The sequence below is a fragment of the Hevea brasiliensis genome, chromosome 4 (genome assembly GCF_030052815.1).
Source record: "Hevea brasiliensis isolate MT/VB/25A 57/8 chromosome 4, ASM3005281v1, whole genome shotgun sequence".
Taxonomy (NCBI): domain Eukaryota; kingdom Viridiplantae; phylum Streptophyta; class Magnoliopsida; order Malpighiales; family Euphorbiaceae; genus Hevea; species Hevea brasiliensis.
Genome location: NC_079496.1, coordinates 2470999 through 2612178, shown reverse-complemented (window position 1 = coordinate 2612178; position 141180 = coordinate 2470999). Strand labels below are relative to the sequence as shown.

Below are 141180 nucleotides of genomic sequence, written 5' to 3'. Positions count from 1 at the left end.
GTGTTACAATATTATTTTATCTTATTATTTATATCATATTAATTATTTTCTCTAAGTTTTGATAATGTAAAAAGTTTATAATATTGTATAATATATAAAAAATTAATGAAAATTATATATATAAAAATTTTAAAATAAATATGTTTAACAAGTACAAATAAGGTATAATGTATAGCGCATGTTAAATAAAAAAGTTAGTAAAATTAAATGTAGTTATCTCTATCTTTATTGGAAAAATAATAAATTTCACAACATAATTTAACATTTTACTATTTTTTATATTTTTAAAGGTATAAAATATTAATAAGCTCACTCATGAATATTATATTTAATAAATTTTAATTTTGTGAAAAATATGATTTAAAAACTATTTTAATTATTTTAAAATTTTTACAATTAAAATATATTAAATATAATTTTAATATATTTAATAAATATAAATAATTCATAACATCCATTAAAGTCCAACACTATTTGTGTTAGTAGTTGTTTTATATAGCATACATAACTTCAATACTTGATTTTATTATATATATAAAATATATTTAATATTGCCGTTAAGTTATAAAAAAATATTTTCTGAGAATATTATAAATTAATTAAAAATTAAATTAATATTAAATAGTTTAAAAAATATATTTTTACAATAATTTTAATTAAAACCGCCGAAGCCCTTGATTAACCGATCTCCGTGTAGCAAAAAATCACAATTCCTTTGTAATAAAAAGCGAGAAAATCGAGTTCACTTCGGGCCCGACCAGACTCGACTCAAAAGCCACAAAGTCTAACTTTCTCTATAGTACCAAACATCCCCTCCGCTCTTTCATTTCATCTTTATTCGAAAGTCGCTTCCAAATTTCAAATTGAACTCGCTCTGCTTCTCTCTCTATAGGGAAAACGAAACCCTCGATCTAAGGGAAAGGCAAGCAACCATGGCGAGACTAGGGGTTAGACTAAAATATTTATATTTATATATAAAGTAATTATTTAAAAATTAGGGGTGTTAAAGATATGCTTATTTAGCATTTCACATTTAATATTTATTATTTTAATTAAAATTTAAGATATTGTAAAAAACATAATAATTTAAGATATTGAATAAATTTTATTTTTTCATTAAGTTAATAAAATTTTCTGTAACCGACTATCTTTTCGCAAAAAAAAAAATAACAAGAACCTAATGAGATAAATTATAAAATTTTGTTAAATTATATTGTATAAAAAATCCTAAAATAATATGAATTGAACAAGTATGATTGATGATGGTTTTACTAAAAAGTAAGGCAAATAATACATTATATAAATGCAATGAATCTAATAGAGGGTGAGATGTATTACCTAAGACTCTTATTGAGCTATATAAAATGCTCGAAATTATTTGACGACCTATTAATAATAGAAAGTGTCTAATGCTCAATATTAAAAAAAAAAAAGAAATATAATTTTTGCAAAAATAACGATATGATAACATGTTTAGAAATAAGTATTTTTGTCTAAGATATTACTATTACACAAAAAAATTGAAGATACACATTTTATTTCAGAAAAAAAGTAATTACAAGTTCTTTTATACTTTACAATGACAATAAATAAAGTTTAAAGACAAACAATACCAAATATCAATGTATGTATGTCATAGGATGTTTTTTTTCATTGATAATTGTATATAAGAATATCGATGTCAACTACAAAAGTCTTTATTAAACAAGATAATAAAAAAAAGAGCATATACAAAGAACGCCATTTACAAAAATTTATATTTAAATATATTCAAAATATTTGGCACTTATATTAAAATAATAATAATTAGTATAATAATTTTAATATTGTAATCAACCTGTATTCTTAAGTCAATTGATTTACTATAACAATATCGTAAAAAAAAATTAGAAAATATTATAAAGTTAAATGTGACATTATATTATTTTATCTTATTATTTATATTATATTAATTATCCTCTCTAATTTTTTATAATGTAAAAAGTTTATAAAATTGTATAATATATAAAAAAATTAATAAAAATGATATATATAAAAATTTTAAAATAAATATGTTTAACAAGTATAAATAAGGTATAATGTATAGCGCATGTTAAATAAAAAAGTTAGTAAAATTAAATGTCGTTATCTTTATCATTTTTGGAAAAATAATAAATTTCACAACATAATTTAACGTTTTACGATTTTTTATATTTTAAAGGTATAAAATATTAATAAGCTCACTCATGAATATTATATTTAATAAATTTTAATTTTGTGAAAAATATAATTTAAAAAATATTTAATTATTTTAAAATTTTTACAATTAAAATATATTAAATATAATTTTAATATTTTTAATAAATATAAATAATTCATAACATCCATTAAAGTCCAACACTATTTGTGTTAGTAGTTGTTTTATATAGCATAAATAACTTCAATACTTGATTTTATTATATATAAGAAATATATTTAATCTTGCCGGTAAGTTATAAAAAAATATTTTTTGAGAATATTATAAATTAATTAAAAATTAAATTAATATTAAATAGTTTAAAAAATATATATTTTTATAATATTTTTAATTAAAACCGCCGAAGCCCTTGACTAACCGATTTCCGTGTAGCAGAAAATCACAATTCCTTTGTAATAAAAAGCGGGAAAATGGAGTTCACTCTGGGCCCCACCAGACTGAACTCAAAAGCCACAAAGCCCAACTTTCTCTATAGTACTAAACATCCCCTCCGCTTTTTCATTTCATCTTTATTCGAAAGTCGTTTCCAAATTCCAATTTGAACTCGCTCTGCTTCTCTCTATAGGGAAAACGAAACACTAGATCTGAGGGAAAGGCAAGTAACCATGGCGAGACTTGGGGTTAAACTAAAATATTTATATTTATATATAAATAACTATTTAAAAATTAGGGGTGTTACAGATATGCTTATTCAGCATTTCACATTTAATATTTATTATTTTAATTAAAATTTAAGATATTGTAAAAAATATAATAATTTAAGATATTGAATAAATTTTATTTTTTTCATTAAGTTAATAAAATTTTCTATAACCGACTATCTTTCAAAAAAAAAAAAAATTTACAAGAACCTAATGAGATAAATTATAAAATTTTGTTAAATTATATTGTATAAAAAATCCTAAAATAATATGAATTGAACAAGTATGATTGCTGATGGTTTTACTAAAAGGTAAGGCAAATAATACATTTTATAAATGCAATGAATCTAATAGAGGGTGAGATGTATTACCTAAGACTATTATTGAGCTATATAAAATGCTTAAAATTATTTAATGACTTATTAATAATAGAAGGCGTCTAATCCTCAATATTAAAAAAAAAGAAATATAATTTTTACAAAAATAATGATATGATAACATGTTTAGAAATAAGTATTTTTATCTACGATATTACTATTACACACAAAAATTGAAGATACTCATTCTATTTCAGAAAAAAGTAATTACAAGTTCTTTTTATACTTTACAATGACAATAAATAAAGTTTAAAGATAAATAATATCAAAAATCAATATATGTATGTCATACGATATTTTTTTCCATTGATAGTTGTATGTTAGAGTATCGATGTCAGCTAGAAAAGTCTTTATTAAGTCAAATAAGATAATAAAAAAAAAGAGCATATACAAAGAATGCCATTTACAAAAATTTATATTCAAAATATTTAACACTTATATTAAAATAATAATAATTAGTATAATAATTTTAATATTGTAGTCAACCTATATTCTGAAGTCAATTGATTTATTATAACAATATCGTAAAAAAAATTAGAAAATATTATAAAGTTAAATGTGACATTATATTATTTATCTTATTATTTATATTATATTAATTATCCTCTCTAATTTTTGATAATGTAAAAAGTTTATAATATTATATAATATATAAAAAATTAATAAAAATTATATATATAAAAATTTTAAAATAAATATGTTTAACAAGTATAAATAATGTATAATGTATAGCGCATGTTAAATAAAAAAGTTAATAAAATTAAATGTCGTTATCTCTATCTTTATTGGAAAAATAATAAATTTCACAATATAATTTAATATTTTATTATTTTTATACTTTAAAGATATAAAATATTAATAAGCTCACTCATGAATATTATATTTAATAAATTTTAATTTTGTGAAAAATATAATTTAAAAACCATTTTAATTATTTTAAAATTTTTACAATTAAAATATATTAAATATAATTTTAATATTTTTAATAAATATAAATAATTCATAACATCAATTAAAATTCAATACTATTTGTGTTAGTAGTTATTTTATATAGCGTGCATAACTTCAATATTTAATTTTATTATATATATGAAATATATTTAATATTATCGTTAAGTTATAAATTTTTTTTTTATGAATTTTATAAATTAATTAAAAATTAAATCAATATTAAAATAATTTAAAAAAATATATTTTTTTGTAATAGTTTTAATTAAACCCGCCAAAGTCTTTAATTAATGGATTTCTGTGTAGCAAAAAATCACAATTTCTTTACAATAAAAAGCGAAAAAATGGAGTTCACTCCGGGCCGACCAGACTCCACTCAAAAACTACAAAGCCCAATTTGAACTAGCTCTGCCTCTCTCCTATCTATAGGGAAAACGAAACCCTCGATCTGAGGGAAAGGCAATCAACCATGGCCAGACTCTCGAATCAACAGGAATCCTCGGACGACGCTTTATCCAGTGGCTCCAATTCGTCCGACGAGGAGCAAATCAACGAGCAGATCAACGAGGCGGAGGACGAGGAGGAACTTGAAGCCGTGGCTCGCACTGCTGATTCCGATGATGATGAAGCCGCCGATGGTACTGGAGACGATGTCAACGGTGATACTGACGATGTGGAGGAGGTATTGTTTAGATTATGATGGCTATTAGTAGTTCTCTTTGTTTCCTGTGATATTGTTTTATGGAAATGTTCTGGTTTTGGTCTGTGAAGAAGGCTTGATGGTGTAGGGATGGGCTCTGTTTTTATTTGTTAATTCATTTTTAGAGGATGGGAGTTGCGCTTAAAGGAAGCAGAAATAGTTGAATCAGTCTTGAAAAATGTGGAGGTGTTTTGAGTGTTAGGCTTATTTTTCTCTTCTGCTGCCACCCCCACCAAAAGAAGAAGGAGGAAATTAAATATATGACGCAATGAAGATGCACAGACGTGTTTCATGCCACCCAAAAAATTGAGAAATAGTAGATTGCTGGAGAAATTAAACTAGAGGGAATAACATTGTAGAACTTTAATGTTTCAATGCTTCATGTTCTTCTTCACACATCTAAGTTCGTTTTATAATTTCAAGAGGCGTTGCTGTCTTTTTTCTGACGCAATGTTCCCTGCATTATTTGACCTGCAGGTAGGAAACAACAATGAAATGAGCAAGCGTGAAAAGGAAAGACTCAAAGAAATGCAGAAATTGAAGAAGCAGAAGATTCAGGAGATATTGGATGCACAAAATGCGGCTATAGATGCAGATATGGTGTGATTATTATATGATTACTCAATATATACTTGTTGCTCGAAGTACATTGAAAAATTGTTGCAAAAGTTTGCTAATTTTTAGTCTAACGCAGAACAATAAAGGAAAGGGGCGCCTGAAGTATTTGCTTCAGCAAACTGAATTGTTTGCTCATTTTGCCAAACCTGATCAATCTGCATCCCAGAAGAAAGCTAAGGGAAGGTATTAACCTTTTGCTTGACAGCTGTGCTCTATTCAGTCTTGCTCTGATGAAATTATTTTTTGTTTGTGTCTAATTCAACACTTTTGACTCCAATACTTGCGTCTATTAAGTTTTGCTGAACTGCCTATAGCTTATTAAAAGCATTTCCCTGTCTGAGTATGAGCCATCTATATGATCATGTAGTACTCTATTGGCTGTTTTGGATCATTTCATGATCGACTCCATAGAGTTATGGCTGCGAAAAATAATCCTTTGAAAATCTACAAGGAGGTAGATATTTGACCATAGCTTAAGTGGCTCTTTGATGGATTGGATGCCTAGGTTCAAATTCTTGTTCTTGTTAGAAAAAGGTTTGGATGTCAGGAAAAGGGTTGTTTTCTTTATTTATATTGGGTGGCATGCCTCATACTTTGGATTGTTTATGTGTCCTTGTTAGAGAGGGTGCACAAACGCTTACGCCTAAATGCATTTAAATGCCCACCTATTCTGATGACTGCTTAATTAACTTATTTTTAGGGGTCGGCATGCATCCAAAATAACTGAAGAGGAAGAAGATGAAGAGTGCCTGAAAGAGGAAGAAGATGGTTTATCTGGGGCTGGAAACACTCGGCTGGTGGCACAACCCTCTTGTAAGTGCTCTATCTATCCTTTTTTTCTATTTATGCATACGCATTTACACCTTGATGGGATTTATTATTATTTTATCATGCCTTTTTCACAATTCACAGACAGTTTATGCATGATTCCTAGGTTCAAATAGTTGAATATTCTTTTGTTAACTGGATAATATGTTCTTCACATTATCAAACACTAAACTAATGCTAGCTGAATTGGTGTCCATCTAGTGAAGCAATTTACATTTAAACTGATGTTTCTGTTTTAAGTATATTTCATTTGGAAGCTAAAATTTTCTTTTGTTTACTACTTTGTGTAGGCATTCAGGGAAAGATGAGGGATTACCAACTTGCTGGGTTAAACTGGCTTATAAGACTCTATGAGAATGGTATAAATGGAATTCTTGCAGATGAAATGGTATGTATCAATGCCATGTTTTTGATATATGATATTGATTCTATAATAACCTGTGAGTTCACCCTTTTATCTTGATCTTTTGTTATGTTATGTTGTATTCTTTTGAACTGTGTTTGGTTGTGTTATAACTTCTCAGTGAGTTTCTGTATTTTATTATGCGTCAGTGTTATAGTGATAAATTCATGTTTTTGCAATCTAGGGTCTTGGTAAAACTTTACAAACCATCTCCTTGTTGGGTTACCTGCACGAATTTAGAGGAATAACTGGTCCCCATATGGTAGTTGCTCCAAAGTCTACACTTGGTAACTGGATGAATGAAATTCGTCGTTTTTGTCCAGTTTTGCGAGCTGTAAAGTTTCTTGGTAATCCTGATGAGAGGGTATGTTACCAAAACTATTCTTCCATGTATAATTCTTTGTTGCATTTTTTTCCCTCAAATTATATTTTGTTGGGTAATTCTTTACTGCTGTGGTTTTGCAGTTATAAACTTCTGTTGGATTCTTTTTTTGCAGAAACACATACGGGAAAATTTACTGGTTGCAGGCAAATTTGATGTGTGTGTTACAAGTTTTGAAATGGCTATCAAAGAGAAGTCAACCTTGCGTCGCTTTAGCTGGCGCTACATAATCATTGATGAAGCCCATCGAATTAAAAATGAAAATTCTCTTCTTTCAAAAACAATGAGACTTTATAACACCAATTACAGGCTCCTCATTACTGGTACTCCTCTTCAGGTATGCATTCAACTCTTTAATGGTATGGAAATTTGTTAAGTAGGGGTTTGATAAAACTTGTCAAATGCTGATTTGTTGTATGTTATGCTGAAATTTATTTGTGTTGGTGCCTAACTTTATTTAGTTACGTAAAAATTTAGGCAGAGTGGCATAAATTGGGCTGTTATTCATTGATCCGTCTATTTTAACATGTTATCTTCTGGTTATTATTATCTAGATTTGTTTATATATATATATATATATATATATATATATATATATATATATATATATATGTTGTTATAAATGTAACATTCTCTTTATATTTTCTGATGTGCAGAACAATCTCCATGAACTCTGGTCTCTTCTGAACTTTTTACTGCCAGAAATTTTTAGCTCAGCTGAAACCTTTGATGAATGGTTTCAAATTTCCGGTGAAAATGATCAGCAGGAGGTTGTTCAACAACTGCACAAGGTAGGCATGTTACCTTTGTACCATTGAATGCTGAGATTTCTTTTTGCATGGGGTTGTTGATTTTATGGAATCTTCATTTTTAAGGTTCTTCGGCCATTTCTTCTGCGAAGACTGAAATCAGATGTTGAGAAAGGGTTGCCACCAAAGAAGGAGACCATACTGAAAGTAGGCATGTCCCAGATGCAGAAGCAGTATTACAGGGCATTGCTGCAGAAAGACCTTGAAGTTGTTAATGCTGGTGGAGAACGTAAACGTCTTTTGAATATAGCAATGCAGCTGCGTAAATGCTGTAATCATCCATATCTTTTCCAGGGAGCTGAGCCTGGCCCTCCATATACAACAGGAGAGCATCTTATTACCAATGCTGGTATGCTTCAGAACAGAAGTTGAGTCTATTGCTGTTTATGTTTTATGTAATAATGGAAATCATTCTTTACATTGTTAATCAATTTTCCAGGTAAGATGGTTCTCTTGGATAAGTTGCTTCCTAAGCTAAAAGAGCGCGATTCCAGGGTTTTGATATTTTCACAGGTCAGTTTGTTATATATATTGAATGACCAGGGTCTCACAAATTGTTTACAAAGTGTCTTCCATATTTAGCAGTGATATTTTTTAGTTCATGCGTGTGCAGTATTTTCTGTGTTTATAGGTCATTATGCTTGATGTTATGGTTGGATAACTCTCTTTTATTCTGTGTGGCTGGTTTGGTTTAAAATGCAGATGACTAGATTGCTTGACATTCTTGAAGACTACTTGATGTTTCGTGGCTATCAATATTGTCGGATTGATGGCAATACTGGTGGAGAAGATCGTGATGCTTCCATTGATACCTTTAACAAGCCAGGGAGTGAGAAATTTGTCTTCTTGTTGTCAACTAGAGCTGGAGGACTTGGTATTAATCTTGCTACTGCAGATGTTGTCATACTTTATGATAGTGACTGGTGAGTGTCTTTCTATTTTTTTTTTCTCTTACTTTATTCTTCTACTTCTCTCTCTCTCTCCTTTTAAAGTTTTTCTTGACAAGACTAAGGATTTGTTGTAGGAATCCACAAGTTGATTTGCAAGCACAGGATCGTGCTCATAGGATTGGTCAAAAGAAAGAAGTTCAAGTGTTCCGATTTTGCACAGAGGTTTGCATTTATATAATTTCATATGTTATTGTGGAAGCTGAGTGATGCCAATTTTATTTCTCATTTTGATTATGGAACAGTATACCATTGAGGAAAAAGTTATCGAGAGGGCATATAAAAAGCTTGCACTTGATGCTTTAGTGATTCAACAAGGGAGATTAGCAGAGCAGAAAAGTAAGCAGCAGATGCACATTGAGCTTTAGAAATGTTTTGATGTTTTTCATAGCTAATGCTTTGGTGCCTTTTTGTTTCATGCAGCTGTTAATAAAGATGAGCTGCTTCAAATGGTGAGGTTTGGTGCTGAAATGGTTTTCAGCTCAAAGGATAGCACAATTACAGATGAAGACATAGACAGAATTATTGCTAAAGGAGAAGAGGCAACAGCAGAGCTTGATGCTAAGATGAAGAAGTTTACCGAAGATGCAATAAAATTCAAAATGGATGACAGTATGTTCATTATTGAGTTCTTTTAATGGTTTATTTTTAATGACTTAGTTGTTAATCACTATGCAGTTTCTCTATTTTAAGTGCCCCCCTTTTTTTTTGGCAGCTGCTGAATTATATGATTTTGATGATGATAAGGTAGATACGTCTATCCCTCTCATTTCCCCTCCCTTAGTGCTGACCATGGGCTGGTTCCAATCTTAGAGAGCCGATTCTGATTCAAGGACAGTTCTGGTTCCATTTCATTCTGGGTTGAGTCATCCTTCTTTTGTTTTGGTTCCATATCATGACCCTGATCATTTTATTTTGGTTTCATGAAGGATGAGAGTAAGTTTGACTTCAAGAAGATTGTCAGTGAAAACTGGATTGAACCGCCGAAGAGAGAGCGAAAGCGCAAGTAATGCTCTTTTCCTTCTTTTGTTTTTCTTGTCTTGTTACTAATTGTGCATACATTATTTCAGCATTATACACAACAATGATTATGTTTTAAATCCTTGTTTAAGCAGTTACTCGGAATCTGAATACTTTAAGCAAACATTGCGTCAAGGTGGTCCAGCAAAACCAAAGGAACCTCGAATTCCTCGTATGCCTCAATTGTAAGTGCTTCTGAATCTTCTTGTTTGCTTGCTTGAATGGGTTTGAACTTTGAATTCACACGACTACATTTTCTTCTATTTTCAGACATGATTTTCAGTTTTTCAACACACAAAGATTGAGTGAATTGTATGAAAAAGAAGTGCGCTTCCTCATGGTGGGTACCATCTTTGTTCTCTAACTTATAATTCTGGTTTCTTGGTTATCTTGTGCTGTTGAAATTCATTGTCTATGCTAATTGTTCATTCATTTCTTGTACACAATTTCAGCAAACACATCAAAAGAATCAGTTGAAAGACACAATTGATGTGGATGAACCTGAAGGTATGTTTTATGAGATGCCTAATTATGCTGTTCCTCGAATCATTTTACATACCGCTAACGGATTGTTGATTGTTTAGAGGGTGGAGAACCTTTGACTGCTGAAGAATTGGAAGAAAAGGAGCGACTATTGGAAGAGGTGGGAAGTGTGTTTGCTGGAGGTTTGATTTATGTTATATTACAGGCCTATCTACTGACAATTAGTGGATAATTTCAGGGTTTTTCTTCATGGAGTAGAAGAGACTTCAATACCTTTATTAGGGCTTGTGAGAAGTATGGTCGGAAAGACATAAAAAGTATTGCCTCTGAAATGGAAGGAAAAACAGAGGAGGAAGTTGAAATATACGCTAAAGTTTTTAAAGAGCGATATAAAGAGTTAAATGGTAAGTGTTGTCACTTTTTTAATATACTTTCACTTAAGTTGAGCAAACTCTTTTTGGATGAAGTTAGGATGTTTCTTTCCAGCTGGCTCTATTACATCAACCTTAGGTCATGTGGTATTTATTGTTAGATGCAAGGATCCCCACACAAACATGCTACATGCTAAGCAAATTGTTCAGACATGGTTCATTAGGTTTTATTGTACCACTTTGATTGTTTAAATTGTTGGTCGATAAAAACTGCCTAGGTGTTAATTCTGGTCCACTGCCATATGGTTGGTGCTTTTCATTTTCCATTATTTGTCATAGGGTATCCTACTCACCCTCGTTTTTCTCCTTGTAGTGTTAGAAGAACCATACTTGATATGTGGCAGTTTGCTTTCTATTGATAACATGAATTTATTGTTCACTGGGTCTTGGCAATGATTTAATCACCTTTTTTTTCTCTGAATTGTGGTATGTCCACAGATTATGATAGGATCATTAAAAATATTGAGAGGGGAGAGGCTAGAATTTCCCGTAAAGATGAGATCATGAAAGCAATTGGGAAGAAATTGGATCGATACAAGAATCCGTGGCTTGAATTGAAGATCCAGTATGGTCAGAACAAGGGGAAGCTGTACAATGAAGAATGTGATCGATTCATGGTGCAATTTCATTTATACATTCCTCTGATATAAACTCCTGCCCCTCCTCTTCCCCCTAACCCATCCTCTCCCTCCCCCGCCACACCACACCCACCCACCCAAAAAAAAAAAAAGAAAAAATCTCATTTTCTCTCTTTTAACGTAGTGATATTAAAAGTTAAAACCTTCTATTGCAACTGGCAGATTTGCATGGTTCACAAGCTTGGATATGGAAACTGGGATGAGTTAAAGGCAGCATTTCGCACGTCACCTTTGTTTCGTTTTGATTGGTTTGTGAAGTCTCGTACAACTCAAGAACTCGCAAGGAGATGTGATACTCTAATTCGGTTGGTGGAGAAGGAAAACCAAGAATATGATGAGAGAGAGAGACAAGCACGGAAAGAGAAGAAGCTTGCCAAGGTGCTTTTTATAATAATCTTCAGCAACTGACCAACTCTGCATGCACCGTACATGATTTTTTTTTTAATTTTTATTTTTATTTTATTTTGTGTGTGTGTGTGTGTGTGTGTGTGTGTGTGTGTGTGTGTGTGTGTGTGTATTCCATGGAGATCTGCATTTGGTCTTGTAGTCTGGCCATCTTCATCCATTCATACTTGTTATCATTTTTTTTATTATGATACTTGTATGCCAGAACATAACACCGTCAAAGCGTGCTACGGGAAGGCAAACTGAGAGTCCCAGCTTGCTAAAGAAACGTAAGAATTGACAACGGATGATTATGTCGGCTCAGTAAGTTTCTGGATGCAGTTATTTTCACAAGACATGACTTATTTATCATTGAGAGTGTTGCTTCGTCGAGAAAATGATTTACTGAACCTGGTTATATTCTTTTTTGCAGGGAAAGAGGAAGAAGTAATAGGAGATTAAACCCATCTTCCTGTATTTTGATTTTTAGGTGTAGAAGGTGATTAAAAATTTCAAGTATTTCAATGTATGGATCCCCATATTTTTACTCACTCGGGATCAGAACCTATCTTGCCAACAGGTGAGAGAATGCGATAAAGCAAGAGAAGATGAAGTAGGTGCATGGAATTTTAACCGGCATGTGCTATGTATTTTTTTTGTTTTTTCGGTTTTATTCAACTTGACTGAGATTTGAAATCTCACAGTTCTGATGACAATGTTAGTAATCATTTAGTTGAAAACTCATTGGTAACATGAGCAATGTATTTACTGGGCTCATTGTTGCGTTAAGAGTAATCTCTGGTTTATGTTTAATTTTCATCGCTGATGTGTTGGTTTATTGTGGTGGAATTTCTTTCTTAGATTCTTTAAAGCCTTATGCAAGATAAAAGTAGTCGCTGAAGTCCAGTAACTTTCCTCTGTGTTTCCCACAGATAACTAAGTAGAACATGTTAATTGTCTAATTATTCATGGCAAAAAAAAAAAAAAAGGGTGCTTGAAAAGTCGCGTGCTCCCATGACTGCAGCGTTAATAAGCAATACAAGGAGGAAAAAGCTGCATTGATCCTCTACTGATATTTTGCCGATGGCAATTAGCTATTCAACCAAATAATAAATGAGGATATTATGTTTATAGTGTAATTCATCATGATTAATGTGTATTATGCATTTTGATATTGATAAGTCTTTTCCATCGGACTCTAGATCAAATGAGTGTACATAATTGGGTATTGATGAGTCTTTTCAATCAGGATATTGATAAATCTTTTCTATCGGATTAGACGATTTATAATGTAATCAAGAAAAGGATTCATGGGACAGAATGTACTTCGAAGAGTTCAACAAAATGACAATTGGAGCTCCTTGCAGAACTCCTCAGCCCCAAGTATTCATAGGCATCCACGTTTATGCATAATAGAGTCGTCCAAAAACTAAGCTCGTAGTAACTATCCATTACACTGGAGGATAAAAAGAAAAAGAAAAATAACTTGACACAATTCCACAAATAACAAACGTAAAAGACTAAAAAAAAGAAAAAACCACCAATTAGAACATCATTCCCTACTGCTGCCCCCAAGTGGAATAATCTTTTGCTCATTGGCTTACGTCTTCTTAAACATTGTCTGTTTTGATTATGTAATCATGTGACAACTTCCATTCATGGAGATTCTTGTTAAAAAAAGTCCATGATTCACCGAATTTAATATTTTACATTAACATGCGATAGTTTTTGAATTTAATATTGTTTTCTCAATTTAAAACAAGAAATTTTAGAGCCTCTTTTTGTATTGTAATCTGTTCCATGTGAAGTGATAACAATCAAACCTGACAGGAATAATAGGCTTGGAGCGTAAATTCAGAATCTTCAACCTGTGACTCAGAGGGATAATTCAATAGAAGGGGCATAGGTAGACGGAAGAGTAAATACAATGAAGAGATATGGAGAAGAATATCCTGAAAACTTCCTGTATAAGCCGAAACATCATCGTCTCTGGAAAATCCATACACAAGACCGTACTTACGAGTACAAGATGGACACCAACGACACACCCACACCAAATCCACCAAGTCTCCCCACATTTTAGGACAAATACACGGGGCAAAAATTAGCTATCTTCCATCTGTGACAACAACTTCAAAAAGAAAAGAGAAAAAAAAGAAAAAACCCTAAATACATAGATTAACATGTTGCATACATCAATTCTGCAGTGAGGTTTCCTTTAAATGCCTGAAACCAAATGTTTACCCTCTTGCCCTGAACACCCTTCTTTTGAACTCTCTTTTCTCCTTCCTTCAACCGTATAATTGAAGCACTCAATTTCATACTCAGACTGCAAGAATGAAACAGGACAAAACAACAGCAGTCTAAGTTGGATACAAGTAGTGTTATTCCCTGAGTGGAAATAGAAACCAAGACGGTTATGGATGCTGTATCTGCAGCTTTTCTTTCCTTGGAAGCATACAACATATATTGCCCAAACCAAAGAAAGTAACATGAATTGGCCTTCTACTACAATCTTACTCATTTGTACCATTAAAGCTACCCATTGCATTTGCCCGCTTTTTCTCCCTCCAATTTTGACCCCAAACTTTTGCATCTGCAACTGCACGCTCTCTATCTAAATCACGATTCCTTGAAGTTTCCCTTGCTCTACAGTTATTTACTGGATTATCTCTTTGAGAGTCCTGTTGCTCAGAGTCATCCAAACCCCATTTTCGACTAGACCCACCACTGGCATCACTCCTTCGTAACTCTGCGCCATTGCTTAATTCCCAGACAGTATCACGCCTTCTATAATCAGGTGAATTTTTGTGAGTAGAAGGAGAACCATGCTGTCCATCATGTCCATGTTCATCTGGGCTATGCAGCCCACCTGCCATCCCCCTTCGATCGTCCCTGTTCCTAGGAGTAGATGGCCCAATTCTGTTACTTTGATTGGCAGCATTAGGGTCATATGTTTGGGAAGCTAAGTAAGTGAGTGCAGTCACCACATCGCCTATTAGAGGTCTCGTGGCTGCTTGTTCTTGCAAGCACATGGCTGCAACTGCAAGAGCTTGATACAATCCTCGCATTGGATAACGCCCTTGAAGCAATGGATCAGCCATTTTGGGGAACTTCCTACGATCCTTGAAAAGCGGCCGCGCCTAAAAGATCCCATGTCCAACAGTAACGAGGGGAAAAAAAAAAGAAATCTTGTTTCATGTTAGTTCAACATTTAAAAAGAAAAGGAAAGGAGAAAAAAAGGGAAAATGCCATAATGCAGTAATAGTTTAATAGAATTATCAGAAGTGTTTCCTAATGAAGATGAAAGGGCAAATAAGACTCACCCATGCAACAAGATTATTCTCTCCAGGAGCCCGGGTATTATCGATGGCCTTGCGCCCAGTGATGAGTTCAAGAAAGACAACTCCAAAGCTATAGACATCGGATTTTAAAGTAAGTTGACCAGTCATAGCATATTCAGGGGCACAATAACCATATGTTCCCATCACACGTGTAGAGACATGAGTCTTATCACCGACAGGACCCAACTTTGCAAGTCCAAAATCTGACAACTTGGGATGATAGCCCTCATCAAGAAGGATATTGGACGACTTCAAATCTCGGTAAATGACAGGTGGACTTGCTTTGTCATGCAAGTACTCCAACCCCTTAGCTGCACCAGCTGCAATCTTCATCCTTGTGTTCCAGTCCAGAGGCTCCTTGTCTGGTGGAAGATCTGAAAACAAGTTTAAAATACAGTAACAGTAATGAGCAACCACAGTTATCCAATTTACACTTCATACTTGTGTACAGTTGCAAGTATACAAGAACAGATTTAATAATAATCATAATTGGTTTTAAGATATTTTGGCACTAATGATCTTTTCTCACATGCAGTACAGTTTAAACTTCGACAGATAACGATTTTCATGTCAATAACTCATCATATGATCCAGATTCCCAGCTATTCAAAGAAATACCAATCATGGGACTCAGCGTCCCTGTGAATGACACTAGTAATCTGAAAATCAAGAAACAGAAAAGAGAAGACAAATTTTCATAATGGAAACACATCATTGAGAGATAGGAGGAGGAGGAGGAGGAGGATGAGGAAAGGCTGCACATGGGGTGGAGGAGAGATTGAGAGTCTTCACAATAAGCTTGAGGTAAAGACAGCCCCAGTAACTGTTTGGACATAAAAAAGAACTCAGGGATGGATTCAAAACATTCAATTGTCCCAATTATAGATTCAACAAACAACAGAGTGAAATGACATTTTCATCAAAGAATTGGGTAGACGCACATGTAAACATGAAAAGATATGTTTAATTAATAAAAAGATGAAATACAATATTAGAATTATGCATTTGATGCAAACAATCTATGTGTATTTATTGGATTCTCCACTTCAGATCTCATATTTTCTCTTTGGACGGGATGATATTTACAAGGCCCATCATGTTCTGCACAGTTCTATTTACCATCAAATTGATCAAGCGGAGATCGCCAACAAGCAACCACTGAAAGGTGGGTTTTTTTCGTCCTAGCTTGCCTGACAGGCATAAACATGTTGTTGGCTTATTGTTACTTATTTTAGTAGGATGATCAACTAACAACCTAAAATTTAACAGATTTATGTCAAACCTACCAAGCCTCATCCAAGTTCTCGCATTAAGCAGCAAAGAGCCTTCTTTTGCAATTAAGCACCATCAAGGAGCTGTTTCCTTCGATCCATAAAAATATTAATTTTCTAATTATTCTTATGAAGTTTTTACAAGAGTTTTCCATAGTCTTACACATACACAGGTCTGATGTTTAGCCTGTGCTGGACAATGGTACAATACCATAGTCCATGTGGTTTAGCAATAAATTTGTACAGGTGTTGTGTGTAAATATCACTCTCCTGGTTGACCACCTTAACAATAGCAATCACTTTGATATGCTATCAACCATTTGATAATGTTCCATGTCTTCATTCCAGGGGCAAACTCTTGGAGAAACATGATCCAACAAAATGCAGTTATCATCTGTGCTTCACTTACACCAGTAAATGCACTCACACAAGCTGAGGCAAAGTGCCTAGCATCAATTGAAAAGTTGGTACATATAACTACCAGCAGCATGTCAGATTAAACTACAACCACTGATAGAACTGCAATGGTAGCATTATAAGCACAGTGCCAAGTCAATAATTCTATAAGACCAACTTCTATCATTGTTGAAGCTGTCACATCAAAGTTAGCAACATCTGCAGTTACTGCCACAGAATTAGGACACTCCCCCTTCCCATTCTCTTTTCAATTCTCGCTCTATTGCATGCTATTTGCACCACTCCACCTGATTCAAATCAGTCCAGTCCAACTTCTGCAAATGACAGACATCATTAATAGATTAGTCCAAGCTTATCCCAAATGCTTCTGTTCCTCACTAGATAATTCCAATGACAGATAGCTATATCCCCATACAGCCATACCAATTGAGCTTTTCACTTATCATGGAACCCATGCCAGTTGACATGCAGTTCCACAAAACACTATAGTTGATACTTGCTTCTTGAGATTTTCTCCTAAACATTCGCATATGTTTGGAGAAACAACTGAATTCAACTTCTGAATCTTTCCCTATGGTTTTATCCAAGTCTTAAAAGAATGCATCAAAAGGAAAAAGAAAACCACAGCTTGATACTTTGTGTGTATATTTTCCAACTGCAAATTGATCAATGGCTTTGTGCAATTAGATGGTATTCAACTGCAATATGCCATGTCAAATTACAAAGCAAAAGTCGGGAGTTATTGCTCACAGTTTTACTTATTATACTTGCATTATACTTGCATTGATTCTGTCAGTGTACCTAGGAATATCTTGAAGCAGTTTGTGTAATAAGGGCACAAGTGGTTACAGCAAAAGCCAAGTGTTATAACCTCCATAAGGTAAAATGTTTATTAATCATCTTGCTTACAAGAAGCCAGAGAACACAAGTGACACAATATCTAAGTTATGGACACTATCCAACACTATTATCACTTGTTAAAATTCTACTGCATGAATCATAAATGCCTATAACACAGTAGAGAACTTTAAAGATATTCATTTCTCCAGCCATTTATTCAACATTGCATAAGTAATACTGAAACAATTAAAAAGTTCAGCTGCATTTCATATAGTGTCACTTTCAGAGCCATAACATTCTTTATATCTCCAAGTAATTCTAGATATACCAGAATTAGAAGCAACCATACAGAGCACATAATAACTACATGCATAATCAAGTTTAAGAGAAGACATAACAGAGCAAAGATGACTTCTCTAAACAGTATGTAATCAATCTCAAATAAGTAAGTGATTGTTCTATGTTCTCAAGAATGAATGATACTGCTATAATATTAAAGTTTACAGACCCTAGCAAATTAGAAGATCTGTACAGGAAAAATTTGTAAGGTTTAACACAAGTAAAAAAAAAAAAAAAAAAACTAATTCAGACTTGAAATGTCAATATTGTGAGATATATTATAACTTATGAGAACATAATTGCACTAGGAGCGGCAAGGTTCCATCAATGTCATATATTAAAGGAAAGAACGTGGGTAATCTAACCATGTAAGTGATCCTCTAATGATCCCAGTGGCATAAACTCATAAACGAGGAGGCGCTGATCCCCATCAGCACAATAACCAATCAAATTAACGAGGTTGGTATGGTGCAAGAGGCTAAGCATGAGAACCTCAACAAGAAATTCCCTGTTTCCTTGAAGTCCATTCCGATCGAGCTGTTTTACAGCAACCACCTGCAAAAACAATTTCCATTCAGTCAATATCATCAAATAAGAGATGAAATTTAGCTTCTTCATAATTATTATTCCTAAAAGGTGCTTATACAGGCAAAATTTACACATGCAAAAGGTTGATACCAAAGAATTGAAACTCTAATAGAAAATAAAGGCAACTATTGTATAGAAAAAGTGTTATGGCACTATTCATTGCAAAATAATGACATTGACTTCAAGTATTCTCAAATTACCTGTCCAGTGCTCTCCAAATACCCTTTGTAAACACGCCCAAATCCCCCTTCACCCAACAGACACTCTGGTCTGAAGTTCTTCGTCACAGCAGCAAGCTCTTTGAATGTAAATGTTTGTGCTGCAATATTGGCAGTTGGTCCATCTTTAGGAATTGCTGGCTCCTTCTTAGGATCAGAACCATTTTGGGATTTTGATTTGTCTGCATGAATAATTGCATTAGGCAAATGCAGAAGTGCAAAAAGAAAAAGGTAGGTATGTATACAAGCAAATCATTATGAAACATAATTGAATAGCCTAAAGACTAAAAAAGGTATATAAGCAACAAAACAAGAGATCTTTATGTCTCTTTGACGTAAGTTTTGTATAAACAACAAAACAAGAGATCTTTATATCTCTTCCGTGTAAGTTTACTGATGACCACTTCAGAGTAAATGGCCTATTCCAGAGAATGCTTACACATGGCGAGATAATGTTCATCAGGATTTCTTATTATGATTGAACAATCTAAACAATCTAAAGCTTCCTTTTTTTGTCCAAATAAATTGGTTGTGATGGTATGGCTTTAAATAAAATGCAAATTTTTAAACCTAACAGATTCCAGTTTTACACTATGCAAACTAGCACGCACATCTAGACAATTTTGGCTTAACCTATCAATGTGTTATGCACTTGCAGGGGCATTAACAATTTTCCAAGTAGCATCCAGTTCTGTCATAACTCGACAATTATGATAGAAAAGAAAAATATAATTACAAGAAACTCAAGAAACAGAAGCTCCTAAAACTAAGAGCAGATCCCTAAAATAATACTTGGCACCACTCGCTTAGCATAAAAATCAAATAACACAAACAAGACGCAATTCCACAAGCAATAAATCCATCAAAAAACTGTAGGACTATAACTAAAAAATAAAGAATCAATTCAGCAAAATACTAACAGATCAAAGTAGCAAAAAAATTTACCAGAGACGCAATTACCAAAACACTCGAAACAAAACCCAAAAAAGCATAATTCAAACAATTACAGCAACCAAATTTAATCCTAAAAAGAACCCAGAAATTATTCATAAAAAATTATTCTAAAAAAGAGAGCTTTTACCTGAGCTAACTCTACTAACATGGTGAGACTGAGCAACTGAGCCTTCTTTGACCGAATCCTTCTTAGCCACTTCTTTGACGGCAGCACCACCACCACTGCCCTCCTTGTTTGATGATCCAAAACAAGGAAAACACCCACCCATATCAAATCCAAACAAATCAAACCCGACCCACAAACCTCAGACTAGATAAAAACACCCCCCCCCAAAAAAATTCCTCGCCAAAGTTAGGCCCTTTAGCAATTAATTCATCAAAAACTGATATAATTCACTACGAAGCCACTCACTTTACTTTGGCTAATTTGGTTTCTCTCTCCAGGATCTTCAGTGGCCATTGAAGGGAAAGATCCAGAGAGTAAAGGTTAGATCAACAAATCGAAGAAACTGATGTGTAGACCAGCAAGAAAGAAGAGAAGGTAAAGAAAAAGAAAAAAGCTTGAAAAAAAAAAGGAAAAATCAATGAAAAAACATGTAATTAAAAATAAAGATAGTTTATTTTTTCATTTAAAAAAAATTAAAAATCTAATTAACCCGTAATTATGGGGGATTTGCCATAACATACACGTAAACAAAATAAATAAAAATAGAAATCTACTGGAATAATACAAAGATGCCAAAGTGATTATAATTACAAACAAGTACACACCACTTTTGAAAATCTTTTTTTTTTTTCCTTTTGACCCCGTGAAAAGTGGCAAATTACAGTTTGTGGTAATAATCATCATCAAGGTGGAGTGGGTCCCATAACAAGGATGAGCTTCCACACTTATGATAGACATTCTTAACACTTTGTGGCTTGTGTTGTAGCAACAAGTCTCTTCTTTGGTTTGGAGGGAGGGAAGGTGCTGTTTCTCTGCTGTGGATACTATTTTATCTTCTGTGAGATTTGGGTTTCGTACTGTTGGATTGGAATGTGATTTCGTGGATGTTTGATGGCGTCACTCGCGAATGATCCAACGTCAGAGAGAATTGTTGTCGGAATTAAGAATTTTATTTAATATATGATTTTGTCAAAAATGTGTTATTTCAGACAGTAGTGGTAAGTAAAAAATTTAAATACTATAAATAAAAAAAAAATATGCAAAATTATTTTCTCTGCAGATTAATTTTCTTACTTGTGCTCTGTGCTGGTAGCATTAAGAGGAGGACACGTCCACTACGGCTCTATCTATTATTATGATTTTACATTGTCCTCTTCTCAGCTATACACGTGTCTGTCTCCACATACACGCGTCCACTCTCCATATAAACCAGTTTATTACTATTATTTACTCTATTTTTATTGGATCCCCTGCATTTAACACGTAGGCAAATGTTCAGTGGAAGACGACACACCTGTCAACCCCTGTACACGATTAATTAACGCCGTCTTGGTAACCACTTGCTTGATTAAATAATTATAGTTACTTGGTGATAATTAACTGTCCATTAATATTAATTGTAAAATAAAAGTTTAATGTTTAATAATATAATTATAATTTTAAATCATAAATTAATCTACGCTTAGATTGTGAAGAAAATCTCACCTGTGGTAATTAATTATTAATGAAGAAAATTAATTTATGAATTAATAAATTTAAAGAAAATTTAGTAACTTTTTGGCTTTTGGTTAGCGGTGTATGATGCAATGGCTTTCCTTAAGACAAACGAGAATTACGTGGTCATTCGGACCGTCATTGACCACCGTCTTTGGTGTCGTAAAGCAACACGTGTCATCTGACTTGGTCAATGGTACACTGAATTGACCACCGTCTAGGGTGTTCAAATGAACACGTGGCCTTAGGTACATGACAGTTGACAAACTGATTAACCGTTATTTTATCCAGAACTTTCCTCCAATAAAATCGAGCCGTGCTATGAAGATTATTGGCTCTAATATTTGGGTTGATTAGCATATTAATACACAGCACATCATGATCACAAATTCAAGAAAATCCTAAGAACCCATAATAAATTAAAATATTATATATATATATTCAACAAGCTGTACTTCAATACTTGATAAAATACAAAAGTTGCAAATGGCATATTGATAAATTGGGAAGGAAATGATAGTTTTCTTCATGCAGATATATATTTGAGTTTGACTCGCCAAATGCTGTCTTATGGATGTCGGGGGTAATTTTTGGTCCTTGGCGGCTGCACAACCTTATTAATTCATCTCTAAACCTTAGTGGCAAGTTACCATATACATGTCTCCTTTGTTAATAGTAGGAGAGAAGCTAATCAATTAGCGGATTACTTGGCAAAAGCAGGATGCTCCAGAATTTATGATTTTGTTGCATGTGTAATGTTATACCCTGTTGAGTGTTTGCTGATTAGAGGTTGGGTTTTTGCTTTCTTTTTCTATGGGGCTCTTTGGTTTTGTTTAGGTTGTTGGTTTTGTTTGGTTCTTGGCGTATTCTCCTTTCAAATCTTTTCATTTAACATGCCATGTTATAGGATTGGGTGTATGGGGCCGAGAGGCCTGCTAAATGAGGGGCAAGTAATGGGTTGATGTTAAATTTTTCCTGAAGTTTTATTAATAATATTTAAATCATTTTGCTGATAAAAAAAAAATCTGTTTTACAATATGTAATATAAAAAAAAATTAATTCAACTATTTATAGGCGAGTTAGCATTATTAAACTTAACTAGTGGCGGCATAGATACCATTCAATATTGATAGTAATAATTATTAAGCCAAATAGCTCCAGCTTCCCTGAGAAATTTCTTCAAGGAACCATTCAGGTGAAGGGTAATGACGGTGTTATCACAAATTTACCCCCGATGAACACAGCAGGGACTGAGGGGTTGCACCCTAACCTCATAAGAGCCCATTCCATTTCCTTTCCTTTTGGATCTTCATCAAGCTCATAAATTGCAGGGCTCATCCCTTGTTCATAGAACAACCCGTTGGTTGCATGACACATGCAGCAGGAACTCTTGCTGAATATCACCACTGCCTTCTGTGATGCCAACTTGGCTACTCGATCCATATCTACTATATGCATAATCTCCCTTTCAAAAATGTGCATTGTATACAACTTTAGCTTATAATAAAATGAGGGTGGATAATAAAGATTGTTAATTTGATGGGAGATCAAAAGTTAAGAAAATTGCCCGTCAAACTTAGGAAAAAAATAATATAAGTAATAATATATAAATATTTTAGTAAAAATTCATTTAATTAATAAAAATATAAATGATAAAATAAATAAAAAAATATAATCAAGTGCCACAATTCGATTATCTTCCGTATGTTATAGGATGCAAAAACATCGTCTCACTTACTATGTTAATGATGTTTCGTATGATATTACGGGTATGTTCAAATTATTTGTCTTCTTTTTTTTTTTAATTTTTTCTATGAATTGTTTCTTATATTAATTGTGTTACTTTTATTTATTTGTTAAAAAAATAACTAAATCTTAATATTTATCAAGATAATTAATGCAAATATTTATTTATTTAATTTATATTTTATTATCTAATTATCAATTTTTTTCTCTCATATAATTCGTTGATTAATAATTATTAAAAACTATTTATTATAAAATAATTATCAAATTTTATGTTATTAAATATTGAAACTATATTTAAAATATTTATACATTACTTTTATTATTTTATTTATTTTGATTTTTAATTTCATATTTCACAAATATTAATTTAATATTTATAAATTATTTTATTTATTTTTAATTAATTTATTTCAAAAATTATTTATTCATATTTTTTATTAATTCATATTAATAATAATTATCAAATTTTAATATTTTTTTAAATTAATAAATACTAAATAATACCAATTTTCAAATATTTATAAAATATTTAATATAATTCATTCACTATACTAATTTTATTAATTTGCTAAATAAATATTAATGCTCTTTTACATATAAATAATAATTTTATTTTTAAATTTTTATATTATATAGTTATTAATTTTATGTACAATTTTCAAATTTTTTATATTCAATAAATATTAATTTTTTTAATTTTACAAATTTATCCTTATATGTTTATTAATTACAAAAATATAAGAACTTATTTATAAATACTTATAATATTTAGGATTATTTTATAAAATATATGGATGATTTTGTAATTAAAAATTTTTTAGAAACTTTAAAATAATTAATACATATTTTTAAAGACCAAAAAATAGTTAGACGCTTTTTAGAGTAGCGTCAAATAGGCAGATGCAACTCTAAATATCGTCCAATTACTTTTTAGTGATTATTTTTTTTTTTTAATTTTTTTATTTGATGAACGCTATTCATACTCGCAACCAGTTCTTTTTATCATCCACGTCAACCAAAACATCCTTTTTTTAATCAATAATTTTAAAGTCACTGGCTTTTGATATATATATATATATGTTTTTTTTTTTTTCAGTTGCCACCCTTTTGAAAATTGCCCAACTTTGACAGAAATGCGAGAGAGCACAGTGAGAATAGAAGCAGGGGAAATGCTGGTATTGTAGGTGATCCATGATCAAAGCTTGTGAGTTGTGTGCTAGCTACTTTCTCATGGCTTGATATAAATGTGTGTGTGTGTACGTACACTGAGAGAGAGAGAGAGAGGGGGGGCAAGTGATCAGGTTGGTGCACTGAATATTTCTTTGTACTGTTTAACGCAAGGCAACTAATAAAGATGGAAAAAGTGAAGGTTCCTTGCCTTGGATTGATGCCCAATTTTATTTATTTATTAATTATGTCCTTTCATAGATCATCAACATAATCTTTGGTCGGGGAATGTCAACTTTTGAACATATAGGATATATAAGGATTTTTATTGCTAGATCTTATCTATACGAATCTAAAATATAAATATATATATAAATCTCACTTAGATTAATGATAAATAAGTCTAAATAAGAATTTCGTAATATATCAAATTACTAATAACGTGATGACCCATACATAATTATATCGATGTACATACGCATAATATATGGTTATATCATAGATGATGAGCAACGAATATGAGACTATAGGGGATATAATTAATTAATTTGTTATCATAAATTGTTTTTCAACACTAAAATTCCTAATTGTTAATAAAGAGAGGGTTAATTTGAAATTTAAATGTTTGTCTTAGAAGTATTAATGTTATATGGATAAGGATCTTAAAATAATTTTGTATCTCTAATATATTATTGTCTATTTGACATTGAGTTTGGAAAGTTAAAATCATTTTTCTGAATAAAAACATAATTTTAGATGCTGTTGAAAAAAAAAATTAAATTATTTTATTATTTTAGTATTATTATGACTAAAATTTATTAAATTTAATTTTAAATTATTTTTTAGTTAGATATTTAAAAAAGTGATTTTCTCAATAACAGTATCAACAGAATACTAAATAGGCCCGGCGCAAATATCTCAAGTTTTGTTTTATTCTAGCATCCTTTGTAATCAAGTGGGGAAAAAAAGAAAAAAAAAAAAGAAAAATTATGCGCAGAGAGTTCAAATTCCCATGTCCACCACATACAAGTTGGATAATGATATCCATTTACTCTCTAGCTACATGACGAAGATTTATCAACCCCAGCTACAGCAGAAGATGTTGGTACGTAGAAAATAACCTTACACAACCTCATTTGTCGATATAAAGGCAAAGCAAAGCCAACAAAAAAAAAAAAGGAATAAAATATTCCTAAAAATATATTCATGCACGTGTTAACACCGATACATCATTTTTAGTCACCTATTGGGGATGCCATCAGTAAGATTGATCCTGATAATTAACAATATGATTAAGATTAACTATAATTAACAGACACGTGAAATCATTGATTGGACATTTATATAATTGTGCTACTTTTCTGATAATGGACGGAGAGGTATTCTTTCTGTTTGGTATCTGGGAAAGGTAGACATATATGAGAAAGAAAAAAATGTTAATTCCTATTGGGGTTTCTCTTTGTATTTTTCTTGAGAAAGGAGGATATGAGAATATGTAAGCACAGGTGTCTATAATCAGCTGCTAGGCTATATATCAATATCATGAAGGCAATATATGTGATGCCAGGATACGTCCTCGCATTCTTCTTTATCATCATTTGCATAAAGTTGACATTCTTTTTTCCACTTCCCACCATCCTCCTTTCTGGGGATCTTATCGCCTCCTTCTCTCTCATTAGATGCTGCCTCCATTACTCTATACATATATATACATACATGCATATATATCATGCATGCATAGCATAATAATGTCTATTCTGACGTAGATATATGGTAATAACAAAATTAATTAGATGTCTCATGTCATATTTCTCCTATCGTTTGTAAGTTCAACATAAAATATACTGCACAAAAAATTTTCAGTTCATTTATTACCACATGCTGATAAAAAATGAACAAGTTTATTATTCAAATGATATAGTAAAATACCAACATCATTTTTATTTTTATCAATTTTTTAATTCTTTTTTCACAATATTTCTCGCATCTCTCGGTCTCAAATGATAATTTTTACTAATATTAGTATTGTTAAAAGTTCATGTCGATATATTTATAGTTACTTTCACTTATCTTATTGATATGATCATTTAGTAAATAAATTTATATTTAATAAATAGAAAAATAAAAATTGAGATATTTAATACGTCAAAATAAAAGTTTGAGATGCTATCAAACATTTTTATAAAAATATTGGAGATATTTAATGTATATGTTTGGTCATTTCTGACTATGTATGCAAATATACAATTAACAGATAAGCATGTATTGAGAAAGAAGATAAGAGAATACGGGCATATATATGTTCCAACTCCTATATGAATAATCAATGTAGTATATAATTTTTCTAAAAATGGAGCTAGTCACAAGAATTCTTGAAAATATATATTCTTAATTATTTATATGGTGAATGGGAAATAATGAGGCGTAGGTTCTGGATATGTGGCAATATCCACCAATTGAAAATAACATGTCCTTCATGAAGAATATGGAGTATGTGCATAAATATTTCTGAATGTACAACTTTATATACGGATGTTAAAATGACTAGGGATTCGAAATCACCATTAAAGGGGAAAAGAAATGAAGAAAGTAAGTACCTTTATTTTAATATATTAAAATAATGAAAAAAAAAATCAGGTAGAGATCAAAAGGATGACAATGGGGACCAACATGCAGGCATCTGCCTCTCTTCTTTCCATGTACGCGACGGTCACTTTGAATGGTGGAAAACTGTGTGCGATCCAAAGCGAGAAAATGAAGTTTCTGCTGCAAAAAAGCAAGAAAACGATTTCTTTATCCGAAAACAAAAAAGTCTCTGCTGCAAATTTTAATGATATATATTTCCTGTTCTTGATCATCTTTATCTATTGCGTGGGAATTCTAATGTATTACTCTTCTTCTATCTATTACAATTATGCAATATAACACCCAAAAAAGAAAGAAAGAAAAGATAATCAAACAAAAATCCACAAGGGAGATACGATCATTGGCATGGTTACTATATGATGAGAATGAATCATTCCAAAATAAGTTTTGCACAAAGATTTGATGACTACTACTTAACATTTAATTTATCTAATATTTTCACTTGATCTTTCTTTCATATAAATGTTAATTCAATTTTCTTTAATTGGGAGCGAATCTTGTTGCCATCAGAAAAGGTCCCAAATGGATATAAATCCTACTTTTTTTTTCTCTCCCACTTCATCATATATGCCTTAAAATGCTCTATGAAAGAGACTTTGGATAGAGATGAAGAAGAGGCATACAATGTACACATATGTGGGGAATTCTTCATGTTATAATAATGTGAAACCGTACTAAGGATATGTCTCTCAATAATTATTTTCCGTATAAAAAAGATTCTTCATTGTGCGATTGCCTTTTTCCTTCTTTCTCTAATGGAAAAAAGTAGTGATCATTTCCAAATTCCAATCCAACCCTAAATATCTAATAGAACATTCTCATTTTGCTTCACATTCAACCTTCCATTTGTACTCTTCAGGGAAGAAAAAAAATTAAAAAAAAAAAAGAAAAAAAAACCTATATAAATGCCTCCTTCATGGAGCCCAAGAGCAAGAAGCACCTCACACCATAAACCCTAGCTTCTAACTATCATATGTCTTGATATATAGTTTACCATTCACCAATCAGTTTTTTACCCACCAGTTGATTCACATTGTGCCTTCTTGCTTCTACTTGGCATTGGGCTTTAGACTTGTATTAATTTGGACTTTGAATAATCTGAAGGTAGAGAGCTTTATACATAGAGAGAGAATGGAGAGGGTGACACAATTGGCATCGGAGAGGCCAGTGGTGATCTTTAGCAGGAGCACTTGTGGCATATGCCATGCGATAAAGACCCTGTTGTGTGACTTTGGAGTGAACCCTGCAGTTCATGAGCTAGATGAGATACCTAGAGGAAGGGAAATAGAGCAAGCACTGTCGAGACTTGGGTCCCCAACCTTGCCTGCGGTTTTCATTGGAGGTGAACTTGTGGGTGGAGCCAATGAGGTCATGAGTCTTCACCTTAATCGCTCCTTAATCCCAATGCTTCGACGTGCAGGGGCATTATGGGTTTGAATTAATATATATCATCCAGTAATTAACTCTTGGGCATGCATCACCCACGCTACTCTAATATATAAATAGAATAAGCATGGATGCCTTTTGATTACGTGTGTGTTTATATATATATATAAAATAGTACAGTGCAAGATCCATTGATGGATTATGAGTATTAATGAGTTTATCTCGTAGTTTTAACGAGACTAGCTAGTTATACGGTAATCCCCTTTTGTAATGCTATATATACAAACCTAATGTTATGTCTTTCTTGCTAATTATAATATTAAGTTTGCCTATGGATTGCTTTTTTTTTTTTTTTACCTTCAAAGTCACATTTTTAATAATTATATATTTAAAATATGAGATTTTAAATTTAAATTTTAGTTAAAATTAAATAAATTAGAAAATATTACAGTCCAATAAAAGATTCCCATAAATAAAATTCTGTTTATTATTGAAATGTGAAATTAATTACAGTATTGAAGTTTCCTTGAGCTATGTGAGGGAATATAAATATTAGAAAGTATTGTTTATATCCGATTTAATATAGATTTAAGATATAAGTATGTGTATTTAGTAAGTTTTAATAGATAGAACTCTAAAATTTAATATGTGAGTCTCTCTATATATTTTGTATTTTGAGTTCATAATAAAAATTGAGTTTATATAAGAAAAATTCATATCTTATATTTTATATTCACAATAAAAGTCTCACAAATGACTTTCTCTTTAACTCGAAGAAAAGTAAATAAATGAAATTACATTGTTATTTTTATAATAATTTATTTTATTTACATATAATAAATATTTTATTATTTAATTTTTTTATTTTCCTTCAAAGTATAGTAATTTTCATTCACTTCCATTTTTTTCATTATTTTCTCTTTATTTTTTTTCTCTAAATAATTTCTCAAGATTGTGAGAAATCATTAAATACACTTAATATACATACTACATCTCATATATTTTGTCTATTATAAAAAGAGCTTATTAGGAAAAATATTATTACTATATATTTAATAATTCCGCAGCAGTTTCCAATTTATCACGTGGAGAAAACTGATTCGATAATCTGCAATGTTCAAGTCCGAATACAAAACCGGGAAAGTCACCTCCACGTTATGACTATGGGCGCACTGCCGCACGCAATTAATTTTTCTCTCTCTCCGTCCGAAACTAAAAACTCATCTTCCTAACGCCTCACCCAACGGTCATTTCTCATTCATATGATCCAAAAATTATTGGATACTCCGCAGCACACGTACATCTTCTCCTAACAAATATAATTTATTATTATTAATTCATTTTTCCAAATTAAAATTATTCATTTGAAAAATTGTTATGTATTCTTATTTTAATAAAATTAATTATTTTTTAAAGTAACAAAATTAATTATTTAACTTCTTTTATTTTAAAAATATATTATTTATTTTTTATATTTTTATTTTATTTATTTTTAATACATTCATTTAATTTAAATCAAAATTTTTATTAATTAATATTTTAAAAGAAATAAATTATTATTATAAAAATTAAATAATTCAAAAATTAAAAAGTAATGGAATTATATAATTTTAAAAATAATTAAAAAAAATAAAGAAAACTAAGCAAATATCTCTCCCTATTTATCCTAAAGTCTCAACCAGAATTCACCGAAGGACAATCTCTATCTCTCTCTCTCTTCAGTTACAGCTCACTAGAAGAAAGCACCAGCTCTTTCACTTGACCAGCTTTTTCTTGGACCAGGGATTCCATTGTAATGTGTTACTTTTCACTTGTAGTACTTGCTGCTACTTTCTTTTTCAACTTCTTCACTAGTTTTGTTTTCTCAGAAACCTACATTGTCCACTGTTGTTTTCTGTCAGATGTCTTTTTTCATAGGTAGGTTCCTGACCCATTGTGTGTGTGTGTGTGTGTGTGTATTAGCTTGTCTGTTCTTCTGTTTGTAACTGTTTATAGAACTTTTTTGACAATATGTTTTGGGTTCTTGATTATGCTTCTTTGGGCTTTTCTTGATAATTTTTTGGTTGCATTGCTGAAAATTTTAGGGTTTTGTTCAAAGCAACTTGATAACTGGTGGCTTTCTGGTAGAGAACGTGTTTTAAAGTGTTGAACTTCTAATTCAAGCAAAATGTTTGGTTTCTCTCGTAGACGCATGAAACTCGGCAGGTCAGTTTTTTCTAACTTTGAGTTTAGCTATGGTTGACGCCTGTTTATTTTTGGGTTTTTCCTCATTTTGTCCAAAAACTTGGTAAATGTGTTGATAGGTAGATGAAGTTTTAGTTAAGCTTGTAAATTGACTGCTGGATATTATGCTGGTAATTGAATTGAATTTTCTCCAAAAATTTAGATTCTGATGGTAATGTAATGTTTCCAAATTTGGATGCCAATGCTGTTTTCTGTCAGAGTGAAGAAGGTACAACTCTCGGATGCAACACTTGTAACTAGAAGTCCTATTAGACCGCAGAAACGAATTAACAATCCCAATGTAAGGCTTCTAACTTGTTTGATTGTCATGGCATTAATGGGTTCGTATGCATTGTGCTAAGCACTTCAAAATTTCAACCCCTTTAGAGTGAAGGTGTTGCCCCTACAATTAGTCATTCTGATGAGCTCGATTGTCAGTGTTCATCTGGTCCACCTGATATTAATAACTCTACATCAGGAAACTCTGAGAACTGGATGGTGTTGTCTATATCTGGGGACAAACCAGCGCCTCGATCCAATGTAAGAAGTGATTGATGTTTATGGTCTATTGATATCTTCTTATGCATATGCTATCCTGGTTGAAGTGAAAACTCTTTTCCCCTTCTTAAATAGCATGCTGCGACTGTGATTGGTGACAAGATGATTGTGGTTGGTGGTGAGTCTGGAAGTGGATTGTTAGATGATGTACAGGTAAAGAGCCTTTCTTCATATTCCATTTGTTTTTAGTGTTTTTTACCACATTATGAATAAAGAAAGGGAAATCTTACTTTACATTGCATTACTGGGCAATTTAGTTGTTTAAAAGTGATGAACACATTTGAGAGTGATCATTTGAATATTTCACTTGAGAGTTTCTCAAATTTCTCTCAAGTCTATAGCCGTACTGTTGGAGTTAATGCAGTCTTTTTCATTTCTCGTTTAGGTGCTTAATTTTGACCAATTTACCTGGACTGCAATTTCATCGAAGCTTTACTTGTCACCGAGCAGCCTGCCGCTAAAGATCCCTGCATGCAAGGGCCATTGTCTGGTACTGTCAATTAGGCGCCAGTTCTCTTCCACTGCATTATTGCGTATTATGTGCTTCAATGTTGGCCTATATGATTTGATGTAGGGTATTTCAAGTTCAAGATATTTGATGGTGCATTTTACGTGAATGAGAAGTTTGGTTGCTTAATTATTTTCACAACAATGTCAATTAAAAAAGTTAACTCAGTTGTTACATTTAGTTGCAAAGGGATATTTTGCACTACAGATTCAGGCAAGAAAATAAAAGTTATGTTTTACACCAAGTTTTGAAGGTGGTGTATTAAACTATAATAGAAAACCTGAAGGGAATTAGAAAAAGAAACAACCTGTATTTGATACTTGATAAAATGCAAAAGTTGCAAATGACATATTGATAGAGTGAAATTGGGAAGGAAAGGATATTGTTCCTGTTGCATGGATATGGTATGAGTTTCTTGTGCATCATGTGCTGTTTTTCCTTAATCAAGAATAATTTATAATTAGTTGAGGTGGTCTATACTTTTGTTATGCTGGTTGCTTAAAATGCTCTGCCATAACTGTTGGCTAGGTTTCATGGGGGAAGAAGGCACTTCTAATTGGAGGAAAAACAGATCCTGCAAGTGATAGAATTTCAGGTTGGATTTTTGCGTTTGTCACACTCATATTGCCATGTATTTGTGCTCCTGGATGATTTGAAATTACTCCAATTCTCTTTTTGGCTTTCAGTGTGGGCATTTGACACAGAAACAGAGTGTTGGTCACTTTTGGAAGCAAAGGGAGATGTGCCGGTACCATCACAGCAGCCTATCTGATACTGCAGCGAAAATTCCTATTCAAAGTGTTTTTATCAAAAAATTTAATAACAGTGGCTTTTTGCTATCATTGTTATATCACTCTATTGTTTGAATTGACAATCTGATCTGGTTGTTTCTGTTACAAAACTCTGAACTTAATGTGTGAATAAGTGGGCTTTAAAAATAGAAGCATGCTTCCTGATGAGACATTACATATGCATTACAGGTTGCTCGCAGTGGTCATACAGCTGTCAGGGCAAGCTATGCTTTAATTTTATTTGGGGGTGAAGATGCTAAAAGGAGAAAATTAAATGATCTACATATGTTTGATCTGAAGTCTTTAACATGGCTCCCTTTACATTGCACGTGAGTTGATTTTGCTGCATGTACTCTGCTCTACATGATGGAGATATGCATTTAGGTTTTCAATTAGCATTCCCTTGTGTGTGCAGAGGAACAGCACCATCTCCAAGATCCAACCATTTGGCTGCTCTTTGTGATGATAAAATGCTACTTATATTTGGAGGAGCATCAAAGTCACGGACTTTGAATGACTTGTATTCACTTGACTTTGAAACGGTGCTTAAATTCATTCTTAATATTGCCATGTTAACTATTTTATGGCCAGATAAAAGCAACTTCATATTAATTGTTGCATCTTATATTCTATTTCTTTTCCTCAGATGGGTTGGTCAAGAATAAAGATACGAGGTTTCCATCCATCTCCTAGGGCTGGTTGTTGTGGAGTTTTATGTGGAACTAAATGGTACATAGCAGGAGGTGGTAGCCGAAAAAAACGTATGCCGCATGAGCTAATAAGCACATGCTTCATCATTTCTGACCTGTTTTTAATATTTTGCAACTTTAGCTCAAAGAAAAAGGATATCCAATTTCTCTCATATTGCATTACATGAATGAGTTTTCTTGTTTCTCTATGTCAAGTCCATGTTGGTGCATAATTAATAGCTAGTTTGTGATCTTGTAGCCGTTAAGCTGAAGTCCTTGTTCAGTGTTTGAAACCTTCTACATGCCTTAAAGATATTTTGCTTTTTCATTATCAATTCATGGACACATTATTGGTCTATTCTTCAAACATTTTGTCACACAGCCATGCAGTTGCATGCTGTTGAAACCTTATCTCCTTGTACCTGCAGGACACTCGGAAACTTTGGTTTTTGATATTTTGAAAGTGGAGTGGTCTGTAGCCTTTGCAGCATCCCCATCTTCTATCACGACGAACAAGGTGATCCTTACCCTGCATATATGATAGTGTAAGCTAGGGGACTAATTTGCTGAGAAATGGTTGATGTAAACAATTTATTTGATTTTTTTTTTGTAGCTGAAACTTGTTTGAATACTATGGCTTCGTAGATTTAGACTTCAATTTATGCTGTCCTGTATTTTGTAGGCAGCATGGCCACATGTTTATTTCTTCTTGCTCTGTTTTTTTTTTTAACTGTATTTGTCTGCCTAAAACACTTGTTTCACTCTCAGGGATTTAGCATGGTGCTTGTGCAACACAAGGAAAAGGATTTTCTAGTTGCATTTGGAGGATCCAAAAAGGAGCCATCAAATCAGGTTGGAGGCTGAAATCACATTTTTCAAGAGCTATTTTTCTAAACTGTTAATTTTGTTTTACATTGCATTACAGGTTGAAGTTATGGGTATGGATAAGAATGAATCATCCATGAGTCGAAAATCTGTTGCTAGTAAAGGTCCTGACCCTATGTTGTTTGGAAAACGGTCATCATCCATGGGGCTGGGTGCACAACTCAGTACTGGTTCTTCCCAGCGTTCAGACGAATCCCTTGCAAGACAAATTTTGGCATCTGCAGTTGAGCAGCATGTTTCTGGTAGAAAATCTTTGTCAGAGACACTTTTTGATCCATATTCTGTTTCTGGCAGTGTCTCACTGCACAAGCAATTTCACGAGGAAGAACATAACACAGCTGTTAAGATGGCAAAGAATTCAGAAGATGGAACATTTTCATCTATGGTAAGTTGATGGTTCTCACCAATTTAACGGTCATCACTAATTCTTAGTGTTATATGAAATCTAGCATATTAATATAATAAGCTCAGTTTTTAATTGATGAAACTGAAATTCAGTATTCTGGTTATTTACAATGAAAAATTAAGAGATCATTACATAGCAGCTTGTGTCACTAGAGAAGAGTGTATTCATGGTCAAATTTCAACCCTTATTAGAGATGCAATGATTTCTAAGTTCTAGACCTAAATTCTGGATTCCTAAAATTCTTTTTGCAGTTCTACATCCCTTGCAGTGATTGGTCCAATTCTAATCTTACAATTCATCATTATTAACATGCTATTTTTTCTACAACAGCTATTTGGCAAGCTTACTGCTAATTTGTGGATAAACAAACGAAAAGACATAAATGTAAAATTGTAATTTTTCCATGTTGGAACATAAATTCACAGTGAGACGTTTATATTTTATGTTAATATAAACATGATATTTTTTTTTCAGGCAATGGGACACCAAACAAGTCAACCTGATATGTCAATTCAGACTAACGTGTCAATAGGTAAAATTATTGCGGAGGAGAATTCTCATGTGTTTGAGTATGAAAATTTGAATTCCCAGAATCAAGGAATTGGAAACCATCTACTTGATAATCCGGATGTATTAGTACCAGAAACTGACGGTATAACAGGAGGCCATTCAAGTGTATATCAATTATATGAAACAAAAATAACTGCACTAATACGAAAGAATGGGATACTGGAGGGACAACTGGCTGCTGCATTGTCAAGTCGAGATGCTGCAGAGAAAAATCTATCCTCTGTTATGAAGAGTAAACAAGATATGGAGAAAAAGTTGGCAGACACACGAAGGGAGATGGAGTTGCTAAAAGAGAAGCTAGCTGGTGTAGAGCTAGCACAAGAAGAGGCCAACAGCTTGTCAAATATTGTCCATTCTGACAATGTAAGGCTTGAGCATGAGTTGGCTTTCCTTAAGGCAGTTTTGGATGATACACAGAAGGTATTTTATGTTATGCAGTTTCCTATGGGCAATATTAAGATTGATTTGTTGATCATAGTCTGACCAATCATATATTTATGTAGGAACTACATTCTACTAGGGGAGTCCTCGCAGGGGAAAGGGCTAGAGCATTCCAACTACAGGTAATCACTATATGCCAAATACCAAAGGAAGTAAGAAAAATAGCCATTTTTAACAGAGTATTCTTAATCTTAAGAAGTAATATATCCTGCAGGTTGAAGTTTTCCATCTCAAACAAAGATTGCAATCCATGGAAAATCGAGTTCCCACCCCTAGGAAACAATTCAATGTCTAGCAAGTGAAAAAATATATGTTGGGCAACGAAATGCTGTACAAGAACAGATATGGTAGGAATGGTCTGAAAATTGCCATCCATCTGAATGGCCTTATTTTGATGCAAGTCACGCTGTTGTACAAGTTTTTCGTTGCAATATTAACATTCATCAGATGCCAGTCTATTTGACAAATTCTCACAAGTTTCCTTTATATATGTATATATATATGTATATATCTGGCTAGTTTTACACCATTATCCAAGAGCTCCAAGCGTCCCTGGATCCTTGAGAGTTGTGAAACCCAATCAGTCTGTCCTTCCCCTTTGCAGCAATATTTTTTATGATACAAGCAAAACATCTCATAGCTAGAACCTCATATCACAAGCACACATAAAATCCCATTTTATCCGAATCATTTTTTAGCATTTATCAGCTAACATACTTTTGGGAATCGTAATCAAGGCTCCACATTGCTGTCGCAATTTATGATTTTCTTCTACAGTTTGCGATTCAGAAATATGTAAGATATTACGATGCCAGGTTTCCCTTTACATCAGTATCTGGGGTTTTTTATCCTAAGATTCTGATGATAAGTTTTTGCCTTGGACCACCTTATTCTGGAGCAGAGCTGGTGCGATTTCTCGGTCACACTGCAAGAATCAGGATCTTTTGAACCTTTCTCAATTTCGACTTGGACAACAACTTCCCATCCTCTTTCTCTCTCTCCAACAACTTCTCCAAGTGGAGTTCTTCATCAATTTTATATCGAACAGCCCAGGTTATCCCCAGAGAACACAAAAGAGAACACAATGATGGGATCCGTGATCTCTTGCAGGAGGAAGCACTAGTTCCAGGTGGGTCTTTGGAGGAGGCATTGAAGAGAAGGAGCAAGGCACTGGAGTGGAAGAGGAAGAAAAAGATATATAGCTCTGTGATCTCTTTATGGACAGAATTCATTTGGGTCTCTTCGTTGAGCCATTGCTTCAAAAGGAGCTTGTGCGTTGGTGTTTCTGCTATCTGGTGAAGTGGAAGTGGTGGCTTTAGGCGCCATGATTGAAGGGTTTGTGCTCTGGTCTGCCATGATTGAGAGAGAGAGAGAGAGATTGAGATTGATTTCGATTGACCTCAGGAAGGGAGAGAAACAGTGAGTAGTAGGCCTCCGTTTCCTGAATCTTTGCACAATGTCTAATTTAACGGTCATGTCATTTTAAATTGTTTTATATTTTATTTTATTATCATCATCAAATTTTTTTCCCTTTTTATTGTAAACTCTCAGAAGAGGATGCTTAAAAAAAAAAAAAAAAAAATCTCAGGACAGCATATTTTATAAACATTTTTTATTGAAACATTCAATAAACCAAAAACTCATACGCATATTGTTATAACATTTTGTTAAAAAAGAAAACACATGCATAAAAAGATACTATATATTTTTCACAAGAAAATTTTATATATAATTTTACTCTCTTCTTTGCATTAAAATTATAAATGTGCTTTTCACATAATAAAATTAAAAAAAAAAAGAATTTAATGGACATTAATTTACTGATTTTTAAAGTTCCATTTGACAATTAACATTGATATCTAGAATAAAAAAAATACTTTTAAATAATATTATTTTATAAATAATTGAAAAAAGCAATTTAAAAAATTATTTTATCATATTAATATTCTTATTATTTTAATAATTTTAATTAATATATTTTTCTTGACAATACTGCCCTAACGGTGACAAGTAATTATATCATACCCCACACATTCTATCTATTCCATGTAAAATTAATACATTATATGATATGACAAACTAATCATAAAAAACCAGTTGAGGCAAGAAAAAGTAATTATAATTAAAAAAATATATAAATTTTTTTCTTTTGAAAAGATTAAAAATATATATTTTAAACACAAATAAAACTGAATTTTACAAGCCCATTATAATTTAATTGTTATTTTATAGTGAATTTGTCATTTCATGTATGCATTTGAGAAATGCTAGCCACCATCTCCAATAACAATCACTTTTAACGTTTGTTATATTATTAGCTCACAATCATCGATGATGTATACCAATAATATAGCAAGTGTAGTAACTGTTATTAGAGAGTGGGCAGCATTCCTCATATGCACATCTACCTAAAACATGATCCATATTTCTCGTATTCTCCTTCCTCTTGAAACTGCAGATGATCACAATAACTAACAAATAAGGGCTTCGACTGCGAAAAGGTAACCCAATCAATTTATCAAGCCTAATGCAAGGTGTTAGTGGAATCTTATCAAAGGGGAATGTGATTAAAAATGGAGCAACTTACAAACAACTCTATTACAGGAGCCATTTATCATTAGCATGTATCAATTTCTATTATCTTCTTTTACATCACATGGCAAGATACAGCCACACGCCAAAATGAAATCATACATGTGAGAGTGTAAGACAGATGTTAAGAAACCTGTTCAGTGTTAGCACATGAAACGCCATCATTCTTCTTCTGGTTCTTCCTCTTCTTGGAGAAGATTTTCTCTATTATCATGTGCCCAGAAACCTCGCACATCGATAAGCATGCTGGCAACAGTCCCACCCTGCTTACAAGATAGCAAATCAGACAGTGTAATCTTGAGTGGGTCAGTTGGCTTAACCATATCCCAGATTTCATCCCTAACATCTTCGATGCACAACTCGTAGTTTCCACCTTCAATCCATTTCTGGTGCACATCTCTGTTAAGAAGGGAAGGGTAATCATTAGGCTACTACTAATTTTAATCTCAAGTCTAATCTATCTCTGAAGATTTGAGACTTGCAGGACTTGCTCAAGTACTACAAGCAGGAAACTACAGAGTTTTCTCTAGGAAGATTGTATCAGGCAGCATCTCAGTTTTCAGATGCTCCCCTTCTCTACTTCCATAGCAGCTTTTAATTTTTCACAGTGGCTCAGAATGAGAAGGCGATTTTTTGTAAATTTGCTTGTAGCAACTAAAGCAACTAAACTCAACTAAGCCTTTATCCCAAAAATTTGGGATCAGCTATATGGATTCTCTTTCTCTACTCTAAACGATTTTGAGTTAAATCCTCGGAAATGTGTAATACTTCTATATCATATTGTACTACTCTCCTCCATGTCAGTTTAGGTCTACCCCTTCTTTTCTTTCTATCCTCTAACCTAATATACTCTATTTGTTTAACTGGAGCCTCTATATATCTACGCTTCACATGATCAAACTACCTCCGTATGCCTGCTACATGTCTACGCTTCACATGTAGCAGCTAAAGCAAATGAGAAAAAAAATTGAGACAAAGGTATCAAGACAAAAAAATGGTGCAAACCTGAAAAGAGAGTGGATATCAGCTGTTGTTAGGTATCCCCGTCCATGAAGATCAAGACAACGGAACAAATATGTTAAACCTTCTGGAGTATCCTTGTTTTCTAGGGCCAGCACAAAGTCGAGAAAACTTTCAAAGTCCATCTCCCGTGCATTTCCTCCTCCACTTTTGCCACGACGGACATGCTCATCAAACACTATAACAAACATAACAAACACAAAGTGACTTATGATGAAAATCTTAAGAAAAAAATCAATATACCAGTGAGAGGGAAGGCATCTACTCAATGCAAAGAATTGCAACAAACATGCAGAAAAAGCACTGGAATTGAAATTTAATGAAATGGCGTTAGTACACCCTGCAAATATGAGATGTTTCAGTATAGCAAATTCATAGGAAATGAATTATTGCACCACACCACTAGGTCGACCACAAAACTTAGAAGTAACATCTCATTTTCAAATGGACCTATTTTGTGAACAGAGAAACTCAATTAAGTATTTAAAAACATAAACTCGAATAAAAGAAAGCATGATGTGAATACGCTAACAAAACCTTACAACCAAGATAGTAAAGAGTAAATAATCATAATACCAAAGAAGAGAAACCAATATATGTTACTCCATTTTACGACAGCATTAATGATATGCAGTAGTTATATGGTTATTTGTCTCGATAGAAGATATTATCTTACTATGGATGCCTACATAATTGTTTTGGACGAAGTTACTCCATAATCCATAAACAGAAGCTCAAACTGCACAGTTCTATATGAGATGAACTCTTTGAAGCTTGAACATAAAGCAATTGTAGTGTCAGATTAGAATCACACCAAGACTAGTGCAACAAAATCTGCGCTAATACTTACAACAGATGTTATAGCAAATCAGATTTCAAGTAATCAGCAAAAAAAATTAAAAAAAAAAAAAGAGATGATTCTGTCATGGTAAACGAATTATAATATAATAGAGTATATACTAAAAACAATTTTAAAAATCCTACCTCTTTCAATAAAAATTTCAGTGAGTGTACCCTCTGCATATTCTCGAAGCTCTTGCTTGCTCAACGTTCCATTCATATCTTTATCAAGTGCAAGAAACATATCTACAGAAAATGAAGATTACTTAGAGAGAGAGAGAGAGAGAGAGAGAGAGAGAGAGAGAGAGACTAAAATACAAAAACCAGTGGCATAAGAACTAATTTTAGACTTCAACTTAAATGAAGAAGGTAAAAACAAAAGACAGTAAGTACATAAAGGAAAATATTTTGTAGTCCTCACCACATATGCGTTGTGCAGATGTCAAAGAAAACCAATTTTCAGCTTGTTCAGTGTCAGTGACTTCTTCCTCACTTTCCTAGTACAAGGACAGGTTACAATAAAATAATTAGCATCAATTTAGAATCTAATAGCACTATCACTATTGATCCACTTCAATGTTTTGAACTTAATAAGCTAAACAAAGTAGAAACGCAGACTACAAAGTGTTCTCAGCCAGCTTCTTATACATCAGCAAAGCCATAAAGTTGCAAAGAAGAAAAGAAAACACAGAAAAGAACCAGAAAAGGGGATTCTAGCAAAATATCTTTGTGTCACAGAAGGAAACACAAACAATAACGCCTGAAATTAATGGACGGTCTACTCATGAAATAATAATTTCACAAAATATAAGTGAAATTTACCTGGTGCAATTCCATTAGTTCCTGAAGACAATTACTAAGGAGCACCTTCTTTATGCAGGCCTTCCCTGTAAGCAAAACCAAACTTCAAGTTTCAATTATTTTTCATCACCACAATTAGGAATGAAAAATACTATGTAAAAGTAAAATTAGAAACCAAAAATAAAAAATAAAGGCAAAGTAAACAAATCAGAACATTAAATTATCTTCCTTTCTCCTCCATCATCAAGATAGAGGATCCTTATCCTCATACCTCAGACTAATGTCTTCCAAAGGCAGATTGTTAAGCGTGTCATTCCCTTTCAACCACAACTATCAACTTACTCTCACAAATCTATTAGTCTAATACCACTCTAAGCCATCACCAACCAGTGACATGTTCATCAAATGTGACCCAATACCTAAATACTTGAATTCTTCATCAAACACAAATTCCCCTTCTGCCCACAAAATAAGAATTCCAAAAAAATTTGAAATCCAACCTAGCATTCACAGTTCACATAGTAGAGAAACATCTAAAATAATCCACAGGTTCCAATACAACAACACCATGGAACACAAGTAACTACCCCTAAAATTTGAACATTGAAAGAGAAAGCACACATTCAATGACTGGCTCACTATTTGATTACTGAAATCATACTCTAAATCAGTACTGCATTATTCCTAATTGAAAAGTAGAGCAAACCTCGCCTATGAGGATCACAGAAGAAGAAGAATTTGTGTGCAGCTATGCGACAGTACATCTGAACAAATTGTGCAGGCATATCGCGTAGTTGTGCTAAATTAGGAATAAGACCTCGTATATAAGCCTCCATTTCCTGATAAAGAACAAAATAATTAGCTTATACATGAGATAACTAAGGTTGCACCAGATGAATGCACATCGCCAATGAAGATATCTAAACGGTAGGAAGATCATTTATCCAATTTGCAATGTACAAAGGCGCAAAGATGCATCAGCTCCATACATGAGGCTGGAGGAAACCATCTGAATCCTCATCAAGTTCACTCATATCTATTCTGGCCTGGGTAAGTGAAACCTAAACAACAATGAACAATAAGCGGAAATCATGACAATGAACTTAAAAAAAAAAAAAAAATAGATAAAACCATTTATACATGAATGATAATTTAGGCTAACCGAAAGAATTCTGTGGAGAAAAGGTAAACATCAAAAGGCTATACTCACTGTGCGCATCACATAAAGGTAAAAGGGCAAAATGGCAATTCTTCCAGATTCATCTTTCTCAAACTTCATGAAATTAGAAGGGCTAAAAAACCGTCGACATTTGGGGCCTATTTGTTCTGTACATACTGAGGCTATGTGGCAAAAATCTTCATAATTCATCTATAATATGAAAGAGTAGTATATCTGTTAGCATCTTTAGAAGGTTAAAATTAATGATGCATATTGACACTGCAATTCTCACAGACCTTTTCTGCACCAGTAGCATCATCAATAACACAGTTTTCTCTCAAGCAAACCCACATTGCATCCAGGTCATCAGCATTAAGCAAAAGATCTGATTGCTTCTGCAAAAATGAGCTTACAATGTCAAAAGAAAACAAAAAGCAAAGAGAAATAACAGAGGTGAGCAGGTAAGGAAGGAGAATAGATATTACATTTAAAAACCGATATTTTGCCAATCTTTGGACCCTGTGACTGATTGATCCTTCTTCAGGTTTCTAAACAAAGAAAGCACAAAAAATGTAAAAGGAAGAAAATGAGCACACACTACAAGATTGTAAAAGAAACACCCAAAAAATCCCTATTAGCCTTTGCATCTTTGCCTAACAAATCAAAGAATACAGCTTTTATATATGCCCCTGAAAATTTGCCAAAAAAAAAAAAGTTAACAAAACAACCAGAATTCTACTACATGCCTTCTTATAAAAACTTGGTATTGTGCCAGCTTCAGCACTTTTTTGTTGCTTCTCTTTGAAAATATCAAGCAATATCCTCTTTGTCTCGAGCTCTACAAGAGGGCCAAAAAAAACCAAAAACTTGGTTACATGCTGAGAATGAAATCTAAGTACTGCCATAAGAATTAAGTGTAAAGTCTCACTTCATATGCAGCCCATTAACAATGCAGCAATTGCACGTAAATGGCAGCCAATACAACATATTCAAAAGCTCCAAATTGGTTAAAATGCGTTTCTTATTGATTATATTATCACAATTAGAACAATAATTTTGCTTTTCATATATATTACGATGTGGATGACAAAGACACAAACAATAAATAGAAAATATTATAGGAGAACCAAATTCGCTTGGAAACGGAAAAGTAAATGAAATTGGTAAGTAATTGACACCAAAATGCGAGTGAGAGAAAACATACCCATTAGGGCTTCGGATCCCAGACCAGCACCGGATCCGATGTACCGGCGGAGATTGCGAACCCAAGGCATGGAAGAGGCCGGCGGGATCTTCCTCTGCGCGGCCTCGTGGCTCTCGCCATCGCTTGACCCACTGTACATAGCTAAGTCCACAAATCCGATTTAACAGAGTCGAATCAAGCGAGTTCAGACTTCAAAGTTCAATTACAGCTTCGAATCGGAGACTAAAAAACCTAGAACTAGAGCCATTACTGAGTGAAAAGCCAAAACCCTTTGATCTACGAGCTTCTGTGAAAAATGGGGAAATTTTTACAAAAAGCGTTTTTGCTGTGTCCTGTAACAACTTTTGCCTAAATTTCAGTTACCTTCCCAAGGTTTTCTAAATTCGAGTTAGACCAAGTAACTTTATAGAAATAATGGTTAGCTCCCCAACCTCTCATAAGACTTGCAATGGGAGGGGATATTACTACTGAAAATTGTTGCTGAGAAGATTATATTTTTAAATATATAAATTGAAAATATTAAAAATAATTTAAAATAATAAAAATATTAAAATAGTAAAATAAATTTAATATTTCAATCTCAATATTAAATAAGTATTTAGTCTTTAAAATTTAATATAATTAAAAAATTAATATCTAATTTTAAACATTAAACAACTTGGTTAATATATTTTAAATCTGTTAATTATTTAATTCGTTCATTTAAAAGGTATATTTTTTTCATTAAATATATATATAAATATTATCATTTTTAATTAAACTACTATTTAATTCTCAATATTTGGCAAAATAAATAAATAAATCCTTTCCTTTAAGAATTTTGTTAAAAGCATTTACAGGGAAAATTTTTATACAAAAATGTTTATTTAAAATAATATTTTATTTTTAAGACAAAATTTTTCAATAAATTTCTAAAAGAAAATATTTCAGTATTTAAAACTTTCATCACTAAGAACGCATTATTAAAAGACGATTAAAATTTCTTATTGTTTCTTATTTAAAATATACAAATTTTCGTGAAATTTTTATGGGAAAATAATTTTTTCTTAGGAAAAAACTATTTTTATTACTAAAAATATTTATGAAATTTCTGCTTTGACTAATGAAAAAAATTCAAAAAGTCAAAAAAGTGATTAAAGTGTTAACAAAATAAAATAATGACTAATTAATTAAATTGGAAAAATATAAAGATTGAGTCATTATTTTTATTAAAATTTAAGAATTAAATAGCAATTTATCCAAAAAATTAATGATGTTTGTTATAATATTTACTACCACCTTTACACTTTAATCCTTAATAACATGATTATAATTTCATTCAACAAGGAGAAAACTTTTGTAGACAAGCAAATAAAATTGCTCATTCCCTTATTCCCCGTTTAGAGCGTAGTGTAATTTATTAATGTATTATATTATATGATTCTTACTATTAACATATTTGGAAACAAAATATTTCAATAACTTTATACAAAGATTATTAAAATATTTTATTATTATTTTAAATATATAAATGATTTAAAATATTTATTTAAATAAAATATTAATTTATAAATAATATTATTATAATAATTAAAGAAACATTTTTTTAAATTAATTACTAAATATACAAATTATATCATTAAAATTTTATATATTATGTAGGAAAAAAGTGGGAAAAAAAAATTTTAAACCATGAAAAACTATGGTAAATTGATAGTTATCAAATCATAAAAATTAAATACATAAAAATAAATAATAATTCACCCTAAATTTTACTTTATTAAAAAAAAAAAAAAAAAACAAAAAAAAAAAAAAACAGAAAGCACAACCTTTCAAGTTGGCTAGAAAAACTTCTTTGTGGATTTAAGCCTCAAAATTGGTTACCAACAAATTGGTGCCTAAAACATTTCCTGACAAGCTTTTCAATGGAAATGTGCACTACACTTTATGGATTAATCAAGTGTGAAGTGTTCAATACATAGAGTTGATATCAACTGTAAAACGATAACAAAGGATACCCTGTGTCAATACAAAATAAATAAATAAATAAATAAACAAAAATCTCGTTATGAAGGATGGTAGGTGGAAAATGCTTGGGTGGGATAAGCTCCAAATTAAAGAACATCAACGAAGAAGGTAAGAAGCAACCTACTTTTCATTTTCTGTTATGTCGGTGGCTTTCTGAGCTCATATATTTTTTTACCACAGTTCTTCTTATCCCACAACAGACCTTTTTTTTAGCTTTGTTTCCTTTTTTACCCTTTTGTAGCAGGATTGGCCCCCCTTATTTGGTGGGTTCTTGGAATAATTTCTAGCATATCCAATCCAATTAGGACAAAGAAACCTCCCTTTCTATTCAGACAAAAAAATACACATGTATACATGCAGAATATGGGGTAATAAACATGATTGAGCAAGAATGCTTTGTGGCTAAAAATATATATATAATCTTGCAAATGATACTTTGGCATACTTTCTAGGTAACAACCTTATTATTTGTAAATGTAGGTCCCCAGACCTTTTTCTTTTCGTAGGGGATTGGAGAGGTGAAACTCGAAATTTGCTTTGTCATATGAGTAATATAAGAAGAGAAGGACAATCTTTTTGCAACCAGGGCTAAGCACAAAAACAACATGGCTTCACTTGCCTGATAACAGAGATCCAAATGACACCCAGCTTAAAATCATCTCCATCTCCAGTATGGGCCTCTTAAGCATACCTACACAACATGACAACTTCCTCTCAAGCAAATGCTCTTCTACTTTCCAGCCCAACCCAAAAGACAACAAATTCAGGAAAGAAAACAAAATAAATAAATGACAGAGAGAAACAGACTTGAGAAGCTAGCGATTTTCATATCTTGGTCACAACTCAACCGTATATGCCCAAAAAAAATAAGTAAATACAGAAGCAGGCAAATTGAAGGGAAACCCAACAATTTAATTGGCCAAAACAGCTATAATATATTCCTAGGCAATAAAACCAAGAACATGTAGCCATGGAAACCAAGTACCTGCTGAACTTGCTGTGGTAATGTCTTGTTGGCTCTGTTGTCATAGACCCCATCTGAGAATGAGGAGTCCCATCTTTCCATTACTAAAATAAGAATCCACTCTCTTCTTTCCAGATCAGATGACAAAAAGAGGCAAAAAGGAAGATAAGAGTGAATTCAGGGTAGAGGCTTGGGATTGATGGAGTGAAAACTACCTTTTTCTTTAGATCCCCTTCAATAATTATGTCTTCCAGTGCCTGCCCAATTAATGTCGCTTTCATACATGTCCATGTCTTCATGGTAAAAAAATTTCAAAGTTTTTTACAGTTGTTAACCAACCCACATGGGCCACTGATTTTTGTTTTGGAAGAGAGATTCCAAATAAAGGAGCTAGGGAGATTAATGATCCCTGTATATATTCAAAGATGTCTACATGAATGAGTGTATTATTTGTCATCATTTCATTTACTAGATAACTTCTTCACATGCATCAAAATCTTTTCCTCCTACCTGAGGTGCTTAATTCTTAAGTGACCGCTTCTCCAAGCAATGCTAAATATAAACCAGCATGAGGTCTATCAGCAGCAATAGATAGGGTAATAACTTCTGCTTGTGTTTTTCTAGTTTCCTCCAATATTACCCTCTTTCCGACGAAAACAAATAAAACATGGGTTTGCCTTGGCAAGGAGCCAGGTACAGGATATTCTTCGGTTCAGGGCTTCTCCACTGTAAATAGTTTTTGGAGGTGCTCAAAGTTGCGGTACTTTGAAAAGAAATGAGTTGTCTGCTGGTATATTATTCAGATTTTTAGCAGCATCAAACCTTGCCAAGTATCTGTTTGAGATCAGCCAGTTGTGTTTCTGCATACTTGTAGGGCCCCATAGTTCTTCAAAGTTGTATTGCCATTGTAAACAAGAGAGGAAATTCGATATAAACGACAACTTGATCATTGGTTTCCATAGCTGGCATTGAAAACCAGAGTTCCCAATTGCAAAATCTGGTCTCCATTGCAAAATATCTTTTCTTGCATTCTTCATTTCTTAATAGAGATCAATGAATAATTTTCAGTTGTTTAAATATTTTAATTATAAAATCTGGTTCTTCTATATTGCAGTTTCAATGTTTGAGTTTCTTGAAGGAGATTTGGCCTTACCTCATGTCAAAGTCCTATGCTGCAATAGTTGGAGGAGCTGCAGGGGTGGCACTTGTTGCACTTTCCCTTGTATTGTGGTTCTGCAAATCACATTGTAAGAAATTTTCAAACAAGAACTCAGAGACAGGTTCTTCAGATCCACATGCATCTGCACTAGGTAATGTTTCTCCAGGGACAGAACATGGAGAAACTTTGTGCTCTTGTGGTGACATTCACTAATTCTGTTTCTAACTTATGACAGAGGAGTGGAATAGGGGAGGTGGATCAAGTTCAGCCCCTAGCCACCCTTTATTTGGATCACAAGGAGCCAGGCAGTTCACAATGGATGAGTTGGAGCAAGCTACCAAGGAATTTAGTGAAAGTAATCTAATTGGATATGGTAGTTTTGGGTCAGTATATAAAGGTTTGCTTCATGATACTATTGTAGCCATCAAAAGGCGTCGGGGTGCTCCTCGAGAGGACTTTGTCGCAGAGGTAAAAATAACTTTCAAAGTCTAGATTATATTAAGTTGATATCTATCACCTATAAGATGTGTATAATTCCTCTTAGGCAACAAAGCACAAAGTGCATAAAATTCTTTATAGCGCATGAAGAGTGATTTGACAAGACATTAACTATATCAAGTGGCAAACAGGTACTCTATCTGTCAGAAATTCGACATCGTAATTTAGTTTCTCTTCTAGGTTACAGCCAAGAAAGAGGATCACAAATGTTGGTCTTTGAATATATACCCAATGGCAATATGTGCAATCACTTGTATGGTATGATTATTTTAGCGAAGTCTGTTTTGCATGATCCTCTAAGAGATACATGTCACAGAAGTTCATCCTTTTGACAGATACAGGATTGAAAACATCAACTAAACTAGAGTTCAAGCAGAGGTTGTCCATAGCTCAGGGAGCAGCTAAAGGTAAATCCAAAATAATCTAATAAGGAAATTCTAGGATTTAATGACAGTCACAAAATAGATTTAAAGTAAGTGTTTCTAACAAGTGCAGGTTTATGCCATTTGCATGGCCTAAACCCTCCCTTGCTACACAAGAACTTCAAAACAGCTAATGTCCTGGTTGATGAGAACTTCATTGTAAAGGTTGCAGAAGCAGGGATCTCAAAACTGCTTGAAACTATAGAAGAAGCAGGTCCATCTCACACATCTGGTGTAAATGTTTTCCAAGATCCAGAGTAAATTTCTTTTTATTGCATTTTGCTTTTGATGTGGAAATATGGCTTTCCCATTTTAAAATATCTCCACTGTTTAGGGTAGGAGTATCAGGGAACTTCACTGAAATGAGTGACGTTTACAGCTTTGGGGTGTTCCTTCTGGAGCTTATAACTGGACAGGAAGCAATGCATCTTGGCTTCCTAGGATCAGATGAAAGCTTAATTGAGTGGGTACGTAAATCAACTACATTACTTGTTTATTCATTTGTTTAATTTCCATTTGGAGTCATGTATATAGATTCAAGATGCAAATAGTAGGCACCAATTATGAGTTCAGCTTAATTTATAAGTTCAAATTCTAGGAGTTGCTTGCCATAGAAAGTTCAATACAAGTTCATGTTTCACTGAAATAGAAGAAAGTTTGAAAGTAGTACTAAAATTTGAGATTTAACTTTGTGAAGGTGGCTTCTCGATTGAACTCAAACAATTTTGTGGACCGTCGACTCGTGGGGAGTTTCACTACAGATGGAATCAGGGATTTGATCAGACTGATGCTACGTTGCATGAGTTTTCCAGGACTAGAGAGACCAAAGATGGAAATGGCTGTGGTTGAACTAGAACGGATTCAAGAGAAAGAGATGGCACTAACAACTGTCATGGGTGAGGGCATTGCTACATTTATTAAAGGCAGTGAGCTATTTACTTCAAAATGAAACCAATAGTTAAAGAATTGTTTTGTGTGTTATGTTTGGGCCAAGCTTAACCTAAAGAGCACCAGCAACAAACAACATTTAAGAGGCAGTGAGGGAAAGGTCTTGAGTAATTAGGAAGGGATATATGTGTAAGGCCTTCTAAAGATTAGCCTTAATGACTTTAGTGCTTGCAGCACTTATGTATCAATCATTTATCATCCAAATATGAGAGTATTTTCTGTCAGAAGATACAAAAAAAATCTGTCCCTAAGTATTGCAGAAGTTGATTCCAATCCAGTGAAGCACCTTCAGAGTTGATATCCATACATGACAAAAATACAAACAAAAAACAAGCAGATTGACCCAAAAAAAATCAGAGCGTGCAGGGCAAATTTGCATGATCCAGCATAATATCACACACAGAAGAGAGAAAAGCTTCTTAACTCAATATCAAATTTCATATAGAAATGTATTCAGGATAGAAAAAAATAGTTTACCATAAATATGTTTCAGACACCTTGAATATCCTAGATTGGCATTCCTTTGCCAAGTCTTAATTTCCCTCGTTAAATTCTTATGTTACACGGGATACTTGTTTCTGTTGTTTTGGCCATGGTGTACAACAACATCATCATCTAATCTATCTCTTACTGCAGCTTCCAGTGGAAATAGCAAAAGCAAAAGCAAATGACGATGATTGTTTTGTGAATGTGAACAGAAGGGAAGGGGGAAAAGGTTGTGGATAATGACAAGCTTCTCCTACCACCGAATGAATAAGCATTGAGACCAGATGCACAAAACCCTAAAAAATCTATTAGGGAAGATAGCATTATTGCATTTACAAGACATGAAATTTTGAAGATTAATTTCACAATAAATTTTCTATTCAATCAAATCATACTCATGTCACAAAATCATTAATAAAATATTTTCATAAAACATATATATAAAATAAATTCATTCAATAAAAATTTTGAAATTAAAGTAAGTTAAAATAAAACCACTTCAAGATTTTAGCTTACCCTACACAATTCGCTATCTTTAAGCCATGGATTCTTCAAAATCCACACCATAAAGAAAAATAAGAAAGATAGGAAGTAGCAGCTAAGCAACAAGAGGAGATAATATTAAAAAATAGACCATTTATGCAAATTAACATAGCAGAAGTTATTAATTTAACAACCAGATCATGAAAACTGGAACACATGAGAGATTCATAGCAAGTTTCAGTTTTTGTAATGGAAAGAAACGAAATTTATCAAAGCTAGAAGACCATTTAAAGATTAAAATCTTCAAGATTTGATCAAATTTAATTGATACCGAAGAAGAGCAAAGACAGATAACAGGATCATGAAAGGAGGGCATTGCAGAATATGACCGTGAGTAGTACACTAGCTTAGCTGTAATGAAAGGTCCCAAGTATTTTCCGTATTTTAAAATTTCCCCATTAGTTTACAGTATTTATACTTTGCTCTATCCCTTCCTGCTGGTGGCTCTGAAGCCGGGCTGGGCTCCGCCTTCGGCCTTATTTTTACTAAATTCAATCAGATATTTGAAACGGTGTCGTATAATATGAGATGATTGCGATATTTGAAACGGTATCGTGTAATATGGCATGGCTTAAAGGAATGGGAGGTACCACCCGCCGACAATTGCTAAACCAAACTTGCTATGAGTAAGCCGTGCGCAATGTTGGGAAGCGTGCGGGAGTGAGAGGAAATCTTGTAGTACGCGTACTAAAACGAAGTACAATGGTCGCTCTCACTTCTGGACCGTCCGATCTAAATCTAGCCGTCACAATTGAATCTTTGACCACAAAAGTAGATTCGCTTTTACTGTACTCTACATCTCCTCAAGAAAATCCTGTCCGTACATAAACCGTAATTCACGTCCAGATCTTCGACGCGTAATCTAATTGTTCCCACACTTGTTGTTACAATCACCCCACCATGACCTCGGACTGTTTTGACACGTTGTCGACGTGGGTCCATTGTTTGCCACTCTCGATGACATGGCAACAGTGCCTGAGCATAGTAGCCGATACTAGGTTTGGTCTTCTTCAGGTAGCGTGGCAATGTCCCATTGGATGTAGAAAGAGCAAATCCCTGTCTTTGTTGCCCGTAAGATTTTTACTGTTGGATTAATATCTGAAAGATCTTTCAATCAAATGGGAAAATTTTGGTTTTTTTACACGGTTGAATTAATGATTATGAGAATTATAATTGTTATATTTAGAGAGTTTTTATTTATTTATTTATTTAAAATTAAAAAAAAAAAGGGTTTTTATATTGAATTCAAAGTCCAAGTTGTTGGAAAGACAAGTTAATATTTATTTCCCCTGAATTCAGGGACACCTTTAACACAAAGATAAAAAAGGAATGGTGGTTTGGGGGAATGTGCAAAATTCTCATCTGACACAAACAAGTAGTACCAATCTAATCTTCCATTCCATGTTGTCAAGAGACTGCAGAAAGGGACCTTCCCACCCTTTAAAATAAGAAACTAAATTTGTTTTTTTAGAACCCTTAGAAATGCTCAAAACTTCCCTTTTCTATTTTTTAAGATTTTACCTTAGATTAGACTATTTTTTTCTTTTAAAGAGATAAATATAAATATATCGCTTTGTTAAAATTATAATAATTTTAATAAAATTTTTATTTTTATATAAATTATATATACACGTCATTTTTAATTAATGTAAGATCCTTAAGGGCTAGTCATTTCTTCGCATTCATTTGCTCAAATTCATAATCACATCTTCTTGCTTTTTTTTGTTTAATGGGTTTTAGAATTTTTTTTTAAATGACTCCTATATATTATATATGAATTGGGTTTATTTGTATTGATTCTTTTCAATGGGATATATTTTTCATTTTCTTATGTTTAGGTCCACATGCAAGCATTATGATACCTTCAAAAAGAATGGGCATTGCTCAACAAGATAGGTCAAATGGAGCTAATTTAATAATCCAACCAATTTATATATATATGTGTTTCTTCAAATCTTTAGTGGAGGAGTCAAGGTTCATTGACTAGATTCTATGACCATGTCTTTCTAAAAGAAAAAGAAAACTTAATTTTTCATAAATTACTACCACATGATTAATTGCTTAAGTTGTTCTTTTTTTTAAATAAAACATATTTCCACATAAATTAGTAATGAAATAGATTATATGACAATTTTAACAAAATTTTTATTCTACTATAATCTGTAATTAGACACACTTCACAATCAATTTTGTCACTAAGTTTTATTTTAATCATACGCTAGTTAGTTTACAACAAACAACAATAATGGCCAGTGATAGAAAAGCATAATATGTAGAATTTTGAGCCATTTGAATATGATTAGTTTATGTCATTCCCAATGCCATTTTAGGCTTGTGCAGCTTCATCAAAGAGAATTAAAAATATAATTTTTTTTTAGCTAATTAAATAGGTAATGGTAGTGACCCACTTAGAGCTTATGCTTGGGCAGTTTTAATCCACCTTTCTTTGAATGTGTTCTTCAAGCTTTTGATTGCCCTTTTGACTATACATAATATATCCCTTTTTGCTTTCTTTTGGAGATCAGAAACACAGACCCCTTCATGTCTCTCAATTTTTTCACTTCAAAACAACCAGTAAAAAGAATCAGTTTTCTGGAATTCTCTCCTCTTTTCAAATGTAAATTACCTGCCACCTTTTTTCAGCTTATTTATTCAATTTAATAATAATATTAAGTCCTCTCCAGACTGATAATAATTGAATAATATATATATATATATAACCAAATTGAAAATGATATAAAATGATTTTTTTATTAATTTAAATTATTATATTAATTTAAAATAATTAATAATATAATATAAATTATTATAATAAATTATATTATTAAAAATTAATAATATAAATTTATTAAAGATAAATTATTATATTAATTTAAAATAATTAATAACTATTTTAATAAAATTATTTAAATAATTCAATAATTTTAAATTTTTTATTTATTGTGTTATATAATTTAATATATTATTTATTTTTTTATTAATATGAACAAATTTTTTATTATAAAATTTTAAGTAAAATATTATTAGTTCAAAGTTTAATTAAAAATTTAAGTCTTTTAAAAAAATTTACATATTAAAATTTAATTAAATTTACTTTAATAATTATTTATAAAATATATAATAATATTAATTATAAGAAAATATTATTATTAATTTTAATATTTATTTAATAATACACTGACTAAATCTCAGCTGAACGTTAAATTTTTAATTCTCTATTTTCACTGGTTGAAAAATTAAATCGAATTTAAAAATTTTAATTAAATTGTAAAAAAATTTAAAAAAAAACCTCCAACAGAAGAAATAATCTATTCTTTTTATAAAATAATAAATTAATTATATCATGGTTTTAAACACTATATTAAATATATTCCAGAGATGTTGCTTTCGGCACATCATTTTTTTATTTTTATAATTATGAGTGTTAGCTTAAACACATTTAGACCAAGCAAATTCACACGTGCATGATTTGTTGATGACTGTCCCTTTTGGGATAGAAATGAGAAAAAGAGAAGGAGCCACCCAGCAAATTTTCTGGATATTTTGTTAAATAGTTGATAAATTAGTAGATTAATTTAAAAATTTTTAATCATAATAATTTTTATGAATTTAAATTAAAAATTAATAAATTTTATAAAAAAAATTAAAATTTAATAATATTTATAAAATTACTTATAAAATTAAATAATTGCGTGTAATTTTTACTCGTATAACCTTATTAAATTACGAGTGTTTTGTATGAATAAATGACATACACCCATAAATGTTCTATACTTTATAATAAGTAATAAATATTTTTATTTATTTAGTGTATTGCCTATTCACATTCTCATAGGGACAATGGTCAACTACTAATAGATTTGCTTAAGCTTGAGGGAAAAAATATATATATATATAATATGTGATTTATGTAAAACCTAATAATATCTATGAGGTGACTAACAAAGCAAAGCTAAAAACTTATGGGCCCCTTTAGAAGGGCAATGCTTCTATATCAAGTGGGGTTGTTTCTATATGACACTAACACATGAGAATCTAAATATAGAATTTCTTTGTTCTTGAGCTCCATTGAGACAATTCTTGGTTTAGTTAGACATAAAATCTTAACTACTCCCTTTGAAAATATTGAACAAGACAAGAAAGTTCCATGTAATTTCATTCATCTGTTTTGCATAAAATGCGGATTCACATGTGCATAATGGGGTTAACATAAAAATTTATTAATAATAATGAAATTATTTTTAATTATTATAAATAACAAATAATTAAAACAATTAATTTTTTATTTTTTTTTAGAATGGGAATTTAAATTTAAATTTGTCAGATAAATTATATGTCTTTGACCACTGAACTCAAGCAGTAGCTATTTTCTGTGTAGATTTTTTAGCTTCATTTAGCTTATTAAAAAAATAACATTTGATTTAATTCAATCATATTTATGCATGGACTTATATATGGTCAAAAGCTATTAAAATTTTGAGAAAAATTCTAAAAAAATTTTATTCAGTGCAGCCGTTGTACATACAACAGTTTAATCATAATCATTAATCATGATAGGACCTATAATAATTAACGGTTTCAATGAAATCGTTATACATACATCTATTTTATTATATAATTTTTCAAATAAAAATGAAGCATTTGTTTTTTTTTTTTTTTGTTAGAAACCTTAAAGATTAAGACTTGAGAGAGAACAAAAAGAAAGAGAGTAAGGTTTTAAAAGTAGGTATAGAAAAGCCAGCATGGTCTTCTAAAGAATGACATCTACATTGTCCTTTTTTTCCTTCACTTCATGATTAAATCAGTGTCTTTAAAAGACTTCCCTACAGCTTCACTCTCTATACCACACAAAATCTTTTAGACTTTGAGTTTCTTCCTACTCACTCACTGACTGCTCATCACTAGCTCCCTCTCTATAGCCACATTTATTTTTCTTTCTTCTCCTATCATATTCCTTATCTGGTTACCCTCATTTTCTTCACAATGTCCACCTCTCAAACCTTAGATAAACCCTTGTATGAACAAGTTAAGATTCATGGTGGGTATGCTTTTATTCAAAGAAACACATCCCCTCCTCAAACTGGGGAAAGAAGAGGCAGAAGAAAACAGACAGAACCAGGGAGGTTTCTTGGGGTGAGGAGGAGACCTTGGGGTAGATATGCTGCTGAAATTAGAGACCCAACAACTAAAGAAAGGCATTGGCTCGGTACATTTGATACTGCTCAAGAAGCAGCTCTTGCTTATGATAGGGCTGCACTTTCTATGAAAGGCACCCAAGCAAGAACCAACTTTATATACACTGATCATGGTACTTTTCATTCTCTTCTTACTCCATTTGATGATGTCCAACTTCAACCCTTCTTCCAACCTTCAGAGTTTTTCACAGGCATACCTCAGTGTAATAAACAACAACTACCCACCAACCAGAACAATACTCCACCCAAGCATGAGACTTGTCAGAATGAGTCTCCCAACCAATCAAGTGGTGAAACAACTGAATCAGTATATGATAATAGTTTCTTCTTTTCCCGGGATGATTCTAATAACTCAGGCTACTTGGGCTGCATTGTCCCTGATAATTGCCTAAGACCACCTTCCAATCCCACAAGTACAAACTCCAAAACCAGCAAGTCCAAAGCTCCAAGTGATCATCATCAAAACTTTTCTTCCACGATCACCACAACTTCCATTGAACACCAATCAGCACAATGTAATAGCAATGCATTTCCTCCAGATACTGCTACAAGAAGCTATCCATGGTTTGATGAACTCAACAGTGGATTCTGGGGAGATGATGAGAAGCCATGGGAGTTCAACTCTGATGAGCTCTCTGCTATGATCAATAATGACCCATTAACGGCGGGAGATGTGTGCATGGAAACTTTTTTTCCCAGCGCCAATAATATTCCTTGTTATGAGTCAGTGCCTCAAGCTACTTCTTCAGTATCTTCTTTCACTCCATCATATCCTCCATATGGTGATATAGTTGAGTTTGGCTATTCATCACTCTTCTAAGTAAGGGTTGTTAATTACTGGGTTAACGTTAATTATCTATCTGCAGGAATATCTCTATTAATAATATTTTGATTAATTACATGCACTTTGTTTTACTGTAATTATAAAGAAAGCTTTCCGTATGTGAGCAAGAAAGAGATGTAAGGAATGTGTATCCCATTCCTATGAGTTTCAAAGAACTTGATTGGTTAATTTGAAAAGCTCCTTAGCTTGTTTCAAGGCAGAAAGTGCTTATTATTAGATGCGCAAAGCAAAACATTGACTGCTGTGTATCTCTTTTCGGCTATTTGCCTTATCTTTTCTCGACAATGCTTATAATAAGTTGTTAACTCACATATACATAGAAGATGACGCATGCCATTATTTCCAAGCACTATACAAGTTGATGATTTATTAATCACTAAGCTATAGCATTAGCACCCCCATAAGCCTTTTGCCCATCTACAAGACTACTACAACTGCCTACCACTGTTCTATTACTTCATTCCATTCCATTTCCATATGTTGAGTTGCATTCAAATGGGATTTGGTAGATTTTCCTGATTGGAATAGGTCCATTAATATCCTTCTAACTTTTTCTGGCATTTGTTGTTGGTCCCAACCTTTCAATCCGAATACTGGGCAGAAGGACCATCCCTACAAAACTTGAGGGTCTACATGTAACAACTAGATCGATAGATTCCTCAATCTTCATCTACTTAATTTGACATAGCAATTACATATGTTCAAGCATTATGGTGAACAGTGCTGCAGTGATCATAGAAACAAAAAATAAAAATTTAGTAACTTGACATCATGATGAATGACACTGTACATTATAAGGAGTCACTATAGTCTATATCAGTCTTTACCTGTTGGAACCTTTATCTTTGCAAATTTAGTTGAACACCAGAAACAGTAGCTCCATAAATGTATACTTGAATTTCAGTTGATTTAGGAGCCGTTTTTTGTGCAGCTAATTACAGGTATAATTGAGCTAGGTCAAGGCTAGATTGGCTATTTAGCTGACTGCAGCAAAAGGATAGCTACAACACTATATAATCCCTCAGCATCAACAGAATGAGAAACTGGTGACAGAGAGAACTCAGCCTCATCATCAGAGAATTTGAACTGCTCTATATACATCTATAGCAGACCTACAATGACACTGAAACTTAAATGTATGGCTAGTGAGAATCAGAAGTTCAGTAACACAGGAGAGAATGCTACAATCCCAATAAATTCAATCATGATCAATGGTGATTAAGGAAGTGTTAACCACTAGAGTCTAGAGCCGAGGTTCGATTAGAAGTACATTGCTTGACTAAAACCAAGATGGTTAATAATTTTTCATTTTGTTTTACCAAGAGGGTGTTTTTCAACGAGTAGTGCATTGCACCCCTGAAGAAGCATTGCACCAAGATTTAACTGCAATGGCCATTACTAGAAAGTAATTTTTTGTTTCCTACCAAAAAAAAAATTACCTGATATTGAATATGTAATAAAGCTCATGCAAAGAATATCAAATGGTGAAAAATGCAAGAAAAGTATGATAATTACAGAATCAAGAGTGATTCTTCATATATACGTATTTCATAATAAATTTATCAATAACAGTGTCGAGCATTTCAATTGTCACAACATAATTATGTACCTAATCACATGTAAGGTAGCATTTGGATGCCTCCTTTTGAGTCTCTGTGATTACTTCTCTTTTTCATAATAAACCCCAGACAAAAAGTGGGGGAACCAGGAAACCTTCAAATTCCTATCTGGACAAATTGGAAAGCCTGTTCCCAAATATAAAGAAAACTGTAAAATGATTGACGTGAAGACACAGCTGATGTAAAAAGAAGAATGCTATAGGAACTGATCATTTTCATTTTTGAAAAGGATTGCAGCATAAATAAACACAACAAACTCCAAAAAATTGGAGACATGGATAGAGATTTGCCTAAGGGAAGTGCAGATCTTGTTGGTTATTCGAAAGAAAAGCAGAAGGCTATGTGGGGTTTTGCTGAACATTTTGAGGGTTGACCATAGCTTATTCAAGACAAAAGAGATGGCTGTAAGATTGTATGAACACAATTATCAGACCTCACGTGTTCTAGGCTTTAATTGTGGAACCATTGTGGCCAAGAAATGAAGCCTCCTATTTGAGGGATTGAAAAAGAAAAAAGAAGGGGGAAAAGATATGAATTTGATCAAAAAAGTTGTTTGATATTTTGCTTAGCTTGAGGTATGGGCCTCTTTGCTGCTGCTCCCTGTTGAATGGCCAGAGCTCTGGCTAGACTGTTGCACACTTGAATAAGGAACAGGCCCACTCTTTGAAAAGGTCGAACCCACCAATACACTAGATGTGCTTGATGATGAAGACATTCTGGTTGAGCTGGAGTCCTTGCTTGACCCTGAAAGAAGTTCAGGTCGCAATTCTGAAGATGACGATGATGGTGCTAGAGTACCGATTGAAGAGCCCACAGCGTAAGGTGCAACAGGCATATCAGCGAGAGAAGATGCAGATGGACTGTAACTCAATGTTCCCATTGGATGGTCAAATTTGCATGCAGGTCCAAACTTGCATTGTCCTCGTTGTGTATAGTGGGTACAAGTTGGTGCACCCTGATCAGCATAAAGGAAATATCAGATGCATCACTACTTAGAAGGAACTCAAATTACAACCAAGTATGTGCATGGATAAACTCGTATGAAATAGAGCACCTTGAAAGGGCAATTACATGTGTGTTTAACTAATGGCTTTAATTATAAGAAATTGAAAACCAACATTAACAGGAGGGAAATTCACAACAAACAAAAGAAGGATAAGCAGATGAATATCAATACAAATTGAGGGAGAAAGTCTGAAAATAATACAGAAAGGAGTAGTTTCACATGCAGTTAAAATGCTTTACAGAGTTAGTGGCAGTATTCTCCATGTAGCAAATAAATGAATTGATGAATTGATCAACTGTAGAGACAAATCCTAGATGCATGACATCATGCTAACGCATTTAATTTGGCAGAACATATAATATAAGTAATATGCACTATGGAATATCCTATCAAGCAAGCCATTCACATAAACATGTCTTGACTCATGACCTGATATTTGAAAATGGTCTCACATTAAAAAAAGCAGATCATATATTTGAAAATGGTGTTAAACATTTAGGAGGTGCCATAAGATCACTCATTCTAGTCTGCTTTGGCTCATTATACACACGATTGCTTATGAAGAAATCTACGAATGAGAAATTATAGAAGAATAACAAAAGTAACATAATGGACAAAGAAATAGACAACAACTATTCCAAGAATCCAAATTGCCAAGTCAAATACACCTATAGCATGCGCCTCACCCCTGTCAGCACCATACACATGATGATATTGCATAACTTTGAAACACTTGATGATACGACAACTCAACCCAGCACTCAAAACTCTCAACAATATGTGAACCCTAACTAGGCTAATTAAAAATAAGTAAAAATTATAGGGAGAAAGAGGCACTGTTCACTAAAAAAAAACTCAATTGAACATTGCTCAGAAGTAAGCTAGAGAATGCACACTAATCATGGATAGCACAGGAGAGGGGCAAAAAAGAAGAATTTCCTGATAACTCTTAACACTTGTTAAGAGATGCACCAGATATCAGTAAATTGTAAATGCAAGTAACTTGCAACAGCAATTCATCCACCACCTATTTTTCCAAGTAATCTGTCACTATTTTTTTCAAGTGCACAGCCCATGCATCCCTGCTTCTATGTTGTTCAACTTTCAATGACAATTTTTGGAAGCAGACTTAATTTGCTTCCCCAACTCGCATAACATTTATATGCTTATGATGAAATGGAAAAGCAGTATCATCTCCCTTAATCAAAATATATAGCCTCTTCAGGATTAAGCTGAGGTGGAATCTTACCCACCTTCAAACTCCTAGTGATACACCAAAATTTGCCATAAGGAGGAAGAAAAATGACTCATTAAAGTATCTCGCCTTATGAATTCTAGTAGCAAAAGTCCTTACAAATTTAGCAGACAGAACTCAGAATATGAAAGAACCCAATCAAAAAATCTTCCACATGGATCACTTACACCAATAAAACAACTCCCAAAATATTTACTTCAGCTGATGATATAATAAAGCATTATCCACATTGTGTAACCATACAGATTCTCCCAGACAACAGATACTGAACAACAATAAGCCACTCATTATTCAGTCAATGATAGAAAAATGTTGCAACCTTCCAATAAATCAATAAATGTGAAAGTTATCAGGGCATGGAAAGTAAGGACACTGCATAGTTTCTTCTAAATTAAGTCAACTTATGCAAGGGAAGAATGAAAGAAATGCAGTATAAGAAGAACAGGAAAAATACAAGGAACACATCAAAGTTCCATGACGCACTGATGACTGAACAAATCCTTTCAATAGAAAACATCAAAGAATCACACAGATCCTCGCATAGCAAAGAAAAAGATGAAGGAACAAAAAAGAAAATACAGAAGATAAATCCCTTGTTGCTCTCTGCGGAGGAGAAAAACATAGAAAACCTTCCACTCTTATGGAAAGATACCACTATAATTCTTAAGACTGAACATTATAATTTAGGGTTTGCTACAAATAAAGAGTTGGAAGCAAGTTTATCCCATTGAAAATCTGAGGTTAAAGAATAACAGGTCAAGGATAATAACAGCCTATTATCAACATGGTACCATCCCATAAGCTACAAGTTGGGAAAATAGAAGAGGAACTACCAAAGTTCTCATTAACCATAAAATGGTGCTTTTCAAAATAAAAAATAACATAGTCTTCAATAAGGAAGAGAAGTGAAAAATTTTCAAATTTTGAATTTTAAGAACAACGAGTTAAGACCAAAGTCAGCTGCTATAAAGATAGAAAATTGAAATGTGTAAAAATGCCAAGAGTTCACAAGGGAAAACAATGTGTGTATACACACACACACACACCTTATCTTCTCTGTTTATGAACCAAAAATAAGTAGCTCTCTCTTTCCAGCATTCTCCATACAAACAACGCATTGCAAAGTGATGAATGATCAACAAGATATTAGTGACCCATCCCATTCTTACAGCCAATCATACAGGAACAAAGAGCTGATCCCAGCTTGAATGCATGGGGATATCTGTGGGACCAGCTATTTGCAACACAAGCTCAGATAGGAATGCATATGTCCAAAATACAATTTAAAGGCCATCATTTATAGTCTCTTACCATGCATACTCTTAACCCTAAATATATTGTGTAAGAAAAGTAAACATGCCAAAATGAACATTAGCATCACGAAAACACTGACCAGATTGCAAAGATCAGAAGCTTGATGCTCAGAGTATCATGATGAGAAATGAATAAAGCTCCAAAACAAATTAATGTTGTGCAGTTACAGAACCAATAAAGCACAAAGGTGTTATAATGAAGCAATAGAGCATTTCTCTACTTAACATTAAAGATTGTTTTGAGTACAGAGTGTAATAGTTTCTTATTAAGTTAAAGATTGCTAAGTAAAGAATCAAGGAAGCAGTATTCTCTTCTTATTTTCAACAATAGACGCATAAATGAAAAACACCTTACGCTAAATCTTTGGAATATTCTATAAAGGCACGATGGATACAATTTGCAGAAAATGTTGACACTGGATTTAGTAATGAACTTTCAATGTCAAAATCCAATTCCAGCATTGAGCAGAGAATTGCAAGGCAAAAGAAGGAGAAGAAGAACCATTCAAGAAATACATTTTGAGTTAAAGATGCCAAAATAACAGTGCAAGATGACAAAACAACATTCCAGAAAAGCACTACATTAAAGGCAAGTAATACATGATCACTGCCTCTGCTAAGCTTTCGACCATCATATAACAAGTAAGAGTGTGAGTTGGGGTGCATGTCACTTTTGTATCAATAGGTTCAGGGTTGTGTGCATGTACATCAATATTCTAACAGGGAAATGGGGAAAACTACAAAAGGAGACTTTAGAACACATTCGGAAAAATTTATCAGGAGAAAACAAAGAAGATAGGGGGGCTAGAAGAGAGGATGGGAAGAAGAGAACAATTATGTAACTCCAAGACATGTTTCACATCCCTGGAAACAAAACCACAAGTAGATATGCACATACTTTGTACATATGCTTCAAATACCAAATTAACGCCTCTCATACTGCTATCTAATAAACAATATATACAAGAAGCCTGATTTATTTTGCAACTTCAGTATATAGAGCTAATAATTCATATCCTGAATAAAGATAAAACATGAAGGAATTCTTACCGGACGCAAAGGAAGACCAATGGGGCTAAGAAGAACAGTTGTTTTTGGTGCAATCAATTCTGGTGGATGATGATATCTACATGATGATCCAAATTTACAATCACCAGTTTTCATGTAATACTGGCATTCTGGTTGGCCAGGTCTTTCTGGAAACGAGCGTTCCTTCTGGCTGCTGCTTGACGGACCAATTGAAGTAGAGATGGGTTGATAAATTCCAGTATAAGCGGATGCTGAAGGAGACAGCTGTGTTATCCCATACACAGAACCTGATACAACTCCTGGCTGAGTACTATGAGATGCAACTGGACTTACAGGTGCCTACACCAGGGGGGATGACAGAATCAAAATAATAAATGAATTCAACCAAATTTTATGGAATAAATAAAGCTATCATTCACATACCGGGTAGGAACTCCAACTTGGATAGGAAACTACACCTGGGGAAAGCACCATTGGACCATAAGGACCTTGTACATATGAGCCAGGCAGAAGAGAAGGCCTCGCAACTACTATTCCATACTGTTGAGTGGAAGGAACAGATGGAGACTGCACTGTAGGATATAATGTAGAAGCTGCTACAGGAGAAGGCAAAGGTGCAACTTGAGGAGCCACTGACTGCGCTGGGATTTGTAGGTTAGCTGGCTGTGGGTGATGGAATTTACATGTTGCACCAAATTTACAATGCCCAGTTTTTACGTAGTATGTACACTCCCTTTCACCCTGTTGATAATTAAAACTCAGGTTTTAAGCAAACTTCAGACTCAGAAGACCAACATGATACAAGATACTAAACATTAAACATCAAAGTGGAAATATACAGACCTGACGTAATGGGTACCCATAATAATTTAGTGACACCGGGCTAACAGAACCACCTCCCTGTTTAGGATGGTGGTACTTGCAGGAAGCACCAAACTTGCACATCCCTGTCCGCATGTAATACTGCAAATCAAGTAAGAACAGCAAAATCAATGCAACTAGAACTCGCCATTCCCACAAAACATCAAACCTGAACAAAGATATTACAGAATAGTAACATTTTAACTTGCGCCACAGCATACATAAACTAATGGCATCCACATAATAAGAAAGAATGTAGTGACTGTACATTGTAAAAATTTGCATATATACCTAGCTCTATATTCGTAATAAAGACGACCACATTAAGTACCTGGCACACGGGCTGGCCCACTCGCTCAGGGAACTCCCCAGCGCCAGCTCTTGTAGCTCCTATTACCTAAGCAATATTACCAAAACAATTTATTATGACAGATCTTATTCCAGTAACACCGTAGACTAACAAAACTCTTTCAAATTTTTACTTATTTCATAACAAACCCCACATATCAAAACACACTCACTCAAATTACGCTAAACAATCTTCCAATTTCCAATTAGAAAACCACAAGATCAAACTCGATCGAACCAAATAAAACATTCAGTGATCACTTTGAAAGAACGAATCATAAAGCTCTAATCCAAACTCAATACAAGACAAAACCAAAAGGAATCATCATCAGCAAGAATTACCGCGCCACGGTCACGCGGGTGATTGAACCGACACCTAGCCCCGTACCCGCAAAATCCGGTCCTCAAGTAATAGATACAATCCGCCTCGTTAGGTCTCTCCGGGTACCCGGATTCCCTTTCCCCTAATCCCAGCTGCCAAACACCCTCTACATTCACACCAAAAACAAAAACACAACAAATTAAACAAACAGACAATCAAAATCCCAACAACAAAAAACAAGATGATCATACTTATATAAATACCCATACCCACTTGGCCACACATTCAATGAAACGTCGTGTAATTGGAATGTAGCTGAAAAGAACTCACCTTCAAACCCAGTTTCAGGTCCCGGAGCCGTCCATTCCGGTGACGGATCGGACTGCGAGCCTTCCTGGGTCCGACCGTACCGGTCCATCCCGAAAACCACGGAACCGGACGGGAACGGAGGAAATTGTACCGGCTTTCGGACAATTAACAGAATGAGACTCCGATCAAATGGGGTGCGCTTGTAGAAAGAGATAGAGATAGAGAACTAGTGTGATAAACTGTAGAAAGCGTTTCTGTTTTTTGGATTTTGGTTTGGGTTTTTTTTTTTTTTTTGTTCTTTTTCTTCTTTCACTCTCACACACAGAGACTCGCTCACACACAGTGTTTGGTTTTCTTGTTTTTGCGTTTCTCTCTCTACTTTCTCTCTCGCTCTCTCAGCTTTCAAAACGATGGCTTTTTGATCTTTCTTCCTCCTCGTGCGTTGGTGGTCTATATACGCGCGAAACAGAGAATAAATCACCTAAAATAATGCTCTCTTTTTTCAGGTAATAAATAAATAAATTAAATAAAAGTGTGTGTTGAGGAAGCAGAACTCGACTAAGGTAACCAATTAACCAACTGCTTAGTTTCTCTTTAAGGCTTGAGAAATGTCGATAATGCCCTTACCTTTCGACGGTGATAAGCAATACGTCGGCTTTTTGACGGTGATTAGCACAACGGCGGCGTTGGTTGGGCGTGGCAGAGTTGTCTTTTTAGGCCGTGGGATAATTACAACAGAGTTAACTGAAATGTTAAGTGATCGTACATGAGGGAGTTCACGGAGCGTGTGTAACGAAACGAAAAGAGGAGAAGAGGGTTACGTGGCATGAAAAGAGAATCTTCATTAAAATTTGAAACCTTTTTTTAATAAATTATAAAATACTTAATAAATATAAATTTTATTTTATAAATTTCTCATTATAATGCGTCGATTAACTTATCTAAATATTAAAGTTTATTGGATAATTGAAAAATTAATTAATAAGAATCTAAATATGTTATAAATATTATTTTTATTTATAAAATATTTAATATCATTTTTTATTATTAAAATTTATTTTTAAATATTTTATGTATCTCTTTATTAATTTATTTTTATTAATACATTAAATAAAAAAAATATTATAATTAATGTCTTTATATATACAATTAAGCTTATCTCGCATTAAAATATATGATTTAATGTACAATATTTTAAATTTGTATTTATATTATTTTAAAAAACAAAATGATATTTTATAATTAAAAATTATATAAATATATTGTTGAAATTTAATTTCTATATGGTATATTGATATTATAAATTTATTTTAACATTTAAAATTTATTATCATTTCAATTACAACCATTGTTTTAAAATTATAACTAGTCATAAATATACTACATGGTAGAATTACACAACAAGAAAACTTGCTTTATATTCCATGATGGTATGGTGGGGCTATACAATAAGATTTTTCCCCCTTTTATTGTAAGCATCAATGAAATTAAATTACAAATGATCAAACAATTTCAACAAATATAGTATGATTGATGTGGTGATACATATTCTTTGGCATTTTTGCATTAATTTATGATAATTTACTTTCTTTGGTATTATTCACTTGAACAAATATATGATCAAATTGTATTACCTCTTAATCACTCTTAATCAAATTGAATTTTACATGGTGCTTCAATTTCTATTTTGTTATTCACATCATCTAATATGGAATTATTTATTTACACATACATTTTAATTTTTATTCGGCTTATAATTACCCCATCATTATATGCATATATATATTTTTTTAATTATGGTATTTTTGGATTAATTTATATATTTAAGAGCGATATACTTAAGGGATATTTGATTCAATTGTCGGATACAGCTGACAACTGATAAGCATCTAAACAATTGAATCATTATATTTAATAACACTTCAAAAAATTGAGTAATAGCTGATGAGTAGCTGATAGAGTGCGTACCAGCAATGATTTTTAGCCATGTTTGACAATATTAGTTGTTAATTATTTTAGTAGCAGTCAGTTATTTTATAAGCTATTAGTTGTTAGATATTAGTTATTAGTAGTTAATTACTCACGTAGCTGTTAAAGTATAAATGTTCAATAAAATTAACCGTTGAATTAGCTGTTAAATATAAAAATAATAATAAAATATTATTTATAATAGTTAAAATGTTCTCTTTGCCTCTAAAAATTAGAAGAGTAGCTTTTTTATAAATTACTTTCTCAGTTTCTAAATATTTGTATAAATATTATATCACTTAATAATATAAATAAGAGAATTAATATTTTAATTTTAATCAAAATATTAAAAATTATCTTAAAAGTCGTTATCGAAAAGGGTATTTATCAGATTTAAAATAGAAATTGTTTAAGAATTATTGAAATTAAAAAAAAAAATATATATATGCATTATATACATATAAAATAAAATGAAGGAATAGATGCAAGGTTGACAATGAAATAGGGAAAGAAAAGTTAAAAATAAAAAAGGTTTTGAAAGAGGTCATATGGTGTTTCTTTAAATTTAATAAAGAGTTCTTCTTTAAGACAATAGGGCAAGCACTAGCACTACATGCCAACAAAATCTCTTATCATAATTAAACACATGTTTAATTAGTATTTAATACAATCATGTCACTTTCATAAACAATAATATGCTGAATTCTTATTTTTTTATATATTTTTAGTAAAATAGAATCTTAATTAATACAAAATTAATTTTTATTTAAATGCGCAACCCTTTTTTTTCCTAATAATTAATGATTAAATTTGTGATTAAAAATTATAAATATATACTTATATAAATTATTTTATATTTCTTATTGACAGTAAAATTATAATATTAAAACATTTTTATTTATTTAATTTTAATTAAAAGTTAATATTTTTGTCACTTTAAAAAGGTGTCGAATTTGTTAAATAAAAAAATCAAAGCACGCAAACATCATGAGGACAGGTCACAGGAGGTATGCTTCAGTTACATTCGGTTGTGGTGAAATCAATCGGACGGATAAGATCCATCCCAATCAAACGGACGGCTTAGATGCATTTGGTGCCAGCACCTGGAGTGGACTGGAAATGACCGGGGGAGTGTAGTAGGTAAGAAGTCTATAAATGCGTAGCGATCTGGGCAGTGGAGGATACCGGATGTAGCCGGTAAGAGAAAGGGAGTGATAGCGACGGAAGGAACCGAGGAAACCGGTGAACAGGTGGAAAGTGGTTTCGTTTGACTTGGACAAGGTTTTGGCCACATGTGAGAGTGGCACTTTTTAAAAGATTTGCTAGGTTTTGTACTGTAGCAACCGTATCTTATCAACCATGTGTCGGCGATCCTTTTATGAGCTGGGCCCTATTTAAATATCTTCTATTTTGTCGGTCTGGGCTTCAATGGGCTGGATAACGGAACCTTGATCACAAATCCAACTAAGGTCCATTTAATGTTATTGTCGGATTGTGCGGGTACCCGAATAATCTATTAAGATCCGACGCCGACGGCTCATGACAATTATGTCGTAGGAAATTTACAAACAGAAATGTCAACTGATAACAAATAGATCATAGCAAACCTAAAATAGGAAAGTCTATTGATTTCCTTTGTCTCGTTCATCCTGGCATAAGTAAATCGTAGAATGGCAGTAACATGTACCTGCTTAGGACAAGAACTTTTCACTGATTTTGGCAATCCTTTATGCTTCTTCTGTAACAGTGCTTTAGGCTGTACCTAGCAAATACGGCAAAAAAACTTCCTCGTATGTCTTCACCACAATTAACAAATGAGAGACATGAGTTGCTGCTGTTAACTTGAAGAAGTTCATTTCTTTTTCCTTTTAAATCTTACTCTCTCCAGAATAAATCCTTCTTTATTTCTGTGGTTGTTAGTTGAGTTTGTGTGGTAAGATGAAGATGCCTGTGCTTGTGATTCCAGGAACCATATGAAATATGTGATATTCTTAAGATTGCTCTTAATGTTTTTGTGATTCATTTTAACCAAAAATTTCAATTTTATCCCAATGCTGGTTGTCTTTTTCTCATTCACACTTCTCATGAGTTTGATGTCTTTCAATCTTTGTCTTGGTCTGGCTCTACTGTATATATGGAGGTTCATAAAATTGAGCAAGATTGTTTGTATAATGATTAATTTCTGTTCTATTAGGAAACCTAGATTTTATTTTGTGTGATTGTCTGCTAGAATCATCTGTGCATGTTGAGGAACAGAAGACTGAAATTGTTGCAAGTCCAAGTTGAAACGGAATCATTCAATTCCCGGAGTTAAAAGTTGCGTCCAAAACAACTAAACAAGGAAAAGTTTTCCCTCACAATGTTGATGCTATTCCTGAAGTGAAGGATGGAGCCCATCAGATTAATGTTGGTTTTCAGAAAATAAAAAAGAAGTCCTCGCCATCTAAGGTTAGGATCAATTGAACTATCATCTGGTGGCAGCCAGATTTTTTTTTTAAGTTTTCTTACATGTATATTCTTCATATTACATGAATTTATATCTATCTGCAAGATTTTATGAATTGCATTTTTTAGAAAATGAAGAGTATATTGATTCTCATCTGGGTGAATCCCAGAAGGTTGATGTGCCTAGTTCTCTTCACCTTCAAATTTTAACCTGTCTTTTCAATGCTTTTATGGAATTGGACTTTTGCATGAATTGCATAGTGTTAGTGAAACAATACCACATGACTCCATGTTTTTCCAATTTTTCATGTTTGGTATTGCAATTTTGAATCCTTTTTGTATTTTTATGGCTGTGTTACTTAGGAAAGTTAAGTGCATTCTACTGTTCTACCTATGAAAGTGCATAGGAACTCCAGTTTCCAGGTCCCTTTATGGATCTTATTCTTATGTCTCTGATCATGAGTGTAGGGCACTGATTGTTCAAGTGACTTGATAAATAAAGCCAAATGCTCTCATGATTCTGCATACCAAAAACAAGGGAAACTGATGAAACCTCCAGAATTTACTTCTACTGACCATGGAAGGGACTCAAATGATTCTGCTCCATCTTCCATAAAGGTTTTATCTTCAAACCAATTCAACTTACCCACCAAAGTGAGGAGTAGGCGTAAAATAAAACAACAAAGCCACTGATTGGTAAAGATACTCCATCTTCTGAGAATATTGCAAATGGCCAGTACAATGTTGCCATTCCTTCATTCAACGACAACGCACTCAAACTCAAGGTAGATGCATGCTGTTTATTTATATTTCCATATAGTTTTCTTGAACCTTAGATTATATTTGACTTATTTATATTTGGTAATTACAGAAAAAGCTTTCTAATTGCCTTTCCTGTTATCAAGTTCGGAGGTGGAGTGCTTTTGAATGGTTGTACAGTGCAATTGATTACCCATGGTTCGCTAAAGGGGAGTTTTGTGGAATACCTGGATCATGTTGGATTGGGCCATATTCCAAGATTAACTCATGTTGAATGGGGTGTCATAAGGAGGCATGTGGATATATTGTGTGTATCTTGCATTGTCTGCAGTTCAATAAAATCTCAGCTTAAAACATTTATTGCACGCTGCAGTTCCCTTGGTAAACCACGTAGATTTTCAGAGCAATTTTTGAAGGAAGAGAAAGAGAAGCTTAATCAATACTGGGAATCTGTCAGAAAACATTACACAGAACTTCGTGCTGGTACCAGGGATGGACTTCCTACTGATTTGGCTCGACCCTTATCAGTTGGACAACGTATTATAGCTCTTCATCCACGAACGAGGGAGATTCATGATGGAAGTGTACTTACTGTTGATCATAACAGGTGCCGAGTTCTGTTTGACCAAGCTGAACCGGGGGTTGAATTTGTCATGATAATTCAGTTTTCTTTATGACAATGTATATTTATTAATGGAATATTCAGAATTTTTGTGTTTTAATTTTTGTTGAAATCACACCTTGTCAACTCTAATATTGAGTCAATTAGTTTGTCTTGCATTTACCATGAAGGTGACATAAAAGATAGCTATAATTGTAGGAGTATTTGTTCATTTTGATTTTTCTGCCTTCATAAATTAAGAGGATTGCATATTGATTTTTGATTCAATAGTTGATTTTTTTATTTTATCTGAAAATGAACTGGCCAATTTTGATCTCACTCAATACTGATTTTGGTTAATTTGATTTTAATCAATTTCAATCTAAGTTTTATTTGAGTTAGAATCAAATTGATTTTGATACCGAACCAACCTTTTGCCAGATATATTCTTAGCAATGCATGTCAAATCAAGTTCATCTGCGATGAATATGTTAGCCTCTTAACTAAAATTTGCACAAAGTTCAAAAAGAAATGCCAACTTAAAAGGTTATAGAAAGGAGGAGGGTTTGAACACCTACTTGCATTTCCATCTTAAAGGAGATGAAAGGCATTTGCAGGAGTGAGAATTTGATTAACCAAACCTGGTTCGGTTATTAAAAAAACATTTATAGAAATCATTGAAGATTATACAATAAAAAAAAACACAAAAAACCACGCTCTATTTATTGCTGCATCATGAAATGAGACTTGGGAGTCTTGGACAACCTAGACTTGAAATTTGTATTGTGCATAATTGGAACGGATACATGTAATGGATGCTATTTTCCAATGCAGAAGAGATTGAACACAAATTCACATTGCATCATGATAATTTGCACATGTTTTCACAAGAAGCCTATGTAATAGATGCAATTTCAATACCTATAATAATTAACAAATTAGCTCACAAATGAATAAAAGAAAATTGCTATCCTTCAAGGGATCTATAAAAATATCCCATAACTACAGCTTCCAAGCTCGACCTTTGCAAGGCCCCAAAAATTTTAAATAAGAGTTTTCTAACAACAATTGGGAAAAAGTAGAGAAAAAGCTGATCCACAAATAATCTTTCGATATAAGGTGGTCGAACAGACTAATTCTTGCTTACCACCACCAAGAATTTGTTCCTTCACTTGATCAACTTATTTTTGGGTTTCTTCAACTTCACATGCTCACTATCATCCACCATCTGCAGCATGCAGCAGAAAGGCTTCTTATCAATCAAGTGTTGCAATACAATAGAAGTAACTAATAAACCCATCAATAACAAACCTTTCGCTTCTTATGTTTATTTTTATTTTTCTTTTTCTTTTTCTTCTTCGGTTTCTTCAACGAAGGATTTTCTGCTTTCCCTTCTTCAGCAGAGTCCTGCAAAATTTCTTCAGTAAGAAGTTGCCCAACAAAAAACATCTTTACAGCCCTTTAAAGACAAATAATGGAATGTTGAATCCAAGTACCTCAGAGTCACCAAACGAAGTAACATGATGAATAATTCTTCCAGATTTTGAAGTGCCACCTGACATATGAAACGAAGTAAAATAACTCTCTCTTCCATTGATGGTTTCTTTACTATGATCCAAAATCTCATGAACATATATAGACAAGCAAATCAAACCATTAATTGGATCTGAAAGACATGTAGAGAGAACTTTCCATCATGTAAAATAAGGATTTTCCCACAAAAAGGAAACGAAGCAAAATATTAGCAGCAGATATTCTCTGCACAACTAATAAACACAATCTCAAGAGTTTAAGCAACTACTACAATACTACTTAAACACTCAACAGGTACACATTAAAAGTGATAAATTGCTAGCTAAATATAGTTTAAAAACTTCAAAACAACATAGAGAAGCAATTAATCCAATAGTGCTTTCAAAATAACTCATCTAGGAGTCATGTTTCGAATATGAATATGTATTCTAAGACAGGGTCCTAACTTAATCGAAATTCGAGCAAACATCGAAACCCAGATTCGCAAGACTTAATTTTGATCATTAAAATCCGAGCAAACATCCAAACCCAAATTCGCAAGACTTGATTTTATTTTATTTTTTTTTTCTATTGAATCAAACCCTTTTAATCAGTAAGAGACAAAAAGAAAGAAGGAAGAATATGATTACTGGAAGAGACGGTGTCCTTGGCGCTTTTGACTGCTGATTCAATAAGGCTGGGATTGATGGAAGTTAACCCATTAGGGTCTTGAAGTTTCCTCTCCAGAAACTTGGCTAGTGCCGCTGCCTTGTTCGTCTTCAATGGTCCACCGGGGTGAGCCAACCTATAGATTTAAAAAAAAAAAAAAAAAACCCTAATTAGAAAAGAAGATAGATTCCAAGAGAAAGAGGAATAATATCTTAAAAAAAAAAACCTGGGTTGGTGGGAACGAGAAGAGGGAGGAGGGAGAGGAGCGAATTTGCTTCCCCTAAGAGCTTTCCTTTCTTCATCACTTAGGCCTTCCATCTGCAACATCATCAATCCGTCTCTGCTAATTTTCTTCGACTGTTTATGGGTCTTCTTTGCTGAAATTTCTTCCGTAAACGACGTCGTTTACATGGGGTGTTTGTTCTTTGTTAGGTCAGGTTTTACTTCTTTGGTTGAACCCAATCTAATAGTAACTGTCTTTAACTTTTTTTCATTTTAAAAAAAAATTTAACATTGGAAACTTTTTACATTCTATTTTTTTTACTTATATTTATTTAATTAATGAAAAAATACACTTCATAAAAATAAAAAAATAATTTGTATAATAAAATATTATTTTAAGTAAAATTATTTTATAGTTAATTATAAATATATAAATAATAATATTATTACTTATTATTAATTTAAATAATATTAATTTTACAGGAAATTATAATATATACATATATTTAAAATATTACCATTTGCACATTAATCGAAAATATTTTTTTAAATAATTATTTTAAATTAAAATATATAAATATTATGAAGTTTAAAGTGTTTATTATTAAATTCATTTATATAAATAATTAATTAAATATATAATATATTTTTATATTAACATTTATAAATTTTTACATATTACATTTTAGTTAAATAAAATTTAAATATTTTATAAAATTATTAAATTTTTGAATATAAATTATTAATAAAAAATATTTTTTTATGTAAATTACTAATTAAAAAATATACAATTAAATAAGTTTAAATTTAATTTTTTTTTATATAATAGTAATTAAATTTAAAACAGATTTAAATAATTAAAAATAAATTTTAATTATATTAAAATAGTTGAGATTAGATTAATTTTAATCGAATTTAAATCAAATATTGAGTATATTAATTAAGTTTAAATTCATGTAAAAATAGAATGATGATATTGTAAGCTTTATTTTACAGTAACATCTGATTTAAGGACTCATGTTATCTGTCAAATGAGGCAAGGGCTTGCCTACAGCTGGCTGATGAACAAGAACTGAACGTAAGCATTAGCTTTCTCCTGCTAGCATAAAGCTTCAATCAGTAAACATCAATAAGAAGGGGGAAAAAGCCAGTTACAACCCCTTCCAATTTTCTAAAGGCCAATCACATACTAATGAAGCATAGGAGAGAATATTCATTTAATGTTCCTCCTCCCTCCCTTCGCCACTTAGCAGCAGAAACATACAACTGTTACAACTTTCATGCTGCTCCCCACATGAAATTTAGTAATTTACACCAATGGCTCAAAGTTCTTTGTAATAATAAGTAAAGGAGGAGATAAACAAATTAGAGAATCAGGACATAATCAACTCTCAAATTGCATGCCCCTCTTTTAGCCTGATTCTAAAAATAGGCAACCAAACAAGAGGCCAATCCAATGGTTGATTTCAAGGAAATGAGATCAATGTGACCGTGGATACTACTGCAGTCTCCTCGGAACAAGGCAGGTGATGCTGCAATAAAATATACCAGGAGTGTCATAAAATCACTGTACCAATCCCTTTCAAGTTACAACTTCTGTGGTCGGTTAATTTGAACTTATCCAAGCAAGAATTTGAAAATGTCACTCAGTGTAACAATGCCTTCTACACGTTTACTGCCTGCTTCCACAATGATTAGCCGTCTAACACCTGAAATACCAGCATTGAGGGCCAATGGGTCACTAATTTGATTAAGGGATTTTCCGAGAGGCACCACTTGAATATTGAAAGAATCATAAATTACCTGGGTTTGCCAATCGCTCCATCACTTTATGCAATGTATCAGAACGCAAACACATCTGACATCTTTGATTTAGTCTCTCATACAGAGAATAGGAATCTTGTCCCAATTGCAAAGCCTAATCAATTGAAAATAAATAAATAAATAAATTTATAGAGAAGCATTCCCCAAGGCCAGCAAGATGCCAACGTCAATTCCCAATTTTAAAAAAGATGCCAATATTTATTCCCAATTTTAAACTGCATTTTTAAATATGATAGCAAAAAATTCAAATAAATTTGTGAAGCCAGGAATCCTGATGACTGTATAGCTAAAAACTCTCTATTTCTACCTCCTTCATGGGTGCCATTTCAGGCCTTCCTTGTTAGCACAACAAAAAATGCTTTTCAAAAAAAAAAAAATAAATAAATAAAATCTCCATGCCATGGCTATGAAGTGAGAAATTCAAAAGATCCAATCACATTTTTTATGAGTTCTCCCATGTTTAAGTTTGCAATGTGAAATTTGAGAATTCTTGAATAAAATTGCTTCTAAAATGCAAGGATCTTACTCCTTATGGTAGATCCCACAATTCTGCAGCAACTATAGGGTATTATCATTCACCTTATTAAACTAAATAAAATCTAGTTGAGCAACAAGCTGTTAACACAAAAATTATCGCTTTCCAATTAAAAAACATTAACTGGCACGATGAACATCTTCAATTGAATGAGAAGTGAGGAAAAAAGATCAGTACCTGATGAATAGTCATTTCATTAATATTGATATGTGTATAAACTCTATCTTTTGCCAAAGCAGTTATATCACTGTTCAAACAACAACATTTCTCTTCAAAATCTGAAAATTGTTCAAAAATGAGATCTGAAACAGTCGCATTATACCCAGAAGAACTACTTACCTCCGACAATATATATCTACTAACGAGTCGTTATCATCAACTATAGGTATTGAACTTACTTGAGCTGCAAAGATGAGGCAACACATTGGCATAAGGATTCACATAAAATGAAGAATGGCTTGGCACATTATTATTTAATTATTGATACCATAAAATGTCAACCATTGACAAAATAATGTGTTCCTGTCCACTACACTAAACATCCCAAGGAAACTAGCTGAGTTAGTAAAGTCTCTCAACACCAAACCAAAAGTCCATAATCAAATCTTCCTCTGACGAGGTGCAAAGGTACCTAAGCAGAGAGTGAGCCCTTTCATAGTTCCAGTCTTCCATATCTGTTTGAAGCATTTACACATTTGATGTAGATTCCAGATATGCCACACCTATTGATCGATTCATTCAATAAAATCCCAAATTGCCTTTTAAGAAACCTGATTTCTCTATTGAAGTCAAGGTTACAGCTAAGAAATTCCACCCTAATGCAGAGCAACCAAAAGTGAACTGATAGCACATCTAATGCTTACAATTTGCCAAGGAAAAGGAGCAGCTCACAAATTCACAAGGCTTATTGTGTGCGACCTTAGAAACCTGAGACTCACTTACCCCCATAGCCTCCAGTGCGTGGAGTTTGGAAGTTTTATCTTCATAATCAGTCAATTCTTGATATTGGCAAAACAATTTCAAAGTGCTTACTAAGAAAAGCTATGACTTGGTACCATTGAAATATCAACTTCATCTTTATCCTGAAATACTACTTACTGGATAATCATTTTTCCTTTTTATGCACTTGATAGAAACCAGAGGCATACCTTGAATCAACAAGTTTAAAGCTGAACTAAGTGAAGCACTTGGTCTCAACATTGCCAAAGGGCGTCTATTAGATTCTCCAATTTTTGGAACCCATGTACCCACTGGAATTGTACAAATTGGTAATTGGAGTATAGGCAAGGTGCCAGAACAATGTCTGAAATATCTGCAAATACCTGCAAATTAATGTCCATTGGTTAGTATAACACCCAAGCAACAGTTCAGCAAGCCAAGCAAGAGACTTACATTTAAGTATTCCAGAAAGTGAAGCAAGATGCAGTAGCTGAGGAAATGAACCATCTTCTGATGATGAATGGATAATGGGAATTGTAGCTACCTCGTTTTGCAATATTCTCAAAGCAACCACTTTCAAGTTATCATATGGCCCAGCCTAACACAAACAGCAAACTGCCCAGTCAATTTACACGAGCTGCTCATGCTGAACTTCTTTATTATTATTATTATTATTATTATTATTATTATTATTGTAAATCATACAGACATTAAAACTGATGCTAAGTTCCACAAGTTAAGAGCAATACAAACAAAGAAATGAAGCGCTAGGAATGATTACATCTATGAATATAAATATAAATATGAGCTGTTCATGTAACCATAAACCCACTCACATGGATAAGGCGTCTAGAAAATGCCCTCCCATGCCCATCAATTTGTCTATTCAGATAAGCTTTTCCCTCTTTCCAGGCAGATATAGTGTGCGTATCAAGCTCTTCCTCTGTCAAATTTGATCCATGATTTCCAATCTGCAAGTAGAAGGTGACTTAGCATTAAGATAAACACAAGACAACACAACCAAAGACCTTACCCATTGTAGCATTCACTAGTAAAACATCAAGGATGTTGCCCAGTATTCATGGTAATATCTCAAAAAACATCAAGTACATTTTGGCCCTATAAAACAAAACATTCTAAGCGAAAACAATTTCAAAGAACAACATAAGGTGTGAATAATGGGAAAGGGCATGGGCAGAGCTACATTGAGTTAAGTGGGGTCAATTGACAACCCTCATCTTTATAAAATTACATATATAATTTTATAAAGATGAGGGCTGTCAATTGACCCCACTTAACTCAATGTTATATTAAAGATGAGGGTTGTCAATTGACCCCACTTAACTCAATGTTATATTTTCATTGAAACTAATAAAAAAATATAAATTAGGGTCAGTCTTATATTTTTAAATTAATATATAAAAAAGTTTAAATTTACATATTTTGTAAATATATAATTCATTTACAATATTTTATTTGTAATCTTTTAAATGGTACATAAAAGCTTGAGATATACATAAAATATTTTATATTTAAATTCTTTTAGGTGGCATAGATAAGGAGAGTCCTACTCCTAATGTTCGATCATCATTTTAATATTTTGATGTACTAAAATAATTGTAAAGTGTCTTGATTATAAAATTTATTTTTTGTTATTACTTGTTAATTATAATTGATTAATTTATTTCAAATTTTGATTGTGATTAAAAATTTAATATTTGTTTCTTCTAATAATGTTTTTAAAATTGTTTTCATAGATATAATGCTACAAAATTTAATGTTTTGTCTTTCAATGTATTACATGCATTATATTTTTTTTTCCCTCTCAATAGATAGTTTATTATTATACATAATATTGAATTGAGTAAAATGAAATTTTTTAACCACACTGACCCAATTTCCTGTCTCCGCCCCTAGGAAAGGGAGATGGCTTTCAAATTTAGCTTTTGCTTTAAACCATTTCCATAACAGTTAGGTTCAAATTTCTTGAATTTCAAAACCTAGCATACCATATGATATCATGAGAAGAACAGTTCCTTGAAATATTTAATCTTTTTTTTTTTTTGTCCAGACTATATCCTGGTAATGCACTTGGAAACCAATGCATGTAATATATATATATATATATATATATATATATATATATATATATATATATATATATATAAGGCTCACCAAGAAAAGAGATTTTAATTTTACAAGCATGTACCTCTCTCAAAATTAAAATGAAATCCAGTGCACTGAGCATTCCGACAAACTGGCCCTTGCTGAAGTCCCAAAGAGGAGCCATAGGAATTCCCTGAAAACAGCTTACATCAGAAGATATGCATACCCAAATTCTCATCAGCAACAAGAAAAAATGCATGAATACCACCATTCAACAAGAAGCAAAAAATTATAACATGACAAACTCCCACAGACATCCTAGGGGAAAGCAGCTCTGAAAACCAATGAAAACAAGTTACCAATCAATTCTAAAACAATAAATAAATGGTCAGTACTAACTCAACTCAAATCAACTAAGTCTTTATCCAAAAAATTTAGGGTCGGCTATATGGATTCTCTTTCTCCACTCTAAACGATTTTGGGTTAAATCCTCAGAAATGTGTAATACTTTTAGGTCATATTGTACTACTCTCATCCAAGTTAATTTAGGTCTACCCCTGCTTTTCTTTATATCCTCTAACCTAATGTGCTCTACTTGTCTAACTGAAGCCTCCGTAAGTCTACGCTTCACATGACCAAATCACCTTAATCTCTCTTCTCTCAACTTATCCTCAATTGGCATCATTCTTACATTTTCTCTAATAATCTCATTACGGACTTTATCTAGTCTAGTATGGCCACTCATCCACCTTAACATTCTCATCTCTGCAACTCTTCTCTTAGACACATATGACTTCTTCAGTGCCTAACACTCACTACCACGTAACATGGCCGGTCGTATTGTCGTACAGTAAAATTTTCCTAAATGGTCAGTGCTAACATGAAAAATTATTAAAAGGGCAATAAAAAGAATGGTAGGGGGCCCAACAACTATAGACATACTACATAAGTGGTCTCCATCATTAAATCGTGTCTGTCAGTATTTCAGTAATATTTTTCACAACAATGTTTCACTTGCAGTACAAGAAGAGTACTTTGAGAATACAAATCATCAAGTGTTTAAATTCCCTTAGAATGAATGCTTACTTCTCCTCCAGAAATCAGATACGAAAGGTTCAGTAAAGAGAGAGAGAAAAAAAAATTCCCATGGCCTCTCAATTCAGAATGTGTGATTGAAAGCTCAATTAAACTCGGTCCAAAGACAAATCCAAAGAGACTCTTAGGTCAAGGACAAAGTGAATTACATACCTGCTCATACAAAATATGAAATGCTTGCTTTACTGGTAAATCAACATCCAAGGCAAGAACCTGCGTAGTACATACTATATTAGGAGAATAAAGAAGTAATTTGCAGAAATCAGGTTCAAATAACCAAAAAAGACACCCATAATAAAGACCGAGGCAAAGATCCAAACCTTGCCTGACTTGGGAAATAACTCGTATGCAGTGTGAGTTGACAAAAAGACAGATATGTGGTGACGAGAGACCTGTAAGTCAGCCTCTGATATCCTTGGTACAACGTCACTTGCTGTACCATCAGATACATGGACCTGCATTGCAAATCGCAGCCCAATTACACTAAGTAACTTGTGGAAAGGTAAATTTTTTGCAAAAACTAAACAAATTCAATCTAGCAACAAATTGTGACAAGCCAAACTTGAAGAATATAATCTCCAATATGAGGATATTCGGCTTTTAAGATGAAATTAAAAAATAAAATTAAAAAAAATAGATCCATTTTATTTATTTTTATTTAAAAAAAAGAAAAGAAAAGAAAAGTGCATGCTCTCTTCCGTAAATGGAAAATCCAGTAGAGGAATCTTAATTTGACTGTCAAAAAAAGACCACCGATGAAACACAAAGCAATTTCCGGCAATCATGGAGACTTAAGCTAAAAGTGTATCTCACCACACGTCTAAAGGTCTCATTGTCCAATTCCATACCAGATCCCAATGCCATCTCTGGACCTACAACAGGATTGTAATTGGCTTCCCCAGGGAACAGGACAGTGTTCACTAACCCATATTCACTTGTTGAGCAAGGTTGGTGTTCATCATGCTTCCATTCTCCGTCAACCAAAAATTTGTACTGCATAAAAATGTCTTCGTAAATCAATATGACATGAAACAATCATACACTAGATGTATTAATGACATAAAACAATGGAAAACAGACTATCTTATTCAAGTTGGTTGTTTTTGTGAGGTTTGATGAATCCAAGACCTTCCAAGTACTTCAAACTTATGATCTGCAGCACTGATCAAAGGTTGAACATGTACTTTGAAATAAAACTTATCCATCTCACAATGCATTTATGAAAGTGGCATACACCAAGTATGTCTCTTTAACAAATTGTTGGATAAATCCATTGCCATGAACTCCCTCCAATCTAAGTCAAAGTAATTTTCTTCCCTCCACTCTCACACTACATCAGAGCACTGACTGAGGAGAAATCAACATTTCGATACGTAGATAAACAAATTCAACAGTGCACATCACATAAATACAAAATAAAGTGAACATGATAAAAATAATCTTAATAATTCCCGATTATCAAAATCACAGCAAATCAAACCCACCTGGTGATAACCGGGTGTTATACTGCAAATAGCCTGAAATACTGTAGGGCAACCTTCCATCGGCGACATAGGCACAAGCCTAGTCCATCTTCACAATAAAAGGACATCAAAGCCATCGCTTATTGTACAATCAAATATAAATTTAAAAAAAAAAAAGGTACATGCTTACACAAACAAAAAAAGTTGAAAAAAAAAAAGTATCACCTATGAAAAGAACCGCTAAGAAATACACTTCGACCCCCATGAGGCCACACAAACCGCATTAATACTGTGCCCGCAACTCCACCACCAGCTTCTCTCGCAGAATCCATACCCGGCACAAACATTATCCCTCCCCCAATTTTACAAACAATTTCCCAAATATCCCTTCCAAGTACGCTCCTTCAGTTCATTCACTGCAAAACAAATTCAAACCATTCAAGTCCTCTCATCAAACTGCTTCAAAAAAAATACCCACAAAAATCTCATTTTAATAACAAAATTATATTTCAAAAAAAAAATGAAACCATCACCTATTAGCAACTACTCTGAGTAGTACCTACAAACAAAATTGTACGGCTAAAACCCCTAAAAATTTCATTTGAAAATCCGAGACTCACCGAGAAACGGAACCCCAAGGAGTTGAAAAAAAAAATCCAACGAAAAATGAGTGGGAACTTGGAGGCAAGTAAACGAACCCTAACGAGAATGAAAAATGAATAATAAAAATTAAAAATAAAAATAATGATAATAGCGAATGAGGGTTAAGATCGAGAGAGGAAGCGATACGATCGAATCTAATTTTCAAACCCTAGAATAAAATAAGAGAAAAAACGAAAGACAGAAACTTTGATAGAGATGCCTATGAATCATTCCATTTCCATTTAGGGGAAAATAAAAAAAAAATAAATAAATAAATAAGAGAAAGTCCACGGGTTCGTGAAAAGTACTCAGGGCCGTAAGTAGGTAAAAGGTAAAACAGTAAAAATAAGGGTGACGTATTGGTTTTAGCTTTTTGGCGTCTTTTAACACGTGCGGCTGATGCAAAGCGGAGACAAGTGGGGACCCAGCCAAATTCTGTTGCTTGTTTTTTTCTTTTGTTTTAGTGTATCATCATTTCCTATTTTGGCGTTAACATTGGAGGATTAAAATTAATTTTTAAGGAAAAAAAATTATTTTATTAATTTAATGTTTTTATTATTAAAATTTATTAAATTTAATTTTAAATTATTTTTTAATATTATTTAACTGTAATATTTTCAAAAATATAATTACAATAATAATTTAAACAGTTTTATGTGCATTTTTATTGCGAAAACTATATTTTTTTTGTTTAATTCTTATTTTCTTTCAAATAATTTCATCAAGATAATTTTTTTAGGTTAAATAAATGAAATTTATTATAGTTTAGAGATTTTTCAAATAGGATTCAAAGTAATTAGCCAATATTTTATATTTTGCTTATTAATAATTTTTTTTAGGTATAACACACGTATATTCATAGGAATGAATTACTGTTAAAGTTACAGAAATTTTAACAACATTCTTATTTTTACATCACCCATGCACATGAAGTGAAATCTCAAATGATTGGATTGGATACACCCCACATGATTAAAATTAAAATAATGGTTAAACATTTAAAATATTGATAGTATAGATAGAATTTTATATATATATATATATATATATATATATATATATATATATATATAGGTAAAAGTTAAAATATTGATAGTTTGGAGTTCTTATATCTTGGTTTAAAATTAATGGTGCCTTTCTTTTTCCCCCGGCATCTGCAGTCCACAACAAGCAGTGGAGGTGACGGTGGTTGTTGATGGGTGCTGATCTTTGAAGTCTCTGCTTAGCTGAGGGTTTGATTTGTTGGGTTGGAGTTTATATGGGGCCTTGGGTAGAACAGGTTGCCGTTATTTATTAGGTGTGCCTTTGGGTTTCCATGCATGAAACCTATTATAAATTGAACCATCATTATCTTGGAAATAAAATAAAATAAATTATAATTTAGTTTATAAAATTTAATAGAATCTATAATTTAGTCTATTTGTTATAAAAATTAAGTAATTTAGTATTTGAGATTTAATAAAATAAAAAATTTAGTTTATACTGTTAAAATTTCATTAAGTTATAGTAATTAACAAAAAACAATTAAAATGCCTTTATTTTTATTTTAATCCCAAAATAATTTAATCTTGAAAGTTTTATTTTCTTAATAATTTATTCATGAAATTTTGTTTATTAATAATTTAGTCTCTACAATTTTAAAATGTGATCCCATTAAATTTAAAATGTTAATATATAAATTAATTACTATAAAATACTTAAAAATTTTGGTTAATTACAAATCATCTACATATTTTACAAATTAATCTATAAATATTATAAGTATTTATAAGGAAGTCCTTTATAGAAATCTATTTGTCATTCTTATTTTATATAAAATTCTTTTATATATGTATATATAATAAAAAAATATGAACATGAAAGTAAATTATTATTAAAATAAAATTTTAAGGACCAATTTATTTTTATATTAAAAATAAAGTTAAAAACATTTTGATATTTCTTGTTCAATTTAATAAAAAATTAACCATAACTCTAACGGTGGAGACTAATTTGTATGTTTATTAAAATACAAATGACTAAATTACTTAATTTTAAAACTATATGAACTAATTTATAAGTTTAATCAAATCTCAAATACTAAATTTTTTTTAAATTGAAAATATAATTAAGGACATTTTGGTCAACTTTGCTAGTATTAACAGTAACTTAATTGAAATTCTAACAGCAAATATTAAGTTGTAAATTTTTTCAAATATCAGTTACTAACTTTTTTTTTTTAATTTTAAATGTCACGACCTAACTTATGAGCCGGACCGGCAATAGGACCTAGGCCAGACTAAAGCTTCCGAGGCCTGTAGTAAACCTAACTATTCCTCAACCTAATCTTAAGGCCCATTTGGGCCCAATTTCAAGAATTTAACCAGACAGAGTTCGGCCATAAAATAGATCATACAACGGGGAGTTTTTGACTCGTCGGACCTGTAAACATAATATATAATAATTTAGGGAGCTCAGCTCACCCTCCATATAATCATAATGCCATAAACTCAATTGGGAGCTCAGCTCCCTCATTCAATCCCATCAAACATACATCTAACAATTTTACAGATCCAACACAGCAATTATAATACAGACTCAAATCAAATAAGTACTTCTAACACATACGAAATTTTAGAAGTTAGTAAAATTATACAAACATCATAAATATTAATGGATGACTTGTGAGGGAGAGAGACAGGTTAGAACTCATTGAGGAATCTCCTGTATCTTGGAAAAATAAGGTGAATAGGAGTGACCGTTCGACTTAGAGAGTAAAATACCAATTTTAACCACAATTTTTATAACTATCTAAAGCTAATGCATCCTGAAGAGTGGAATACAACACTATCAAAATTTTCATACACATCACATCATAACATCAAAAAAGTAATTTGGAGCACTCACACACCCAATAATGTTCAAACAGTACATATATGAGAGCTGATCCCCTATATAGCTCTCTTAATCCAACCTCTGCCAGCAAGTGTCTCTCAAGCTGGACTTTCACTTAATAAACCAAATGCGGGGGCCAACGAGTGTCTCTCGAGCAGTATGTAACACCCTCACTGTAGCAATTCCGTACATTCTATTGTTTCGATGACCGGTGTCGGTCTGGACAGCTAGAACGTTCGGAAAAATATTTAAACTAAAGTGAGGAACCATAATTAACTCAAATATTAATAAGAAAAATTTAGGAAAAATTTTAGAAATAAAATACAACCAAGTTAAATAAGCCGGTGCCCTAGCGATGAGTAACCTAGTGGGAAGTTGCGGTTCTCGCAACTAGAAGCCCTAGACCTGGGGGAAAATTCATAAAATAATTTTTGGGACTCCAGTGAAGAGTCATTGAGGTTTCTATGGTATTAGAATGCCAAGAAAAGGTTTAGAAAAATTTTTCAATCAGTACAGACAATTTTAGTCTGTTAAGCCAAACGGAGGGCATTTTTATCATTTCGTCTTCAGAGATGATGTTGTCCCAAAATAGTCCAAGAGGGGGGTGAATTGGACTTTAACAATTTTTTGGCCCTTGCTTGTAGCCTAATGAAAAATTGTGGCTTTGTTCAACTAGGTGCTCCTTAATATATAATGACAGTGATATGTATTTCAATAAAGTGTCTCTAAATTGCAATTCAAGCTTTAATCAATATTTATAGCAATTTTTAACATAACATGCATCACAAAATATTCAACTATTTTCTCATCATACTCATAAATCCTCAAATATACTAACTCAATCTATTCATTCAACATTCAATGTCATGTAAAAAAATTAAATTGCACAAAAGTAAAGAGGTTAAGGTTAGAGAGATCAAACACAATGATTTTTATAGTGGTTCGGCTTAACTAGCCTACATCCACTCTCTCAAAGAACCCTCTTTGAGTCTTCTCTCCACTATTTGCTCTTTTAAAGGCAAGAGACCAAAAGCCCTTTACACTTTTTCAACATTAAGCGTTTACCAAGGTAGCTTGAACCTTTGACAAGTACTATCTCAAGCACTCACACTCTCAAGCTTTAATAGGTGCTTGTACAACCTCTCTTAAATGCAATTTAAAGTTTTAGTACTCACTCTCACTTAATACAAATCAAGCTATAAATAAGAGATGAGTTGATTTGCCAATGGTAGCTCAAATACTTTAAAGCTCTTGAATGAAAGCAATAAATGAAAAATCAAAATTGGAGTTCAAATGTAAGCTTTCATCAAATTTAAAATGAAGTAAACAGGGTGTATTTATAGTCCCAAATTATTTTTGTCCGTTTGAACCCTTTTTAGAACGTTATACACTCTGCTCAAGACAAAATAGCCATTATTTTGTCTTTTTGTGCGAAGTTGAGCAACTCTGATTATTTAGCAAACTAATGAAATTTTGGCAACAGTAGTAAACTAATGTTTTAGCAAACAAGTTAGCAAACTAATTCAACAGCTGCATGTCTCAACTTGTAATATTTAAAAAATCTTATTTAGACCTTAAGAAAAATATTTTCCAATAGTAATATTCAAGGTCATGATGAGAGAAACTTTTAAAAGAAAATTTAATTTTGAGCTCCATTGGACTAAACTTTCATCTATTCTTTTCACATAAGTCCTAAGACTCAGTTTCTAACTCTATGTCTTTCATACATTTACCTTAGGTCTTGGCTTACATAATATTGTCCTTTCTCATCTTGGATTTGTCTTGAGATGCCTTTGAGTATTCTTCCTCCTTAAATGCAACTTCAAAGATTCTTTATGAATAAGAGAAAGAATCTACACATCACTTTAAAGTTAGGTTAGATAGATTCTATTTGAGTTTTGTTATCATCAAAATCAATGTTCATTTTGAGCTACACGGGGTCAACAATCTCCCCCTTTTTGATTATGATAAAACTCAATTGAATCAACAATAAAAAATAAAAGTGTGTGAAAGTTTATGTGAATCCAAGCAAGTTAGTATGCAGAAAGTGCTCCCCCTAAATATATGCACATAATTTCCAAGAAATTTATTAGCTATACAAAAGCTCCCCCTGAGTTTATGCTATAAAGTATGTTCATAAGATATTCATAATATTCTCAAAAAAAATAATATGCACATAAACATGCTTCCATTTTCAAAGTATAAACACATATCCATCCAATGCACATAAACATACTTCCATTTGTCAAAGTATAAACACAAGTATAAACATATATCCATCCTATTCTCCCCCTTTTTGTCATCATCCAAAAAGGAAACAGGAGATATTAACCCAAAAAGAATCAAGTTAGCCCAAAGTTAAACGTAGTAAGGTAAACAGTAGCAAACTGAAAAATCAGTCAGCAATAGTAGCAAACATACTAGTAAACTAAAAATGCAGATAGGAAACTAAAGAATCCAGATTATGCTCTAATCATTTAGTCTTTTGCTCCTTCGAGTAGCTTTGGAAGGCACCATCTTCTTCCTAGAAAGTTTAGCAGCAGGTGGCTGAGAACCTTGGTCAGCCAACTGGTTATGCTTCTGTGGCTCATCCTCATCAGATGGGGTTTGAAGGGCAGCAGCTAGGGACCGGTATGGATTTGACACCATAAACTTAGATCTTTTTCTACCTTTCTTAGCTAGAGGTGCAGCAGCTGCAGAGAGTTGAGATGGAGCACTCTCTTGGTGATCCTTTAGAGAGGCTTCCTTTTGCTGTGTAGAGTCAGCTGCAGGTTCTAGAAGTTGTTCACTCTGAGGCTCAACTGCTGGCTCACTTTCAGGTTCTACAACCTGTTCATTACCATGCTCAATAGGGACATCAGCTGCAGGTTCAACTTCAGGTTCAACAACTTGTTCACTAACATGCTCAGCAGGGGCTTCAGCTGCAGGTTCAATTTCAGGTTCAACAACTTGTTCACTAACATGCTCAACAGCAGCTGTAGACTCACCAAGCCTAGTACCTTCACCCCCATCAGTACCATGAGCAGAGACTTGAGTAACAGGAGAAGAGGCACCATTTGTAGGTACAGTAGTCTCAACTTTGGTTGAGAAACCAGTTTCCCTTACCTGCTGAAGACCTACAATCATTTTCTTTAATTCCTCATTTTGAGTAAGCAAATGGCTCACTTTGTAATCAACCACATCCACAAATTTTCTCAGAAGTTCAATAGACTGATGTGTTGTACTAAATTGCTCATTAATAGAAGTTTTTAGCCCATGAAGCTCACTCATAAACTCACTTGTAGAATCTGAACCAATTTTAGCTGAGGAAGAACCACCTTTTTCAAACCGTTTCTTTCTTCCATCATTATTAGAGTGAATTTCTCTAAGCACAATCAAATCCGTCCTAGAACTTTCCTTAGAGACATTTACATCCAAGTCTTTAAACAAAGCAGTCAAGAGATGTGCATAAGGCAATTTTCCAATCCCATAAGCTTTCCACATATTCTTGAAAATCAGATAAGCTAAATTCATCCTTACTCTATTAACAATATGCCACATGATGCACATATCCAGGTAACTCAAATAGCCATAGCTGCCAGACTTAGGACAGAAAATGTAGTTCACCATATTTTGAATGATTTTAATATGTTGAAAAGCTTTTGTGCTAGTGGACTTTTCACTGGTGGCAGTGTTGGCAGGAAAGACTTCATTTTCAAACTCAGCCAAGTTAAAGCCTGGAACCCTAGCAACATCTCTATGAGTAGAGATTTTATTTCCATCATTAGGTAATTTCAAAGCCTTAGCAATCATCTCAACAGAAATAACATATGCACTATCATTCAAAACAACTTCAAATTTGTCTTCGTCATCAATTGTTCTTAGAGTTCTATAAAATTCTTGAACCAGTCTAGGGTAATAAGCATTTGTACACTCACAAACAGTCATCCATTCTTGAAATTCAAAAAGTTCTTTGAATTGAAAATTTACCTGACCAAAGTAATCCCATTTGATGAATTTGCAATCAAGCAGCGCTTTATCAACAGAACCCGAAGATTGGGCAGCACCCTTTTTGCGTTGGGCATCAATCCCATGCATTTTTCTCCCCTTTTTCTTTTCTGGTGCCGATACAGTAGGTTCGACAACCTTAGATGGGTCGGAGGATGCACTAGTTGATTCAGGTTCAGGTTCAGGTGTGTTCTTCTTTTCCTTCAATTTCTTCCGTAATGCGGCAATATGTAGATCTTCAGATGGCGACGAGGACGACGAAGCAGCAACAGTAGTAGGGGTTTTGCGTTTAGTGCGAGCCATCGATGGAAAATGGAGACTAAGAAGAATGGTGAAATCTAAAATGGCTTTCGGTGCAGTGATGAAAGAAGGAGAAATGAGAGAGATAAGCGGTCTGATGAAAATGGGTTAGATTTGCCAAAAAAAATTTTTGAGGGAGTAATGCCGTAAGTCAGTGCAGAGGAGAGAGGAAAAAGGGGTGACAGTTTCGTGTAGCAAAGGTTTAAGTTTCTTGAGTCCCGCGCTTTTCTATTCTAGTGTACCTTATCTGAACTTCACTTTCTTTTTATTTCAAATATGTCTATCTCTCTCTCTCTCTCTCTCTCTCTCTCTCTCTCTATATGTCTGACACAACACTGAGAATGTGATACCAAATGTGAATAGGTAAGTGCATTGTTTAATACATAGAGAGTTTCAAGCACAATCACTTTTTTGTTTAAAATTTGAACAGTACACGATATAGCAAACTAATTTTAGTCATGCAACATTAGCATACAACTTAGTAAACTAATTTTTCAAGTACACAAATAAGTTAGCTAATGTTCTTTAGATTTTCTCAGCAAATATATCACAGCAAATTACTCACACATTGGATAATATGCAAATATATTAAATTACTATGAATTAAATTTCAAGCAAGTGGTTCACTCATGCCAATTTCTCTTCTAATTTTACAAAAGGTTTCCTCATTAAGTGGTTTTGTAAAAATATGAGCAAGTTAATTTTCAGAGGCAACAAATTCTATTTTGATATTTCCATTTTGAACATGATCTCTAATGAAATGATGTCTGATCTCAATATGTTTTGTTCTTCAATGTTGGACTGGATTTTTTATCAAGTTTATGGCACTTGTGTTATCACACCTAATTGGAACAAGATTATATTTTAAACCAAAATCTTTCAATTGTTGTTTCATCCATAAAATTTGAGCAACACAACTACCAGCAGCTATATATTCTGCCTCAGCTGTAAATAAAGCTACTAAAGTTTGTTTCTTACAATGCCAAGAAACTAGTGCAAGTCCAAGAAATTGACAAGTATCTGAAGTACTTTTTCTATCCAATCTACTTCCAATAAAATCAGAATCACTATAACCAACAAGATTAAATGATTCACATTTTGGATACCATAAACCAATTGAGTATGTGCCAATGAGGTATCTAAAGATCCTTTTAACTGCACTTAGATGGGATTCTTTTAGACATGATTGAAATCTTGCACACAAGCAAACACTAAAGTGTATGTCTGGTCTAGATACAGTAAGGTACAAAAGGGAGCCAATCATACCTCTATAAAGCTTTGTATCTACTTCTTTACCTTTTTCATCATTGTCCATTTTAATTGTTGAACTCATAGGAATGCCCATGCTCTTCAAATCTTCCATTTTAAATTTCTTTAACATGTCCTTGATGTACTTTGATTGATTTATGAAGATGCCATCTTTCATTTGCTTAATTTGAAGTTCGAGGAAGAATGTGAGCTCACCCATCATGCTCATCTCAAATTCATTCTGCATAATCTTAGAAAATTTCTTGCAAAGAGATTCTTTAGTAGCACCAAAAATTATATCATCAACATAAATTTGCACAATGAGCATATCATTGTGATACTTCTTAACAAAAAGTATTGTGTCCACTTTGCCTCTTTCGAAATCATTTTGTAATAGGAATTTACTAAGTATTTCATACCATGCTCTAGGAGTTTGTTTTAAACCATATAAAGCTTTAGTAAGTTTATAGACATGATTTGGATGCTTATGATTTTCAAAGCCTGGAGGTTGTGCAACATACACCTCCTCATCAATATAACCATTTAAAAATGCACTCTTAACATTCATTTGATAAAGCATAAAGTCCTTGTAACATGCAAAGGCACACAACATTCTAATAGCTTCAATTATAGCAACCGGAGCAAAGGTTTTATCAAAATCAATCCCTTCCTCTTGGTTATAGCCTTGAGCCACTAGTCTAGCTTTGTTTCTAACAACATTGCCTTTTTCATCCATTTTGTTTCTAAAAACCCATTTAGTACCAATAATTTAATAATCTTTTGGTTTAGGCACTAAATTCCAAACTTTATTTCTCTCAAATTGATTTAGTTCTTCTTGCATGGCAAGAATCCAACTTTCATCATTTTGAGCATCCTCAAAACATTTAGGTTCAATTTGTGAAACAAAAGCAACATTACCAAAATATCTTCTCAATTGAGCTCTAGTCATCATCCTCTGAGATGGATCATCAATAATGTCTTATTGGGGATGATTTCTATGGAATCTCCATTCTTTAGGTAAATCTTCATGTTGGGGCTCATTTACTTGTAATTCTTCCAAATTTGGCATTTCTTCATTGATTTGATCATCATTGGCATTATGGACATCTATTGTGGTATCTCCTTGAGTTTCTTCACCTTTGTCATCAATTTGTTCCATTTCTTGACTTGATATTATATTTTCTTTTTCAAATACTTGCTCATTATTATCATCACAAACATTTTTAATTCTGATAGAAGGGTTAGTCTCATCAAACAAAACATGAATAGTTTCCTCAATAACTAAAGTTCTTCTATCAAACACTCTATAGGCTTTACTCTTTGTTGAATACCCAAGAAAGATTCCTTCATCGGATTTAGCATCAAATTTCTTTAAGTTATCATTCTTGTTATTTAAAATATAGCACTTACAACCAAATGCTTTGAAATATGAGATATTTGGTTTTCTTCCTTTCCACAACTCATAGGGGGTCTTTTTCAAAATTGGTCTAATCAAAATTCTATTCAACACATAGCAAGATGTATTAACAGCTTCAGCCCAAAAGTACTTTAGCAAATTATTTTTATTCAACATAGTTCTAGTCATTTCTTGCAAAGTCCTATTTTTCCTTTCGACAACCCCATTTTGTTGTGGTGTTCTAGGAGCTGAAAATTTGGGGTTGATTCCATATTTATTACAATATTTCTCAAATAAATGATTTTCAAATTTAGTTCTATAGTCACTTCTTATAGATGTGATGCAAAAACCTTTTTCATTTTGAACCATTTTACTAAAAGAGGTGAATTTCTCAGAAGTTTCATCTTTGTGAGCAAGGAAGAATGTCCATGTATATCTTGAATAGTCATCAATAATAACCAAAGTATATGTCTTCCCACCAAGACTAGTAGGAGATACGGGTCTAAATAAATCAAGATGAAGCAATTCTAATGCCCTAGTGGTAGACACAATATTTTTAGATTTAAAAGATGCTCTAGTATGCTTTCCTAGTGCACATGCTCTACATTGAAATTCATTTTCATAATTAATCTTAGGAAGACCATTAACAAGTTCTTCCTTAGACAATTTCGAGAGTGTATGCATGCTTGCATGACCCAGTCTTCTATGCTACAAATAACTAGAGTTATCAAAAGATACTAGACATGTACCATGATTAGTTTCAAAATTATTCATGTCAAGCAAGTAAACATTATTGGATCTATTGGCAATGAACAATGTGTCATTATCTAAGTTATTGATTGTACAAAGAGAAGAAGTAAACTTTACCTCAAAACCTTTATCACAAAGTTGGCTTACACTTAGCAAGTTGTATTTCAATCCTTTAACAAGCGATGCATCTTCAATACAAGGTTTAGTTCTAATTATGCCATTTCCAATTATTTTTCCTTTCCCTTTATCTCCAAATTTTACATGTCCTCCATCTTGCATCGTGATTTTTGAAAACTTATCCTTTTCACCAGTCATGTGCTTTGAACAACTACTATGTGACACCCCTTACCCGTCTACAGTATATCCAAGTAAGATATGTCACACGGTGTACCGGAACACTCTATTTTATCTCAATCATTTTTATTATTCCTTAATTTATTTTTATCATAGTTTTGAATATAATTGATGAAATATAATTCATTTAAGTCATTTATTGAAATTATAATTTATTTGAAGTTCCGAAAATTTTATAGAAAATCCAGCAGAGTACTGGCTAAAAATGGAGAAAACAGTTCTTCAGAACCTGTGAAAAACACTTCCAATAATCATTTTCAATCAATCCCAAACTCCATTTCATCAACAAAATCTCAATTTGTTTTTCAACAACATTTCCATTTCTCAATCATTCATCTCATATAATAATCATGTAAAAGTCATAAATAAATATTCACTTTTTCATTCACAAACACAATTTCCACTATATACATTAATACCAAAATACATTACATAAGTTTCAATTACATATGAGAAAATAAAAGTTAGTTACAAAATACCAAAATGAAACCTAGTGTCCTACCAATGCACTGAAGATGGTGAGGTGACACGGACACTATGCAGAGCTGCAGGAGGTCTCACCCAGTCTGTGGTCTACTGGGCTCTCGGTCAGTATCTCCAGAACCTACGCGTCGAAAAAATAACGCGCTAAGCAATAATGCTTAGTGGTGCCAATAATAAAATAAAAATACATAATAGAAAATAAATATGCAGTGAATGTATTGATGTCTTATTGTAAATAAATTTTCGATGAGTATTTATAGTCTTACTTATTTTGTACTTGTTGTATTCATTATTTCATTAAATTTATCCACTTTCATTTTTGGTTGCCCAAGTAACCTATACTTTGACGATCGATCGATAAACGGGTAAACTGGCACTGGGTATCAAGTACCTCGGGCCGTCACACCATCGGTCACATATGTGTCTCCCGGTATGCAACAGAACAGCTAATAAGCTATAATAACATTAGGCACAAGGCCAAGTATCAACATAATATCAGAATGGCTAAAAGCCATGAAATCACAGAATGGCATAATGCCATGTGCAGTACTGCTAACTGAACCCTGTTGGCATGCCAAACAATCCAAACCAATCTTGTTAGGTATACTAGGGCATTTGACACTGTTGAATTTTTCAATTTTTGAATTTCAAAGTTTGGTGTTACTATTCCCTTCATTAGTCAACAAAAATGTTGACTTTTGCATAGAAAATAGGTACATTGGTTTTAACACTCCCAACATACCACATTTTGCATTCAAAATTTGTTGGTATTGGTTACCAATACCATTTCTAAGCTTAAAATTAATGGAGCAGAATTTTCAGTTTTCATATCCTATCTTTACTGTTCCATTAGTTACTGTTGCAGTGGGAATGTGAGAAAATGATAAACATGAAAATTGTTCCTTATTTTGTCTAGTTGAATTTCTTTTTTTGAATCACTTCATTTGGAGTTTTGTAGCTCAAGTTATGGTCCAAAAACCATAACTGGCCGGATTGGAATTTTTCTGGACTGACCATATCTACAGTGCAGTGAATAGTGACTGCAACTCCCTTGTTGAATAGGTTCTGGTCATAATTTTGGGTGGGTTTCTTCATGAAAGTTGTTGGTCTATATCTTAGCTTGTTGCGGATAAAATTTCCGATCAATTGGGCCATTCTACACTGAGTTATGGCCAAATGAACAATCACTGTTCATTTGGTCATTCTGCAGAAACAGGTTGCAGGACACTCGGATTGGGGCAAATTTTTGGTCCACTTGGTTTGGTCTTATGGGCATGGTTTCTTCATCAAAGTTGTGCCATTATGTGTCTAGTTTTATTTCCAATTGGCCAAACACCAATTGAACCTCTACAATTCAAGTTATGGCTGCCCAAACCTGCTGGACTCATGTCCAATTCTGCAGGTCACCTAGGGCAGCCACACTAAACCCAAATCCCATCACTAAACATACTTTATTTCTTGTTTACCCATAACCAAATGGTCACTAATTGACCATTAAAACTTTCATTTACCATCAATATGGCCAAACCCTGATATAGCTCAAAACCCTAATTTTCAAATATCCATTAATGCACATACATCAATTCAACATACTTAATGATGTTTATGTCTCATACTCATGTTCAAGACCACCCATATACAACTTAAATTCATTCAAAACTCATCAACACTTCCATCACTAAGGCTGCTAACAATTTTTAAGTGGTCCATACATGGATATATTCTTTTAATTTCATGATTTTCTAACTAAATCCATATACCTAACTTCAAATTTAAAGAGAAAAATGGAGAGATATAGCACTAACCTTAGTGGTAGAATTTTCTCTTGACCCAACTTAGATTTTTCCCTCACTTTCTTTAGTTTTCTTGGCTGCCAAACACTTTAGCTAGAGTCTCGGGAAATTTTTAATATTGGAATATAGAGGAAATATGGTGAATAGAGTGAGAGAATTGAGGTAGATGAAGAAAAATGGGAGAGGGCTTCAATGGAAGGTTACGGGCAACTGAAAAAAATGAGGAAGAAACTGAATTTTTGTCAATTTTTTTTCCTTTTTAATTGTTTTAATGTGTGTTTGTCAAATTCCAATTGGTGGGAAAATTTAATTGCATCATGCTTACTTAAGCATGATGGCATATTTAAGCATTTACTTTCATTTTTCTTTTTCTTTCTTTTTTTTCTTATTTTTAATTTAATTTTTAGTAATATTTATTCATATTTTATGTTATAATAATTATTTACTTAACTGGACAAGTCGGCCAAAAATCATCTCTGAAGACAAAATGACCAAAATGCCCTCCGTTTGGCTTAACGGGTCAAAATTGTCTGTACCGATTGAAAAATTTTTCTAAATATTTTCTTGGCATTCTAATGCCATAGGAACCTCAATGACCCTTCTCTGGAGTCCCAAAAATTATTTTATGAATTTTCTCTCGGGTCTAGGGCTCCTAGTTGCGAGAACCGCAACTTCCCACTGGGTTACCCATCGCTTGGGCATCGGCTCATTTAACTTGGTTGTATTTTATTTCTAAAATTTTTTTCTAAATTTTTCTTATTAATATTTGAGTTAATTATGGTTCCTCACTTTAGTTTAAATATTTTTTTTGGACGTTCTAGCTGTCCAGACCGACACTGGTCACCGGAACAATAGAATGTACGGAGTTGCTACCGGGAGGGTGTTACAACTCTTCCCCTCTAATTTAAATTTCGTCCTCAAAATTTACCTGATGCAAACAGTTGAGGAAACTGTTGCCTCATCTTCTCTTCACTTTCCCAAGTTGCCTCTTCAATGTTGTGGTGCCTCCAAAGCACTTTCACCAGTGGAATCTGCTTATTCCTCAACTATTTCACTTCCCGAGCCAGGATCCGTATAGGTTCTTCTTCATATGTCAAATCCGGTTGTACTTCAATTTCTTCCATGGAGATGACATGTGAAGGATCTGAGCGGTATCTTCTTAGCATAGATACATGGAACACATTGTGGATCTTGTCCAGCTCTGGTGGTAAAGCTAGCCTATAGGCCACTGGACCCACACGTTCAATAACTTCATATGGGCCAATGAACCTAGGGCTTAACTTACCTTTTCTTCCAAACCTCAGTACCTTCTTCCACGGTGACACCTTGAAGAATACTTTATCGCTAACCGCATATTCTATTTCTTTTCTCTTCAAGTGGGCATAAGATTTCTGTCTATCTGAGGTAACCTTCAGATTGGCTTTGATTAGTTTTACTTTCTCCTCAGTCTGTTTCACTAGGTCTGGCCCTACCAGTTTGTCTTCGCCCAATTCAGTCCAGCACACTGGAGTTCTACATTTCCTCCCATACAGTGCTTCATATGGGGCCATTTGGATGCTAGCTTGGTAGCTATTATTGTATGCAAATTCTACCAGTGGAAGATATCTATCCCAACTTCCCTCCAACTCAATGACACAACTCCTCAGCATATCCTCAAGGACCTGACATATATTTCATGTTATTATTATCATTTTAGTTCAATATATGTATTAGTTTAATTGATTTCAATTGTTTACCTGGATTACTCTTTTTGATTGCCCATCCGTCTGAGGATGAAAAGCTGTGCTGAAGTGGAGTTGTGTACCCAAGGACTCATGCAACTTCTTCCAAAATCTCGATGTAAACCTTGGGTCTCAATCAGATATGATGGAAAGTGGAATTCCATGCAGTCTAACTATCTCACTGATATACAATTTTGCTAACTTCTCCAGTGAGTAGTCAGTCCTAACTGGCAGAAAGTGTGCTGACTTCGTCAATCTATCTACTATCACCCATACTGCATCATGTTTCTTCTGGGTAAGAGGTAGACCACTCACAAAATCCATGGTGACCCGATCCCATTTCCATTCAGGTATGCGTATAGGCTGTACCAAACCTGATGGAACTTGATGTTCTGCCTTGACTTGCTGATATGTCAAGCATTTAGTCATATAATCAGCTATGTCCTTCTTCATACCAGGCCACCAATACTGAAGTTTCAGATCATGATACATTTTTGTACTTCCTGGGTGCCTAGCATAAACACTGGTATGTGCCTCTTTCAGAATACTGGCCTTCAATTCCCCATCATCTGGTACACACACTCTTCCTCTGTAGTATAGGCACCCATCTGCTTTCACCTCATATTCAGTTTCCTTCCCCTTAGGAATTTTAGCCATAATTGCCATTAGTTTTTCATCTGCCTTCTGCCCATCTTGTATTTGCTATAGTAGGGTTGGCCTCACTTGCAACTTAGCCAAAATAGCTCCATCTTGAACCAAAGATAAACGGGCATTCAATGATCTCAAAGCTGTGATAGATTTTTTGCTCAAAGCATCAGCAACTACATTTGCCTTCCCAGGATGGTAGTCAATCACACAATCATAGTCCTTCAGGAACTCAATCCATCGCCTCTGTCTAAGGTTGAGCTCCTTCTGGGTTGGCAAGTATTTCAGGCTTTTGTGGTCTGTGTAAATGTAGCACTTTTCACCATACAAGTAATGCCTCCATATCTTCAGTGCGAAGATAATTGCTGCAAGCTCTAGATCATGGGAAGGGTAATTCTGTTCATGTGGCCTTAGCTGCCTGGAAGCATAAGCGACCACCTTCCCCTCTTGCATTAATACACACCCTAACCCATTATGAGAGGCATCACTGTAGACCACAAAGTCCTTTCCTGACACTGGTTGTGTTAACACTGGTGTCTTTGTCAACATAGCCTTCAACTTCTCAAAACTGGTCTGACACTTGTCATTCCAATCAAATCTGACATTCTTGTGTAACAACTTGGTCATTGGAGCAGCTATTAAGGAAAATCTCTTTACAAATCTTCTGTAATACCCAGCTAACCCCAAGAAACTTCTGACCTCAGTTGTATTTCTGGGAGGCTTCCATTCCATCATTGCTTCTATTTTCTTGGGATCCACCCTAATCCCATCAGCTGACACTATGTGTCCAAGGAATGCAATCTCATTCAACCAGAAGTCACACTTGGACAACTTAGCATACAACTTCTTTTCTCTCAAGGTTTGCAAAACAATTCTCAAATGCTCATCATGTTCTTCCTTAGTCTTGGAATACACCAAAATATCATCAATAAAGACCACTACGAACCGATCTAGGTATGGATGGAAGATACGGTTCATAAGGTCCATGAATGTTGCTGGTGCATTTGTTAGGCCAAAGGGCATCACCAGAAACTCATAATGCCCATATCGGGTCCTGAATGCAGTCTTTGGCACATCTGCATCCTTCACCCTTAACTGATGATACCCTGATTTGAGATCAATTTTAGAAAATACTCATGCTTCCTTCAACTGATCAAACAGATCATCAATTCTAGGCAGGGGATATTTGTTCTTCACAGTCACTTTATTCAACTGCCGGTAATCGATGCATAGCCTCAAAGTCCCATCCTTCTTTTTTACAAACAGCACCGGAGCTCCCCATGGTGACACACTGGGGTGTATGGACCCCTTATCAAGCAACTCTTGCAATTGAGTTTTCAACTCCCTCAATTCAGTGGGTGCCATCCTATAAGGAGCAATGGAAATGGGTGCTGTACCCGGTATTACCTCAATAGCAAACTCGACTTCCCTTTCTGGTGGCAAACTAGGCAATTCTTCAGGAAACACATCTGGGAAGTCTTTTACTGTGGGTATGTCACACAGATCTGGCTTAGCCTGCCTAATATCCACCACATGTGCTAGGTAGGCTTCACAGCGTTTTCTCATCAGTTTTCTTGCAGCTGTGGCTGAGATAACATTGGACAGAAAATCTGTCCTTTCACCCACAACAGTGATTTCATTACCCTCAGAAGTTTTCAGAGAAATTCTCTTCAATTTGCAATCAACTATTGCCTGATGACGTGATAACAAATCCATTCCCAAAATCACGTCAAACTCGTGGAAGGGCAACTCAATTAGATCTGCCGAGAATTCATACCCCTGAATCCTTAACAGGCAACCCTTGTACACTTTGTTCACCACTACACTGTGGCCCAATGGATTAGTGACCAGAATGTCTTGATCACTCTCCCCCACTAGTATCCCCCTTTCTACGGGTAGGTTGATGCAGATGTATGAATGAGTGGATCCTGGATCCACTAATACATGCACAGATGTATTGTAGAGGGAGAACGTAGCCCTGATGACATCCGGGGCATCTTGCTCCTCCTGGGCTCTCATGGCATAGGCTTTGGCAGGTGGTCTACTCTTAGGCCTCTCTGCTAGCTCAGATGCAGGCCTCTATAATGGTCCCACTGCCTCAGATTTGCCAGATTTCCTACCTCTTTGTGGTGCAGGAGCAAGTCTGTCTGCTTGTGTTGGAGCGGCTGTAGTAGTTCTGCGTGGACAGTTCCTCAACTGATGCTCTGTTGACCCACACCTTAAGCAGGCACCAGTCACTCTCCAACACTCCCCCTTATGCCACTTCAGGCAATGTGGACATGCAGTTGCCGGGCTGGTCCTCGAACCCCATCCTCGGAGAGCCGCCCACCGATGGTGTGGGTGACCTCTCCTAGGGGTAAGCGTGGCCTGGGCCCCCGAGACCACGACCTTATGATTGACCTGAACTCTGTGCAGGTGGACCCTTGAACTTCTTCCCAGATGCAGGAGATGAACTAGACTGACCTGGGCCCCTCTTCTGCTGTCTCTCTCTTCTGGTCTGCTCACTTATTCTTACTTTTTCAACTTTTATTGCAGCTTCCACTAACTTGGTGAAGTCGGTTATTCCCAAGGCAGTAATCATGATCTTTATGTTGTCATTTAATCCCTCTTCAAATCTCTTACACCTTTCGGCCTCATTAGGGACTATCTCTCTTCCGTAGTAGCTCAATCTGACAAATTCCTTTTTATACTCAGCCACTGTCAGCTGTCTCTGCCTCAGGTTAATGAACTCTCTTCTTCTCTCTTCCAGGTATATACTACCCACATATTTCTTCTTGAATTCTGAGAGGAAGAAGTCCCAAGTTATTACTTCTGGTTGCACTTCACTAGACACCGTATCCCACCATTCATATGCATCGTCTTGTAACAGAGATATGGCAGCTTCTATGTTTTGCTCTGGAGTGCAGTGGAGTTGTTTTAAAACTCTGCCTGTTCTGTTCAACCAATTTTCAGCTGCAACAGAATCATCTTCTCTCTTGCCAAAGAAATCCACTGCTCTAAATTTTCTTAGTCTTTCCAGGTGTGATTTCTGCTGTGGAGGTGGTGGTGGTGGTGGTGTTGGCATTACTCCAGCTATTTGTTTGAAGAATTCGGCCATTTGCTGAAACATGGCCTGTGGAGGCCGAAGCTCGCATGAGTGGTGGAGCGAGTTCTTCCCTACCCCAGTCTCACTGCCTGTGGAGCATGACTCTCCACTTCCTCCTCAACTGTCCTCTGAGATGTAGGGTCCATATCCTATTCAAAATAACAAAGACAAACAGATCTGCATTAGTGTCACCTCAACTCTTACAAATGCAATGCATGGTATGGACTCAATCTAGGCCCAGAAACGCCTAAACCGTGCTTTGATACCACTAAATGTGACACCCCTTACCCGTCTACAGTATATCCGAGTAAGATATGTCACACGATGTACCGAAACACTCTATTTTATCTCAATCATTTTTATTCTTCCTTAATTTATTTTTATCATAGTTTTGAATATAATTGATGAAATATAATTCATTTAAGTCATTTATTGAAATTATAATTTATTTGAAGTTTCGAAAATTTTATAGAAAATCCGGCAGAGTACCGGCTAAAAATGTAGAAAACAGTTCTTCGGAACCTGTGAAAAACACTTCCAATAATCATTTCTAATCAATCCCAAACTCCATTTCATCAACAAAATCTCAATTTGTTTTTCAACAACATTTCCATTTCTCAATCATTCATCTCATATGATAATCATGTAAAAGTCATAAATAAATATTCACTTTTTTATTCACAAACACAATTTCCACTATATACATTAATACCAAAATATATTACATAAGTTTCAATTACATATGAGAAAATAAAAGTTAGTTACAAAATACCAAAATGAAACCTAGTGTCCTACCAATGCACTGAAGATGGTGAGGTGACACGGACACTATGCAGAGCTGCAGGAGATCTCACCCAGTCTGTGGTCTATTGGGCTCTCGGTCAGTATCTCCAAAACCTACGCGTGGCAAATATAACGCGCTAAGCAATAATGCTTAGTGGTGCCAATAATAAAATAAAAATACATAACAGAAAATAAATATGCAGTGAATGTATTGATGTCTTATTGCAAATAAATTTTCGATGAGTATTTGTAGTCTTACTTATTTTGTACTTGTTGTATTCATTATTTCATTAAATTTATCCACTTTCATTTTTGGTTGCCCAAGTAACCTATACTGGATAAACGGGTAAACTGGCACTGGGTATCAAGTACCTCGGGCCGTCACACCATCGGTCACATATGTGTCTCCCGGTGTGCAACAGAACAGCTAATAAGCTGTAATAACATTAGGCACAATGCCAAGTATCAACATAATGTCAGAATAGCTAAAAGCCATGAAATTACAGAATGGCATAATGCCATGTGCAGTACTGCTAACTGAACCCTATTGGCATGCCAAACAATCCAAACCAATCTTGTTAGGCATACTAGGGCATTTGACACTGTTGAATTTTTCAATTTTTGAATTTCAAGTTTTAGTATTACTATTCCCTTCATTAGTCAACAAAAATGTTAACTTTTGCATAGAAAATATGTACATTAGTTTTAACACTCCCAACATACCACATTTTGCATTCAAAATTTGTTGGTATTGGTTACCAATACCATTTCTAAGCTTAAAATTAATGGAGCAGAATTTTCAGTTTTCATATCCTATCTTTACTGTTTCATTAGTTACTGTTGCAGTAGGAATTTGGGAAAATGGTAAACATGAAAATTGTCTAGTTGAATTTCTTTTTTTGAATCACTCCATTTGGAGTTTTGTAGCTCAAGTTATGGTCTAAAAACCACAACTGGCCGGATTGGAATTTTTCTGGACTGACCATATCTACAGTGCAGTGAACAGTGACTGCAACTCCCTTGTTGGATAGGTTCTGGTCATAATTTGGGGTGGGTTTCTTCATGAAAGTTGTTGGTATATATCTTAGCTTGTTGCTTGTAAAATTTCAGGTCAATTGGGCTATTCTACACTGAGTTATGGCCAAATGAACAGATCACTGTTCATTTGGTCATTCTGCAGAAACAGGTTGCAGGACACCCGGATTGGGGCAAATTTTTGGTCCACTTGGTTTGGTCTTATGGGCATGGTTTCTTCACCAAAGTTGTGCCATTATGTGTCTAGTTTCATGTCTAATTGGCCAAACACCAATTGAACATCTACAATTCAAGTTATGGCTGCCCAAACCTGCTGGACTCATGTCCAATTCTGCAGGTCACCTAGGGCAGCCACACTAAACCCAAATCCCATCACTAAACACACTTTATTTCTTGTTTACCCATAACCTAATGGTCACTAATTGACCATTAAAACTTCCATTTACCATCAATATGGCCAAACCCTAATATAGCTCAAAACCCTAATTTTCAAATATCCATTAATGCATATACATCAATTCAACATACTTAATGATGTTTATGTCTCATACTCATGTTCAAGACCACCCATATACAACTTAAATTTATTCAAAACTCATCAACACTTCCATCACTAAGGCTGCTAACAATTTTTAAGTGGTACATACATGGATATGTTCTTTTAATTTCATGAATTTTTAACTAAATCCTTATACCTAACTTCAAATTTAAAGAGAAAAATGGAGAGATATAGCACTAACCTTAGTGGCAGAATTTTCTCTTGACCCAACTTAGATTTTTCCCTCACTTTCTTTAGTTTTCTTGGCTGCCAAACACTTTAGCTAGAGTCTAGGGAAATTTTTAATATTGGAATATAGAGGAAATATGGTGAATAGAGTGAGAGAATTAAGGTAGATGAAGAAAAATGGGAGAGGGCTTCAATGGAAGGTTACGGGCAGCTGAAACAAATGAGGAAGAAACTGAATTTTTGTCAATTTTTTTTCCTTTTTAATTGGTTTAATGTGTGCTTGTCAAATTCCAATTGGTGGGAAAATTTAATTGCATAATGCTTACTTAAGCATGATGGCATATTTAAGCATTTACTTTCATTTTTCTTTTTCTTTCTTTTTTTTCTCATTTTTAATTTAATTTTTAGTAATATTTATTCATATTTTATGTTATAATAATTATTTACTTAACTGGACAAGTCGGCCAAAAATCATCTCTGAAGACGAAATGACCAAAATGCCCTCCGTTTGGCTTAACGAGTCAAAATTATCTGTACCAATTGAAAAAATTTTCTAAATATTTTCTTGGCATTCTAATGCTATAAGAACCTCAATGACCCTTCTCTGGAGTCCCAAAAATTATTTTATGAATTTTCTCTCGGGTCTAGGGCTCCTAGTTGCGAGAACCGCAACTTCCCACTGGGTTACCCATCGCTTGGGCATCGGCTCATTTAACTTGGTTGTATTTTATTTCTAAAATTTTTTTCTAAATTTTTCTTATTAATATTTGAGTTAATTATGGTTCCTCACTTTAGTTTAAATATTTTTTTTAGACGTTTTAGCTGTCCAGATCGACACTGGTCACCAGAATAGTAGAATGTACGGAGTTGCTACCGGGAGGGTGTTACACACTATCTATATACCATTTTTCACTTTCCATCATCCCTTTGAAACAAACCTGAAATTTAATCATTGAGCTTTAGGAACCCAAGCAACTTTGGGTCCTTGGGGGTTAGTGACCTTAGGTAAGGTTCCCTTTGGCACCCATACCTTCTTTATCTTAAGAAAATCCTTCCTAAGAGCACAAGAACTAATCATATGACCTCTTTTATTGCAATAATAACATGTGATATTGGGCAAAGAGGATGTAGATGCTTTAATGAAATAATTCTTGTATTTGCCATAGTTCTTGAAACCATCAAAACCAATTTCATATTTTTCATTTGAAATTATTTGGTTTCCAAGAAGTACATCTAGAGTTTCTTTTCCTTTTGTAAATTTTGCCAAATCATTTGTCAAAGATTCTATTTTAGCTTCAAGAACTTTATTTTTCTCAATGAGCATTTTACACATTTGTTTTGAGATTTTCAACTCTAAATCTAGTTCTTGAAACAAAGCAATTTGTCCTTTGTAAAATTCATTTTCTTTATGCACATTAGACATGGCAATATTTTGTGATATCAATGATTCAATTTTTAAATTCATTTTAGTGCACTTTCTCTTGTAATTTCTATACTCATCATATACTTTAGCAAATGCAAGCTCAAGTTCTTCTACATTAGGAGATTCATAAGAGTTTACCTCATTGTCACTTTCTTCTTCCTTTTGTGAACTCTCAAATTTCTCTTCAAATGCCATCATACAAAGGTGAGCAGTCTCCTTGTCACTTGATTCATCATTTGAAGATTCTTCACTGTTGCTCCATACTACTTTCATAGCTTTCTTGCTCCTATCTTCTTTTCCTTTCTTCTTTTTGAGTAATGGACATTTGGGCTTGATATGTCCAGGTTTGTGACACTCATAATATACAATTTCTTCTTTTGAATCCCTGAAATGTTTATCCTTGGGAGTATACTTTTTCAAGAATTTCTTGTATTTGCTTCCTCCCTTCTTGAAAGCTCTTTTGAATTTTCTTGCAAGCATAGCCATTTCATCATCATCATCGCTTGAAGCACTTGAGTTGTCACTTGAGTCAACTTTGAATGCAACTCCTTTCTTCTTTTCTTCATCCTTGTTTGACTTGAGAGCAATGCTTTTCTTCTTCTTTTGCTCATTTTCAACTTCATCTTTCTTATATACCATCTCATGTGCAATGAGAGATCCAATGAGTTCATCATAGGTGAAAGTTTTAAAATCTTTGGTATCTTGGATAACTGTAGTCTTTGCTTTCCAAGATTTTGGAAGTGATCTAAGAATTTTCTTCACAAGTTCAGCTTCCTCAAATCTTTTACCAAGTGCTTTGAGAAGATTTACAAGATCAGTAAACCTTATACTCATATCCGCAATTGATTCTCCTGACTTCATTTCGAACAACTCATAATCTCGGATAGGAAGGTTTGCTTTGGACTCTTTGACGACATCAGTTCCTTCATAAGTGACTTCAAGCTTATCCCAAATTTCCTTAGCAGATTGACATCCTAAAACACGATTGTATTCATTAAGGTCAAGTGAACAATGCAAAATATTAATAGCTTTAGCATTTATAGAAATTTTCTTCCAATCATTGTCATCATATTCATCTTCATGTTTTGATACTTTTGTAGTTCCTTGACCATTCTTTTGAGGAATATGTGGGCCATTTTTAATAATTCTCCATGCATCAATATCTACAGATTGTATGAAATTTCTCATTCTTACTTTCCAAAATGAATAATTAGTGCCATTGAAGAGTGGTGGTCTAGTGATTGAGTAGCCTTCAGCTAGTGATGGGGGTATTGTGGCAGTATTGCTAGATGAACAGGCCATTACGGATCACTCCAAGGTTGTAACACCCTAAGTAAGAGAGACAGGCTCTGATACCAATTTGTTGTCCCAAAATAGTCCAAGAGGGGGGTGAATTGGACTTTAATAATTTTTCGGCCCTTGCTTGTAGCCTAATGAAAAATTATGGCTTTGTTCAACTAGGTGCTCCTTAATATATAATGACAGTGATATGTATTTTAATAAAGTGTCCTTAAATTACAATTCAAGCTTTAATCAATATTTATAGCAATTTTTAACATAACATGCATCACAAAATATTCAACTAGTTTCTCATCATACTCATAAATCCTCAAATATACCAACTCAATCTGTTCATTTAACATTCAATGTCATGTATAAAAATTAAATTGCACAAAAGTAAAGAGGTTAAGGTTAGAGAGATCAAACACAATAATTTTTATAGTGGTTCGGCTTAACTAGCCTATATCCACTCTCTCAAAGAACCCTCTTTGAGTCTTCTCTCCACTATTTGCTCTTTTAAAGGCAAGAGACCAAAAACCCTTTACACTTTTTCAACACCAAGCTTTTACCAAGGTAGCTTAAACCTTTGACAAGTGCTATTTCAAGCACTCACACTCTCAAGCTTCAATAGGTGCTTGTACAATCTCTCTTAAATGCAATTCAAAGTTTTAGTACTCACTCTCACTTAATACAAATCAAGCTATAAAGAAGAGATGAGTTGATTTGCCAATGGTAGCTCAAAGACTTTAAAGCTCTTGAATGAAAGCAATAAGTGAAAAATCAAAGTTAGAGTTCAAATGTAAGCTTTCATCAAATGTAAAATGAAGTAAAGAGGGTGTATTTATAGTCCCAAATCATTTTTGTCCGTTTGAACTCTTTTTAGAACGTTATACACTCTGCTCAAGACAAAATAGCCATTATTTTGTCTTTTTGTACGAAGTTGAGCAACTCTGATCATTTAGCAAACTAATGAAATTTTGGCAACAGTAGTAAACTAGTTAGTAAACTAATGTTTTAGCAAACAAGTTAGTAAACTAATTCAACAGCTGCATGTCTTAACTTGTAATATTTAAAAAATCTGATTTAGACCTTAAGAAAAATATTTTCCAATAGTAATATCCAAGGTCATGATGAGAGAAAATTTTAAAAGAAAATTGAATTTTGAGCTCCATTAAACTAAACTTTCATATATTCTTTTCACATAAGTCCTAAGACTTAATTTCTAACTCTATGTCTTTCATACCTTTACCTTAAGTCTTGGCTTACATAATCTTGTCATTTCTCATCTTGGATTTGTTTTGAGATGCCTTTGAGTATTCTTCCTCCTTAGATGCAACTTCAAAGATTCTTTATGAATAAGAGAAAAAATCTATACATCACTTTAAAGTTAGATTAGATAGATTCTATTTGAGTTTTATTATCATCAAAATCAATACTTATTTTGAGCTACACAGGGTCAACAGATGATTTTTGGCCGACTTATCCAGTTAAATAAATAATTATTATGACATAAAATATGAATAAATATTGCTAAAATTAAATTGAAAATGAGTAGAGAAGAAAAGAAAAGAAAAATGAAGAAAATTGAAATTTTGACATCACATGATGTCATTTAAAAAGCTCCACCCAATCACCATTTGACAAATAAATTAAAGGGACAAAAATGAAATAAAAATGGGACAAAAATAAAACCAATTCCAGCAGCATCTTCCTCATTTCAGCTGAAGCTCTTCCTTTTCCGAAGCTTTCCACCATTGTTACTCCCTTTAAGCTTAAATTTCCTTAAAATCTCACCATATTTCCCATAATTATCTTCATAAAAACTGAATATCTACCTTAGCTAGAGTGCTTGGAAGTAAAAGGAAGCAAGAATCTTGAAGTTGGCAAGAGAGAGACTTGGCTAAATTAAGGTTAGTACCTATATTCACTTCCTTTTCTTCTTAATCCTTGTTAGGAAGACAAATTAGATGAGAGTTTATTGAAATATTGAACAAAATAATTATATTGAGGTATGTATGAAAATTGGCAGCCATGGAAGAAGGATGAGATTTGTTGATTTGTATTACTTGAATTGTTTAAAAGTAGTTTGTGATGAGATAACTTGAGTTAGATGTTCAACTATGTGTGTTGGATGTGTTAGATGACATGAAAAGCATGAAATGGACACTTAGGAATTAGAGTTTGTGAAAAAATTAGAGTTTTGCTTATGAAATAGTATATTAACCTTGTAATGGTTAATTAGTGACCATTTGATTGTGTGTGAGGAGGAATTGAAGTAAGTAAGGATAATGGAGTTGAGTTTAGGCATGCTGCCCTTGGTGACCTGCAGGACTAGTTGTGAGTTCAGCAGGTTTGGGTAGCCATAAATGGAGTTGTATAGGTTCAATTGGTACAATGCCAATTAGACATGAAACTTGACACATAATGGCACAACTTTGGTGAAGAAACCCTGCCGAGAAAACCAAACCAAGTTGACCCAAAAATTACCCTAATCCGAGTGACCAATAGTCGGTCCCTGGAAAATGACCAAATGAATAGTGTTTGTTCAAATGGTCATAACTCAGTGTAGGCAAGTTCAATTGATCTAAAATTTTACCAGCAGAAAGCTGAGACATAGTCTTACAACTTTGATGAAGAACACAAATCCAAATTCTGATCATAACCTAGTCAAATTGCCAACCAAACTTAGGTCACCAAATCTGGCAGAACCAAATTGCCCATAAAATCTGGGTACAGGTCAATCCGGTCAATTATGGTAAAATGACCATAACTTGAGCTGTAAAACTCCAAATAGAGTGATTTAAAAAAAGAAATATAACTAGACACAATAAAGAATAACTTTCATGAAGACAATTTTGTCAAATTCCTACTGTACAAATGACCAATGGAACAGTAAACCTAGGGTATGAAATCTGAAAATTTTGAATAACATGAAATAAGCTTTGAAATGGTATTGGCAACCAATACCAACAACTTTAAAATGCAAAATGTGGTATTTTGATGAACATAGGTTCAATAAATTTATTATGTATTAAAAAGTCAATAATTTGAGTGAATAATAATGTGAATAGTAATATAAAAACACAAAGTGTAAGAACTAAATTAGTAGAAAAAATTAAGGCATAAAATTTGGAATCCATGAAATGTTCATGGATTACTTTGAATAGTTAATTGAGATTTATACTCCTAACACCAATGGAGTTCATAATATATTAGCAATACAACTTGAAATATGAAATGTAATTTACATGAATAGATTGTTAAATGTATAAATGAGATAAAAGTGCCACTTAGGATTTAGGTTCCCATCAAGAGAGAAAGGAAAGATGTTTTGAATGCGAATGGTACATGAGATCAAATGAATTGTGATTAATACGAATGATGTAAGGAATGTATGAATATTATGATGAATGTATAAATTATGGAATTTGTCATGAAATAATAAAGTCATAAAACACAATATATTAATATTTAATGATATTATGTGCCCTTGTATTGCCTAGACATGTGTGTCAGATTTGATAGATTGGCATGCCAATAGGGTATTATTTTAGCACTACTGCAAAAGGCTTTATACTCGTATTCATGGCTTTTATGCCCGTATTCATGACTTTTATGCCCGATTATCATGGCTTTTAGCCATACTGACTGCATACGTAGTTGATGTTCTGTGTCCCATGATATGACGGCCCGAAGCACCGCGGTGTCTAGTGCCAAGGACCCATTATCCAGTTTAGTCAGCTTGTCATAGGTTACTTGGGCAGTCTAATTTATTAAAATAAGTTATGAATATTAGCAATTAAAAATGCTAGAAAGTAAATAAATGAGAAGAAGTTGTAAAATAAATTAGATTAGCTCCAAAAATTTGTTCCATAGAATGATTTGAAGTAAATTAAACTAGTTCTAAAAATTTTAAATATTACGAAATGATTGTAAATAACTTAGAAAGTATCAAGGAAGTGATAAAAAGACTAGTAGAAGAATTATAACTTAAATAACATTACAAATGTGATTTTTATAAGAATATAAATATAAGTATAAATTTTAGATTTATTTGTACATTATATAAATGATTATTGTAAACTTATGAAAGAAGTGATTCTAGAGAGTAACATAAATGACAAAATATATATTGTATGGAAAATTTCATATGAACTCAGTAAAATTCTTGAGTATAGAAAATATGCTCTAATTATTTTTACTTGTTATATTATTTCTTTGCTTTATTATTGCACCACTAAGCAGCAATGCTTAGCGGGATGGATTTGTTTTCTCGCGCAGGTACTGAAGTTAAAGCCTAGCGAATACCAAATAGAGATTTTAGAGTTCTGATCTGCAGAAGTGTTTGAAGTATTCAAGGTTGTTACCTCCTCAGCAATGCATATAGATAGGGCCCATATAGATCATATTTTATATTTTGTATAAAATGCTTAGATATTGTATTGTAATATATATTATGAACAGGTAATTAATAGGAATGAGATGTAAATTAATAAATTACCTTTTTCATGTGTAATTAATTTATATATCATGTAAATTACGTAATTATTTTGTAAATTATTTAAATTAGGAAAATTTGAAAATTTTGCTTATGTAATTTGAGAATGTTTACATACGAATTGAGTATGAATGGAAATGTATAGAAATGATTATGTAATTGAAATGTATGGATGAGATTTGAAATATGAGAAAATTATAAGAATGATTGATGAGATAATTATGATCAGCATGGATAAGATTTTATTTTGAAAATATTGTTGAATTTCAAACAGGTGAATATTAAAATACGCCAAATAATAATAAAATAGGGGAAACTTTGCTAGTTTCTCTGTTGAAAAATAATTAATATTAAAAGATAATAACTAGAAAATGGTTAAAGAAATAAAGTAAGATAAGATGGGATGCTCCGGCACCGAATGTAGCACGCCTTGTTCGGCTCCACTGTAGTCGGGTGATGAGTGTTATACCGTATCTACTCCGAATTATCCATAAAGGACCGGGTCTCAGCGAGTGTCTCTCAAGCCGCGTCTACTCGTCCTTTCCGCATCCAATACCACACACTACACGCACACTAACGCACGCACACTGCTCCAAATTATCACAAACAATATCCATAGCACTTCATCAATTAAGAATGCAATATCAAATGTGCCTAATATTTAACTACATAAATACATATTTATAAGTGATGCATGGGCATACCTGAACATATAATAATATTGAAATTATAATTAAAATTAATATTTTAGTTACAGACTTAAACCGAGGTCACTGTGTCGGCTGAGTGGAGGAGGAAAGCTGTCCCGGCTCACTTGATAAATTTCATTATAATTATTTAATATATTTGACTCAATACAAGTTTAGAAAAGATCAAAGACACCCTAAGTCGTGCCGAAAATTCGACAGAGTCTCCCCTATACCCAGGACTTATCAAACCTGCAAAATGGCTCAAAATGCACTTCTATATCCACAAGTCATACATCTACAACTCAATCGCATCACATGGCCCCTCATGGACCCATCCAAACAGTCAACAAACACAATTTGAAAAATTATAATTTAGTCCCTATAATTACCTATTTTGCAAAAACTACCCAAATGAGCTCTAAAAATTCTAAAACTTTGCCCCAAGGTCTTTAGTAACATTATTAAGCTAATACAAAAGGAACTATATTTTTCTAACTTATCACGAATATTTTATAGATTTTTAATCAAAATTAGACACTAGATAATTAAGAAAAAGTAGGGTTCGGGTTTACCTATACCAATTTTGACCTTAAGGACGCATCCATAACGTCTGAAAATAGTGAGATAGCCTATAATTTCGACCTAATTCTGAAACTTTTTCGATAGCCTGCCTATTCGGTCCGAAATTGCAGACCTGAGCAATTGTTAAATTTTTACAAATTGAAGGTACCTACGCGAAGCCCACAACACGAGGGTTAGTATATAATTTTTATGGAATTTTCTAAACTCATTTAATGCTTAGAAAAATACTGCGAAGTTTCGCGAGACCCATTGAAAAACGGTGTCGGAAAATTTTGAAATGGGTATTGCCGCAAAACTCTCGACGAGTGGAGCACTCCGGTACTCTTTGATTTTTGGTGGGGTTTACGATTTCGAGAAATTTAGCCCAAAAATCAAAATGGACTAAAATTTCTCGAGCAAAAATTAGACAAATCGCTTGATGGATTTTTGTATTTTTAGTATCTATGAAAAGCTCTCCAGGTATATATATGTTTTGAGATAAGACCCAGTCCGATTGGTTGCCGAATTGATTGAAATCGGCTCAGGAAGTCGAAACGGCGCGCGGGCTCGGGGAGGAGTTTGGCGCGATTTTCCGGCATAGAGGGAGAGGGAGGGGTGGGGAGCGATGGCCGGCATAGAGGGAGAGGGAGGAGAGAGAAACGAGAGGAAGAAAATGGCGTCAGGGAGAGAGAAGAAAGGAGAAGAAAAAAGAAGAAGGGATCGGTTCGATTCAATCAGTCCTATTTGATTCGATTCGATTCGATCGGTTCTATTCAAAATACTCGAAATTAAATTTTTACTCTGTATTGGGATCGAAAACGAGGCTCAAAAATTTCAAAAAAATTCTAAAAAATTCTAAAAAATTTAGAAAAATTCGTATGGTCTAAATATATTTTTAGTTTTGCTACGTGGTCTTTAAATAAATTTTTAAAAATCATCAAAGTTTTATATTTTCAAAAAATCGAACCTGATTTCAAAAAAATAGAAAAATTTGAAATAATTTTTCCAAAATTTAAATAAAATAAAATATTAATAGTTACCCATAAAATAATAAATTTAAAAATTAGGGGTGTTACATTAAAAATATAAGAACTAAGTTATACATTTTGTCAAACCTCAATAGTTAAACTATAATTTATCAAAAAAATTTTATGTTATATAAAAGTTAAATTTTTTAAAAAAATCATTAATCAAGAGGAAATATGATAAATTTTGATATAGATATTTAATTTATAAATTATTAAATTTATTGTTTATTATTATTGCATAAAGTCGTGCTAATATTACATTACATGCACTCTAAATTACAATTTAAGCTATAAATCAATAAATTCAAAATTATTAATTAACTCGAATCAACCTAAATGACAAACATAATAGCTTTAATGTGTTAATTTTTTAATCTTAAATTATTTTTTAATTTGTTTCAATTTAAATAAAATCATTCAATTATTTTTTCAAGAAAGTTTAATTTATTTTGTTCAGCTATATTATTTTCATTAAAAAAAGGAGGAAACGATCCAATTTGATATAGGAGACAGTAAGGGAGAGTATTCAGTTGGTTCGGTTCCGAACTGAATCGAATACCAAAAATTGAAAAATCGAATTGCTTAAAAATAGAAATTGAATCGAACACCTAAGGAGAACCGAACCGAACCAAATCGAACATGTTCAAAATTTCAAATTGAACCGAACCAATAAAACTAAAAAATCAAATCGATTAAACTGAAATAGCTCAATTCGGTTTGATTTTTTTATTTACACCGAAAACTGTACAACCCTAAGAGAGGCTTTGCTAGGCCGTGGTAGCGGTGGTGATTAATGGCTAATGCAATCCAAAAATATTCATCAATAGAGGCAAAATATGTATGTGTATGTGAGTGGTTATATGTGTGCATGGTCAAGTCAATAAAATCATATAATAACAACAAAACTATGTTTTCAATTCCAGTTGTTTGGTATTGTGGGTTAGGTTTGCAATCATTATTTATTTTGCTTCTAGATTATTGTTTAATTTAATAATGATACATACCATATAATAAATTAACGGTTCACATATATCAATCGGTAATTAACATTAGCACTTACCTTTGTATAAGTAGCTGTCGTATCCATTAATATTGAGTTATTATTAATCAATTTCAGCTACACAATTATTAGTGGAATATTCTATACATATCATGAAATGGTAAAAAAAAAAAAAGAATAATCATAATTAAGAATATTATTATATATATATATATATTTCATTTTTCCTTCACTTTTTTCTTTTAATTTTTATTTTATTTAAATTATAAATAATTATATATATATATATTATTTTTCTTTATTTTTTCCCTCGAATTTTTATTTTTATTTAAATTATTATTGTCACATTATAAACACTAAAAATTCTTGTATTTTAGCAATGTTTACTATCTAATATACAATTACAGTCCATGAATCGCATGCGGGACATGTTTCCAAACACACGATTCACATGCATGGCAAACTAGCCAAAAGCCAAACGACGCTGTTTTGTTCACAGAGCCCATTATCATGACTTTAATTTTCAATTTCCATGCGCCATTCTTTTCAGATTTTTGTCAGTATTTAATTTGATTGAATCTTGATAAAATGTGTTTAATTAATATATAATCAAATTTTAAATAAAATTAAATATAAAAAATAATATATATGATGAGTTATTAGATTTAAGTTTTATATATTAAATATTTATTATTCATTTTTATTTATATAAATATTTAATTAAATATAAAATATATATTTTTATAATAATATTTATAAAATTTATATATTTTATTTTAAATAAAATAAAATAAAATTTAAATATTTTATAAAATTATTAAAATTTTAAAATATAAGTTATTAATAAAAATATTTTTTTATATAAATTATTAATTAAAATATATAAAATTAAAAGATTAAAATATTTTTTAAATAATGATAATAATAAGTTGGAAATGAATTTAAATAATTAAAAATTATTTTTAATTAAATTTAAAAAATATTAAAAAATTCAAATTCGGTGGGATGGTTTTGAAGAATACCAACGATTGCTATCCCTATGCGCTGCGCCACCACCCATCAACCAAGCAAAAAAGTATAAAACCAATAAAATGAAGGTTTTTCTTTCCTAATGATGCATATCTATTAATAACAGAAAAAAGAGTACAAAATTGAATTACTTAAAAAAATTTGCAAATAAAAGTATCACCATAAAATATTTTATAAGCAATAGAATAAAATTAAATTAGTCAAATTTCAATTTTTATAAAAAAAATTTTTAAAATTAAGTAAATAAAAAATTATATTTTAAAATTAAACATAAGAAAATGAAAAAAAAAAAATTAAAAACAAACAAAACCCAAGAGATCCCCTAAAAAACATATCAGCGTCTCTCTATTGCTGCACACATCAATGAAAAGGAACCAGCGAGAAGTTAAAAGAATTCTAGAATCCAATCGAACTCGCCACCGTGACCGGCTGAGTCGAGCACTGGTTATCCGTGATTGATGGTCCAATCAATCGTCAACTCCCGATCCTCCAACCTGATCGTGAGTTTCGATACAAAATTAATCGTTAATCAACAATTTTGTTTGGTTTTATTTAATATCTCAATCAATGAGGGTCAGTGATTTGTCAAGGTCAAAGACGGCATTAGGGGATTTGGTCCCTAGGTTTTGGTGGGTTTTTTGAGCGCTTTCGTGGGTAGAAAAGTGTTTTTTTTTTTTTTTTTTTTTTCTGGAGGTGTTTAACTGATGCTGGACTTTAGGGAAGGTTCAGTTAGGGTTTTTGGGTTAGGTTTAGTTTTTTATGATTAGTTTCTCATGGGAGGTATGGAGATGGAGAATTCTGAGCTTGAGGAAGGAGAGGCATTCCAGTACAAGGATGATGACGACAGCATAGACCCTGAGATTGCTCTCTCTTACATTGTAAGGGTTCATTTTAATGTTGTTGTTTCAATAACATTTTGGGTTTTTCAATGGTAATTCTGCTTAATTTTCTAACTTTAATGAAGACATAACTGTGGCTACAATCATTGTTTTACTTAATTTTGGAGTTTCTTCGGTTCACATCATGCTAATTTTAAATTTAATTAACAACCAAATGTAATTAGATTGAGTAATGGTTTGTCCTCGGCAAATACATTGGTTTGGGACTGTAAGTTTTGGTTCTGTTAGTTATACTTTTGTTTTGCGTATGATCTCCAAAATTGATGGTTTGCTTGGTTGAGGAAAGAGCTTAATTATTAAGCTAAGCATTTCTTTGCTTTGAGTTTTGAGTACACAAATTTCCATGTGTCAAAGGTCATGATATTTAGGTGGATTAGGAGGGTTTTCTTAAATTCATTTTTGTTATGTATTATTCTGTTTTCTCCACTCATTTGGGTGATAAACATGACGTAAATATAGCGGGAACTTATCTCAATCAAATAAGTAGAGAGCATGTAGCAGGAACTATTAGCTTTCTTAGAAGGTTTTCATGATATGTGGGCTAGAATTTTTATGCAATTAGAGCTTTTCTGTAATCTGACAATATTGATCCATCATGAGATTGCTAAGAAAAGGGGGAAGTGCAGAACTCAAGCTCAAGTAATTTGCATGCAGTTTTTGAAATAAAATACTTAGTACTGATGTGTCATGTGTGACCATGCAAAAGTAAATTGATGATAGAAAATTATGCTGAATGTATACATTTGTATTGCTGTTAACTGTTTTGCGCAGTTGACCAATGATTGAAGTGTAAATGACTGTTAATTTGTATTGTTGTTAATTTTAACTGATTCTTAATGAGAAATATCCCTTTTCAATATGATTAATGGCTGTATAACTACTGTGGTTACACCTCATCCGGTATGTGTTATCTTCCATGTTTCTTTATATTTGTTGAAATATGTAGAGAGTTGACCTTTATTTACTGCATAAGTGTATATATATTTAGATTATAATTAGGTTGCTGTAAAATAGCCTAGAATCTTTATTTTTCCCTAGTTAGAATTCTTCCTGTTTTGGATTTCTGTAGCTGTATAAAACCCAATCAAGCTTGAGGGAATGATCAAGTTTTTCTACTCTTCATCGCCTCTCCTTTTCTCTTTCTTCTTCTCTATCGTGTTTTCCAATATCCAATTTAATGAAAACTTCTGTTTGTTTCCTGAAGGATGAGAAGATTCAAAATGTTTTGGGCCATTTTCAAAAGGATTTTGAGGGAGGCGTTTCTGCAGAGAATTTGGGTAAGTGATTTCTATTGAAAGTTGTTCATCTACCACAAATGAAAGAGCAAGCAGTTTTTCTGCTTTGAAAATGATGGTGCTGGACACATTGTTTTGACAGGGGCTAAATTTGGTGGGTATGGCTCATTTCTGCCTACCTATGAACGATCTCCACAAAGAAACTCTGCTTGTTCACATCCAAAGACTCCACAAAATAACTCTAGCCCACCAAGATCTCCTAATAGTTTTCCTGTGGAGGTATATGGAAAATTTTCCACCTGTTTTTAATGATTTGGTAAAATGGTGATATATATGGCTGATATTGTCAGCTTGGGCAATTCTATTTTACTTGAGCACTGTGGATTATGTTACCATACAGGGTGCCCCCCAGAGTTTGAGAGTTCCCTCCAATGCTCTCCCATCTGTGAAGCTTGGAACTGCTTCCTACAGTGCCAATGCATTGCATAAGTCAAGGTTGGCATCTGGGGATTTTTCAGTAAAGCAAGATTCCAGCGTTTCTTCTGCTCGATTTTCTTGGGAGTCTAATCTGAAGGATGGGAACTCCAATAAAACAGGCAATTTATCTGACCAAAGAACACTGAAGGTTAGGATAAAAGTGGGTCCTGATAGTGTGGCACGAAAAAATGCTGCCATTTATAGTGGTCTTGGGCTTGATAACTCTCCATCTTCATCATTGGGGAACAGTCCTGAGGAAAGTGATGGAATGCTGCCTGTAGTCCAACAAATTGCAGATGAGTCTCCCACTAGCATTCTTCAGGTAAAGCATCTTTCTCTTTTGATATTTTGTCAAGAGGCAATATATTGTTTTGCAGGCACTGGATGAACACAGTGAGTTTTTTTTTTTTTGGGGATAAATTTCCTCTTTATAATCTTTAATAATGATAGCTGGATGAACTAAAGGAGATCTGGCTAATGCTTATGATCTTATGTCTTCAAACAGACGATGATTTCCTTCCCAGTCCCTGGGGTTGCCCTAATATCGCCTCTTCATGAGAGTCTGCTTTGTTTGATAAGAAAGGAGAAATTATCTAGAGACAGTAAACTTGCGCTTTCCCTTAAGGGTAGTCAAGACAATTTTGCCTTATTGGCAGATGAATCGATTTCTTTTATGGGTAATGGTAAACTGTTGAAGGGGAATGAGGTGGAATTTTTAGGGAAGAGTGAAAGAGCAGTAGATATGAAATGTGGGAATGGTATTATTTTTGAGAACAGTACAGCTTTTTCGGACAAGAAAAAGTTAGAAAATGACAATGCAGACAACAAGGACGTTTTATCTAGTGACTTGAAGAGTATGCCTCTACCAGTTACAGCAAATGGTGGTGAGATTCTGAAAGCAACTGGCTGGTCATCTGAAGTTCCCAGGGAGGCTGATCAGGGTAGGATAAGAAATAAATTGTTTTCTTCTGACTTCATGAAGGAAGACTCTTTAGAGTCCAGATCTGGCCAGGACAGCGGCAAGAGTGAGAAGAGAAATGCTCAGAATAGTTCAGTAGAAAAGGTTTTGGAACATAAAGCACTTAGTTGTGATGGTAATGGTAAATCCAAGAAAAGTAAACTTTCTGCTTTTTCAAAAGGTTACTTTGATGCATCCAAATGCGAGGAAGATCTTAAAGTTGGATCACTGGCTTCTTCAAAACAGAAGATTGATCAGCAAGATGAGTTCTCCGTGCCTGGTGGGAAGGAAAGGCAATTGTTGGAGGGCAAGAAGTCATGTGGCACTGAAAGTAGCAAAAAATCAGCTGCTGTTCCCTCAAAGGAAAGCTTGGGTATTGGTGACAGTGGAGCACCTAAAGATACAGCTTCTGCTACTTGTGGTGTTTCTAAAAGTAAAGTTAAGATGCACAAGTGGAAGTTGCAGAAGGACATTAGTAAGGTCAGAGATAATCATAGAGATCCTTTGGACTTGAAATCGGAACAGAAAAATAGTCAAATGGGTTTGTCAGAGAGGCCTTATGCTAGTAGGCAGAAAGAATCTACAATGGAAGATCTCGAGATGGAGCAACATGCATCTTTTGATAAGTCAAGGGAAAGATTTAATGGTAAAAGAGTCGGTGACCAGCTGATGCCTGGGGAATTGGTCAAAGATGTTGCATATGTGGGCTCTTCAATACCTGAAAATGCACTTGCTTCTGAAGTGGCACCACCTGTTACAGGTCCTATACTTATAGAAGAAAATTGGGTCTGTTGTGACAGTTGTCAGAAGTGGCGGTTGTTACCCTATGGCATAAAGCCTCATCAACTCCCCGAAAAGTGGCTGTGTACTATGCTAAACTGGCTGTAAGTTTCTTCATTTTTTTGGCTTACATATGGGCATGGAAGATAATCTTATCTACATAAACTGCCTATAGTTTTGGGTTTTACTTTTCTGATTATAAGATAATGCATTCAGATCAGATAATTACTTTCTTTTTTTTTTTCAATTTGTATATACCTGTGGAACTGGACTTGATTCAACTAAACTTAAATCCTTTCTTAATGGGGTTGGCTAGGTAATGTCTATTTATTCAATTAATGTCTTTGCCTAATGGAAAGATTAGGCTTCTGGGGTTTGATTCTTTTCAATTGAAGGCCAGCAACCTATTATAATCAAGAAGGGTCCCTTGTTTTTAATTCTTATAAATCACCCAAAAGAGGGAGCAAAAAATAAAGATAAATAAGTAAACTTATTTGGATTTTTCACTTTGAAAGAGAAGTGTATGTGTGGCAGACATCCATCAATCCATATTGCACATACAAACAACTGTGTGTTGATTTTTATGCTTTATAGGCCTGGAAAGAACCGGTGTGACATCAGTGAGGAAGAGACAACAAAAGCTCTCAATTCATTGTTTCAGCTTCCTTATGCTGCTGGTCAAAATAATCTGCAAAATCATGCCAGTGGAACTACATCTAGAGTGCATAACCCACATGTTGACCGCAACCACCAAAGTTTCGATTCCCATGCTGCTTTGTTTCCAGGAAAGAAGAAGCGGGGTATGAAGGAAATGGGGAAGGCAGGTAGCAGTAGTGGCATGATCCAGTCATCGAACTCGACAAAGAACCAGTACAACTTGCAGGAATCTGTGAAAAGCAGAAGCTTAAATGATATGAACCAGTCTCCTGCAGAAGCAAATCAAATGAACAAATCTACTTTTCATGCTTTGAATACGTCACATAACTTGGTTGCAGAGCAGAAAGAGAATCATATTGATGGAGGTAAGTAATTCATTTTGAGAGCTCACATTCCATTTGCCTGTTGGACTTTTTAGTTGATGCCATGTGTTTGTCTTGTAATGTTTATCAGCAGGTGACACAAAGCAGATAAAAATGAAAAACAAGAGGGAGACTGATCTTTATGAATATGAGACTTCTGAGAAAACTAAGACTGAGAATGCATCCCATACTGATAAATATCATAATTCTGATATGGACCTTGGCAGGATGGGTCTAAATTCAAAAAGTGGGTTATCAACTAAAGCAAGTGGAAAGGAAGTGTGGAAATCAAATGAGCATTTTTCAGGGGATTTGAAATTTGATAGAAAGGAAAAATTACTAGTTTCCATGAAGAAGTTGGGAGACCGAACTCAGATGTCATCAGATGGTGGGTCCTTGAATATGGGCACAAGTGACAAAATAAATATTTCTATGAAGAAAAGGAAATTGAGGGAGTGGCAGGACAATCAGAATGGTGCCAACAGCAGTTTAAGTGCCAAGGAAAAAGGTGAGTGTGTTGGATTAAAGAAGGAAAAGAAATCCAGGGTTTCGAAGAGTGGGGCTTCCAGTATGAATAACTGCAATGATAAATTAGACAGAAAAGAGAAGGTGGGTCCTGTTTTATCAGTAGGAAGTCAAGATCATCTAAATGATGGCATGGAAGCTGTAAAAAGTATTCATAAGGATGAGCAAACAAGGAAACATAGAAGAAATTTTGCATCTCAAATAACTTTGGATGTTGTAGACTCATCAAAAAAGGATTGTGGACCTGGACAACTTCCAATGACAGCCACCTCAAGCTCTTCGAAGGTTTCAGGTTCTCTTAAAACAAGAGCAACCTTTGATGATGCGAAAGGCTCACCTGTAGAATCAGTTTCGTCATCTCCTTTGAGGGCCTCATTTGGAGAAAAGCTTGGTTCAACTGGAGGAAATATTCTAGCAAAAGATAATGCTACAAATGATGGCCTTCCTGTAATTGATGGACTAAGAAGATGCAGGGATGGGGAAGGTGATGGTCAGATTAATCAATCTGGGAAAGCAAAGAAGGAGAAAGTCTCCGGTGACCATCATCCTGAATCCTGTAAACCTTTTCTGCTAGATTACCAGGATGGAGATGCGAGTCACAAAATTGGTCAAACTAAATGTTCTTCTGATTTGCTTAATGGTGGTGTTGAAATCACAGGACGTCGTGAGTGCTCTAGTGGTCTGCTTGCTATCAAATATTGCCATGATGAGGATAGAGAAGATAAGAACCAACATGACAATGTGTTGTTTCCACAGAAATTTGGTAAAGGTTCATCTGTACTGTTGAAAGACAATGATAGAAGTTCTACATCTGATTTTGATAGAGATGAGATGAAGGTTTCTAAACCAGTGAATGCACATGGTGATTTTTCAAAGAAGAGCATAAGGAATGAGTCAGAGATTGATCCAAGATCTCGTGCATCCTTGCTTAAAAGAATGAACAATGTTAAACATGGTATTCCTAGTAAGCCTAGCAGCAAGTCAAATAAGGATGAGAAGGTTCGAGTTAGCCTGAGTGATTCTATAGGACAATGCTCAAAAGATGGCAGAATGGAGAATCCATCAAAACTAGGAGAGCGTGCTGATTCAGATGCAAAATTGAGTGCTGTACGCATCAGGAAGTGGAACACTGCCACACCGGAGAACCTGATCCAGGATTTTGACGGTGAAACTAAACTGGATCCTATGCAAAGAGATTCAAGAAGTGGGACTAAAAAATTAGCTGCACATTCTGGGCAGGAAGCTAAGCATGAGAGTAGTCACCAATCAGCACCAACCTCCCAGCAGGAAGGAGCATCTGTCAGGCGTTGGTGTTATGTCTCTGGAAATGATGATGTGTCAAAGGTATCAAAAAACCTGGAAAATCCTGGGACCAACAATGGAGCTCGCCAAAGTTTGGGTCACTGTATGCTTGATATGAAAGGGGCCAGAGATCTTAATGCTTCAAGTACTGGGAGAACAAATTCCTCTAGCCAAACTGCTAGTAATGCCCTGAAAGAAGCCAAAAAAATGAGAGATTACGCTGATCGTCTTAAGGTTTGTCATCTGTTCTTGTTCATCATTTGTAAGATTCATTTTATGTTGTGCCAGCAGGTGGAAAAATATTCTGTGTTCTTGTTGTCCTTACCCTTCTTGTGGTTTTCATGATTTTTAGATCTCTGGGTTTGGTTTTGAGAGTAATGAAACAAACTTCCAAGCTGCTCTAATGTTTCTTCATGGAGCTTCTCTTCTGGAAACTTGCAATGATGCAGGCAGACAGGGAGAGGTGACTCAAATACAAATGTACAGCACTACAGCTAAACTTTGCGAGTAAGCAAAACTTCAAACTTTTATGTATGAATTGTTGTTCTTATGGAAGTATCTTTCTTATGTAGCATACTAAATGTATTCACCGTAATTGTGATCTTATTGGAAATATATCTCTTTCCCTGTCCGTCATCTCTCCCTCTCTCAATATTTCACATCATCATTTAGCTATTTCAATTCTTGCCTTAGAAGTGTTGATACATTTGAAGCCATTAAAAAGTGTGTTTTTTTTTTTCCACAGTTCAAGATTTTGTTGAAGCTATTGTTTTTCTGTTGGTATACCTATGTATTTGGCTTTGTATTTAACCTCTTTAATTAGCAGATGCTGTGCCTTAGAATATGAAAGACGGCATGAAATGGCAGCTGCTTCTTTGGCATATAAATGCATGGAAATTGCATATTGGAGGGTAGTTAACTGCAAAAATTCTAGCTTATGCCGAAATGAGTTGCAAGCATGCTTACAAACTTTTTCCCAAGGTAAGAAAATGAAACAATGATATATGGATCTGTATATGTTCAGGCTAATTTTATTATTAATATGAAAATAATTCCTTTTATTGTTTGCTTAAGTAGATAAAATGAGAGAGGGTTGATTAAGATGGTTTAGTCATGTTCGACGTAAAGCATCAAATGCCCCATTATGGAAGTGTAATAAGTTAGTAGGGAAAGTAGTGAGAAGGGGAAGGGGAACACCTAAAATGGCGTTGAGGAAAGTGATATCAAAGGATTTATAAGTTTTGGATATTGATGTGATGTTGGTGTCTAATATTGCTAAGTGGCAAAAAAGGATCCATATAACCGACCCCTATTAGTTTGGGATTAAGGCTTAATTGTTGTTATTGTTGTAATTTGCTTTGGAATTACAAGGCACATGTAATTCAAGCATATCTCTTATTTTATGATGCGTAAATTACAACAAAGTCCTTGAGGTTTAACAAAACTCTCTTATTAGTCCCTTGTGTAAGTTTGGTAACGATTTGGTGCTTTAATTTTATTTCATTAAAAATTTGGTCATCACATTTTACTTCTATTAACAAATTGATCATCAAAAGTCATTGGTTATAGGGACCAATTTGTTAATAGAAGTAAACTATGAGGACCAAAGTATTAATGAAAATAAAATTTAAGGATCAAATCGTTACCAAACTAACACAAGGGATTAATCTGTAAGTTCTGTTAAACCTTAGGAACTTCATTGTATTTTACCTTTTTATGATTGGTGTTAAAATAATTCCTTATATTGTTTGCTTGATATAAGTGGAGTCGTAGTTACCACATTTACCTACCACATTGGGTTTTGTGATCTAGGTTGCGCATTCTAATTCGCAGAACGTTACATCTCAAATCTCTTGGGTGCACCTTTTGACCCTTTTGATTTCTGTGTATTCATATGTCTTTTGGGCAAGCTAACTTTATAAACCAGCATTTTCTCATCTGTCATAATTTTTTTTTTATGAGTTCTTGCATAATAACAAGGCATGCTAAAATGTGCATTGTGTGGCTTTGTCTTTCTTGGATTATTATTTAGGTGAATCACCATCGTCATCAGCATCAGACATTGATAACTTAAATAATCAAGCAACAGTTGATAAGGCTATGATATCCAAGGGTACAATTTCTCATGTTGCTGGAAACCCTGTCATTGGTGCACGAAACCACTCAAATTTTCTTCGGCTGCTCGACTTTGTAAGTTTGTTCATTCTTGTGTGCAGTCTATATCCCTTTTATTAATTATTTTTAGTTTTCTGGGCAAAATCTATGTATAGTTTTTGCATACTTGTTTAGAAAATGTTTATGGAAATGATTTGGCTGAATGGTATATATGATTAGATGTACGCTGTAGTCGGCCTGTGACCTCTTGGTATTTGTTGAGATATGCAACTTGGGCGTTTATGTTTTCTTTGTAAATATTAGCTCAGTATTACATTATCTCAGAAAAGACTCGCCTTTAGCAATTCAAGGGGCAATTTGTGAATTGTAATACTGCACAAACCTTTGTGGAAGTTTTTCGTGCATATGCTTTGCAGTGCTTTCTATACCATAGATTTTAGTCTGCTATTCGGTGATTATTGGACTTGGTGTGGTAGGTTTAACTAAACTTCCATTCCCAAGAGTATGTGTGCACATGCCTTCTCTCATGGCTATGCTTATCTAGTGGTGTGGAAGGGTGAAATATTATTTTTGATCGTCTTGCAGACACAGGATGTAAATTTTGCAATGGAAGCCTCAAGGAAGTCCCAGAATACTTATTCAGCTGCTAATGTAGCTTTGGAACAGGTGCAAAATAGAGAATGTATTATATCTGTTAAGAGGGTCATTGATTTCAGCTTCCAAGATGTAGAGGGACTCATACTCCTGGTTCAGCATGCAATGGAGGCTATAACCCAAGCAGGTTTGGTTGGTGCTAGAGATTAAGTCAACCCTGTATATACTGTGCATTTTCTGGTTTATTCCCTGCAGTGGACGGCATCAAGAAAAGAAACTTGAAAGAGCTGGCTACTTAGAGATGTAATTAGAAACCTGCAAAGATGCAGGTTGTCAACAGCTCGTAGCTCTCTGTACATGTGTACAAAGTGAGATTGATTTGCAGATTTTGTAATGTATTTTTGGAGTATTCAGCTTGTTTTAAGGCGTGGAGTCAGGCAAAGGATGCTCACCCAGTTTTTTGGGTTGGGAAAAGGGGGATAAGATCCTTGTTCAGCAATACAATTTGGAGGATATGTAACAAGTCGGTTCTATGTTTGTTATTTTTTTGGCTCCACATGTTTGGAGCCCGAGGAAAGAAAATATCTGTAGAGACCGGAAATTAATAGGCAACCATTTTGAGGAGGTTGAATACTGATACAATGATGACTGATCAATTTTTATCAAGAGCAAACCATTTTTACCATTTATGTAAAACATTAACGAAATAGAAAATGAAAATCTTTGGGAAAGTTCTCTTATCTATCTAGAATTGTCAAGCTTGAGATTTGCTTTAACTAATTGAGCCAGCATCACTTCCTACTTAATTGAATCTGCAGGTATGTAAGATATCATGCTACCATTTTTGCATTATTGGGAGAGCTCCTTTTTCCTGTTCTTTGCTTTTGAAGTCATAATGTGATCAATTTCTGTTCCTTCATTCTTTTTAGGTTCTATCCATAGAGATTCTTATAATTCAGTTTGAAGTCTTGCTATTTGTTATCCATAATTGACATGATGAAGAATGAAGGAAGAATCCTTAAGTGACTTCATCTCTAGAATAGTTTGCTTTCTTATCATTTAATCTCCTAAATAAGGTATGCAAAATTCAAAGTTGTGTTATTTATGCAAGGATATTTCTGACCTTAACTATTTTTCTGCTCATGGTAGTTTTCATGTCATATTTATTAATTTTGTGTTCAACATTGACAGCATGGAGGAGGTATCAGTTGACCCTTGGATAACATCTTGTGCAGCCTGTTGCAGTTCATTCAGGCAGCTGTTTCTGCATAATGATTTATGAGGTAAAAGGTGTACCTTCATTTGTTTTGCCGTGAGATGAGGTCTTTCTTTTGGGATAGAGGCAATAAACATCATCCATTTTCCTTGTAATCATTGTCTATTTGCCTGTTCCCTTTATGATAGCTGATCAATTCTTTGTTTCTGTATTTCTTTGCCCAAAACAGTTTTCTTCTAAACAAGAAATTTTGCTTATTGATCATATTTTTAAGGTATTATTTACTCTTCTTCTCCCTTTCTGCATAATGATTTATGAGGTAAAAGGTGTACCTTCATTTGTTTTGCTGTGAGATGAGGTCTTTCTTTTGGGATAGAGGCCATAAACATCATCCATTTTCCTTGTAATCATTGTCTATTTGCCTGTTCCCTTTATGATAGCTGATCAATTCTTTGTTTCTGTATTTCTTTGCCCAAAACAGTTTTCTTCTAAACAAGGAATTTTGCTTATTGATCATATTTTTAAGGTATTATTTACTCTTCTTTTCCCTATCTGGTAAATATGTTATAAAATCAGTGCACAGATTTATATCCAGATTTTAATTGAATGAACTTGGCTGTTTAAAATAAACCTGGGCTGATACATGGGCATCTCCTTCTCTGATGCAAATGAAAACAAACAGTTACAGGAACAAATGGAACTAAACTATAATCCTCATTGTTAGAAAGTAGCAAGTTTCAGAGTTGTCGTGGAGGTGCTCTGTTTTTCATAGTTGTTATTGGTGTAGGTACAAGTAGCCTGCAGCAAGAAGTTCAGAATCTAGCAAAAACTGGAGGACGTGTCAATTTTTTAATTTGGTCTTGGGTGATAAGTTGTTAATGTTTTCCCATGATTATCACTTAGAATCATGCTATGAATTTTGTGGCTAGCATAACAGGAACCCAGTAATTGAATGGGTTCACTGACTTGGAGTTGGATGCATAAGAGATCTTGTTTGTATCGGTAATACTGATGAATATTCATGGCCGTTCCCAAATATTGTGCTTCATGTAACTTCCAAGTTATTCAGTGATATAGATAATACCTGTTGATTGTTGAAGGCATTTATCATTTCTCATCTCTCATTATATTTGATCTGTATCTGACTCTGTAGAAGTTCCAACTGAAGACTTAGTTGTGAACTCGTGATTATGATTAGATTAACAGTTACTTTGTATTAAAAGCAATTGCTCTCCCATGGCAATTCCTTGTGTTGATATCCTGAATTTCGGATATTTGGTTCAAAATCAATTCACACAAGTAATTTAAACCCACGTTCCTCATAAAAAAAACAAAAAAAAAAAAACCCATGATGAAATCTTTTAGTCTCTCTCACATCAAATTCTCTCTCCAGAGTCTTACTGATCAGCTTGAAAGCCTCATGACGTCCTCGCACATTCTCAAGTTCTTCATCAATTTCTTAGTGTGCAGACCTACAATTTCCTCCTTGTTCTCTTGTTCCACATCAGCAAACGCAATTCCCATGCTTACCTCTACGCAACGCAACTCCTTTCCTTCGTTCTCCTCTCCAACTCTTTTAGCAAGCAAATAACATCTTGCCCCACAAGGGAGCCGCTTCATCGGTGTTACATTCGTTACTTTCCCAGAAACCAGCTTCCCCAAGCTTGCACAAGCATTGATCACACTAGCCAACATAAAATGGTTAGGACTTTCTTTCATCGAACAACTAAGTTCTTTAAGATCTTGAATTGCCTTATGCCCTCTTGCATTCTGTGCATGTGCTACGATCATTGAAGTCCAAGAAACAACTAAAGATGAAAGAACGGTCTGGCTCCATCATCATCATTGCATTTCCCACATGTATCAACCCAATAACATATTTAATTTGATGAGATGATTGGCGGTGAAAGAATCATGCAAAAGCTCCGAATTCAATATATAGCAGTGAGTCGAGGTTGCAGAAGTGAAATGGTTGGAATTTCGAAGCTTCTCAATGAAATGGGATTTGGTATATGATAATTTGACCGTTTATTTTCCCGGAAAGGATGTACCGTCGTTAAAGGGAGAAAAGGTCATTTCTGCTCAACAACTGCTTCATTTGTCGAAGAACCTGTTTTTGGTTTACAAGAATTATTAAAAGCTGGTTCGATAACTAAGTCTTAACATTAAATTTGTAAATATAATAAATTAAAAAATAAATAAAGATAACGACAAAAACAAAAGAAAAGGTCAATATAGTAAGCAAATATTTTTCTATTAATTTATATAAATTTGAGATTTATATCCTTAGAAAAGACTTCACCATCACATAATAAAAGCTCCACCTAAGTTTAGGGCGGAGGGGGAGGGTTGGTGGTGGGGGACGGTTCTTAAGAGTACCCTAACCCCTTAGGACACCAATCCCTATCAAGCATGCTTTTACTATTTGGTGCAAAGTCTACAAGGTACAATAAAATGCAGAGTGAATTATAATCTAAGACAAGAATGAGATTGAGAGTGATAGAGCATTAGCAGCAAAAACAAGAGTGTGTTTATGGATAAGATAACCATGATCTTAAGGCCATTGCAATGCTCATGCCACTTGAGGGATTTCAATGTACTATTGCACCATCCCTCAGTACCTTATCTTCTTCTTATTCATGGAATCAATACTAGATAATGTCTTGTACCTCAAAGAGAAATTGCCTTGTATTTTTTCAAAGTTGGAACCAATACATCATAGTCCTTAGATCAACTTTTAAGACTTTGAAAATGATAGAAAGCAAAATTAGTTTTAAGACAAGGTCTTAGTACAAATTTGTAACACCCTTACTTTAGCTAGTCTGTGCATTCGATTGTTTCGGTAACCAATAGCTGTCCGGAGAGCCAGAATGTCTGGAACTATAATTAGACTAGAGTGAGGAGTTATAAATAATTCAAATAAGTGTAAGAAAAATTAAGAAAAAATTTTAAAAATAAAATACAACAAAGTTAAATGAGCTGGTGTCCCGGTGATGGGTGACCTAACGGAAAGTTGCGGTGAAGACAGCTAGTAACCCTAAACTCGAGGGAAACCAGTAAAATAATTTCTGGGACTCTAGAGAAGAGTCATTGAGATTTCAATGGTATTAGAATGCCAAGAAAATGCTTAGAAAAATTTTTAGATTAGTACAAACAATTTTAGTCTATTAAGCAAAACGAAGGGCATTTTGGTAATTTCGCCTTCAGAGATGATTTTTGACCTACTTGTCCAATTAAGTAAATAAATTATATGATATAAAATATAAATAAATAATGCTAAAAATTTAATTGAAAATGAGTAGAGGAGAAAAGAAAAAAAAATAAAGTAAATGGGACTTATGATATCACCATGATGCAATTAAAAACTCTCTACCCAATCACAACTTAACAAACAAATTAAAAGGGATAAAAATGACATAAAAATGAGATAAACACAAAACAAATTTGCATCTTCTTCACTATGGGCAGTCGAACCAAAGAGAGAGAGAAAGAGAAGAAAGAAACCACCATTGAAGCTCTTATCCAAGCTTCAATTTCCACCTTCAATCACCATAAAACCCTATCTAGTCTTCACAAAAATTTATCCTTACAACTAGAAGAAGCTTGGGGCAGCAATTAGAAGGAGAAATTTAGAAGATTAACAAGTTTAAGTTGGGACTCAAGTGAGGTTAGTGCTTATTTTCATATACCTCTCTTTCTTTTCCATGTTAGAGACTTAAATGAGTAAGAAATTGTAAGAAATTTAAATAAAATGTATGTGTATGAAGACTAAGAAAATTCGGCAGCCATGGGAGAGGGTTGAAATTTGTTGATTTAGTTGAATTAAATTTGCTTAGAAATGGTTTTTGATGAATATGTTTAAGTTAAATTTTGATTGGTATATGTCTGATGTAATGATGGATTATTATAGTAAGGGTTTATGAAAAAAACTTAGGGTTTTGCTCATGTGTTAGTGAATGGAAGTCCTAATGGTCAATTAGTGACCATTTAGCTATATTTGATGAGGAATTGAAGTGATTTATGCCAATGGAATTGAGGTTAGGTATGCTACCTTAAGTGACCTACAGGGCTAGATGTGAGTTCAGCAGATTTGGGTAGCTGTAACTTGAGTGGTGTAGATTCAATTAGTGCAAGGCCAATTGGACATGAAACTCGACATATAATAGCACAACATTAATGAAGAAACCTTGCCCAGAAAATAAACTTAGAATACCCTAAAAATTGACCAAATCCGGGTAACCAACCTGCTGGTCCTGTCATTTGGCCATAACTCAATATAGAAATGTCCAAATGACCTAAATTTTATATCAATAGAAAGTTTAGACAATTTAGAACAACTTTCATTAAAAACACCAACTCAGATTCTAAACTTAACCCATTCGAAATGCTAGTCAAAGACAGGATACCCAATCTACCAGAACTAGGGCTGAGCAGAATTCATTTAAAACCGAAAAACCGAACTGAACCGAGTTAATTCAGTTCAATCGGTTTGGTTTTAAAATTATATCGGTTCGGTTCGGTTTTACATTATAAAAATTTCGGTTATTTCGGTTCGGTTCGGTTTTGAAGAGAAAAAAATCGGTTAAACCGAACCAAAACAAATAGTAATTTATATAGTCAAATCAAACTAAATCGAACCGAATTGATTTTTGAATTGATTTATTTTTATGAAAAATTTATGAATTATATTTAATTTTACATATATTAATTGTTTAATTTCATTGATTAATGGTTATTAGGTTCAAACCAAAGTTAAAATTATACCAAATAACTTGAAAATCAAGTCTAAATTAAAAAAATTAATAAAAAATCAAACCGATTGGTTTAAACCGAACCGAACCGAAATAGAGCGTTCGAGTCGATTCGATTTTTCACCCATTTCAGTTCGGTTTCTAAAATTTGCGGTTCGGTTTTTATAATTTAATTCGGTTCGGTTCGGTTCGGTTTGAACCGAATGCTCACCCCTAGCCAGAACCAATTTTGCCCAGAATTTTGGGTACAGGTCAATCCGGCCAGTCATGGTAAAATAGCCATAACTTGAGTTACAAAACATCAAATGGAGTGATTCAAAAAGAGAATTAAAGAAGACACAATAAGGAACAACTTTCTTGAAGAAAGTTTTATCAAATTTTTACTGTAGCTAAGTCCAATGGAACAGTGAATTTGGACCTCAAATTCTGAAAATTTGAAAAAAAACTTAAGAGGCTAGGAACTGAGTTTGGCAATCAATGTCAACAAAAATAAAATGCAAAATGTGGTATCTTGGTGAACTTAGTCTTAACAAATCTATTATGAATTAAAAAAGTCAACCTTTGAAGAGAAATGATCAAGTGAATAGTAACCTCAATAATATTAATGCAAAGGACCAAAGCTTAAATTGCAAATGATAAGTTATATAAATAGTGTAATGAATAAATGGATCATGTTAATATATGAATGAGACATTAGTTCTCATTATTGTAGAAAGGAAAAGTACTTTGAGTACAATGGTATAGAAGGATAATTGATGTGAATTGTCATCATATAAATGATCAAATGAATATATAAATTATAATGAATGTATAAATTATGTAGAATTGTATTTTAGAAATTTATATTTCTGCTAGGAATAGAATTGAAATATTATAAATTATTATTGGAGCTTATAATGAAATAATGAAATAATAAAATATAATAACACTTAATGGTATCTATGTGCCCATGTATTGCCTAGACACGTGTGTCAGATTGGATAGATTGACATGCTAATAGGATATTGTTTTAACAGTACTGCATGCCTGCATTCATGACTTTACACCCGCATTCATGACTTTATACCTACACTCATGGCTTTTATGCCCGATTATTTGTTATCATGGCTTTTAGCCATACTGATATGTTATCATGGCTTTTTAGCCATATTGACTGCATACGTGGTTGACGTACTGAGCTTACATGTCCCATGGTATGACAGCCTGAGACACTGCAGTGTCCAGTGCCAACGACTTGTTATCCAGTTTAGTCAGTCAGTCTGTCATAGGTTACTTGGGCAGTGAAATTTATTGAAATAAGTTAAGAATATTAGCAATTAAAAATATAAGAAATTAAATAAATGAGTAAGACGACTTAAAATAAATTAGAATAATTATTTAGTAGAAAGAATTGAAATGAACTGAACCGATATTAAGATTTACTTATTATGAAATAGGCTGAGAATTTTAATTATTATGAAATAATTTGCGATAACCTAAAAAGTATTGAATAAAATGATAAAAAGATTTGCAATAGAGATATAACTTAAAATAGCATTACAAATATTTTTTTTTATAATAATATAAAGTTAAGAATAATAATATTCTTAGAATTTTCGGGGATTGTATATTACTATTGTGACTTTAGGAATAAATTGTTTCTTAAGAGAAATAAATTAGAACGAAAGATAGTTGATACTAGAAGTATTATATTAAATTAGATTAAATTCTAGAGTATCAAAAGTATAATCCATTTATTTATTTATTTATTTGTATATATTATTTTCTTTGTTATATTATTGCACCACTAAGCAGCAATGTTTAGCGCGATCGATTTGTTTCCTCGCGCAGGTACTGAAGATAAAGCCTAATGGATATTAGACTGGAATTTTAGAGTTCTGATATGCAGAAGTGTTTGAATTATTCAAGATTGTCAGCTCCTCAGCAATGCATGTAGATATGGCTCACATTAGTCATTTTATGTATTTTGTATAGTGTAAATATTTCTTATATTGTAATGTAAACTAGAAAATTGTAATTAATATTTGTGTTGTAGATTAATAAATCGGTTAGTTCATATGTGATTAAATTGTATATTATGTAAATTAATGAAGATTGAAAATTTTCACATATGAGTTGAGAATGAATGGAAATGTATGAAAATGAATATGAAATTGAATTATATGAGGATATTCGAATTGATGAGATAATTATGATTAGTATGGATAAGATTTTATTGTGAAAATATTGTTAAATTTTCAAGCAGGTGAATAGCGAAATACGCCAAATGGTAATAGAAACAGGGAAAACTCTGCTAATTTTTTCTCAGAAAAATAATTGATATTAAAATATAATGAGAATAAATTATTAAAGGAATAAAGTAAGATAAAATAGGGTTCTCTGGTATCTGGTATCAAGTGTGACATGCCTTGCTTGACTACACTGTAGACGGATTAGGGGTGCCACAAAATTCATTCCTTTTGAAAGTCACCATGAATCCAAATCATCACTGTTCTGTCAAAAGATGACAACCTTATTATGTTCTAATAAAAAATAAAAAAAGAAATCTTTGTTCATGAATTTTTTTTTTTTTTTTTTTTTTTTTTCAAATGTAGATGTCTAAAACACTAGAAAGACACTTTATAGTGAAGGGGTGAGATTTGAGGAGAGGTCATCACATGGATGATGACAACCACAACACTACAAATGGTTTGCCAGAGTCTGAGACCTATTAAATTGGCACAATTTGATTGGCCCCTACTAGTACTAGAACCACCTACTAAGAGACAACCATATTTACCAGTATCAGCAACCACTATTATATTAGATTCCATGCCCTCTGGGGCCTCTCTGCTTGTTGGGTCCTCTCTTTTCAATTTTCATATAGACTATGATGACCATCATTCAGAGCAAACAAACAAAAGACGGAAAACAGATAAACATAAACAACAGCTTGGAAATGGGTATCTCACACAATACAAATTTGGTTACTTCATGGTCCCAGAACTAAAATTTGGGAGTTTAATATGAAAATTTGTTTTTATTTTTACTTAATTAGTTCTGATTAGAGTTTAAAAATTTTCGGTACTACTAAGCTAAATCTCATCGATAAAAAGGTTCACTTTCTACCCAAGGAGCTTCCATCAGTCGCAAAAAAAAAAGAGGTGGAGTTAGTCCTCAGTCTTAATCAGAAGGGAATCTGGTCAGATTTTTCTTGGCAGTGACTTGTCTTTTTCTTCCGAAGGCAAGAGATGAGACAAAACTATGTCTGCTCTATCCACTCGTCATTGTCTTAATTTAGACTTAGCATTGCTTAATACGGAGGAGTTGAACTACAAAAATCAGTGATGGCTGTTTGCAACCAGGAGGCTAATTTTTCCTGCAAGAAAATCTTTTGTAAGTAGTAATATCAAATCTGTATATTATGATATATAGACAATTATGCATGTATACATATGCTAAATAGGAACTAGCATTGTAAAAACCAGCCTAGGTAATCGCCTTATGGTCAAGGCGTGTCCACTCATCTATTTGATTCAAGTTTGATATTTTAAGACTACATCCCCGAGCTCTATGAGTTGGGATCAACAACAACAACAATAACATCTAAGTCTTAATCTCAAACTAGTTGAGGTCAATTAGATTCTTTATCGCCATTCAGCAATGAAAATGGCTGGTAGTACCTGTGATGCTGTAGGAAGAGGTTCATTCTCCTTCCTAGCAGTACTCTGCGGTCAATAAGCTTTATAAAGGTCGCTTAAGTCAGAAAAGGCAATGTCTGAACGACGGCCCTGGGCTGAATGCGACAACGAGTAACACACATAACAGTCTTTTTTGGCAGTTAAAAAAAAAAGAGCATTTCTAAAGTTTCAGCAGTAGCACATATATTGGCAAGAGTGCAGAAGCACTATCCTTTGTATTTTTTGGTTAATATAGTGGAATCAGTAGTACATCTTATATCCTGCTATGAGCTACCAATAATGGAAGATCAACTGTTATTAATTTACTAAATTTTTTGTCTTCACATTGTTTTTAATGAGAATATGCTTTTAGAATCCTTAGTTCTGCATATGTGCACAGATGTTAGCTAGGTTCCCATAAAAGATTACTTATGTGAGTAAACTTTTATAACGGGCATATAATAGGTACCTGCACCCTACATGCTATACAGCACACAGTAGACATTAACAATTGAAACTGTGTGCTTTCTCCTCATATAAATAGAGAGATTTGTGTAAGCTTGGAACTACCAAATATAGCACTAGTCAGCTTTCACTTATTTAGTCATCTCCAAATTCTTCTACTGCCATGGCTCCAGTACCCACTTCTCCAATCAAGGTTGGTCATATAGATGATGTTCAGGAACTGAGAAAGGCTAAGCCAACAACAATCCCTGAAAGATTTGTCAGGGACATGACTGAAAGGCCAACACTAGCCATAACTCTACCCTCTCTGAGTGAAATACCTTCCATTAATTTCTCAAGCCTTGTGAATGGCAATAAAGATGATTGCCAAAATGAAATCTTGCAGCTTGCCAGAGCCTGTGAGGACTGGGGATTTTTTCAGGTAAGAAAAAAGTTTATTTCCTTTCTTTCTCTTACTACTTAATAAATGGATTTGGAAGCTGAATCTTTAAAATATTGTTGATTTCACAGGTGATTAATCATGGAATTGATCTGAGTTTGCTTGAGAGCATAGAGGAGTTGGCCAAGAATTTTTTCATGTTGCCTTTAGAGGAAAAGCAGAAGTATCCAATGGCACCAGGAACTGTTCAGGGTTATGGACAAGCTTTTGTGTTCTCTGAGGACCAAAAGCTGGACTGGTGCAACATGTTTGCTCTTGGGATTGAGCCCCACTATATAAGGAACCCAAAACTATGGCCAATACAGCCACCAAAGTTCTGGTAATTCTTGTGCCTTACTAATAGTATAGAGTTTTAGACCATAAATTTCTTAGCAGTAACGTCACATGTTACTTCTGCAGTGAAACAGTAGAGGTTTATTCAAGAGAAGTCAGGAAGTTGTGCCAGAATCTATTGAAGTACATAGCTATAACCCTTGGCTTGAAAGCAGATATTTTTGAAGAAATGTTTGGGGTAGCTGTGCAAGCCATAAGGATGAACTACTATCCACCTTGTTCTAGACCTGACCTTGTTTTAGGCCTAAGCCCACATTCAGATGGCAGTGCCCTAACCGTGCTGCAGCAAGGAAAGGGTAGCTCAGTAGGACTCCAAATATTTAAAGATAACAAGTGGGTGCCTGTTCAGCCCATTCCAAATGCATTAGTAATCAACATTGGTGACACTTTAGAAGTAAGAAATCATGAATTTTGATTTCTTATGATGCTTACTGTAGCATTGATGTTATGTGGTTATCTAATAATTTTGAATATCCAGGTTCTGACAAATGGAAAATACAAGAGTGTTGAACACAGGGCAGTGACTCATAAGGAAAAAGACCGTCTCTCTATTGTCAACTTCTATGCCCCAAGCTATGAAATAGAGCTTGGACCCATGCCAGAACTCGTGGATGAGAACAACCCATGCAAGTATAGGAGATACACTCATGGAGAATACAACAAACACTACGTAACTAATAAGTTACAAGGGAAGAAAACCCTGGAATTCGCCAAGATTAAAAGCAAGACATCTACAGAATAGTTACTAAAATTTGTTTACACTGGAGCTAATGTTTCACTTCATGTCATCTGTGTAGAGTATAAGTCCAAATTACAAGTTGGGTGTTATATATATGTCAAAATGAGTGGGAATCAATGATGGTCTGCACTATTCGTGTGTTAACTCATATTTGTAATAGACTAGCAATTAGTTGAAGCCTGTGGGGTCTTGTGCTCATAAGCATTTCTTGTCAAATGTGTTTGGTTGTGAGGACTTTTTGAATAAGCATCTATAAATATAGAAGAAAACAAGAATCAAAACAGGAGTATATGCCACTTTTACTGTTTCTTTTGTATCAGATTCTTAATAGGGAAAGAAACTGGCAATCATGTGGGGTACCCATAACACCACCACCCAATGTTTATGAAAGAATGAAATGGAAAATGGACAAAATCACTGGTCTTCCATTGTTCAAGCGAAAAGAGAGCTTTTTCTCAGTGGTAGGAGAGAGGAGAGCCCACATATTGTAAGTTGTTCATATTATTAGAGTGAAGGAAGCACTAGGCAAAGAACTTGCGATTGTTTTTTGTTCTTTTCTTTCTCTCTCTCAAAAAGGAAGTGACATTTCGGTGCTAGCAGCACGCAGAGCACAAAGAAGAGAAATCTAGCATGCATGACAGAAGATGTGAGGTAAACAGGAGACAAAATAATTTAAAAAATTGTCAGAAACCCACAAAATGGTTCACAACATTAACTACAATAATGCTTTTTCCAATGATTTTGAAACCTAATTGGCATGGAAAATAATGATGCAATCAGCAAAGTGGGACATTTGGACAACAAATCTTTCACTCCATTTCAAGGGTGAAATAGGGATCTTTTTTCTTGTCCATAAAAGAAGATGACATAGCTTGGAATGATGAATCAATACCCTAAGCCCATAAAAAAAAAAAGGAAAAACAAAAAAAGAACCGTTAGAAGTGAAATCATCATATCTTTGGTTGAAATAAATCAAGAAGAATAACTAGCAAAAGAACGATGTTGCAATCAACTTAGTGGTCCATAACCTCATTAACAATTAACCTGACTTGAATCAACGATCCCCCCTCCTATGGGAAAAGAATCAACAATCCTAGCGCTCCTATAAACCAAACACCATTTTTGAAGCTAGAAAAGTAGTGCTCAACGTTTTATGATACAGATAAGATCTTAGCATCAACTTGTATTATTTCATCAATATCAAAGAACCTCCATATCAGAAAGGTTCCCGCAACTCTATAATAGTAACAGAATTTCTCTTCAAATAAAGAATTCCAAATCTATCAAGAGTCTAAAGACAACATGGAATTATCTATTTAAAGACAAAGATTAATGCATTCTACATCTCAAATTCAGGATTCTCATAGTTCAGGAAGCAAAGGACAAAGCAGAAGAAGTTCTGTCAAACATTGAACAAGTCATATATGTATACTGATCTTACTAACTTGAACTTCAGAGTGGACGTACTAGAGATAGAGAACACCTCCAGCTTCCATTCTCACTTGATTTGCTGCCTTTGCTGCTCCACCCCTTAGAAGCTATTTTCGGAACGTGTTCATCATGTAGCAACACAACTTGGACCTCTTTGATGGTGAATCTGTCAGCCCACTACCAAAAGACAAACGCTCAGGCAAGTGTATTCTCACATACTATTATTGTGTATGATTGTGGGATTTTCACTTCATTATTCCAAGCTATCACTTTCGAGGTGGTAATGCAGAAAGTGAGCTCAGCAAATAGGGCAGGGCCCAAATGCAAGCTTGGGAAACTTTTACAAGTTGCAGGGGAAATCGAATATATTAGCATTAATTTGAAAAATGGGTCTTTAAGTGGAAGAGCTGGAAGAAAGAAAAGATTATCCAGTTGGGGGACCAACTAGCAAGGCAATTCATGGAAGCAATTGTTTGTGCTTGCTTCAGACTTGGGAATGCTAAGAGAGCCGTTAATTTTGCTTTATTCACTTCCATTTTGCTCCACATGCTACATTAGTTTACTTCCCATGTTCATCGATTCTCATGGTTACACTTCATTTGTGCTTCAATACTTGCATTTGTCTTCTACTGCTATACTTCCACCTTTTTGTAGACCTAGTCAAGGTTCGGTTCAAAACTAAAATGGAACCGAAATCAGAATAGTTTAATTTGAAATCGAAACCAGTCAAGATTGAAACTGTATTTGAATTGAACAAAAACTGGACCAAACCTGTCTGGTCCAAGTTTTGGACCAAAACTAAATTTTTATATTGGAAAAAATAAATTAACCATTGAATTTGATCAAGACTCAACCAAACTGAAATTGAAATCAAAATTGGAATCCCTTCAATCCGATTCTACCTTGAAATCGAACTGCAGCTGCCCCACCTTTGTGCATGAAATTATAGTGCGCAAATGCATACCCTTTGTTCCCTGCAACTTTCATTCCTGTAGAGCTCTCAACTTGTGCGTCAAATCATAGTTTTGATCTGTTAGTTTGTTTTCTTTGTTTTCCCACTAGAACAGCCTAAAGAGGTCTTTTACAATTAGCCATTACCCCAATTTAATTCTGCCCTTTTAAATGTACTAACTGGTGAAGGGACACTGAGAGCAAACGTCATCGGAAACATCCAAGATTTTTTCTAGACTATCGCAAGCATTCAGGTTTCCAAATTGGTTTGAGTAGCACCCTAAAACAACCCCAAGTCTTCGACTATAAATCACTAGCGATCATAGTTTCATTTCATCAACAGGTATTCAGCTTACATTGAATAAATTTTGGAAGAAACATCAACAAATGTTAAAAAAAAAAAAACAATTCAATTTTAGTTGCTATTTTAATAAGATCAACATTATAAAAATTTGTTATAATTTCATAAATTCTAGCATGACAACTAAATAAAATCATGTTATGATTTTGGCAATTAAAATATATATATTTTTTATTTACTAGGCCACGTATACTGTGAAAACTCTGGTAAAATATTTACTAAATTTGACAATAGAAATCTTATTTAAACGCAAAACTAAAGACATGATGCGACATAGTAAAGTGACCATATATACATAAATTTATCAATAACTTCATTTATAACGTATAAAATAAAACCCCACTTCCAGTTCAAGCTATACCTTCACACAGTACTGACGCATCATAACGGTTGCCGACATCCCCTTCCAGAAAGGATGGAATTCAAGATTTATGGAACTTACATTAGTTCTGTGTTGAAATGCCATCAAATGGGAACCACAATAAGCAACCATCCCATGAACAGATAGAGAGCTACACACACACACACACACACACACACACACACACACACACACACACATATATATATATATATATATATATAACAGTACCATTTTTATCACTGCTCCTGCCAATGATGCAATCAAGGATGAAAAATATGTAATCCTCCTTCCCTACAGCTTCCACATTTGGACGAAATTGGAAAAAAATTGTTTCATGGGCAATGCACTTTGATAGAATGAAAAATGACATATGGAATTTAGTGCTGTGCAATTATATGCTGTAGTGAAGTTGAAGCATTGCATACAAAATAGAGAATTAAATCATTACATTATGACATTTGAATGCAGTATCCATCCAATAATGACCAAAACAAGCCAATAATTATTCAGAAGTTAACAGTGTTTATCGCTACTTCACATTCAGTGAGATCTTTTGCCTCGATTTATAGGCAGCAAGTTCTCTTCGGAAGTAAACCCAACTCGAAATAGAAATAACAAGTCCACTAAAAAGCTAAAAACATTGGAGATAGTTGAAAATTAATTTATCCATCCTATTAAACGAAAGGAATTCAGTGTTCCCGTTAAAAAGTAATATATACAAATGCATGAGAAACGATATTCAAATTCAAAACCATTCACCTGACAGTTTCTGAAACTGACAATCAAAACATTATGCAATTAAAATTAAATTACATTTTTTTCTCTTCTTCCAGTGGGGCACCAAAGAAACAATTAACAAGCAGGCACCTAGTAATGTGATAGACTTGCAGTAAATAGGAAAAGATACAGGATGGTCCTATTGGTGCATTAGACCTCATTATGGAATCAATTACAATTCTCCAACATGCGCGCACAATCTATGGAAGTTCTTCACACCTGGCTCTGAAGGCAAAATGTACAAGCAGCCTCAGCTCATGCTTTTAAGAAATCACCAAAAAGCAGCACTCAATTAATGGTGTTTACACATATTCTTGTGCTTCTTCATTCAGGTACGGTCTCTTTTAGTGCAAATTGCAGCAGCCACAGTCACCACTTCATTATTCATGGATAATCAACTAGGCCACATTATGCCAAGTATCTAAACAAATTAGGGTTATCTTTGTCCCTTTCAAGATAGTCTCTTGTAATCAGATCTTCAATCCTCTTTTTGATTGCCTTGAAATCGGGCTGAAATTTCACAATCAAATTAAAAATTTGCTGAGAAACAAAAAAAAAATGAAAAATATATCATGAAAGACTATATGAAATGTCATATAAACCTTGAACATGCGGCCCAACTGCTCAACACACTCCATAACCAGCTGTTGGTGACCTAAAACTTTCCGACTCTTCATGATGCGCACAATTGAGGCATCAATAGCATATCGTCTGTCCTTGTCAACATCTTCAATTACTTTCTTCTTCTCATCCACAGGAGGCAAAGGAATCTGCAAATTGAAAAAGCAAATACATTCTCTCGCATAATTCACGAGAGGCAGATTTGAACAAGATATTAAATAGAAGTCTTCAGTACCTTGATTCTCCTCATCTTGTCAGTGAACTTTGAGTTGAATTCAAAGTAATCAGTAGGAGAGATTGATTTTGTATTTGGTTCTTTGCTTAGAATCTTATACTTTGCACATGACAAAGAATGGAGCAGTCTAACAACATCATCATCGGTCAAGTTCAATTGAATCATGATCTCTGAATAACTCAATCTATCAGAAGAGTTGAACAGCAACAGTGCAGAAGCCTGTTTGAAGACATAATAAAATTAATATCAACATTCAGTAATAAAGAAATCCATCTAATCCACTCCACTATACTACTGGAATGAACAAACTGAAATAAGAGATTAACTTCATTAAGATATTACCTGATAGGTGGTCACAATCAGTTCCATGGTTTTTGGTTCAAATTTCCCAATAAGGTTACAAGTACCCAGAGAGTATATAAAGGTAAGTTTTCTGTGTTTTGTTTTTGTTTGATAGAATTCCCTAAAAACTTCAACACATTTAACCTAAAGCAGCAATAGAGAAGAAAATACATTAGTGGCCCAACCAACATGCTAACATTCTGACTAAAACAGAAACAAACAAACATACCATCTCTGCTGGAAGGTTCAAATCAAATGACTTGTAACTTGGCCAGAAGCCAGTTGTCAAAACAGTAACTGTCAAGTCAATCCCTGGATTTACATTGGAGTTATTGCTTAGGTACTCCTCAAAACTAGTTTGGTTTTCCCTTGCTAATGTCAAATCCGTTACCTAGTAGACAATTGAGTTTGAGTAATCATTTCAGTTGATATAACAATTTTACACATATGAACCCATGTAAACTTTTGATCAACAAAGTATGATAAAAGACAACTGACCATCCCTTCCATCTTTGATGTGAACTGACCACCACATTGCTGCTTCAGCTTTGTCAAAATACTTCTCTCATGATCATCATTAGCGCTCTTATCAAAAAGAAGCCGCCGAGCAAGCTTCTTTCTGTCAGTAACCAGACCACCAAAAATAATTATATATCAGTTGAAAACTTCCTCCTTAAATGAGTCAAATTTGAACATTTATTCATTAAAAATATCATTTCTGACCTATAAAATTCAGCAAATAAGTCTTTGTCACTGATATAAGCAAGCAGCTTTACCACCTGCATATCAATAGCAAATTCAATTGAAAAAAAAAAATGATATAACATATAGAAAAAATCGAACAATATTATGAAAGCACAGCAGACCTTTTCCAGTGTTTCCT

At 33.5% G+C, this 141180-nt stretch overlaps 15 protein-coding genes, 1 long non-coding RNA gene, 1 other non-coding gene and 1 pseudogene across 37 annotated transcripts in view; 8 read left to right on the top strand and 10 right to left on the bottom strand.

The window, feature by feature from the left end:
- The first annotated feature begins 4592 nt into the window (after positions 1–4592).
- On the top strand, positions 4593–12683 carry LOC110664246 (ISWI chromatin-remodeling complex ATPase CHR11). 2 transcript variants are annotated; one of them, XR_002496646.2, is made up of 26 exons: positions 4593–4884; positions 5380–5502; positions 5597–5703; positions 6221–6333; positions 6639–6736; positions 6936–7115; positions 7249–7470; positions 7790–7924; positions 8009–8291; positions 8382–8455; positions 8645–8865; positions 8967–9054; positions 9135–9228; positions 9313–9501; positions 9605–9636; positions 9819–9895; positions 10005–10094; positions 10180–10249; positions 10362–10416; positions 10494–10552; positions 10631–10796; positions 11262–11440; positions 11624–11839; positions 12072–12169; positions 12279–12344; positions 12426–12683. XR_002496646.2 is itself a non-coding variant. In XM_021823857.2 (25 exons), exons 1-24 carry the CDS (start codon positions 4672–4674, stop codon positions 12144–12146), a joined length of 3159 nt encoding a protein of 1052 aa, XP_021679549.2. In that variant the 5' UTR covers positions 4593–4671; the 3' UTR covers positions 12147–12169; positions 12279–12683. The 2 variants fall into 2 exon arrangements, 1 of the variants encoding a protein (XP_021679549.2); XM_021823857.2 differs by having other exon boundaries at positions 12279–12683.
- Positions 12684–13795: 1112 nt separating this feature from the next.
- LOC110664245 (serine/threonine-protein kinase PBL27) lies at positions 13796–20458 on the bottom strand. The gene is made up of 5 exons (XM_021823856.2): positions 19944–20458; positions 18845–19044; positions 18422–18611; positions 15172–15563; positions 13796–14988 (listed from the first exon to the last, which is right to left on the bottom strand). The coding sequence occupies exons 1-5, from the start codon at positions 20083–20085 to the stop codon at positions 14362–14364; spliced, it is 1551 nt and encodes a 516-aa protein (XP_021679548.2). The 5' UTR covers positions 20086–20458; the 3' UTR covers positions 13796–14361.
- Positions 20459–22596: 2138 nt separating this feature from the next.
- On the bottom strand, positions 22597–22919 carry LOC110664225 (monothiol glutaredoxin-S10-like; annotated as a pseudogene).
- A 5032-nt stretch (positions 22920–27951) lies between these two features.
- On the top strand, positions 27952–28756 carry LOC110664218 (monothiol glutaredoxin-S2-like). Its single transcript, XM_021823799.2, has one exon. It carries the CDS (start codon positions 28170–28172, stop codon positions 28473–28475), a length of 306 nt encoding a protein of 101 aa, XP_021679491.1. The 5' UTR covers positions 27952–28169; the 3' UTR covers positions 28476–28756.
- Positions 28757–30082: 1326 nt separating this feature from the next.
- LOC110664244 (acyl-CoA-binding domain-containing protein 6) lies at positions 30083–35971 on the top strand. 4 transcript variants are annotated; one of them, XM_021823854.2, is made up of 18 exons: positions 30124–30216; positions 30326–30341; positions 30509–30629; positions 30867–30948; positions 31035–31187; positions 31281–31358; positions 31591–31695; positions 32242–32308; positions 32400–32461; positions 32694–32833; positions 32920–33046; positions 33151–33265; positions 33622–33710; positions 33962–34045; positions 34119–34463; positions 34959–35474; positions 35558–35617; positions 35710–35971. In XM_021823854.2, the coding sequence occupies exons 3-18, from the start codon at positions 30592–30594 to the stop codon at positions 35788–35790; spliced, it is 2142 nt and encodes a 713-aa protein (XP_021679546.2). In that variant the 5' UTR covers positions 30124–30216; positions 30326–30341; positions 30509–30591; the 3' UTR covers positions 35791–35971. The 4 variants fall into 4 exon arrangements, with proteins under 4 accessions (XP_058000981.1, XP_058000979.1, XP_021679546.2 ...); XM_058144998.1 differs by lacking the exon at positions 30326–30341 and having other exon boundaries at positions 30083–30216; XM_058144996.1 differs by having other exon boundaries at positions 30119–30341.
- Positions 35972–38032: 2061 nt separating this feature from the next.
- Positions 38033–43492, bottom strand: LOC110664243 (probable serine/threonine-protein phosphatase 2A regulatory subunit B'' subunit TON2). The gene is made up of 12 exons (XM_021823851.2): positions 43112–43492; positions 42654–42745; positions 42393–42455; positions 42204–42302; positions 41959–42117; positions 41738–41809; positions 41455–41587; positions 40770–40834; positions 40369–40444; positions 40092–40193; positions 39093–39285; positions 38033–38486 (listed from the first exon to the last, which is right to left on the bottom strand). The coding sequence occupies exons 1-12, from the start codon at positions 43248–43250 to the stop codon at positions 38249–38251; spliced, it is 1431 nt and encodes a 476-aa protein (XP_021679543.1). The 5' UTR covers positions 43251–43492; the 3' UTR covers positions 38033–38248.
- LOC131179799 (small nucleolar RNA snoR104) lies at positions 38543–38659 on the bottom strand. The gene has a single exon (XR_009148685.1). It is a non-coding gene; the product is annotated as a small nucleolar RNA snoR104 (small nucleolar RNA).
- Positions 43493–45419: 1927 nt separating the features above from the next.
- On the bottom strand, positions 45420–46521 carry LOC110664242 (uncharacterized). The gene is made up of 2 exons (XR_009148101.1): positions 46104–46521; positions 45420–45809 (listed from the first exon to the last, which is right to left on the bottom strand). It is a non-coding gene; the product is annotated as an uncharacterized LOC110664242 (long non-coding RNA).
- Positions 46522–46727: 206 nt separating this feature from the next.
- LOC110664241 (probable receptor-like protein kinase At5g38990) lies at positions 46728–49142 on the top strand. Of its 2 annotated transcripts, none has more exons than XM_058144995.1 (8): positions 46728–46872; positions 47197–47392; positions 47477–47709; positions 47871–47997; positions 48075–48146; positions 48235–48418; positions 48541–48628; positions 48859–49142. In XM_058144995.1, exons 1-8 carry the CDS (start codon positions 46858–46860, stop codon positions 49108–49110), a joined length of 1167 nt encoding a protein of 388 aa, XP_058000978.1. In that variant the 5' UTR covers positions 46728–46857; the 3' UTR covers positions 49111–49142. The 2 variants fall into 2 exon arrangements, with proteins under 2 accessions (XP_058000978.1, XP_058000977.1); XM_058144994.1 differs by having other exon boundaries at positions 48496–48628.
- Positions 49143–54885: 5743 nt separating this feature from the next.
- LOC110664217 (ethylene-responsive transcription factor ERF086) lies at positions 54886–56439 on the top strand. The gene has a single exon (XM_021823798.2). It carries the CDS (start codon positions 55122–55124, stop codon positions 56151–56153), a length of 1032 nt encoding a protein of 343 aa, XP_021679490.2. The 5' UTR covers positions 54886–55121; the 3' UTR covers positions 56154–56439.
- A 1241-nt stretch (positions 56440–57680) lies between these two features.
- On the bottom strand, positions 57681–64695 carry LOC110664239 (zinc finger CCCH domain-containing protein 34). 2 transcript variants are annotated; one of them, XM_021823846.2, is made up of 7 exons: positions 64261–64695; positions 63951–64096; positions 63592–63657; positions 63243–63362; positions 62823–63140; positions 62421–62738; positions 57681–58751 (listed from the first exon to the last, which is right to left on the bottom strand). In XM_021823846.2, exons 1-7 carry the CDS (start codon positions 64346–64348, stop codon positions 58362–58364), a joined length of 1446 nt encoding a protein of 481 aa, XP_021679538.2. In that variant the 5' UTR covers positions 64349–64695; the 3' UTR covers positions 57681–58361. The 2 variants fall into 2 exon arrangements, with proteins under 2 accessions (XP_021679538.2, XP_058000976.1); XM_058144993.1 differs by lacking the exon at positions 63592–63657 and having other exon boundaries at positions 64261–64688.
- A 3120-nt stretch (positions 64696–67815) lies between these two features.
- On the top strand, positions 67816–70224 carry LOC110664216 (protein ALWAYS EARLY 2-like). Its single transcript, XM_058146387.1, has 3 exons — positions 67816–68655; positions 69121–69437; positions 69524–70224. The coding sequence occupies exons 2-3, from the start codon at positions 69382–69384 to the stop codon at positions 70086–70088; spliced, it is 621 nt and encodes a 206-aa protein (XP_058002370.1). The 5' UTR covers positions 67816–68655; positions 69121–69381; the 3' UTR covers positions 70089–70224.
- Positions 70225–70893: 669 nt separating this feature from the next.
- On the bottom strand, positions 70894–72656 carry LOC110664238 (uncharacterized). The gene is made up of 5 exons (XM_058144992.1): positions 72420–72656; positions 72175–72329; positions 71509–71567; positions 71324–71419; positions 70894–71240 (listed from the first exon to the last, which is right to left on the bottom strand). The coding sequence occupies exons 1-5, from the start codon at positions 72521–72523 to the stop codon at positions 71181–71183; spliced, it is 474 nt and encodes a 157-aa protein (XP_058000975.1). The 5' UTR covers positions 72524–72656; the 3' UTR covers positions 70894–71180.
- An 838-nt stretch (positions 72657–73494) lies between these two features.
- On the bottom strand, positions 73495–81258 carry LOC110664237 (sucrose nonfermenting 4-like protein). 2 transcript variants are annotated; one of them, XM_058144991.1, is made up of 14 exons: positions 80911–81258; positions 80603–80793; positions 80399–80486; positions 79728–79907; positions 79235–79369; positions 79068–79127; positions 77923–78012; positions 76550–76684; positions 76167–76311; positions 75923–76096; positions 75114–75177; positions 74952–75021; positions 74219–74333; positions 73495–74124 (listed from the first exon to the last, which is right to left on the bottom strand). In XM_058144991.1, exons 2-14 carry the CDS (start codon positions 80722–80724, stop codon positions 74033–74035), a joined length of 1470 nt encoding a protein of 489 aa, XP_058000974.1. In that variant the 5' UTR covers positions 80725–80793; positions 80911–81258; the 3' UTR covers positions 73495–74032. The 2 variants fall into 2 exon arrangements, with proteins under 2 accessions (XP_058000974.1, XP_021679532.2); XM_021823840.2 differs by having other exon boundaries at positions 80998–81258.
- Positions 81259–86362: 5104 nt separating this feature from the next.
- On the bottom strand, positions 86363–88183 carry LOC131179093 (uncharacterized). Its single transcript, XM_058144806.1, has one exon. The coding sequence runs from the start codon at positions 88181–88183 to the stop codon at positions 86363–86365; it is 1821 nt and encodes a 606-aa protein (XP_058000789.1).
- A 25842-nt stretch (positions 88184–114025) lies between these two features.
- LOC110664235 (cysteine-tryptophan domain-containing zinc finger protein 5) lies at positions 114026–125932 on the top strand. Of its 12 annotated transcripts, none has more exons than XR_009148098.1 (13): positions 114026–114587; positions 115813–115885; positions 115986–116122; positions 116244–116642; positions 116826–118162; positions 118653–119080; positions 119169–121138; positions 121257–121411; positions 121731–121885; positions 122937–123094; positions 123605–124689; positions 124805–124896; positions 125617–125932. XR_009148098.1 is itself a non-coding variant. In XM_058144990.1 (11 exons), exons 1-11 carry the CDS (start codon positions 114483–114485, stop codon positions 123821–123823), a joined length of 5133 nt encoding a protein of 1710 aa, XP_058000973.1. In that variant the 5' UTR covers positions 114026–114482; the 3' UTR covers positions 123824–125932. The 12 variants fall into 12 exon arrangements, 2 of the variants coding, with proteins under 2 accessions (XP_058000973.1, XP_058000972.1); XR_009148097.1 differs by having other exon boundaries at positions 125059–125932; XR_009148099.1 differs by adding an exon at positions 125059–125103 and having other exon boundaries at positions 123605–124896.
- A 6883-nt stretch (positions 125933–132815) lies between these two features.
- Positions 132816–135517, top strand: LOC110664234 (protein SRG1). 2 transcript variants are annotated; one of them, XM_021823827.2, is made up of 5 exons: positions 132816–132955; positions 133878–134125; positions 134215–134462; positions 134543–134870; positions 134955–135517. In XM_021823827.2, the coding sequence occupies exons 1-5, from the start codon at positions 132907–132909 to the stop codon at positions 135216–135218; spliced, it is 1137 nt and encodes a 378-aa protein (XP_021679519.1). In that variant the 5' UTR covers positions 132816–132906; the 3' UTR covers positions 135219–135517. The 2 variants fall into 2 exon arrangements, with proteins under 2 accessions (XP_021679519.1, XP_021679520.1); XM_021823828.2 differs by having other exon boundaries at positions 132889–134125.
- A 3452-nt stretch (positions 135518–138969) lies between these two features.
- Positions 138970–141180, bottom strand: part of LOC110664233 (cullin-1) — a 6189-nt gene continuing 3978 nt past the window's right edge. For both annotated transcript variants that reach the window (XM_021823826.2, XM_021823825.2), the window contains 8 exons: positions 141164–141180; positions 141021–141076; positions 140796–140916; positions 140527–140688; positions 140298–140441; positions 139956–140174; positions 139702–139869; positions 138970–139609 (listed from right to left, as the gene is read on the bottom strand). The exon at positions 141164–141180 is cut by the window's right edge and continues 133 nt beyond it. In XM_021823826.2, coding sequence (XP_021679518.1) covers positions 139508–139609; positions 139702–139869; positions 139956–140174; positions 140298–140441; positions 140527–140688; positions 140796–140916; positions 141021–141076; positions 141164–141180 — 989 coding nt within the window. In that variant the 3' untranslated portion in view covers positions 138970–139507. The remainder of the gene's footprint in view (positions 139610–139701; positions 139870–139955; positions 140175–140297; positions 140442–140526; positions 140689–140795; positions 140917–141020; positions 141077–141163) is intronic.

What these genes read in the sequence shown, in the direction of transcription:
- LOC110664237 (XM_058144991.1), bottom strand. Translation starts at nt 80,724, where the DNA reads ATGTTTGTGCCGGGTATGGATTCTGCGAGAGAAGCTGGTGGTGGAGTT. An exon ending in TAACACCCGGTTATCACCAG is followed by an intron (nt 79,908 to 80,398) that starts GTGGGTTTGATT and finishes ATTTTTATGCAG; the next exon opens with TACAAATTTTTGGTTGACGG. An exon ending in ACTTTCTGGAATACTTAAAT is followed by an intron (nt 76,097 to 76,166) that starts GTAAGTCTCTTG and finishes ATTAATTTGCAG; the next exon opens with GTATTTGCAGATATTTCAGA.
- LOC110664241 (XM_058144994.1), top strand. An exon ending in TCCACATGCATCTGCACTAG is followed by an intron (nt 47,393 to 47,476) that starts GTAATGTTTCTC and finishes AACTTATGACAG; the next exon opens with AGGAGTGGAATAGGGGAGGT. An exon ending in ATGAAAGCTTAATTGAGTGG is followed by an intron (nt 48,629 to 48,858) that starts GTACGTAAATCA and finishes AACTTTGTGAAG; the next exon opens with GTGGCTTCTCGATTGAACTC.
- LOC110664218 (XM_021823799.2), top strand. Translation starts at nt 28,170, where the DNA reads ATGGAGAGGGTGACACAATTGGCATCGGAGAGGCCAGTGGTGATCTTT.
- LOC110664235 (XM_058144989.1), top strand. Translation starts at nt 114,483, where the DNA reads ATGGGAGGTATGGAGATGGAGAATTCTGAGCTTGAGGAAGGAGAGGCA. An exon ending in ATTACGCTGATCGTCTTAAG is followed by an intron (nt 121,139 to 121,256) that starts GTTTGTCATCTG and finishes CATGATTTTTAG; the next exon opens with ATCTCTGGGTTTGGTTTTGA. An exon ending in ACTACAGCTAAACTTTGCGA is followed by an intron (nt 121,412 to 121,730) that starts GTAAGCAAAACT and finishes TTTAATTAGCAG; the next exon opens with ATGCTGTGCCTTAGAATATG.
- LOC110664234 (XM_021823827.2), top strand. Translation starts at nt 132,907, where the DNA reads ATGGCTGTTTGCAACCAGGAGGCTAATTTTTCCTGCAAGAAAATCTTT. An exon ending in ATACAGCCACCAAAGTTCTG is followed by an intron (nt 134,463 to 134,542) that starts GTAATTCTTGTG and finishes TTACTTCTGCAG; the next exon opens with TGAAACAGTAGAGGTTTATT. An exon ending in ACATTGGTGACACTTTAGAA is followed by an intron (nt 134,871 to 134,954) that starts GTAAGAAATCAT and finishes TTGAATATCCAG; the next exon opens with GTTCTGACAAATGGAAAATA.
- LOC110664239 (XM_021823846.2), bottom strand. Translation starts at nt 64,348, where the DNA reads ATGGACCGGTACGGTCGGACCCAGGAAGGCTCGCAGTCCGATCCGTCA. An exon ending in ACCTGAAACTGGGTTTGAAG is followed by an intron (nt 64,097 to 64,260) that starts GTGAGTTCTTTT and finishes GTGTGAATGTAG; the next exon opens with AGGGTGTTTGGCAGCTGGGA. An exon ending in ATGGGTACCCATTACGTCAG is followed by an intron (nt 63,141 to 63,242) that starts GTCTGTATATTT and finishes AATTATCAACAG; the next exon opens with GGTGAAAGGGAGTGTACATA.
- LOC110664244 (XM_058144998.1), top strand. Translation starts at nt 30,592, where the DNA reads ATGTTTGGTTTCTCTCGTAGACGCATGAAACTCGGCAG. An exon ending in AACCAGCGCCTCGATCCAAT is followed by an intron (nt 31,188 to 31,280) that starts GTAAGAAGTGAT and finishes CTTCTTAAATAG; the next exon opens with CATGCTGCGACTGTGATTGG. An exon ending in ATTCACTTGACTTTGAAACG is followed by an intron (nt 33,047 to 33,150) that starts GTGCTTAAATTC and finishes TCTTTTCCTCAG; the next exon opens with ATGGGTTGGTCAAGAATAAA.
- LOC110664245 (XM_021823856.2), bottom strand. Translation starts at nt 20,085, where the DNA reads ATGGGTGGGTGTTTTCCTTGTTTTGGATCATCAAACAAGGAGGGCAGT. An exon ending in TGTTAGTAGAGTTAGCTCAG is followed by an intron (nt 19,045 to 19,943) that starts GTAAAAGCTCTC and finishes TTATTCATGCAG; the next exon opens with ACAAATCAAAATCCCAAAAT. An exon ending in ATTTGGAGAGCACTGGACAG is followed by an intron (nt 18,612 to 18,844) that starts GTAATTTGAGAA and finishes TTGTTTTTGCAG; the next exon opens with GTGGTTGCTGTAAAACAGCT.
- LOC110664246 (XM_021823857.2), top strand. Translation starts at nt 4,672, where the DNA reads ATGGCCAGACTCTCGAATCAACAGGAATCCTCGGACGACGCTTTATCC. An exon ending in TTGGTAATCCTGATGAGAGG is followed by an intron (nt 7,116 to 7,248) that starts GTATGTTACCAA and finishes CTTTTTTTGCAG; the next exon opens with AAACACATACGGGAAAATTT. An exon ending in TGTTCCGATTTTGCACAGAG is followed by an intron (nt 9,055 to 9,134) that starts GTTTGCATTTAT and finishes ATTATGGAACAG; the next exon opens with TATACCATTGAGGAAAAAGT.
- LOC110664238 (XM_058144992.1), bottom strand. Translation starts at nt 72,523, where the DNA reads ATGATGTTGCAGATGGAAGGCCTAAGTGATGAAGAAAGGAAAGCTCTT. An exon ending in TCTCGTTCCCACCAACCCAG is followed by an intron (nt 72,330 to 72,419) that starts GTTTTTTTTTTT and finishes TTAAATCTATAG; the next exon opens with GTTGGCTCACCCCGGTGGAC. An exon ending in CTTCGTTTGGTGACTCTGAG is followed by an intron (nt 71,420 to 71,508) that starts GTACTTGGATTC and finishes GAAATTTTGCAG; the next exon opens with GACTCTGCTGAAGAAGGGAA.
- LOC110664217 (XM_021823798.2), top strand. Translation starts at nt 55,122, where the DNA reads ATGTCCACCTCTCAAACCTTAGATAAACCCTTGTATGAACAAGTTAAG.
- LOC131179093 (XM_058144806.1), bottom strand. Translation starts at nt 88,183, where the DNA reads ATGGCTCGCACTAAACGCAAAACCCCTACTACTGTTGCTGCTTCGTCG.
- LOC110664243 (XM_021823851.2), bottom strand. Translation starts at nt 43,250, where the DNA reads ATGTACAGTGGGTCAAGCGATGGCGAGAGCCACGAGGCCGCGCAGAGG. An exon ending in GGGATCCGAAGCCCTAATGG is followed by an intron (nt 42,746 to 43,111) that starts GTATGTTTTCTC and finishes GCCCTCTTGTAG; the next exon opens with AGCTCGAGACAAAGAGGATA. An exon ending in ATCTGCACAACGCATATGTG is followed by an intron (nt 40,194 to 40,368) that starts GTGAGGACTACA and finishes CATTTTCTGTAG; the next exon opens with ATATGTTTCTTGCACTTGAT.
- LOC110664216 (XM_058146387.1), top strand. Translation starts at nt 69,382, where the DNA reads ATGGCCAGTACAATGTTGCCATTCCTTCATTCAACGACAACGCACTCA. An exon ending in ACAACGCACTCAAACTCAAG is followed by an intron (nt 69,438 to 69,523) that starts GTAGATGCATGC and finishes TGGTAATTACAG; the next exon opens with AAAAAGCTTTCTAATTGCCT.